The sequence below is a fragment of the Salvelinus fontinalis genome, chromosome 24 (genome assembly GCF_029448725.1).
Source record: "Salvelinus fontinalis isolate EN_2023a chromosome 24, ASM2944872v1, whole genome shotgun sequence".
Taxonomy (NCBI): Eukaryota; Metazoa; Chordata; class Actinopteri; order Salmoniformes; family Salmonidae; genus Salvelinus; species Salvelinus fontinalis.
The window spans coordinates 16217425-16359717 of NC_074688.1; the positions used below are offsets into that span (position 1 = coordinate 16217425).

At 43.5% G+C, this 142293-nt stretch overlaps 8 protein-coding genes, 1 long non-coding RNA gene and 1 pseudogene across 22 annotated transcripts in view; 4 read left to right on the forward strand and 6 right to left on the reverse strand.

The window, feature by feature from the left end:
- The first annotated feature begins 7802 nt into the window (after nucleotides 1–7802).
- LOC129821689 (distal membrane-arm assembly complex protein 2-like) lies at nucleotides 7803–11716 on the forward strand (annotated as a pseudogene).
- Nucleotides 11717–19414: 7698 nt separating this feature from the next.
- On the forward strand, nucleotides 19415–24231 carry sirt2 (sirtuin 2 (silent mating type information regulation 2, homolog) 2 (S. cerevisiae)). Its single transcript, XM_055879877.1, has 16 exons — nucleotides 19415–19615; nucleotides 19806–19852; nucleotides 20201–20252; nucleotides 20338–20445; nucleotides 20759–20800; nucleotides 20976–21082; nucleotides 21209–21265; nucleotides 21381–21449; nucleotides 21547–21676; nucleotides 21852–21911; nucleotides 22065–22120; nucleotides 22286–22362; nucleotides 22530–22581; nucleotides 22685–22752; nucleotides 22861–22927; nucleotides 23108–24231. Exons 1-16 carry the CDS (start codon nucleotides 19600–19602, stop codon nucleotides 23426–23428), a joined length of 1329 nt encoding a protein of 442 aa, XP_055735852.1. The 5' UTR covers nucleotides 19415–19599; the 3' UTR covers nucleotides 23429–24231.
- A 428-nt stretch (nucleotides 24232–24659) lies between these two features.
- rinl (Ras and Rab interactor-like) lies at nucleotides 24660–40302 on the forward strand. The gene is made up of 12 exons (XM_055879876.1): nucleotides 24660–25042; nucleotides 25282–25334; nucleotides 25567–25732; nucleotides 28834–28942; nucleotides 29049–29121; nucleotides 29219–29310; nucleotides 29574–29656; nucleotides 32791–33022; nucleotides 33341–33994; nucleotides 34193–34510; nucleotides 34644–34775; nucleotides 36019–40302. The coding sequence occupies exons 2-12, from the start codon at nucleotides 25288–25290 to the stop codon at nucleotides 36621–36623; spliced, it is 2511 nt and encodes an 836-aa protein (XP_055735851.1). The 5' UTR covers nucleotides 24660–25042; nucleotides 25282–25287; the 3' UTR covers nucleotides 36624–40302.
- Nucleotides 40259–50569, reverse strand: meis3 (myeloid ecotropic viral integration site 3). Of its 2 annotated transcripts, none has more exons than XM_055879879.1 (13): nucleotides 49938–50569; nucleotides 49433–49529; nucleotides 45959–46098; nucleotides 45578–45752; nucleotides 45354–45404; nucleotides 45101–45151; nucleotides 44752–44901; nucleotides 44397–44505; nucleotides 43988–44133; nucleotides 42519–42595; nucleotides 42112–42170; nucleotides 41856–41942; nucleotides 40259–41598 (listed from the first exon to the last, which is right to left on the reverse strand). In XM_055879879.1, the coding sequence occupies exons 2-13, from the start codon at nucleotides 49442–49444 to the stop codon at nucleotides 41408–41410; spliced, it is 1248 nt and encodes a 415-aa protein (XP_055735854.1). In that variant the 5' UTR covers nucleotides 49445–49529; nucleotides 49938–50569; the 3' UTR covers nucleotides 40259–41407. The 2 variants fall into 2 exon arrangements, with proteins under 2 accessions (XP_055735854.1, XP_055735853.1); XM_055879878.1 differs by having other exon boundaries at nucleotides 49932–50569.
- A 17842-nt stretch (nucleotides 50570–68411) lies between these two features.
- LOC129822034 (thymus-specific serine protease) lies at nucleotides 68412–79563 on the reverse strand. Its single transcript, XM_055879882.1, has 12 exons — nucleotides 79367–79563; nucleotides 78290–78465; nucleotides 77309–77408; nucleotides 76959–77088; nucleotides 76510–76633; nucleotides 76304–76381; nucleotides 76096–76143; nucleotides 75688–75972; nucleotides 72415–72556; nucleotides 70540–70719; nucleotides 69806–69960; nucleotides 68412–69501 (listed from the first exon to the last, which is right to left on the reverse strand). The coding sequence occupies exons 1-12, from the start codon at nucleotides 79425–79427 to the stop codon at nucleotides 69442–69444; spliced, it is 1539 nt and encodes a 512-aa protein (XP_055735857.1). The 5' UTR covers nucleotides 79428–79563; the 3' UTR covers nucleotides 68412–69441.
- A 209-nt stretch (nucleotides 79564–79772) lies between these two features.
- ech1 (enoyl CoA hydratase 1, peroxisomal) lies at nucleotides 79773–85749 on the reverse strand. Its single transcript, XM_055879883.1, has 10 exons — nucleotides 85460–85749; nucleotides 84781–84949; nucleotides 84007–84095; nucleotides 83726–83850; nucleotides 83567–83615; nucleotides 83353–83417; nucleotides 81717–81787; nucleotides 81492–81563; nucleotides 80836–80986; nucleotides 79773–80586 (listed from the first exon to the last, which is right to left on the reverse strand). The coding sequence occupies exons 1-10, from the start codon at nucleotides 85491–85493 to the stop codon at nucleotides 80482–80484; spliced, it is 930 nt and encodes a 309-aa protein (XP_055735858.1). The 5' UTR covers nucleotides 85494–85749; the 3' UTR covers nucleotides 79773–80481.
- Nucleotides 85750–85922: 173 nt separating this feature from the next.
- On the reverse strand, nucleotides 85923–94365 carry LOC129822032 (heterogeneous nuclear ribonucleoprotein L-like). Of its 2 annotated transcripts, XM_055879880.1 has the most exons (14): nucleotides 94245–94364; nucleotides 92837–92955; nucleotides 92234–92471; nucleotides 92054–92139; nucleotides 91619–91715; nucleotides 91441–91513; nucleotides 88615–88650; nucleotides 88146–88217; nucleotides 87593–87864; nucleotides 87376–87497; nucleotides 87028–87229; nucleotides 86630–86687; nucleotides 86433–86540; nucleotides 85923–86324 (listed from the first exon to the last, which is right to left on the reverse strand). In XM_055879880.1, the coding sequence occupies exons 1-14, from the start codon at nucleotides 94317–94319 to the stop codon at nucleotides 86266–86268; spliced, it is 1617 nt and encodes a 538-aa protein (XP_055735855.1). In that variant the 5' UTR covers nucleotides 94320–94364; the 3' UTR covers nucleotides 85923–86265. The 2 variants fall into 2 exon arrangements, with proteins under 2 accessions (XP_055735855.1, XP_055735856.1); XM_055879881.1 differs by lacking the exon at nucleotides 88615–88650 and having other exon boundaries at nucleotides 94245–94365.
- Nucleotides 94366–95591: 1226 nt separating this feature from the next.
- LOC129822036 (serine/arginine-rich splicing factor 7-like) lies at nucleotides 95592–100298 on the reverse strand. 4 transcript variants are annotated; one of them, XR_008754433.1, is made up of 9 exons: nucleotides 100081–100298; nucleotides 99305–99536; nucleotides 98915–99097; nucleotides 98369–98449; nucleotides 98235–98276; nucleotides 97980–98024; nucleotides 97770–97862; nucleotides 96582–97256; nucleotides 95657–95744 (listed from the first exon to the last, which is right to left on the reverse strand). XR_008754433.1 is itself a non-coding variant. In XM_055879886.1 (8 exons), exons 2-8 carry the CDS (start codon nucleotides 99526–99528, stop codon nucleotides 95693–95695), a joined length of 717 nt encoding a protein of 238 aa, XP_055735861.1. In that variant the 5' UTR covers nucleotides 99529–99536; nucleotides 100081–100298; the 3' UTR covers nucleotides 95592–95692. The 4 variants fall into 4 exon arrangements, 3 of the variants coding, with proteins under 3 accessions (XP_055735861.1, XP_055735859.1, XP_055735862.1); XM_055879886.1 differs by lacking the exon at nucleotides 96582–97256 and having other exon boundaries at nucleotides 95592–95744; nucleotides 98235–98273; XM_055879884.1 differs by lacking the exon at nucleotides 96582–97256 and having other exon boundaries at nucleotides 95592–95744.
- A 2030-nt stretch (nucleotides 100299–102328) lies between these two features.
- LOC129822037 (sodium/calcium exchanger 2-like) overlaps nucleotides 102329–142293 on the reverse strand; it is a 100151-nt gene continuing 60186 nt past the window's right edge. For 3 of the 4 annotated variants that reach the window (XM_055879891.1, XM_055879888.1, XM_055879889.1), the window contains 12 exons: nucleotides 139961–140435; nucleotides 133830–133967; nucleotides 133318–133545; nucleotides 132821–133162; nucleotides 131963–132418; nucleotides 128284–128660; nucleotides 126155–126258; nucleotides 124050–124067; nucleotides 120988–121112; nucleotides 119080–119179; nucleotides 116202–116480; nucleotides 102329–110931 (listed from right to left, as the gene is read on the reverse strand). In XM_055879891.1, the coding sequence (XP_055735866.1) occupies nucleotides 110555–110931; nucleotides 116202–116480; nucleotides 119080–119179; nucleotides 120988–121112; nucleotides 124050–124067; nucleotides 126155–126258; nucleotides 128284–128660; nucleotides 131963–132418; nucleotides 132821–133162; nucleotides 133318–133545; nucleotides 133830–133967; nucleotides 139961–140350 (2934 nt within the window). In that variant the 5' untranslated portion in view covers nucleotides 140351–140435 and the 3' untranslated portion in view covers nucleotides 102329–110554. Of the gene's footprint in view, nucleotides 110932–116201; nucleotides 116481–119079; nucleotides 119180–120987; nucleotides 121113–124049; nucleotides 124068–126154; nucleotides 126259–128283; nucleotides 128661–131962; nucleotides 132419–132820; nucleotides 133163–133317; nucleotides 133546–133829; nucleotides 133968–139960; nucleotides 140436–142229 lie in introns of all 4 variants that reach the window. The other variant, XM_055879890.1, reaches the window with a different exon arrangement.
- Nucleotides 112162–118423, forward strand: LOC129822038 (uncharacterized). Of its 6 annotated transcripts, none has more exons than XR_008754437.1 (8): nucleotides 112162–112740; nucleotides 112860–113051; nucleotides 113481–113626; nucleotides 114303–114536; nucleotides 114609–115025; nucleotides 115114–115252; nucleotides 115358–118013; nucleotides 118117–118423. It is a non-coding gene; the product is annotated as an uncharacterized LOC129822038 (long non-coding RNA). The 6 variants fall into 6 exon arrangements; XR_008754435.1 differs by having other exon boundaries at nucleotides 114615–115025; XR_008754439.1 differs by lacking the exon at nucleotides 114609–115025 and having other exon boundaries at nucleotides 115358–115937; nucleotides 116190–118013; nucleotides 118117–118421.

Consider the following 142293-nt stretch of genomic DNA (forward strand, 5'->3'; position numbering starts at 1 on the left):
AAACTCCCTAGAAAGGCCAAAACCTAGGAAGAAACCTAGAGAGGAACCAGGCTATGAGGGGTGGCCAGTCCTCTTCTGGCTGTGCCGGGTGGAGATTATAACAGAACATGGCCAAGATGTTCAAATGTTCATAAATGACCAGCATGGTCAAATAATAATTATCACAGTAGTTGTCGAGGGTGCAACAAGTCAGCACCTTAGGAGTAAATGTCAGTTGGCTTTTCATAGCCGATCATTAAGAGTATCTCTACCGCTCCTGATGTCTCTAGAGAGTTGAGAACAGCAGGTCTGGGACAGGTAGCACGTCCGGTGAACAGGTCAGGGTTTCATAGCCGCAGGCAGAACAGTTCAAACTGGAGCAGAAGCACGGCCAGGTGGACTGGGGACAGCAAGGAGTCATCAGACCATGTAGTCCTGAGCCATGGTCATAGGGCTCAGGTCCTGAGAGAGAGAGAGAAAGAGAGAAAGAGAGAAAGAGAGAAAGAGAGAGAAAGAGAGAGAGAGAGAGAGAGAGAGAGAGAGAGAGAGAGAGAGAGAGAGAGAGAGAGAGAGAGAGAGAGAGAGAGAGAGAGAGAGAGAGAGAGAGAGAGAGAGGGAGTAAATACTTAAATTCACACTGGATACCGAATAAGACAGGAAAAATACTCCAGATATAACAGACTGACCCAAGCCTCCCGACACACAAACTATTGCAGCATAAATACTGGAGGCTGAGACAGGAGGGGTCGGGAGACACTGTGGCCCCGTCCGACGATCCCCCGGACAGGGCCTAACAGGCAGGATATAACCCACTTTGCCAAAGCACAGCCCCCATACCACTAGAGGGATATCTTCAACCACAAACTTACTATCCTGAGACAAGGCCGAGTATAGCCCACGAAGATCTCCCCCACGGCACAAACTCGAGGGGGGGGGCGCCAACCCAGACAGGAAGATCACGTCAGTGACTCAAGCCACTCAAGTAACGCACCCCTCCTAGGGACGGGCATGGAAGAGCACCAGTAAGCCAGTGACTCAGCCCCTGTAATAGAGTTAGAGGCAGAGAATCCCAGTGTAGAGAGGGGAACCGGCCAGGCAGAGACAGCAAGGGCGGTTCGTTGCTCCAGTGCCTTTCCGTTCACCTTCACACTCCTAGGCCAGACTAGACTCAATCATAGGACCTACTGAAGAGATGAGTCTTCAATAGAGACTTAAAGGTCGAGACCGAGTCTGCGTCTCTCACATGGATAGGCAGACCATTCCATGAAAATGGAGCTCCATAGGAGAAAGCCCTGCCTCCAGCTGTTTGCTTAGAAATTCTAGGGACAGTAAGGAGGCCTGCGTCTTGTGACCGTAGCGTACGTGTAGGTATGTACGGCAGGATCAAATCTGAAAGATGGTTAGGAGCAAGCCCATGTAATGCTAGGTTAGCAGTAAAACTTTGAAATCAGCCCTAGCCTTAACAGGAAGCCAGTGTAGAAAGGCTAGCACTGGAATAACATGATCAAATTCTTTGGTTCTAGTCAAGATTCTAGCAGCCGTGTTTATCACTAATTGAAGTTTATTTAGTGCTTTATCTGGGTAGCCGGAAAGTAGAGCATTGCAGTAGTCTAACCTAGAAGTAACAAAAGCATGGATACATTTTTCTGCATCATTTTTGGACAGAAAGTTTCAGATTTTTGCAATGTTACGTAGATGGAAAAAATCTGTCCTTGAAACAATCTTGATATGTTCGTCAAAAGAGGGATCAGGGTCCAGAGTAACGCCGAGGTACTTCACAGTTTTATTTGAGACGACTGTACAACCATCAAGATTAATTGTTCGATTCAACAGAAGATATCTTTGTTTCTTGGGACCTAGAACAAGCATCTCTGTTTTGTCTTAGTTTAAAAGTAGAAAGTTTGCAGCCATCCACTTTCTTATCTCTGAAACACAGGCTTCTAGCGAGGGCAATTTTGGGGTTTCACCATGTCTCATTGAAATGTACAGCTGTGTGTCATCCGCATAGCAGTGAAAGTTAACATTATGTTTTCGAATGACATCCTCAAGAGGTAAAATATATAGTGAAAACAATAGTGGTCCTAAAACGGAACCTTGAGGAACACCGAAATGTACAGTTGATTTGTCAGAGGACAAACCATTCACAGAGACAAACGGATATCTTTCCGACAGATAAGATCTAAACCAGGCCATAACTTGTCCGTGTAGACCAATTTGGGTTTCCAATCTCTCCAAAAGAATGTGGTGATCTATGGTATCAAAAGCAGCACTAAGGTCTAGGAGCACAAGGACAGATGCAGAGCCTTGGTCTGACGTCATTAAAAGGTAATTTACCACCTTCACAAATGCAGTCTCAGTGCTATGATGGGGTCTAAAACCAGACTGAAGCATTTCGTATACATTGTTTGTCTTCAGAAAGGCAGTGAGTTGCTGCGCAACAGCTTTTTATTTATTTTTGAGAGGAATGGAAGATTCGATATAGGCCGATAGTTTTTTATATTTTCTAGGTCAAGGTTTGGCTTTTTCAAGAGAGGCTTTATTACTGCCACTTTTAGTGAGTTTGGTACACATCCGGTGGATAGAGAGCCATTTATTATGTTCAACATAGGAGGGCCAAGCACAGGAAGCAGCTCTTTCATTAGTTTAGTTGGAATAGGGTCCAGTATGCAGCTTGAAGGTTTAGAGGCCATGATTAGTTTCAATATTGTGTCAAGAGATATAGTACTAAAACACTTGAGTGTCTCTCTTGATCCTAGGTCCTGGCAGAGTTGTGCAGACTCAGGACAACTGAGCTTTGGAGGAATACGCAGATTTAAAGAGGAGTCCGTAATTTGCTTTCTAATGATCATGATCTTTTCCTCAAAGAAGTTCATGAATTTATTACTGCTGAAGTGAAAGCCATCCTCCCTTGGGGAATGCTGCTTTTTAGTTAGCTTTGCGTCAGTATCAAAAATATATTTCGGATTGTTCTTATTTTCCTCAATTAAGTTGGAAAAATAGGATGATCGAGCAGCAGTGAGGGCTCTTCGATACGGCACGGTACTTTCTTTCCAAGCTAGTCGGAAGACTTCCAGTTTGGTGTGGCGCCATTTCCGTTCCAATTTTCTGGAAGCTTGCTTCAGAGCTCGGGGATTTTCTGTATACCAGGGAGCTAGTTTCTTATGACAAATGTTTTTTAGTTTTTAGGGGTGCAACTGCATCTAAGGTATTGCGCAAGGTTAAATTTAGTTCCTCAGTTAGGCGGTTAACTGATTTTTGTCCTCTGATGTCCTTGGGTAGGCAGAGGGAGTCTGGAAGGGCATCAAGGAATCTTTGGGTTGTCTGAGAATTTATAGCACGACTTTTGATGCTCCTTGGTTGTGGTCTGAGCAGATTATTTGTTGCAATTACAAACGTAATAAAATGGTGGTCCAATAGGATTATGAGGAAAAACTTTAAAATCCACAACATTTATTTCATGGGACAAAACCAGGTCCAGAGTATGACTGTGACAGTGAGTAGGTCCAGAGACATGTTGGACAAAACCCACTGAGTCGATGATGGCTCCGAAAGCCTTTTGGAGTGGGTCTGTGGACTTTTCCATGTGAATATTAAAATCACCCAAAATTAGAATATTATCTGCTATGACTACAAGGTCCGATAGGAATTCAGGGAACTCAGTGAGGGATGCTGTATATGGCCCAGGAGGCCTGTAAACAGTAGCTATAAAAAAGTGATTGAGTAGGCTGCATAGATTTCATGACTAGAAGCTCAAAAGACGAAAACATAGGTTTTTTTTTTGTAAATTGAAATTTGCTATCCTAAATGTTAGCAACACCTCCGCCTTTCTGGGATACACGGGGGATATGGTCACTAGTGTAACCAGGAGGTGAGGCCTCATTTAACACAGTAAATTCATCAGGCTTAAGCCATGTTTCAGTCAGGCCAATCACATCAAGATTATGATCAGTGATTAGTTCATTGACTATAACTGACTTTGAAGTGAGGGATCTAACATTAAGTAACCCTATTTTGAGATGTGAGGTATCACGATCTCTTTCAATAATGGCAGGAATGGAGGAGGTCTTTATTCTAGTGAGATTGCTAAGGCGAACACTGCCATGTTTAGTTTTGCCCAACCTAGGTCGAGGCGCAGACACGGTCTCAATGGGGATAGCTGAGCTGACTACACTGACTGTGCTAGTGGCAGACTCCACTAAGCTGGCTAACAGCCTGCTGCCTGGCCTGCACCCTATTTCATTGTGGAGCTAGAGGAGTTAGAGCCCTGTCTATGTTGGTAGATTAGATGAGAGCACCCCTCCAGCTAGGATGGAGTTAGTCACTCCTCAACAGGCCAGGCTTGGTCCTGTTTGTGGGTGAGTCCCAGAAAGAGGGCCAAATATCTACAAATTCTATATTTTGGGAGGGGCAGAAAAACGTTTTCAACCAGCGATTGAGTTGTGAGACTCTGCTGTAAAGCTCATCACTCCCCCTAACTGGGAGGGGGCCAGAGAAAATTACTCGATGCCAACACATCTTTCTAGCTAATTTACACGCTGAAGCTATGTTGCACTTGGTGACCTCTGACTGTTTCATCCTAACATCGTTGGTGCCGACGTGGATAACAATATCTCTATACTCTCTACACTCGCCAGTTTTAGCTTTAGCCAGCACCATCTTCAGATTAGCCTTAACGTCGGTAGCCCTGCCCCCTGGTAAACAGTGTATGATCTCTGGATGATTCGTTTTAAGTCTAATACTGTGGGTAATGGAGTCGCCAATGACTAGGGTTTTCAATTTGTCAGGGCTAATGATGGGAAGCTTCAATGTCACGACTCCCACCGAAGGTGGCTCCTCTTCCTGTTCGGGCGGTGCTCGGCGGTCGTCGTCACCGTTCTACTAGCTGCCACCGATCCCTTTTTCCATTTTCTGTTGTTTTTGTCTTATTGGTTACACCTGTTTCTTGTTTAGGTTTTAGTTGGGCTATTTAAGCCGGTAATGCCCGCCGCCTGCTCTTTGTGCGGGCTTATTTTTCCTCTGTTCATGTTTGTGGTTGTGCGATTTCCTTTGTTTTCCCTCCGGACTGGTTGGGTCCTGGTTTTGGGCCGGTCTTGTTATTTGCGCCTGGTGTTTTGGCGTGACCATATCCCCTGCGCCGGAATAAAACATTGTTCTTTACCCTCTGCTTCCTGCGCCTGACTCCGCACCCACTACGCATAGATTGCATGACATTCAATAACAGCATCAATAACATCCAACACACTGAGAAACAACCAGACATATTGTTTGTGTGTGTGTGAGTGTGAGTGTGAGTGTGTGTGTACTGTATCACGTACAGTGTGCATCCTATCCCCCTACGTGGCCAGTCGGTACTCTCTGTCCTCCAATGGAAGGAGGTAACTGGATGCACATGACTGAACTACTATTGCGGCACGCATGCTGTCAATCTTTCAAGCTGTGATTTAGATTTACAGCCTCCCTGTGACCTTATGGGAGGTTTAAAACAACACACCTCACAGGCCGCCATTATGAAGCCATAGACTTCCTTCCCAGGCAGGCAGTGGCACAATCCACCACTCATACCCATTCTGCTCCCCCTTTCCTGGGGCTGGAAAGAGAGGCACAACGATCACAGCTTTTTCCAGCCCGCTTTACACTAATTGGATCAGTGGATCTTTTTGAAACCTTTGAGTAGGCATTCAGAGAATGGCACTCTCATGTTTCCAATAATGATTTCTGTGACATTTGATCTACAAACTCTATTAAGCACTGTATGACACAATTTCTCGTTGGACATTTGGTGCAGAATTTTCTTGGGCAATGAAGAAATAACAAGTATGCACTCGAGGTGTGAGTGAATAACACATTCATTAACAACTGTCATCTCTGCAATCCCACAGTCCACATTTTAAAAAGGATACTATAAAAAACATACAAATGCATACATAAACAAAAACACAGAATAAACAGTAAATAAAATACATTGAAGACATGCTCCAGTGCTTTGGAGACTAGTAAGTAACCTGGACGTGTCAATGTGTAGTTCACACATGCATAATCTATGAGGAGAACTACTGTCTAACCTCAATTAGCCATGAAATCCATGTTCTGTGTATCAAGATGCAATGCTGACTGAGTATAGGATACATACACCGGGGGGGGGGGGGGTTGTACCCTATGAGGTCAGGACTACTTATGGTTTTCTGTTCTACCTGATTATGAATTGCACACACCTTGGTGTCCCAGCTCTATATCAATCGCATATTAGGGGAAGAATGGGGGAAAAAAGCAGTGAAACTGGTTTCAAGGTCCAGATTTGAATTTGCACCGTCTCCCAATAGTCTGTAGACATGTCCAGACATTCACAGAGACTAGGCTACTCCCCGAAGTCTATACTCTCTATACCACCTCCTCCTGGTCCATCTGCCACAGTAGTTCAATTCCAACAACCCACCCATCTATTCATCAATTCACTGATTAGAAATCCATTCACACTTTATCCTCCATGATGGGCTTTAGATCACGTGCAACTGACACTGCCTTGTCTCTCAATGAATTTGATGCTTTTCTAACAGTCTTCTGGGTAACACTTTACTTTATAGGGGGGTACACATTACACACTCATGAAACCAGTCATAACACCTTTATGGGTGTTGCTGTATCATTCATGACAACCTTCACGACTCTTTATTCAACAACATTCATAAGGGGTTTTGAGTATGAAGGTTGTTGTGAATGATACTACAACATTCATGAAGGGATCGTGGTTTCATAAAGGTGTTATGAATGCCTTAAGTACACCCACCATAGTAAACTGTTACCGCTATCCCTCCACCTCCCATCTCTCTCCCTCTATAATCAACACCTGAGTAAATCACCAGCGAGGCTGATCTTATTTGCTAGTTGCCAGTGACAACAGGGGAGAGCCGTCTGTTGGTCCGGAGCTGCCCCAGTGGACCCTGGGAGAAGAGAGGAGGAGAGACGAAGGGGATGTTAGTGTTTCTTCCATGTATCGAGCCGTCCCCTCATCTGTCAGACGTGTTTTTCTCCTATGCTGGCAACGTATGTGGAAATGGGGAGGATGGGAGATGGAGAGAAGCCATTGGGAGAATGGGATTGTGGAATAAATGGATTGGAATGAGACAGGGGAGATGTTGCCTCCCTTTTACATTCTTACTTAGGCTATTATATCAGTCTCTTTCAGTTACTGCAACTCTCAATTCTTCATGTTGCCTGTATTCCCCAGTCATACTTTCTAAAATCATTCACTCAACACACCTACAGTCCTGCACTACAGAATGATTAACCGATCCACCAATTTCCATATCCTAAAATGAATCTAGAGGGACTGACCTTCTCTCAGACGGTTAAAAATAGCTTACCTTACTGTCATTCTTCAAGTTATTTGGGCTGTGGTCTAGGTAGGAGACATTGAGAGGAGAGGGCAGAGACTAAACAGATTCACAGAATGTCTAGTGCTATTGCCAAAGAGAATGATTCAACAACAACAATATCTGTGATGATGGCGCATCAGGCCTCATTTATTATGGAAAGGCCTAAATCACGACATACCTTGGTGTCAAATTACAATAGCTTCTTGAAGGCAAGGGATGTACAACGTATAATTTGGTGAAATCACCAGTTGCACTTTTTGTGAGACTTTTTGTTAGACTTTCCTCGCACATAGCACGTAGCTATGACCCCAGTGAAATGGTCTTCTCACCTCTGCCTGCTCAAATGTTGTTTTATAGTGTCACAGACAAATTAGTGGTGGACGTCTAGAAAGGTCCTACCTGTCACATTTTTCAAGATGATCAATAAAATAGATGTGATGTCTAATCATATACTTTTGGGGATCGAGTGATATGATTGGTCCTCCACACTAGAGCAGGGTGGGCCGTTGAGAGCTGAAAAGTAACTAGCTAATCAAATCAACAACAAAACATTTTTGGAGTGCAAAACTCTACACACACGTGCGGCCCTCCAGGAACGGGAACAGGAACTGATCTATGAAGTCCAAATCCAAATAATGCGACATCACACACGGATGAGAGTGGAGGTGCAAACTAAAGCACTCCTCTCACCACTCTTGGGTTTATGGTTACAGCATATCAACATGCCTAGTAGATTCCCTCTCCTTTGCATTGTGCATTTGTCTCTCTTCTTTCTCACTGTCCATGTCCTTTGTATCTGTCTGTCAGTTGATGCGGCGAAGCTGTAGTCAGGTGACCCTCTTGGTCGCCACATCGCGTTACGCGAGCTCTATCCCTGTGGCTCCGCCCTCACTACAAGCCAGGCTCCTCCTCTTCCTGAGCCAGCATTTCCATGACATCGAGACTCTCCTCAGCTGGAACTTCTGGTTCAAGAACCGAGGTCTACGTCAGAAGAATTTGTATGTGTAACAGGAAAACACACAGATTATTCTAGCTACATGCATTTCTATCAGCACGCCATGGTCTAAGATTAATGTGTGTTATCTTCCGGTCCCAAATCGTTCCCTATCCCTCCCCCTTGCGCATTACCCTTCAATGCACAATCTGTAAGGCGTTGGTGAGCAAAATGGTGGACGCTCCAACGCTGCTTTTTCTATCCAGACCCTTTAGATCTGCATGCAATGAAGGGTTAGGGCTAAGGCGAATGTGTAGGGAGCGAAGTGGAACTGACTGTCCCAACTCCATAAACATTGCCCTCAGCCCAACCCCTGTTTCTTTACCCTCACTGTTTCTATGGTTACACCCAGCAGAACTATGTGGACAACGTTGCAGCTGCTTATTACATCCTTAGCCTCAAGGGAGGATTCAGGTAACTGTTATGCCATTTTGGGCTGCCCATAACTGCCTGTTCATGCCCCCTTTTTGACCTGTTGGTGAGTATTAGTGTGCTTTTTTTGTCGTGCATTTGGATGTTTTTTGTTGTTGTTCTATTTGCTGATCACTGTGTCGCTCACTTGTTGTTAGTGATGACTAGTCTGTTGTCCCTCCAAGTTTGCATGACAGTCAGAGTGGTTCCGATCAGACAGAGGAGGGAAGTTCAACTGGGATATCATGAACCGCCGGGACAGCGCCATAGAGGAAGTGGATGTCAGCAACACACTCATTAACTACACAGGCCTGGAAAACCTGGGTATATACCACTTTACTCATGTCTGGGGGGGTGGGGATTTGTATTTATTTTACAATGCAGGATCAATAAGCAAGTTACCCTTCATAAATATTCATGGGTAACTTTGCATTTTGGTTTATATGCATTTTTATTTATGTACAGTCGTGGCCAAAAGTTGAGAATGACACAAATATTAATTTTCATAAAGTCTGCTGCCTCAGTTTGTATGATGGCAATTTGCATATACTCCAGAATGTTATGAAGAGTGATCAGATGAATTGTAATTAATTGCAAAGGCCCTCTTCGCCATGCAAATTAACTGAATCCCTAAAAAACATGGCCACTGCATTTCAGCCCTGCCACAAAAGGACCAGCTGACATCATGTCAGTGATTCTCTAGTTAACACAGGTGTGAGTGTTGACGAGGACAAGGCTGGAGATGACTCTGTCATGCTGATTGAGTTCGATAAACAGACTGGAAGCTTCAAAAGGAGGGTGGTGCTTGGAATCATTGTTCTTCCTCTGTCAACCATGGTTGCCTGCAAGGAAACACGTGCCGTCATCATTGCTTTGCACATAAAGGGCTTCACGGGCAAGGATATTGCTGCCAGTAAGATTGCACCTAAATCAACCATTTATCGGATCATCAAGAACTTCAAGGAGAGCGGTTCAATTGTTGTGAAGAAGGCTTCAGGTCGGCCAAGAAAGTCCAGCAAGCGCCAGGACCGTCTCCTAAAGTTGATTTAGCTGCGGGATCGGGGCACAACCAGTACAGAGCTAGCTCAGGAATGGCAGCAGGCAGGTGTGAGTGCATCTGCAGGCACAGTGAGGCGAAGATTTTGGAGGATGGCCTGTTGTCAAGAAGGGCAGCAAAGAAGCCACTTCTCTCCAGGAAAAACATCAGGGACAGACTGATATTCTGCAAAAGGTACAGGGATTGGACTGCTGAGGACTGGGGTAAAGTCATTTTCTCTGATGAATCCCCTTTACGATTGTTTGGGGCACCCAGAAAAAAAGCTTGTCCGGAGAAGACAAGGTGAGCGCTACCATCAGTCCTGTGTCATGCCAACAGTAAAGCATCCTGAGACCATTCATGTGTGGGGTTGCTTCTCAGCCAAGGGAGTGGGCTCACTCACAATTTTGCCTAAGAACACAGCCATGAATAAAGAATGGTACCAACACATCCTCCGAGAGCAACTTCGCCCAACCATCCAGGAACAGTTTGGTGACAAACAATGCCATTTCCAGCATGATGGAGCACCTTGCCATAAGGCAAAAGTGATAACTAAGTGGCTCGGGGGAACAAAACATCAATATTTTGGGTCCATGGCCAATAAACTTCCCAGACCTTAATCCCATTGAGAACTTGTGGTCAATCCTCAAGAGGTGGATGGACAAACAAAAATCCATAAATTCTGAAAAACTCCAAGCATTGATTATGCAAGAATGGGCTGCCATCAGTCAGGATGTGGCCCAGAAGTTTATTGACAGCATGCCAGGGCGGATTGCAGAGGTCTTGAAAAAGAAGGGTCAACACTGCAAATGACTCTTTGCATCAACTTCATATAATTGTCAATAAAAGCCTTTGACACTTATGAAATGCTTGTAATTATACTTCAGTATTCCATAGTAACATCTGACAAAAATATCTAAAGACACTGAAGCAGAAAACTTTGTGGAAGTTAATATTTGTGTTATTCTCAAAACTTTTGGCCACTACTGTACTCTATGCCAGTGGTATTCAACCTGTTTTCCCACAGGTTTTAAAAAAACAAGAAATAACAGTTGGGAGTATTAATGGTATTATACGAAATGTTACATTACTTTTCACAATGAAAATTGATTCTAAAAAGTATAATAGGCCTTTATTCTGTTACATTCACTGATAAAATGTACTCTAAATTTGACCGCATGATGACTCCCGCGGATGGTGGTCCTCAAGCTTTCGGCAGTGAGTTGGTGATCCCCGGAATGGAAAAGTTTGTGAACCACTGCTCTGTGCTGTAAAACGTAACCTCTCTCTCTCTCACACATATATACAGCTGGGGCTGCTTACTCTCTCTGTGAGTGGCTGCGCTGTGGTGGATGACTGGTTCCTGTCCCGCCTCCATATCTCCCAGGACACACTGGAGGAGCTGGACGTTTCCAACTGTCCCTGAATCTCTGTGGGGGGCCTGGCCACACTGCAGAAGCTGAGGTACACTCACCCACTTGCTTTGTCCTTAAAATGTATTGTAGGAAAAAAATACAAGGTCCCTCTCTTTGGACCTTCTCCTCCCATGTGTTTTGAGAAGAAGGTGAGGAGAGAGGACACAAGGAATCAAGGGAAGATTCATTGAGAAAGAGACAAAATCACTCAAATGTCCATGCACCTCCTCATGGCAGTTGCCTAAGATATATTAGCATATGTATATATAGGGGTCAATGGACTCCTTAACTTCATTAATTGATACACAAGAGGAAGAGAAGGAAGGTTTGTATCAGGGGTCTGCGGTGGCTGGATGTGTCCTCCCTCCCCAGGCTCCAGAACCCTGGGCTGGTCGCCATCCTGCTGGAGGAGATGCTTCCTCACTGCCATGTTACTGCTGTTGTGTACGACCACAGCCTGACCTACAGCCCCACACAGACAGACTCCCGGACACGGATAGAGGCCTAGACACAGATAAAGTCAGGACCTCAAAGACAGACTAGAGAAGTGGAGAGGCACAATTAAATTTGGGCATGGTGACAAATGCACATACTATAGAATAACTATCTTCAAAGTAATGACTCGGGACGTCGGGTTTGATATGAAAGCTTCTTTTAGTAATAATTCTTGATCACGTTACATTTAACAACTTTAGATTCTACAGAGCAATGCCAGCAAGCTACTAGCGCTAAGGAGCCAAAAATCACCTGTTAATTGCACTTAACTAGCGCGTTCACTCACTACTTCCTGTCGCAAGGCATTCTGGAACTTGCAGTCAAAAGCGTAATTCAATACTAACCAATACAATTACATATGTAAATAACTGTAAAGAAATATCTTTAGATACAGCTCAATGAATTAACTTAAACATTAACTCTAACACATTAAAGTTACAACATCCTCCCCCCCCCGATGAACAACTGTGTTCATCTAGATCTCTAGGCAGTATATCAACTGAATAGGTCTCCTCAACAAAGTCCCTGAAGCAATACGAACTGAACATGATCTAACTAGGCCATCTCGGCCTGGAAACAGTTCCTCAATCTTTCCTAGTTTCCAGGTTTGTCTGGGTGTGTTATCTTCTCCTATGAGTACAACGTCACCCGCTTTCAGTGGGGTGGGCTGTGGTGTATCACAGCGGTGTGCTGACTTTAGATCCAGCAAGTAGTCTCTTCGCCAACTGCAGCTGGTCACAAGTCTATGCCTGTACTTCCATCTGCGTGTCATGTCCTCCTTGTTTAGCGTTGGGTGCTGAGTGTCAGCTGGAAATGGCTTTGGAGGCAAAGAGGTTAGTCGTTTACCCACCAGGAAGTGTGCTGGGGTCAGGGGTTGTGGTTCATCCACTTCATTGTGCACGAAGGTCAGAGGCCTAGAATTTAGAATTGCTTCAACCTCTGTCAGGACTGTGCACATCTCTTCAAAGTTGAGTGAAGCTCTCCCAAGAACCTTTCGCAGGCATGTTTTCACTGACCTGACAAGTCCTTCCCAGAATCCACCCCACCAGGCTGCTCGCTCGGCGATGAACCTCCAGGTGATGCCCCTTTCTGAGAAGAAAGCCAAAAGTTGGGGTTCTTCGATTGCCTTCCACAGCTCTTTCAAGTCCTGATCAGCTCTCTTGAACGTTTTTGCATTGTCTGAGTAGATTACCTTGCATAATCCTCTCCTTGAGATGAATCTTTTTAGAGCTAACAGGAATTTCTCTGTTGACCGATCTGAGACCAGTTCCAAATGCACTGCTCTGGTTACAGCGCAAGTGAACAGTGCAATGTATGACTTCTTCACAGACCCATTTTCTTTCACATAGAGCGGTCCTGCAAAATCCACACCTGTGACTTCAAATGGTGGCGATTCAGTTATTCTGTCTTTTGGTAAAGGCGCAGTGACCTGCTGTCCGGCTCTTGCCTTGAATCTTTTGCACACTATACATCTTGCCACTGTGCTCTTGACTAGCTGCCTAGCACGCAAGATCCAGTATCGCTCTCTGATTTGTACTAGAGTGTCTCTTGCTCCAGAACTCTGTTGTTGTGTTTCCTTAATCCAGTACTTTTCTGCATCGAACAGTTCGTCAGCAGTCAGTTCACCTTGCATCTTTATGGTTGTACGAGCATTGGCTATGAATCTCTTTATCCAGGCGGTGACTATGAACACTCTTTTCTGTTTGCTGTACCTTTCAAGCTCCAACACAGGTTCAGTGATGTCTGTGTTTGCTGCGAGTTGTACAGCAACTGGACTTGAGTTCTGTATTTACCTCTTCCGGAACTTTGTTATCATCAGTCTCTTCGGACTGATTGGGTGATGTCAGAATTCTGGGTCCATTCCACCATAGCTCGCTCTGTGTCAAGTATCGAACTGTTTGTCCTCTTGTAGGGAGGTCAGCTGGATTAGTTTTCCCTTCAATATGTGACCATGACTCTGGATTGGTCAAGGACTGAATCTCCGTCACTCTGTTTGCAACAAACTGTTTCCGCAACAAACTGTTTCCATTTCTGAGCTGAGCTGCAAATCCAATGCAGCACGATCATCGAGTCTGTCCACATTTGGATCTGTTTTTCTTCCAATTTCAGTGTGGTTATCAAGTTGTTTGCGAGTCTCGATCCAATCACAGCTCCCATGAGCTCCAGGCGTGGTAGCGTCATTTTCTTGAGTGGGGCTACCCTGGACTTGGATGCGACTAGACTTGTTGTTTCCCTGCCTTGTGATTCACCTTGCAAGTAAGCTACTGCACTGTAAGCCCTTTCACTTGCATCACAGAACACGTGTAGTTTCAGAGTGTGGCTATTCTGTGGCCGCATGTTTGTTCTGTACCACCTTGGTATGGTGAGCTGGTGTAACTGGGGTAGTTCTGAATACCACTGTTGCCATTCTCGTGTCAGATCAGGTGGTAATTCTTCGTCCCAGCTGAGTCCCCTCTCTCACATTTCCTGGAACATGCACTTGACCCTGATGGTGAAGGGAGTTAAGAAACCAAGAGGGTCGAAGATACGTGCAGACGACTGTAGAACACTTCTCTTTGTGTTTTCCTTTAGAATGCTCAGTAGCGGCCTGAGGTCAAACAAAGTCATCTGTTTCCGGTCTCCATACTAAACCTAAAACCTTCAGCACTAATCCTTGTGTTTCTAGCGTCAATGGGTGCTCAGTTGTCGTACTCTCCTCCCATTTTGTTTTCAATTCAGGAGAATTGGTCATCCACTTGCAGAGGTCCATGCCTGCAATCGACAGCATTCGCTTTGCAGTTGTTGTCACAAGGTAAGCCTCTTCAACATTGCGTGAACTTGCAATGAAATCATCTACATAGAGTGACTCTCTCAGTATCTCTACAACTTCTGGTTGTTCTGTTTCATATTGTTTCAGGTGCTTCCTGATTGTAGTTGCCAGCAAAAATGGACTTGGGGAAGCTCCAAATACCACTCTACATCCTCAGCACACGCAGCTCCTCTTCATTTTCTCCCCTTGGTGGGCCTGTGAGCCATAGAAATCTCACGGCGTCTCAGTCTCTCTCTGCTAGGAATATCTGCAGGAAAGCTTTCTTGATGTCTGCCATGAATGCGATCTCATGTAGTCTGAACTTTATCAGAACGCTGAGCAGATTCGGATTCAGGTTCGGTCCTGTGAGTAGACAGTCATTGAGGGATGAACAGCCATCTTCATGGGACGAGGCATCAAACACCACTCTCAGTTTTGTTGTCACCTTATCTTCTCGCAGTACTGCATGGTGAGGTAAGTAGTATTTTACGTTGTCTGCACTTGATGCGTTGTCCTTGGGCACGTCCTCTGCCATATCCTGTTGTAAGTAGTCCTCTACCACTTCATTGTATCTGCTGTACAACGTCACATCCTTCTTCAGTCTTTTCTTCAGACCTTCAAACCGTTTCTTGGCGATTCTATAGTTGTCTTTGAGTTCTGGCATTTCTCGTTTCCATGGCAACTCCACGTGGTATCGACCATCTTTGAAGGTGGTTGTTTCCTCAAACCTCTGTAGAGCCTCGGTTTCCTCTGGGTTCTGTGTTTTCTCGCTTATAATACCCAGAGACTCAAGCTCCCAGAATGCATGCAGTTGTTTGGAGACTAGTGTGTCTTCATCAAGTGGGATGAACATGCAAGTTGCCTCGGCGACACTTGACATTAACACGGGTCCCTGCACCAACCATCCAAAGGTGCTCTCTAAAGCAACCAGGGTCTCCGTCAGTCGCTCCACTCTGCCTGATACTATCTGCCAGTAGTAGTCTGCTCCTATCAGGACAGAGAGTTCAGGATCATTGTCATCTCCTGGAAAGTCTGCGAGCTGCAGTCCCTTTCTATTGAGCTCATGTTGAATCTGTTCACCAGGAACCTTCATCACAGCTGTGCACACTTGTGGGGTTTCAATTGCCTCTACCTCTATTCTCTGCTGTTTGTCCCAGACATTCTCCAAGATGACTTTCGCTGTGTTGCGTTGGGACGTTGCTGGGGCAGAGGAGCCAAACGTGTGAAGAGTGAGTGCCTCTTGTCTGATTACTGGTAGCTTCAAGCCCTTCACAAGGTTTTCATGTATGAAGCTTCTCTGACTGCCTCCATCTAGTAAGCAACGAGCTATCTTCCTGCCCGATGGGCCTTCTACCCATGCCTTTGCCATTTGTAGCAACACAGTGTTCTGACCATCTGGTTTCATCTTCACTGAATGGGGAATAACTGAGGAAACAACAGCATCTGCAGAAACAGTAGGGGGTTGCACCTCACTTCTCTTACCGGTACACACAGCAATGTGATGTCTGCTTCCACATGTTGCACATGACACATCTTTGACCTTACAGAATTTTGCTATGTGTCTCTGTCCTAAATATACAAAGCATCTTCCCATTTTCTTTAGTTTCTCTTTGCGTGCAGCAATATTGTGGTCAGGGCAGTTTTCTGATTTGTGGTCTGCACTGTCACAGAATAGACAGTTTTGTTCCTTCTGGCTGGCTGTATGCAGTGCTGCAGCAGAGGGCATGTTGGGTCTTTTTGTTTTCATTTCATTGGAGAAGCATGACTTGTTCCATGGTTTGCTCTCTTTCTGTTGGTTGCATGATCTTGTCATTTGTAGCGCTCTCTCCCTGCTCTGAACCTCCTTCTGTAGGAAACTGATAATCTCAGGCACTTTCCATTCATCATCTACTCCCCTCTGACGACTATAGTCAAGAGCTATGTCCTCTGGAATCATCTGCAGTAAGATTGGGCATAGTAGGCTTCCATAGGTTTCTGACACTACACCCAGTGATTCCAGGCTCCTAATCTGAATTTCACATTCATCATATAGCTGCCTCAATGCATTTAGATCAGAGGATTTCTTCACAGGGGTGAGATTCAACAGCTTTGACATATGAGCACTAATCACAAGATCTTTCATTCCAAATCTGCTCTTAAACAAAGCGATTGCATCATCATAGTTGCTGTCTGTTAACATCAGTCCTGCTACTGCCTTTGCAGCTGGTCCAGTGAGATATGTTTTCAGATAGGTAAACTTCTCTTTATTACACAGTAAATCATTGTTGTGAATAGCAGTCTCATACTGACTCCAAAACTCCTGCCACATACTGACATCTCCATAGAATTTCTCAATAATCAACTTTGGTAGCCTTACTGATTGTCTCTGTGATCTGTTGGAGTTAGCGTCACTCACCCGTGCTGCTAGTGGATTGAGATCCTGTTTTTTCTTTATCACTCGTTGTGCACGGCTCTTCAGCATGATAACGCGCTCTTTGTAATCCTCCGTGCATGCAATCTCTGCCTCCAATCCGTCCAATGGCGTTAACTGTTCAATTCAACCATCAAGTTCAAACAAACTGTCCCCCTTAGCTGACAGCAATTCCAACAATGTACTCAAGTGATCAGTATCCGGATTCGACTGGGATATTTCCACGTCAATCTGATTCAAAATCCGTGTTGTGGCACCTCAAATGGTACCCCGCTTTCGTCTCATTCTTTCGGTTTCATGCCGACGTTCCTCCTCAGCCATTTCAGCCGCTTCTTCGTCGCAGGTCATATCCCGGGTTTCGGCACCAAAATATAGAATAACTATCTTCAAAGTAATGACTCGGGACGTCGGGTTTGATATGAAAGCTTTTTTTAGTAATAATTCTTGATCACGTTACATTTAACAACTTTAGATTCTACAGAGCAATGCCAGCAAGCTGCTAGCGCAAAGGAGCCAAAAATCACCTGTTAATTGCACTTAACTAGCGCGTTCACTCACTACTTCCTGTCGCAAGGCATTCTGGAACTTGCAGTCAAAAGCGTAATTCAATACTAACCAATACAATTACATATGTAAATAACTGTAAAGAAATATCTTTAGATACAGCTCAATGAATTAACTTAAACATTAACTCCGTAACACATTAAAGTTACAACATATACAAGCAGTCTGATCGTATTCACTCTCTTTCTGTCTCTTTAACTAACACTCACACAGACAAACAGGCTGGGAGGGATGCCAATTTAGTTTGTGATGTAGAACCTCACTGATGAAAAAAATCAAAATGTACAGATAAGTGTTTTACTTATTTGTTGAGCATCATTGTCCTCCTTAAGCTATCAAAATTACCTGGAATGCAAGTGATAGTCCCAAAAAGCACAAACCAGATGGGATGGCGTATCGTTGCAGAATGCTGTTGTAGCCATGCTGATTAAGTGTGCCTTGAATTCTAAATAAATCACAGACATGTCATCAGCAAAGCACCATCACACCTCCAAGCTTCACGGTGGGAACCACACATGCATTGATCATCCGTTCACCTACTCTGTGTCTCACAAAGACACAGCTGTTGGAACCAAAAATCTCAAATTTGGACTCATCAGACCAAAGGACAGATTTCCACCGGTCTAATGTCCATTGCTCATGTTTCTTGGCCCAAGCAAGTCTCTTCTTATTGGTGTCTTTTAGTAGTGGTTTCTTTGCAGCAATTTGACCATGAAGGCCTGATTCACGCATTCTCCTCTGGGAAGCATTTGGGATGTAATTTCTGAGGCTGGTAACTCCAATGAACTTATCCTCTGCAGCAGAGATAACTCTGGGTCTTCCTTTCCTGTGGCGGTCCTGGTGAGAGCCAGTTTCATCACAGCACTTGATGGTTTTTGCGACTGCACTTGAAGAAACGTTCAATGTTTTAGAAATGTTCTGTATTGACTGAACTTCATATCTTAAAGTATTAATGGACTGTCATTTCTCTTTGCTTATTTGAGCTGTTCTTGGCATAATATGGACTTGGTCTTTTACCAAATAGGGCTATCTTGTGTATACCAACCCTACCTTGTCACAACACAACTGACTGGCTCAAACTCGTTAAGAAGGAAAGAAATTACACTAATGAACTTTTAAGGCACACCTTAATTGAAATGCATTCCAGGTGACTACCTCGTGAATCTGGTTGAGAGAATTCCAAGAGTGTGCAAAGCTGTCATCAAGGTAAAGTGTGGCTACTTTGAAGAATCTCAAATATAATTTGATTTGTTAAACACTTTTTTGATTACTACATGATTCTATATGTGTTATTTAATAGTTTTGATATCTTCACTGTTCTACAATGTAGAACATAGTAAAAATAAAGAAAAACCCTGGAATGAGTAGGTGTGGTACTGTATATATGATGATGGTACGGATTATTATTATACATTGTATTGGTGACGCAATTCAATATTTATTTGTAAAGTATGCTTCGTGTTGTACATCTGGATCAATACAGACATTTATAGAGCAGACACAGAAAACCAAATGGACAGATGTTATGGTTAGCATTTTAAAACGTGTGTGAATCTTATTAACTATAAGTGAGGGATGTAAATCCTATAATCCTTTGAGACTGGAGAGTGGAGAGGAGACCTTAAAGGTGCGGTTGAATAATAGGAATAACCATTCAAGAGGTAAACAGAGGGATGAACATATTTTGTAGATTGAGGTAATTGTGTATTAACTACATGATATACCTTTGCAATCATACTGTAACAAAAAAATGCTGTCATGAGCTCATGCTTAAACTACTTCTGCATGTACATATAACCATATTGAGTCATCTCAGTGATATTATTTGCTTATCTTTGCTAAATGATGACAATGTAACCGATTGTGTTTTACTTGCACGATACAAAACAGCTCGGCTAATATATAAATCCAACCGCGATCTGCAAAAGTAGGGCAACGCGTGCGCATGTGCTTGTTTCTTGTTGGAATAGTTCTTATGCGGAAGTTAGCAACACGGAATTAATTCGCGACGGACAACAACAATCATATCGCAACTGTACGAATCAACTTGCATATTTAGCAAGTTAAGTTAAACATACGGGAGCAACACACACAATAGCATACACATCTGTGTAGGATTAGTCTAGACGAATAAATGTCTGATGTACCAGGTACTGTATACCTTTTTTCATCTTGGACTAGCCGTTGCTTGAAAATTAAGTGGAGCCAGCCAGCTAGTTAATGTAGCTAGCTACATTGCTAGCTAGCTGCCTAGGTAAAGCTAGTCAACTAAAGCGTTCAGCATTGTGGTTAGCTACTTGTAAATAGTAACATGACATGGATTTGTTTCGTATTTTCCAGAATCTTCTAACAGAGAAGAGGTCGAGGACAACACCCCTGAACCAGAGGTAAGAAATACTACATCTGTGGTTAGGAATTGTCAGTGTGTGTGCATGCCTTGCCCTATGGATGGATACCTGGCTGGCTAACGTTAGCCAATAACTAGCTAGTAGCTAGTTGTCACGACTAGTTTGTCAGGCACACGGTTAGTAGAGAACCTGTCATGACTTGTCACCAATCGTAGACTGTGTATTCTGCATCCATTGACATGTTGACACACCGACACTGTATTGGCATGCAATACAATGTATAGCTTCTTATGATGTGCATAAAACCAAGCAAGGATTATATTGTAATGTTCTTGATCAAACTAATGTTTCCATGTTTACACTGAATTTCCTCTTGATTTCTGCTAGGAGCAGTCAGACGATAGCAGTGACGACGGCGAGGCATCAGGGGACACAGAAAGTAGGTGTCAAAAACCTCAAGGTTTTGCTGTCAACACCAAAGTCTCATATTTTCATCAGAATAATTATTTGTTTATTTCGTACAGTGGATTTCCTGCGCAATCTCTTCTCTAAAACCTTGGGCATATCTGGAGAGAAGGTTTTGGATGAGCTGACTCTTGAGGGGGTGGCCAGTTACATACAAAGTGGCAAATGTGAGTATATTATTAATTTCTAACCCAGTGTGTACACATTTCATTTAGGGGTTGATGATTATGTAGCCCAGCAAACAGTGCATCTGTCAGCATCTAGGTCTAGTGTACATGTGCCATTAGTCAACACAAGAAAATAGACTGTATTAGGAATAACATCATCTGTCTAGCCTGAGGCCATATAATTTGCTGAACAACATACCAATATTTAAGTATGTTACTACAACTGCCTGACTATGTGATACTGCTTCATTGGTTAACAAGCGGTACAATCCAGGAAGTTAAAGGATTCTCTCTGCTCCTCTATCCTCCACAGGCAAAAACATAATCTGTATGGTGGGGGCAGGGATCTCTACATGTGAGTAACTCCCCCTCTTCCATAACTGTGGGCTGAACATAACATAATTAGTCTAGGCCTGTTTTGTGGACAAATAAGACACTTAGCCCAAATACAAATAGATTTCCCTCTAAATTGTGTGTATAATGTACCCACCGCTTTTGTGATGATGACACTGCCCCTCTGTCCCCCTCAGCGGCTGGGATCCCTGACTTCCGCTCCCCAGACACGGGGCTCTATGCTAACCTGCAGAAGTACAGCTTGCCATACCCTGAGGCTATCTTCCAGATAGACTACTTTAAGGTCTGAAACATTCTGTTGGATTCTTTTGGCTTAAGAAAGTAATTAGCTTGCTACACTAACGATCTGCACAGATTATTTTGTTCTTTGCTGCTATCACCACTCAAGATTTACCTCTTTCTATATCAGAAACACCCTGAGCCCTTCTTTGCCCTGGCCAGGGAGCTGTACCCAGGACAATTTAAGGTAGGATCTAGCTTATTTTCTGGCCTTTCATTTTCTTAACTTAATTTCCTGAATTGTGCAGTAGGTGCCTGTGTATTTTTAGGTATCACTAACAGCATTGTTGTTGTATGTTAAGCCCACAGTATGTCACTACTTCATCAAATTGCTGAAGGACAAGGGGCTACTCAAACGCTGCTACTCACAGGTTCGGTATTCTTTCATATCCTTTGTTCTGTGTCTGACTTAGTCACCTACAGCCTGTATTGAAGTGTTATTGGGGTCGTCCATTTCTGCCTGTGCAGAATATTGACACCCTGGAACGTGTAGCAGGACTGGAGGGAGAGGACCTGATTGAAGCCCACGGCACCTTCTACACCTCACACTGTGTCAGCTTTATGTGCCGCAAAGAGTACGACTTGGACTGGATGAAAGGTTAGTGTATTTGGTACGGTAATATCTAACTGGGGTGGTTTAACAAAACGCTGTTATACCACCTAGGCAGACACTCATTTACATGGATATACTAATTAAGTTGTCACTTAAAAGGAGGTGTTCGTGCTATTAAAATAAGTGTTGCATTCTAATCTTGTTTACCTCTGACCCGCAGAGAAAATCTTCTCGGATGACATCCCCAAATGTGACAAGTGCAGCAATCTGGTGAAACCAGGTGAGTGACTGCCTTGTCATTTACTTTTACTTCTTATCCCTCCTTACTTGAATATGCTCTCTCCCTTTTCAGTTCCTTATAGTTCAAAGTTCATACCTGTTTATTACACTTTCTTTGTAAAATACTTGATTTCTCCTTGTTCTCCATTTTCAGATATTGTTTTCTTTGGTGAGAATCTACCGAAGAGGTTCTTCACCTCAATGACCGTGGTGAGTGTGGTCTGGGTGTTGACTTGATAGACTACTTAGGTGCCTCTGTCTTTTCCATGAATGTGCAGATTTGAGTGTGTACACCCTTAATGAAGTGATGAACCATAATTAAAGGCACAGTACTGGTTCCTGTTACCGTCGTCTCCTGTTTCTTTTCTCCTCCAGGACTTTCCTCGCTGTGATCTGCTGATTATAATGGGGACCTCCCTGCAGGTTCAGCCCTTTGCTGCTCTGGTTGGCAGGTGAGTCTTTCTGTCTGACTCTTCACAGAACCATGATTATAATGTTATCTGATAGACTACTATATTGGTATAGTGTTGCGTTTCAACATTTGTCCTCTTCAACCATGTACTCAAGCATCAACAAGCTCATAAATGGTGTGTGATGGAATATATGTTTGTGTTTGCAGGGTTTCAAACAGCTGCCCCAGACTACTCATTAACCTGGAGAAAGCAGGCGGTGTAAGTCCTCTGTCCTGTCCCTCTGGATTTGCATTAGACTTTCCTTCCTCTATCCACCTCTGTATTTTAATGTGTATATCTGTCTGTCTGCGTCTCCCTGTAGGCAGATCCTCTATTAGGGATGATTGGCATTGGCGGAGGGATGGACTTTGACTCAGCGAAAGCATACAGGCGAGAAGCTATCACTTTCACTTGAACTACAGTGATAATGATGATGGTGGAGATGGTGTTGGAAGTTTTGCTGATGAATATTAATTGGTTATGATTTGTCTCTCTCAGGGATGTGGCTCATATTAGTACATGTGATGATGGATGCTTGGCACTTGCTGAGCTACTGGGATGGAAGGTAAATATACTGTACATGCTTAGTAAATACCCATATTCTATGGACCCATTCATGATAAGAGTGAGACAGAGATGGTTGAATTCGATGAAAGTTCTTGAAATCTTAAAGTAGTTTTTTTTTTTCCTCTTTTTCGCTCACCATTCTCACACTCCCTCTCTCCATTATCTCTCTTTCTCCAAGGTGGAGCTGGAAGAGATGGTGAAACGGGAGCATGAGAAGATTAACAGCAAAGCCGAAGAGAAACAGACAAATCAGAGCTCTGGAGCTGCAGGGAAGGCGGAGTCAGGGAAGGCGGAGTCAGGGAAGGCGGAGTCAGGGAAGGCGGAGTCAGGGAAGGCGGAGTCAGGGAAGGCGGAGTCAGGGAAGGCGGAGTCAGGGAAGGCGGAGTCAGGGAAGGCGGAGTCAGGGAAGGCGGAGTCAGGGAAGGCGGAGTCAGGGAAGGCGGAGTCTGAGAAGGCGGAGTCTGAGAAGGCGGAGTCAGGGAAGGCGGAGGTAGAATAACTAATGAGAGACCGGCCGGCTCCAACCCATCAATTGGCTTCAGTCTGGAAGCAGAGTTCCATACATTAACCTGGACTGTGCTCTACTGTCTGTTTTGGATTTTCTCCCTTTAGTTTGCACTTTACTAACTTCTCTCTCCTCTCCAACCTCTGTTTGACATAAACCCACCTCCTGACTCCTACTGTGTGTATTGGTCTGTCTTTTGACAGTTCCCACAGATGGAGTTTATAGCAATACACACTAGAATGATCATACTTCTCCTTCTGAGGGAGAGACCTACAGACACTGAGCTGTCAGCATGCCAACTAGCTCTGTTGAGTCATATAGTGGATGATTTTAGACTGAAATGACAAAGTATAGAGGGCATGGCAGGGTAACAAAGATCATGAATATCTGATTCATCTGCTGATGCAGTGACATAACTACTGTAAATAAAATGGGGGAAAAAGTATAATATAGCATTTTATGACTTACTATTTATAATCAATTATAATTATGGATTTGTTTTTCATGACATTGCTTTCTGTGCTGCTTGTTTCTATCAATTGTTTGAATATAATTATTTTTAACAATGTTTTAATCTATTAAGCGTACCTGTGACATTTAGTTTCTCTACTTCCTGTAGCTGTTGGTGTAGGACGGTTTCTATTTCAGCACAAATGATGCAGCAGGAAGTTACCACAGTGGTGTGAGATGATGTCGCAGTACATCTCTGGTGTTGACCAAATGCAACTCGATGCTTTCTAAAAGGTTGCGTTTGATACAAGTAAAAACACAAAATAAAGTGTCAGTCTCCCGCTGAATTTGGTATTTTTCATACACATACAGTACATTTAACCATTGAGCTCAAACACAGCTGGTGCAACTGATGTTGATTGGTACAATTGATGTTGTCTGTGACAGGGTGCATGGTTTGTTTATATGTAGAGTGTATTGTACCCATTATTTGAACAATACTGTTGTACACTTACACTTAGAATCCCATTTTTTATTCACCATCTCACACCATCTCACCCACCACACTCACACCACTTCCCTGACTCAGCTTTTAAATGGCAGTGTCTGTGAATCCATTTTGTCTGTGTTTTCACCTCTAAAGTGCAACACACAGATTTGTCTGTGAGTAAAAGAGAGGGAGATCAGTATTATTCAGGTCTTGAGAAAAAAAGGCTAAGCAGACTAATTTCTTTCTATGTTAAATGTGTTAGCAAGGTTAACCACATGGGGGTGGGGTGGGGGGGGGGGGGTGGAGGAGGAGAGAATGAGAAAACAAAAATAAGTTGAGAACTTGTGAGCAAGTGAAAGTGCAACATCAAATGTCAAGGTGTGTAGTCGAGTGTGGTAGAGGCAGGTAAAGCGTCGACACAATATATACTTCTGACGGAACAGCGAAATGCTATGTTGCTAAGGTACGAAGTCTGCATTAGGATTTTTTTTACCCTGTAATTTTTCCCCAATAAGATAAATTGTTGAGCAACGTAGTTAGAATGTGAAAGGACAATCTGTTGGCACAAGGTTACAACATGAAGAGATCTGTGGAGTTTCTGTCAGGCTGAAGGGAAGCCACATAAAGTCACAGCTACTTTGAAAACAGCCATATAGGGCCTATTAACAGTAAGTAACCCTTTTTAATGACAAAATAATGTATTTTGGGTGAACTATCCCTTTAAATGTGTGTTGAAGAAGGATTAAATCACTCTTCTATTCCAGAATAACTTTCAAATGGCAATTTTTTTCTAATGTTCTTTAAAAAAAATCTTTAATGTTGATATATTGGATTTAATCGTAATCTATTTGCGGTTGGCATACACTAAACATTCTGTACAACTATGTTTCTGTGGTATCCTCTTTAGTCTGGGATGATGAGGGGATTGGAAGATCAGGATAAGAAGGATGACTCTCACAGGTGAGGATCTTTTCTCCACCCCATGGATGGGACCTACACGGGGTATAGATCTCAGTTTTATACAAGCTCTGTGGCGGTTTCCAGGACACTGATTAAACGTCGTCCTGGATTAAAAGGCATTTTAAATCTTACTTGCTTTTTAGTACAGGACTAGGCTGGTAAACCGCCCCTGTATGCTGTAACAGCATATTATGGAGCCTCTAATTACCCCTTGTTGTGCCATTATCTCTAGAGGTGTGAGTGGCACGGTGAGGACAGAGAATGAGGTTACTGATGGAGTTTCAAGGAGGACCCTGACCCTGCTAGACAGGTTGCGACTGTGTCAGGATGCCTGGGCCCCAGGGGGCCCCTGGGATAGAGACGGTGCCCATGCTGCCCTCTGGGGCCGGCCTGCTGGGGTGAGTTTCCCCCACTACCCTCAACCATGAGGTCAGATAGTAGATAGTGGCATGGACCTACACAGTGTGTGTCCGTCCCAAATGGCACCCTATACCATATATAGTGCACTACTTTTGACCAGGGCCCATATGGCTCTGGACAAAAGTAGGGCACTATGTAGGGAATAGGCTGCCATTTGGGACGGCCACACACTGTGTAGGTCCATGCCACTATCTACTATCTGACCTCATGGTTGACCTCTGTATTCAGGCCCTTAGGCCTATCCTCCAGGTGACCGTGGTACATTAGGTTAGCATGTGGACAGGCTGCGATATTACAGATGAAATGGAAGCAGGCACTTACAGCATGTCGAGTTGCACTTGTAGTTCTCCTTACTTTGCATAAAAGCAAATTAATGCAGAAGTGTTGCATGTGTGAGAGAGTAAGAGAGGAGAGATACAGATGGACTGAAAGAAAGAGGAGCAAACTGAGTAGTGGCGTAGAATTTGATCGATGCAGAAAATATTTTCGGTTTGCTAAAGAACCCCAGCTATCTTAAGGAACCTTTCTTAACAAGATCAGCCTCTGTGACAAGTGAGTACGGTGAGACAATGAGGATCCAGTATCTGGATACAGCATCCTATTACACTGTAAAAACGACTGTATGTCAGGGTTTAGGTTGAATTGGTGGGATAAGAAAAGCACTTTAACAAGGTTTTTTCCCCCCAACACATTATCCATGTGGATAGGCAGTAGCACTGTAAGAACGAGCAACACTTAACATGTTATTCTTGACTTTTTCTAAATGTTGTGTTACAGCCTGAATTTAAAATTGATTCAATTGAGATTTTTTGTCACTGGCCTTCACACAATACCCCATAGTGTCATAGTGGAATTGTGTTTTTTGACATTTTTACATAAGCGCTGAAATGTCTTTGAGTCAATATGTATTCAACCCCTTTGTTATGACAAGCCTAAATAAGTTCAGGAGTAAAAATTTTCTTTACAAGTCACTTAATAAGTTGCATGAACTCACTGTGTGTGCAATAATAGTGTTTAACATGATTTTTGAATGACTTCCTCATCTCTGTACCCCCCACACACAATTACATGTAATTTCAAACATAGTTTCAACCATAAGGCCAGGGAGGTGCCCTCGCAAAGAAGAGCACTTATTGGTAGATGTGTAAAAATAAAAAAGCAGACATTGAATATCCCTTTGATAATGGTGAAGTTATTAATTAAACTTTGGATGGTGTATCAATACACCTAGTCACTACAAAGATACAGGTGTACTTCCTAACTCACTTGCCATAGAGGAAGGAAACGGCTCAGGGATTTCACCATGAGGCCAATGGTGACATTAAAACAGTTACAGAGTTTAATGGCTGTGATAGGAGAAAACTGAGGATGGATCAACAACATTGCAGCTACTCCACAATACTAACCTAAATGACAGTGAAAAGTATTAAAAAACATGCATCTTTTTTGCTACAAAGCACTAAATTAATACTGCAAAACATGTGACAAAGCAATTCACTTTGTCCTGAATAAAAAGTGTTATGTTTGGGGCAAATCCAACACAACATATTACTGAGTAGCACTCTCCATATTTCGAAGCATAGTGATGGCTGCATCATGTTATGGGTATGCTTGTAATCGTTAAGGTCTGAGGAGTTTTTCAGGATACAAAAAGAAAAGGAATGGAGCTAAGCACAGGCAAAATACTAGAGGGAAACCTGGTTCAGTCTACTTTCCATCAGACACTGAGAGATGAATTCACCTTTCAGCAGGACAATAACCTAAAACACAAAGCCAAATCTATACTGGAGTTGCTTACCCTGAGAAGACATCAATTGTTCCTGAGTGACCGTGTTACAGTTTTGATTGAAGTCTATTAGATAATCTACGGCAAGGCTTGAAAATGGTTGTCTAGCAATAATCAACAACCAATTTGACAGAGCTTGAAGAATTTTGAAAATAATAAGTGGCAAATGTTGCACAATCCCAGTGTGGAAAGCTCTTAGAGGCTTACCCAGAAAGACTCACAGTTGTTATCGCTGCCAAAGGTGCTTCTACAAAGTATTGACTCAGGGGTGTGAATACTTATGTAAATTTAATACTTCAATATTTCATTTTCAATGTGCAAAAATATTTTTAAACATGTTTTCACTTTGTCATTATGGGGTATTGTGTGTATATGGGTGAGAATATATTTAAGCAATAAGGCACGAGGGGTGTGGTATATGGCCAATATACCACGGCTAAGGGCTGTTCCTCCGCATGACACAACGCGGAGTGCCTGGACACAGCCATTAGCCATGGTATATTGGCCATATACCACAACCCCCCGAGGTGCCTTATTGCTATTATAAACTGGTTATCAACTTAATTAGTGCAGTAAAAATATGTTTTTTGTCATCCCCGTGGCATACAGTCTGATATACCACGACTGTCAGCCAATCAGCATTCAGGGCTCGAACCACCCAGTTTATAAATATCTATAGTCCATATTGAATTCAGGATGTAACACAACAGTGTCGAATAAGTCAAGGGGTATGAATACTTTGTGAAGGCACTATCTAGTCATTGCAAATGATGATGTGAACAAAGTTAATTTCTCTTCCGCAGGTTTAGTTGACGATATGCATCGATATTTAGAGAACTTGATATTAAATATAGCTTGCCTTGCATCAAACTGCTGATACCTATAGTTTGTTTTTGACTTGACGCAAAGTGAACATACCAATGTGTCTCTCGCTATCACAGTCAGTCATCTATTCCTGAACACACTGTTCATCAAACCCACTTCCTGCACTGTGTCTGTAGGTCTATTGCGTGTGTGTGCGCATGCTCACTTATTTTGCTGTGAGTTTTTGGTGCGTACATGTATTTGAATATGTGTGTGTTATTTGTGCTTGCACATTCTCTGCCACTTAGTTAGCGTTGGTGTGAGGTTAGCCTGGCTTGCTCACTTCTCTAGGCCTCGAATGACTGTTCCACAGAAAAATGTAAATCCATCTTGTCCTTTTCTGTGAAGCTGCTCTGCACAGTCAATGTTTCCTAACGCCCAGACACAGAGTAATGAGGCTTCTCGTCACCTCTCTCTCTCCTTTCACAGAGCTTCCTGGTGTTGAGGGACTCTGCCTCCCAGCCCGTCCTGCTGTGTGTGGTCACTGGAGGAGAGAGTGGACACGTCAGAGACAACCCCATACAACGCACTGGTGCAGGTAGGCAAGACAAGACCTCAACATTGATATACTTCCCTGTTTAAAAATAAGTTCATCTCAAATTTGTTGTACGCCTTATAATAACCTCGTTGTTCTTCTCTCTCAGCTTATCAGCTATCTCAGTCATTTTTAGGCTTCTCTGATCTGGCCCAGTTAGTGCTCTTCTACTCTCTGAGCAGGTGAGTTACAACAACCTACGGTATATACTGTATACTAACTACAGTATTTATCAGTTATGCATCTGATGTATTTCATGAATCTCTCTCTCTCTCCCAGGGACGTGTTGCCAGTGTGTCTGTTCATCCCTCCGTGGCTCTACAGTCTAACAGATCAGCCACAGTCCAACAGTCTGTCCCAGCTGGGTCCCAGTACGTCTGAATTCACCCTCTCCATCTCTCCTCTTCCTCACCCACGCTCTCTTCCACTTATCATCTTCCTTTCAGTCCTTCTGCACAACTATCTCCTTGTCATCCATCCTAGTCACTTCATATCAAACGTCTTGTCCTCTATGTGCTCCTCTTTTTCCTCTCCCTCCCTCTACCTCCTCTTGACAACGACCACCTCCTCTTCTCTCGTTCTAATGTTTCATATATTTTCCTCCCTCTCTTTTTGTGTGTCTGTTTGTATATAGAATCCTGGCTGTGTCCCACCTCTGACCTCCAGCCTGATCACATGACTCAGAGGGCTACTGGTACTGCCATGTGCACCATACAGGTAATCAGTTGCATTCATAGCTTCATAACTTGTCTATAAAGGTTGGGACCTATTCACTGTCTTATATTCCGCTTTAACATGACATGTAGTTAGAGACCCACTCTAGTGGATGTGTTGCCATGGTTTGACATGTGGTTCACACAGAAAAGCAGATGTCTGCTTTGGGTTCTCCTAGTGCTTTGTAATGTTATCCAGTCAATTGTCACTCTCAGCATCATAGGTGAGATGCAGTGTACCTCAGTTCAGACTGATGTCACAGGTCCTTTTGCTCTTCATTCAAAGAGTTGTATCTTACATTTGAATACTGTATGTCCATTTTCAAATCTATATAGGTTTTAAAGGCCCAGGGCAGTCAGTAAAAAATATGTTTTTATTGTGTTTTGATGTCATATTGTACAGCTGAAGAAGCTGTGGCGAAATCCTGCACGGAGCCTTCACCGTGCGCTGCCACTTTAAGAGCGCATGAGCAGTAAGGAAGGAGGAAATAAAGACAGCTCGTTCAGCTCTTTGGGGAGGAGCTCTTGGGTGGCGCGACAGTTTGATTGGGTGTGCTATGCTGCAGAAGTTTTGTTTGTTTTCAGCGTATATAGTTATAAAGTATTTAACTCAATCATCGGTGTGATCGCGCTACGTCGTGGTTGTTTTCGTTTGGGACCGCGACGGTTATGGATCGCATGGATTAGTAGCAACATTGTTGCGAAGCTTTAAACTACAAACCAACAAACCATCGGACAGTCAGACAGTACACCTGCACGCCTGAAGACCACAGTTAAGATCTCTTTCTCTTCCCTCCATCATTCCAGTGCTTTACCCTGAAACAGACTCTCTATTTTCCTAATGCACTTCCCATTGAAGTTCCTTGGAGCTGGACTATTATTGCCCTGCCAGAAGTATTTGGGTGGACATTTTAGTTAAAAGGGAGGTTGCTTTAAAGTTGTGTATTGTTATTTGAACTGTATTGAGGCGGGGTGTACTAAGGACATGTGGCCGAGAAGATTGTGGACATTTTTAAGGCCTTTGTTGTGTCGATGAACACCCCCCACATTCATACCCTCTGCCCTCCTCCACTGGAAGATAATACAGATTGCAAATCCTCTGTTGATGACTGGGTTCTTTCTGGTATGAAGTTGCTGTTCAATTGCTCTGCCATTTATTATTATTATTATTATTATTATTATTATTGTATGAGGTATTATTGGTGGGGTTACCCCTGTGCTGTGGGTTTTATAGGGTGTGTTCTCTTTTCTCTCCGCTGGCTATCTGGTAAACAGGCTGCACTCTAGGCAGTCTCTTCTGCTGATGTGTGTGGGTCTGGTAGTGGTACTCTCTCTATTCTACTCTTTTCCTTTCGGCATGGTTAATACCTGCCTGGCGCCCGAACAATCTTTCTTTGCCCCTCTCTAATAAATACCGCTACAAAGCTAACACTGTAATTATATCAGTAGCTAGGTTTCCTTCCAATTAGTGAATATTCTAGAATCTGCATAAAGAAAATTTGCACATTTTCCCACCAGTGCTGTGTTTCCACCAAACGGACTTGTTGTGGATAGAAATCAGTGCGCGATGACAGTGCACACACAATGTACATTTTCGCTTAAGTTTTCAAGTACAGAACAAAAATTGAAAGTTCAATGTGCTTCCATCGCATTTTCAAGTCTACTGATAGTTTTGTCACAAAGTGCTGCGTTAAATAGCAAATGTGACTACTCTGGTCTTGGCACGTGTGCTCTAGCCAACAGCTCACAGATACAGTGAGGATAGGCTACTTTACATGATGAGATTATTATGGATAAGAGCAAGAATAATTGTATTTATCAAATGGCAGGCAAGTATCGATCATCATGTCACCAGAATAAGACTCTCTATTTATTGGAAAGGAGCATTAACATCACCGTGCACTTATATCACTCTGTGAAGTTCATCATAACTTATTAATATTTATTTTTTTACCCCCATTTTCTCCCCAATTTCGTGATATCAAATTGCGATCAAATTACTATCTTGTCTCATCGCTGCAACTTCCCAACGGGCTCGGAAGAGGCGAAGGTCGAGTCATGCGTCCTCCGAAACATGACACGCCTAACCGCTCTTCTTAACTCCCGCCTGCTTAATCTGGAAGCCAGCTGCAGCAATGTGTCGAGGAAACACAGCTCAACTGATGACTGGAGTCAGCCTGCAGGCACCAGGCCCGCCACAAGGAGTCGCTAGAAGGCTATGAGCCAAGTAAAGCCCCCCCCCCCTGCCAAACCGATCCTGGGTCTGTAGTGATGCCTCAATCCCTGCGATAGTGCCTTAGACCATTGCTCGGGAGGCTCATCATAATGTATTTAATCTGTAGCCTATCAAACGGCATGGTTTCCCCAGTCATAGTAGGAGGACCACATACCATATCATTGTGTGATTTTACTTCAATATTATGGTTATTATACCAATATTTGCGCATAAAGGCATTTTCACCGCAATTTCTCAAATAATACATTTTACAGACACTAAAAGATCCCACCATGTCGAACAAACAAATTATCTGTCTGCATTTTAAGAATTATACCGAAACTTCCTGTTTCCATCAAAGCTGTCATTACTTTTTTTTTTATACGGTATGACTTTACTCACATAAACTGTGGAAGGAAACGTGGTTAGTGTTATTTCCTGATAGTTGCTGGCTCCCATATACAGGATGCATGTGTGGACTTTTGCATGGGTTAAGTTTTGGCTTGCCTGGTTACCACACCAGGCGGAATAAGGTGTAATACACCAATGACAAAGAGAGTACCAAACCTCTCTGTCAATAACCTCTCTCTCATTAGGCCCCTCTGCTTTGGGGCCCTTCCCCTCTCCACTCAGACCTCTCCCAGACAGACCTGTCAAAATTCTTGATTGAGAAAGATTGTTTTGCTAAAAAAAACTTTTTTTGTTTCTTTTTGACCATTTTAATGCTAAACTAATATAGTAAGGTATTTTATTTGTTCTCCAGAAATGATTTGATATTGAGATAAAAATGGCCTTTAATACTGAAACCATAAACCATTGTATCAAATTCAAATCATTTTTAATTTTCGGAAAGATCCTGATGTGATTCATGCCTTTTAAATACATAGTCAAGCTCCCTCTCAACTGTGTCTTCTGTTCAATAGCTGACAGCAGCCAATGGTGCTCTGTGCATCATCAACCCACTCTATCTCCATGAGCATGGCGATGACTGGCTGACCCATCAACCAACCAGCCCACAGCGAGTTAATCGGCCAGCGAATTATAGGCGTGAGAGACGACTGAGTACAACAAGACCTTGGTCAGGGGCGGGCCTTCTTACTAAGAGAGCTATCTCAATGGAGCAGGAGTCCTACAGCTCCAGGTCTGATAATCCAGGTAAAGTGATTTTGCTGTTAAAGACCCAGTGTGGTCAAAAACATGATTTACCTATGATTTATATTTATTTCCACACTATGAGGTTGGAATAATTAAATTGTGAAAATGATGTAAGAGCTGAAATTATTTGATCTTGAGATAAAAAAAAATGGCTGCATTGGACCTTGTTTTATTATCCTTGTCCATCCTGTCTGTGGAAAAATGTCACCGCATTAATCACCCTTCTCACTGTAGGAGCTAATGAGACATCATAGAGCCATTATGCCAAGATCAACCAACGACTAACTGATATGTTTGGTCTTGTCTCCTTATCTCCAGGGTCTCCTGTAGTCCAGGCTACCCCGTCTCCCCCCACCCCAACAGGAGGGGTGGTTCTGAGGAGGCCCAGTAGGGATGCTTCCATTGAGTCACTCGATAGAACATGGACCCAGGACCGCACTACCAACCCCAGGCCCCCCTCAGACCCCAAGCCCCTGTTCAGCCCTGCCCCTCAGTCCCCTCACAGGGTGTCCTGGGTTGAGGACAGGGTATGGCTCTCCAAACCGCCACCCCCCTCCCTCCTCCGCCCCCCCTCCCTGGAGATGGACTCGCTGTCAATCAGCAGCATGGAGGAGGAGCCGGAGTCGGTCACCAGCCCCTCCCACTCCCCCCACCCCTCGCATCGTTTGGCCGACAAGGTGAAACACCGCCTCTCGGCTGTGGGCCTGGCCATTGGTGGGCTGGGGTGTCCACAGAAGAGGATGACCAAGCGGGTGCAGGAGCTCAGCAAGCGGAGGGGTGGTTTGTTTGCCGAGGCAGTGATGGGATTCGTTGAGATGACCCTGGGGGCTGGGTTTACCCCTGGAATGACAGGTGCGGACCTGCTTCAGGAGGTGCGTACGGCTCTCACTGCCCTGAGAGAGACACTGCTGGACTGTCCTGAGATACACATCCTCATAGACAGTATGGCGGACACACCCGACGGGGAGCTGGGTGAGTCCATCCATTAACAAATTAGTGTTCGAAGACAGAATATCACTACTATTATACAAAAAAACGGTTCAGCTTTAGTTCAGGATGCACTACGAAGCCAAAACGGACAAATACTCAACTACATCATTTTCCAGAATTGGTTTCTAACACCTCAGTCTCTCCTAATCCTCCATTATCTCTGTCCTCTATCTACATTAGATGCCATACTGGAGCTCTCCCTACACAAGGTGGCCCTAAAGCCTGTGAGCGCCCACCTGTACACCTGCCTCCAGAGCTGTTGGGACCATGACGGTAGCCTGCGGAAGCTGAGGGAGAACCAGCGGCTCCTGGAGGGCCGGGGGGTGGAGGAGCTGGAAGGGACGCCTGGGGCGGGGGTCCCTGACCCTGTCACCCTGGAGAAGATCCAGCAGAGGTGGTCAGCCATGCACCAGTCCTACTCCCCCAGCAGGAAGGTCCATATCCTGCTCAAGGTCTGCAAGACCATCTACCACAGCATGACGGCCAATGCCAACCCAGGTGGGTGGTGGTGCAGGGTAGACCTGCTCAGCCTCAGTATGTGTATGAATAGCGTTGGTTAGGGTATTTCTCTCTATTAAGGATAATGTTTGGAGTTCTTTGACCTTTGACTCCCTCCTCTCCTCTGTCTCAGGTGTGGTGTATGGGGCTGATGACTTCCTGCCGTGTCTGACCTGGGTGCTTCTGCGTAGTGATGTGGTCACTCTGCAGCTGGACACTAACTACATGATGGAGCTACTGGACCCCACACAGCTGCAGGGAGAGGGTACGAATTATACAGACATATCATGCAGACCCACAGAAAAGTGTACAGTACCAGTCAAAAGTTTGGACAAACCTACTCATTCAAGGGTTTTTTATTTTTACTATTTTCTACATTCTACATTTTACTATTTTTCTAATAATAATAGTGAAGACATCAAAACTTTGAAATAACACATATGGAATCATGTAGTAACTGAAAAAGTGTTAAACAAATTAAAATTTATTTTAGAGTTTAAATTCTTCAAAGTAGCCATCAGCAAAGCCCCATCACACCACCTCCTCCAAGCTTCACGGTGGAAACCACACATGCGGAAATCATCCGTTCACCTACTCTGCGTCTCACAAAGACATGGCGGTTGGAACCAAAAATCTCAAATTTGGACTAATCAGACCAAAGGACAGATTTCCACCGGTCTAATGTCCATTGCTCGTATTTCTTGGCCCAAGCAAGTCTCTTCTTATTATTGGTGTCCTTTAGAATTGGTTTCTTTGCAGCAATTTGACCATGAAGGCCTGATTCAAGCAGTCTCCTCTGAACAGTTGATGTTGAGATGTGTCTGTTACTTGAACTCTGTGAAGCATTTGTTTGGGCTGCAATATCTGAGGCTGGTAACTCTAATTCTAATACAGCAGAGGTAACTCTGGGTCTTCCTTTCCTGTGGCGGTCCTCATGAGAGCCAGTTTCATCAAAGCTCTTGATACTTTTTGCAACTGCAATTGAAGAAACTTTCAAAGTTCTTGAAATTTTCCGCATTGACTGACCTTTTATGTCTTAAAGTAAGGATGGACTGTCGTTTCTCTTTGCTACCTTGTAACAACACCACAACTGATTGGCTCAAATGCATTAAGGAAAGAAATTCCACAAATTAACTTTTAACAAGCCACACCTGTTAATAATTGAAATGCTTTCCAGGTGACTACCTCATTAAGCTAGTTGAGAGAGTGTGCAAAGCTGTCATCAAGCAAAGGGTGGCTACTTTTTAAGAATCTCAAATGTAAAATATATTTTGATTTGTTTAACACTTTTTTGGTTACTACATGATTCCACATGTGTTATTTCATAGTTTTGATGTCTTCCCTATTATTCTACAATGTAAAAATAAAGAAAAACCCTTGAATGAGTAGGTGTGTCCAAACTTTTGACTGGTACTGTACGTGTACATGGACACATACACCTTATAGTAACCCCCTTTCTGTCTGTTTCTCTCTCTTTCTACATTTGTCTCTGTCTCTCTATTCTGCAGGAGGTTACTACTTGACGTCCCTGTATGCCTCTCTCTTCTACATCAGCAGCTTCCGCCCTCGTCTCGCCACGCGCCAGCTCAGCACCGAGGCCCAGCAATCGCTGAGCCAATGGCATCGCAGGCGCACCCTGCACTGCAACCAGTCACGACGCAGCACAAATCGGAGGACCCTCCGGAGACCTGGGCACAGTGAGAAGTTATGTTATGCAGAGACTGAAACTGGCACAGGAACTGTAACTGGCGCCCTACCGGCGCCCTCTAGTGTTGTGGCCAAGGCACTGCACATAATCTCAGAGGTGGTGGTAGCTGAGGAAGAGGGTAGCAGAGCAGAGAGCCAAGGATCCCCAGCTGCACAACTCCAGGCCTCGCCTCGGAAGGAGAAAGAGATTACAGTAGAAGAGTTGGACGGACATCCAGCCGGGAGTGAAGTGGACTTGGAGGGAGGGGTCAGACCATGGAGGTGTGTTTTGGAGAGTGAGGAAGGGCAGGTTAGTCACAGGGTCCATGAGGAACTCTGTGCCAGGTCAGTGGAGCTAGATGACCAGACAGACACACAGATAGGTCAGCAGAGGTCAGAGTGGACTGGGCTGCCATTGGGAGACTGATGACCCAGAGGAGCCAGTCTGTCTAGAACCCTGGGCTTTGCCGCAAGCACTTAGCTGGCAAACGTAATGTAAACGTGTTAAGCAAAACATTTATTTTACAACTCCTGGTTTCAGTTGCATTGAAATACACCCAATAAGACAAAGATAATGGTCTGACTAGGTTGAATTTGGGTCATTTGAAATATTATGTGCTTTAAATTGTTTGTAGAAGATATTTCCCATGAGTGTTGCAAATTGTGACGTTTGTAATATTTTAATTGACATTCCTTAGAGAAATTACTCTGTGGGGCCAATTAAATGGTCAATTTGGGGCAAATGATGGAGGCTAGGCCATCAGCAGGCTGGCTCCATGGTTAGAACACTGTTGATGTATTTTACATGTTGACCACTAGGTTGCAGTACCACACCTTTTTTGTCTGTTTCGTCTTGGTTTTAGTAGTCAAGCATGATAACAGTGGAGCGCATAAGGATGTTGAGAAAGGGAGAGAAATGTGTTGAGATGCCTGAAATAACATCTATAACGAAATTACTGTTGATCTGTATTATGTTGTGTGTAATATGCACTCTGATTTTAACTTGTCATTCTATTATTTTAATCTACATTATTTGACCATGCATTAGAATGCTGTAATCCGGCAGACTGCAGACAGCATTATAGACATCTGCACAGTAGAATACTTTGATGCTAAAGAGTGAACAGTGGCGCAGACAGGTCCTTATTTATACAAGCACATGTATTACAGACACATGGTACCACTACCATAGACAAAGTCACACAAACAAGCGCGCACACACGGACCTACTGTAATATATACACACTTATATGCAAATGAACGCACGCACACGTGCCCTCCCATACATTCATACATATGGAAGCGCCTCATTCAGAATTTTAAATTAGAAACCCAATCAAATTTGCCTAATGAGACATCTGGCATTCTGCCTGCATTTCGATCTTTTAACCAGGTCTAAGAAACATCTGGGCTCTTCATCAGCCCAGTCAAACCTGATGGGAGCGAGACTTAACATCTACTACACACACCTCTTACATATATGATCACGTGATGTATTATGCATACATGGGACTACATTACACATTCATTCCAGCCATAAATTAGATATATGGCGGTGGCGAGCGCACAGATGGCAGACGCCTGGGGCATTTAAAGCTAGGATTCGCTAGCTAGCTGCAGCTAAACGTAGGAGCCGTCCTGCTGCAGAGAGAGAGAAAGAGAGAAAAGGATGGTCACACAAAGATACCCACTCACATACGCAACGTGCATGCACATCCAAGCACAAGGCAACACCAGGACAATATACAGACACACACATACTGAAAAACATGAATATTCACACTAACAGTATATCACAATCACCTGTTCGTCACGCTAAATGTATACCAGTATCAGTGTGCCTGGTGTGTGTTCCCCCTCCCCCTTGATTGACAGACATCTAACGAGCAGCTGCTGTAATGGGCCTGGCAGCCTCTCCTAATAGTGATAAATAGATGAGAGGCATTTGTGAATCAAGACCAAACACTTTTCAATCAATTATTCACAACATTACTCCAATTTATGCATCATCAGGCTGCTACACATCCCGGTTGTTCCCAGGCTGGAAACAGTGTTTAAACTCGGTGGTAAATGACAGTAGGCGCTACAAACTCTGGTTTTCCTCTTCGGCTGACAGATAATATGGTTCCTTTTTTTCATCGCGTCCTGCATGAGTTTTAATGAAAACTTATGAAAGTGAGTGGAGCGTCATCGTACGTTCCTGACCTGTCTGCTCTGACTATGGTCGTTCCATATGGGACATCACGTCACCGAGCTGCTCAGTCTGTCACTGTCTCTCTGGCCTTCACTCTTATTTTGTTTGTCCCATTGTCCTATTCTGCTCTTTCATTCGTTGTCACAAACCGCTTCCCTTTGTTGAGGCATTGTAGTTGGACACTTTTCCTCTAGCGTTCTCTTTCTCCTCCTCCCTTTGCGCTGCTCTCTCCCACTTGTCTGAACTCTGACAGGTGTGTAATTGAATGATTAATGATAAAACAGAGGCCCTCCTCCACACACAAACACAAACACACGTGCGCGCACACACATTCAGCATTTTGCATTCCGCTTAAAAACCAACCACATACACACAGACATCTAAACTTCTATTTTCTTACCAATAGTTTATTTGTTCGTCTTTTCGTGCACATTTTCATTCATTCAGAACTGATGGCTATATCATTCAGAGTATGCATAGGTTTCTTTCTCAAAACACAATCCTCAAAGCATTTATGTAACACAAATCATCTGTAACACACGTCTGCCAAAATCATGCTGTGATTCACTATATTTGTACAATTTTGTCACAAATATTGAAGACATCTGGGTTAGGTTTCAGTTATATTGACAAAGCTGTATGCCCCCAAAATGTGTGTTTATAATATTTCCTCCTGCTCTAGCCTTCGAGTTCCTCCAGTTTAAGGTTATTTCATTATTAAGATAGACTTCGTTGTCATAATGACTTCACACTATACGTTTCCCTCACTGAGCTCTGTGGCTGTACACACTGTTCTCTCTCCCTTCTCTTTCCCAGTATTGGCACATTTATGCAATGCAATTTCCACTAGCTAATGGATTTTGTGTTTGTGTGAGGCTACGGACTCTAGCTATCAAAAGCAATCATAAAGTGAAAACAGTATGAATAGCATCTCACTGCTGCTGTCTGTCTGTTGGCTCCGAGATCTCCTTCAGACTATCATACAGTCAATTATTTTCTTTATGGGACCATAGTGTTTAAATAATAATAATAATACATTTTATTTTAAGTGCTTTTCAAGCTCCATAGTCAAGATAATAAGAAAAAGGAACACATTCATAAATGAACTCATGCATATGGTCAGGAAGCTCGATGTGAACAATAGACCTGCAGTGCAACAGATTATGAACCAACTGTGTGTCCACGGATTGGGGACAACATTTACAGCTGGACATGACTAGCATTTCTGGAGGGTAGCGTGACAAGATGGACAAGGCGAATGAGTGTGTGGACAGGAAAATAAGTGATGGGACTTAGGGTCAGCCCTAAGGGTCAGAAAGCCAGGCCATTTCCTGCTGACCCTTGTATGAACTCTGACCCCTGCTGCAGGCTGCATCTATCACATGACAGGAGTGAGGTGGGGATTGAATGGATGGCCGGGTGGAGGAGCGGGGTTTAGGCCAGGCCAAATGCATTTGAATTGTGTTTGACATTTAATGAGTAATCACTTTGGCTTGGATTTGAACCTTGTTGCACATGGCCCTGCAGATGGGAGGAGGTATGAAGTGAATGAGGAAGGAATGTGGAAAGACAGAGAAAATGAGGAGTAAAAAACAAACAAAGAACTAAACTAAAGGAGAGGGGGAGAGAGGCCAGGGAGGATGCTAGGCTAGTAGAGAAACAAGAAGAGAAGGTGATACAATGCTGCTGCAAACATCAGTTGAAAATGAGCCAAATAGCATACAGTGACAACATGTGATTGTACCAGGAAAATAGGACTATTTTCAAGATGACCTAATACCGATTTGTGTATTTCACTACTGTGTATACCTTTCACATCTAACTGCAAATAATTAGAGGGCAAACTCAAATAATAAGTAATTCACACATTTTTACAAAAGAAAGCTTTTAATACTATAAGTATAATCATAACTGTAACATCATTATCATCAATTTTCATCATTAACATTTGGAAATAAATTATTTGATCAGACCCATAAGGGACTGAGGAAGATGCAGCATGTGTAAAGTCCTTTGGCTGTCCTCCTTAAACCCAATGGCAGACAACATGGACCATGAAATGGTTCGACAGGATCGTGTATGTGTGCATGTGTGTGTGTGTTCACTGTTTGGCCTATGATGTGGATCCCACAGTAAACCCTACTATTCATGTCTGACAGGATCTTAAGGAGGTAAGTGATCAACTCATTCCAACGTATTTAAACAAACCAAGGTAGTGAGAGAGACAAATTGAGCTCATTCATATTGTATTAGAGTCATGCAGAGTGACGCCCTGGAAGATCGCTGTTCACAGGACTTTTGTGAGGTCGCGTCTGTCTGACACACATATAAATACAAAAATAGATCTAAAAAAACTCAAATTAAATAAGGTGGAGAGGGGTCAGAGTGCATCACTGGCGTCCTGTCCAATCACAACACTTCAAGCCTGGGCTGTGTGAGGTCATATAAGGCTGGGAGGAGGGGCGTTGAGGGTTATAGAGGTTAAGGTGACACAGGCAGATCGGGAGCTGTGTGTCCGACATGGGTCCTGTCTTTCCGCTTGGTTTGTCAGTAGGCCAGGAGGGAGAGAGAGGCAAGTTGGCTGATCAGTGGTCCGTGTGGGGTGTTCCTCTATGCTCCTAGAAGGGGCGCTATCCTGGGATTCAGACAGCTCACTGTCACCATAGAGTATGTAGAGAGGGAAGGGGCTGAGGACGCTCGCCTCTTCCACCCTGAAGTGGGCTTGGCTCACACTCAAGGGCTCAGTGTGGTGTGTGTCTTTGTCTACATCTGAGATGGAATGTAAGTATGTTATTGATGGTATAAGAGGGGCCAGCGGTGGTATGTTAAGGGCAGTGTATGAATGTTGCAGACAGTGGGTTGAGTGGGTTGAGTGACTATGTGGAGGTCAGGGAATGTAAACATTTGGACTGCGCCATGCTGTCGTAGTTAGCGTGTGTCGGGTGTGTGAGCCCCCATCTCTCCCAGGATGGCCCCTCTCTCCCCTCTCCCCTCTCCTTCACACCCTTCCTTCTCAGTTAGTGGGCGTGTATGTCCAGGCCCTGGCCTATGAGGGGATCGGCGGGGTGGGGGTGGGGCGGCGGGTGCAGCAGCATGGCGGGGTGGGGGCCGGGGTAGGGGTGCAGGGCCGGGCCGGCGTGGGGGTAGCCAGACTGGGACAGCAGGGCCCCGGGGTACTCTGCTGGAAGAGACGGCATCCCCTGAAGACCTGCGGGGGGGGGGGGGGAGAGAAATTGATTTTAGTAGGTACTACAGTTTACCACTGAATGTGTGCACCAAATGATTGGTAAAAACACTAGGGTCATGCCCTCCTGGCATGACCATAAATCACTAGTTCACCATAGCGAAACCTTTTAAAACGGAAAAACTGAAAGGAGTCCGTTTTATTCTCTTTGTTGCTTAAGTGAACATGGCCCAGTATCTTATCTCTGTATCTTATCTCTATCTCTTATCTCTGTCTCTTACCTGCTGCCCTAAGAGCCAGGTGGGCTTGGCCGTCCAGTCCGTAGCCCCCCAGTGCTGCTCCCTCTGGGCTGTAAGGACCGCTTTGACCTGGTCAACCAAACACACACCCACATCATTCACCTAGACTGAATGTCCATATAGATCAGCTATACATATATTCACTCAAAATACACACCTATAGTATTAATACAACCTAGCTACATCAGTAACAATACATTAGAGTGGGAATACGGTGGTAATAACATGGTATTATTACCTGAGCGATTTGACTGGTCAATCATGGGCTGTACTATTCTCCGTCTTGCATTGATAAACCTGGAGAGGACAGAGGGGATATGAAAAAGCGGGAGAATAGGAGCAGAGAACACAAAGAGAGGGAGGATGGAATAGAAGGAGAGTCGGGAGAGGGAGAGAACACCAGTTAATGGAGAAAAATACTAACGCGTGGAATATTAACCTTTCACTTTTCAACCACTTAAACCCTTTCATGGTTCACCGTCAAGCCACATTAGAACAGAGGGCGTATGGGTCTCTGGGTGATAATGGATTGATCAGTATTGATGGGGTCAGTGAAGGTCACGCTAAGGACCGGGCGACGAGGGACACAGTACAGTAGTAAAACACACGAGCTGATCATTGGTTATTGATCAGGGGGGTACTGACCAGTTGTTGACCTGCAGGATGGTCAGTCCTGTGTCCTGTGCCAGCTGCTTCTTCTGCTCCTCCGAAGGGTATGGATGCTGCGAAGGGACATTCAGAACAACGGCATTATGAATTTGCAAAACTGGTTGAGATTCAGCAGGAGCATGGTTAGCCTTTGCTTTTGGCATACATTATCATTCCATAAAATCATCAAATGTATCATTTTGGCTCACACATACACCCCACACAAATGGCTCCACAACATTAAAGCAATGGTAGTAGACCAGTGTCAACATGACTGAGAAGACACATGACCTGGTATGAAAGACAAAACAAAACAAGATGGGAAATATTATCAACATTACTTTGCACTTTTCACTGGCTGTCCCTCAGGTTGTGGCAGGAGGACACATATTTGGCTGCCAAAACTGCACATTTTGGCTTTTCACATAATACATATTTGACTTTTTTCTTCATTTATAGTTTCAAATTCTTTGTATTGAATTATAATTTTGGGAAAGAAATATTCTCTTAGGTCTGAGTATTTGTCACAGTGTAATAGGAAATGCAGCTCTGTCTCTACCTCTCCCCTGGAGCAGAGTGAGCACAGCCTGTCCTCTCTGGGCAGCCAGGTTTGTCTGTGACGACCGGTCTCTATAGCCAGAATGTGCTCACTGAGTCTGTGCCTAGTCAATGTTTTCCTCAGTTTTCTATCAGTCACAATGTTCAGATAGTCTGCCACCATGTACTGTCTGTTTAGAGCCAAATAGCATTGAAGTTTACTTAGATTTTTTGTGGTGTCTTTCCAATATGTGATATATTTTTATTTTTGTTTTGTGATGATTTGGTTGGGCCAGATTTTCTGAGGGCTGTCCTGAGGCTCTATGGGGTTGGTTTGGGTTGGTGAACTGAGCCTCAGAACCAGCTGGCTGAGGGGACTCTTCTCTTGTTTCATCTCTTGACATTGTAGAGCTGTGTGATGGAATGTTTTGGGGTCACTTGTTTTTAGATGGTTGTAAAATTTGATGGCTCTTTCCCTCTCTCTCTCCGTCTCTCTCCATCTCTCTCTCTCTCTCCCTCTCTCTCTCTCTCTCTCTCTCTCTCTCTCTCTCTCTCTCTCTCTCTCTCTCTCTCTCTCTCTCTCTCTCTCTCTCTCTCTCTCTCTCTCTCCTCTAAAACAGTCATAATTAGTGAGAATGACTTTGGAGTTTTTAAGTATAACTGCTAATTATCAGAACTACTACATTTCACCATCAATTGTTCTCTCTCTGTTCAGAACTATTCAACGTTTAACGTCTTATTCACACATTATCTCTCTGTCATTTAATTATTTTTTCAACTTAATTGTTTTGCATTACCCTGTACGATGTCCCCTTCCTCCTTTCATCCGCTCCCTCTTTCCTCTCCTCTCAGCTCCCCTCCTCTGCTTTTCTCTGCTTCTATCTATCATTCTTCTCTCACTATTATTTCTACTGTCTCTCTTTTCTCACCGATAAATGCTGGAAGAGCCATGCCCTCATGATGTTGGTTGCCAGTTTGGGGAAAATTCCTCTCTTCTTGTTGTTCCTTCTGTCTCGGTCCGTCTCGTCCTCCTCTCCCGTACTGGGGGAGGCCACGCCCCCATCCAAACCATCCCCTGCCAGAGGACAATAGAGATATGGCATTAGCACAGTACGCATGTGTGTATGTGTGTATGTGTGTGTGTGTGTGTGTGTGTGTGTGTGTGTGTGTGTGTGTGTGTGTGTGTGTGTGTGTGTGTGTGTGTGTGTGTGTTAACATGTCCTATTGATGTCAGGTTTATGGGTTTATGTGTTTATGTCGATTATGTCAGCATAAGTGATTAGAAAGATGAGTGTATGTTTGTGCAGGTGTGTGTATGAGTTAGTGTGTTAGAGGTACCCGTATCGCTGCAGTTGTCTGTGCTGTGTGAAGGCAGGCCACACGACATGCCAGGGGTCCCTAGTGGAGTGGACGCACAGTCATCTGGGTCCCGCAACCACGACTGATTCTACAGAGAGGGAGGGAAGAAAAGAGATAGAGACATATTGAGATTAACAGGAAAAGATGTGAGAATGTAGCGAAAGAAATGAACATTTCTTCACTCTTTAGTGACAAGTATTTTGCCCAATAGGGCTTCATCAATGTCTTTTTCAGAGACATATTGAGAGAGAGATATGCTGAGACATCTGAGACTTTTGAGCTCATTTTTCATGTTCTCCTTGGTCTAGCCAATCGTCATTCAGGTGTCACCTACCTGCTCCGACAGACTGGTGCAGGAGCCAGTGAAATCCTCCACGTCGGACTTGGACCCGCCCTCCCTATCATCCAAAATCAGGTCTGTGGGCATCTTGCCCTTCAGGCAGGTAATGTAGCGATTGCAGAAGTTATCACACAGGTCATGAACCTGGAGAATAGAAGACAAAGAAGAGGGAGAAGAGATGCTGTCAGGAAATAGCATAGTACTGTAATGGTTTAGGTGTATGATGGCTGATCATATTTGGTTTGCCTGCTTTCAGCAGTCACTAGTCTGAATCATAAAGGGTAAGAGGAGACAGAGACAGAGACAGAGAGAGAATAGATTTTAGATGAGTGAAGAAGGACACCTTTTCCAGCTCCAACAGGTGGAACCGTAGTACCTGGATGGCCTGGATCATCTGAGGAGAAGAACAGATTGGTAGCTATGAACACAATGCGTTGAGTTATTCTTAATCGATCTCTACTGTGTGTGTCGATACATGTACATTTACATTTACATTTAAGTCATTTAGCAGACGCTTTTATCCAGAGCGACTTACAGGCTATAAGCATTTGGTTATTTTGCTGTTACAGTATATACATTTGTATTTATTTTCATACCAGGTTGTCCAGTTCAGGATTTGTTGAAAAAATGGGCTTCTCTGAGCGAATCTGAAACACACAAGGAATGGCGTCCACGGTCATTTGGATAATGGTTGGAGCTCGGAGTTTAAGATTTTCCTTGTACCCTGTAATTACACCTGCAACCCTGTACATGTGACTATTAAACTTCTAATCTAAAATCCAATCATGAATCACTGCCGGCTCGGAGAGCTGTAACTCACCTGTTTGGCGAAGGCTGCGATGTCATCGTTGAAGGAGTCTGAGGAGCATACATCACTGTGATTGGTCAAGCCTTGGAGGTGGGGTGGCACTGAGAGGGATGTGACATCCCGCGGGGAACAGGTGGCCAGCTCGCACTTCTCAAACACCAGGGCCAGAAGTGGAAACAGGGGATGACTGTGCACACAGAACACACACAGTGTTAACACATTAAGCTCACACACACACACGCCTCACACACATGCATGTACACAATACATACACACACATCCAGGAAAATGCATATAGGCACAGAGCACACTGATAGTAAATATACATGCATACTGTTAGAATGAAATGAAACAAACACACACTCTGCACTGAAATAGTTATTTTCTGCTCACCCATAGATCTGGTCCCTGTGGTGTTTGAGGGAATCTGGGACAGTGTGGCCATAGTGAGGGGGGGGCAGTGACCTCATGGCCTCTCCATACCCCCCCACAGGCATGCCCTCTGACCCTGAGTAGTGCACCAGGTCTTCATACTGAGGAATAGGGGGGAGATAACATGTTCAACATGTGTGTTGGGGTGTATTTCAATTATCTCTATTGTGTTGTTTTGGTTTTACACCTAGGACTTGTGGAGAGAAGTAGAGAAAGTTTGTGTGTGTGTTTGTGCGTGCGTGTGCACATGTGTGTCTGTGTGTGAGTAAGAGAGAGAGAGAGAGAGAGAGAGAGAGAGAGAGAGAGAGAGAGAGAGAGAGAGAGAGAGAGAGAGAGAGAGAGAGAGAGAGAGAGAGAGAGAGAGAGAGAGAGAGAGAGAGAGAGAGAGAGAGAGAGAGAGAGAGAGAGAGAGAGAGAGAGAGAGAGAGAGAGAGAGAGAGAGAGAGAGAGAGAGAGAGAGAGAGAGAGAGAGAGAGAGAGAGAGAGAGAGAGAGAGAAATTATAAGATGAGGCCCCCTGTGAATATGGAAGCAGATCACTTCGAAGCTGTATCTAATTTTCTCTCCTCCTTCATAAACACTGACTAGAGGCTCCTTGCTGAGCAGTTTTTCAGAGGGAAAAGCTACATCCACCCTGGGACAATTGACATGAGATAAACAAACACACAGAGATTCATACATAAACATGAGCCTATGCTCTCTATTTCGCTGTCAGTCTCATATCTCTCTCTCAACATTACAGAGCTGATGTGTGTTCAACTGTAGCTGACTTCAGTCTCCAAGGCTCTTCAGCAAAAGCCAGTGGTTTTCTCCTGGATTAAAGCATGGCCAATCATAGTCCCATATGGCTGCGTGATCACAGCGTGCACCTGCTCTGCGGTTTTGTCGTGCCACCTTTTGTTTTATGAATACTCGCTATTAACACAATCACCACTATCAGATTCCGCGCCTTTGTGTACTCAGGAGCTCTCTGATTACAGTGCGACTGTAGCGGCTGTGCGTCATCTGATCAAAGCACCAAAATCAAGAAGATGAATTCTTCAAATGTTCCTAAAAGGCATGAGGCTGAGAGAAGGGCTTCATATGTGAGAAATACTTACGGTGTTAATACGATTATAATTTACTGCAATCCTCATCGTAATCAGGATAGTTCAAAGAGAGAGCTTAGTTTGCTATACAATATATAGGGATAGGCTATATCGTTCATTTTTTTTCAGCAATTAAATTGAACATGTGTTTTACTACATAGGCTATGACATATATTAGAAATATTAATGCTAACAATTAACCACAGACCAGTGGATGGATAACATAGCAGCATGCGCTTCCTTCATATTTTGTTATTGCAGTTTTTTTAAGTAATAAAACCGTTAGAATAAACTATACAAATACTTGTTTGAACTTGCAATGTCCAATATATTCAATACATACAAATCACTTTCCACCAGATTGCCTATTGGCAAAAACAAAGTTAGCAAACATTCGACTATAGGCCTATATTTCCAAATCCATTCCACAGTTTCATTATTCAGACAAATGCAATGTATTTCGTTCGAGTAGCCTATGTTCAAAATAAGAAGCAACAATGGGAACGTAAATTAAAATTCGTATGCTATGTTGTCCCAACACCCTGCTTATTCCAATCAAAAGTGATAGAGTTGTTGTCAATAGTTTTCCATTTAGCATACATGTAGGCCTAATATTCGTAAGTAGTTATGTGAAAACAGAATGGTCTGCAGGTTTCCAAACGGATGCCTTTTCTTTCCGTTATTGAAGGTCGCCTAATAGCCATATGCTCAAATGACAGACTAGTGTCACCAATTGTAAACAGTGGGATACACTGTATATTTTACAGTGCATGGGACAACATATATAATTTATCAAATTCACTTCCCATTGCTGCATATAACCGGAATTAGGCTAATTATGGATAATTGACTGACACACTTTATTGACCTTGTTTCAGTGAACTAAAGTAGCCTATAGCCTATGTCTGAATTGTAATCAAATTGAACAAAGAAAGTACCTGTTTTGTTGACTTTAATTTGCGTAAAGTACTCAATTCGTAACCGGATTACACTAATATAACGAAAAGCAAATGTAAAACGTAAATAAAAAGCGACTGTGTAATTGTCATCTGTAGGCCTAATTACAGTAAACCGAAAAATCCTATCCGGAAAAGTTTCTTTGATTTGCACGACACGAAGCCGTTGACACTCGGGCTATATGACAACATTTCTTAAATTCCTCACTCAACTGCAAGCCGAACGTGTTATTAAAACACAGATAACAAATATCCTAAATTTCATCTGACCTATTATCTTTTTAAAATTGTAATTACATACAGAAAAGAGCAACCGTTCACTGTATGGGAGTTTGACAAGTTATTCAAAAAAGATGGTACCCTATGTCTGCAGTCTTTGATATTCAGCAGGTTATTGCTACGTGTGTGTTACGTGTGTGTTACGTGTGTGTTGTGTGTGTGATACAATGTCAGGAGTAGCCTACTATGGCAATTATCTTTAAGAATTGAAAAGAGTGGCCACTGACTGCATAGTGCACATAGCAACGAGATCCGCGAGCCGTGGACTCACTGTAGCAAAAGAGTTGACCTACTTAACGACTTGGTCTGCCTCTCCTTGTCTCTCTTTTTCCTCGACCTACTCACTTCACCTCATACTGTATATGGACATGTCTTTCCACTTTCACAACCACTTTTATTGGTCCTATAATCGACTATTAATTGCTGCAGGAAACACACATTTTCACTTTTAAATAACCTATATTTCAAATATTTCACTATACATATTGAAATCCAGAAAACGTTTATGGCTATCAAGGGAGACGTTGTACACCCTATATAAAAACTATATGTTTATAGTCCTAAAGCCCTTGCAAAATAATGAGAATAGTATCATTCTGACACTTGTTCATTTATACGTGACCCTATATTGAAATATAAAGAAAAATGAACAGCAAATTTATAAGCAAGATAATATATGTGAAATGTAACCTATATGAAATGTATAGGATATTTCCACATGTCAAACTAGGCTGCTTGACATTATATCGACACGACCCTAATGATTTAGTTCAGGTCAGTCTATTAAGGAATATTCAGAGCATGCACAATTATGTCAATAAGGTTATTCCTTCTGATAGCTTGATGTGAACTCCTTGACATATTGGCTGCTGCCTTCGTTGGCGCTGTATAGCTGGGAGCTTTGGCCTACGCGAGGGAGGACAGGGAGGGAGGCGAGACAGACAGCGAGGGGCGCTACATCAAAACGTAAGGACCGAGCAAAGAGGCAAAATGCTACATAATAACCAAACTAGCAAGATTATTATCTGGAGAGAAGGATACGCACTACCGTGATACTACAAACGACGAGTGAGTGTAAAGGATGCAGTAGAATAGAGTAAACAGCCATCCTACCCTCTTATCCATGCGACACGGAAGCCAATCCTACTCTGGGAAGGATGAGACCAGAGCGGCTGTCCAGCGCAGGCGTTCTGCCTCCTGTATAGATTATCTGATGAAATAATGCGCTCTTTAATATACGAATAGAGGTGAAATTATAACAGTTGTAGAATCAAACATTTAATCTCATCATTATTAAGAAGGGGTTTGGTTATAAAAAAAAACAAGAGCTGACCCAGAGTGTACCATGATTATGCTATAGCAATAGCCGAGGCTACTATGGGCTACAATACACTACATATAATTCCGAAGTGAATCGAATCGTTACTTTTATTGCAATCAAGCAGCTTTATGATCCAAACTTAGAGGTGCACGACCATAAAAGCGATGTGTATTGAACAGCTATCACTAATAAGAACATATAAACCATTAGGCTATGTTACATGCAGGCATCAAAGATTACAGAAATACAGTACACTATTTCAGAAAAATATGATTTCATAAAATATCCCACCGAAACCTAGATTTGACGTGTAGGTTATAGTCACTCTCAGGCGGTGCTCGTGGTATCCTGCATTGGCTTCGGTTTCGAGAGCGCGCTGTTGGGTCCGCACGTTATGTCTTTGGGTCCGGCTCGCAGGCGAGATGCTTGGTGAGGGGAAATTGCGTCCTTTTTGGTCGTTCTCGCTGTCCATGGGCTGTCGCGACAGGCTGGAAAATTTCACAGCGACATGGGCGATGTTGCTTTAGACATTGAGAGAGGCAGAGACTGTGAGGGGAGAGATGGCGGTTGGGAGTTGTTTGGGGGGTCAAAACACGACGGGGTCTCTAACCCCCACCTTCTTATCACACACACTCGCGCATTACAAACGCAGGATCCCCTCGTTTTATTCCAATGGAACGCTCTACACTCACATAGCATGCATTAGCACAGTTTATTCGCTCCCTTTCACCGTTGCTGAGCCATGACAAGTTAATATCTGATAACTCCAAGATTTGAGCTCGAACACAGCGTTTTCTTAATATTATCTCGTCGTCTTTATATTCCATACTCTGCAGGATAGTGCGCGCATTTATTAATTGGCGCCATACAATCGTTATTGCTACTGAAAATAATGTCTGTATTGTTTCCAACACTCGCCTCAAGCATCTGCGGTATCCCAACTCTCAGTAACTGCATTTGTTGTTTTGAGTAGCATGTCAAATTAAGTACAATTCACAGAAAATGCTGATGATTCTTTCTGATAGGCTATATTACCATGTTGGTTATTGGCCGCACAATTCAGAATTCTGATACATTTCTGTATAGCCAGGTTAATTTAACAACTCTGGAACAACCCCCCACAGTGCATTTTGGTATCATAAAAGTAATTATAGAATAGGCTATTAAATGTCCTATAGTTTTTACGCATGATAACATTATTTTATGATGACAAATCAGGTCATAAATAGTTTTCAATAGGATAGGCCCATGGCAATACATTTATTGGCTGATAATGACTATAGTAGTGGGTTTTTGCTTTTGTTGACTTAATGTAATTGATATGTCTTCTCCATTACAGTGCCCTAATGTCCCCACTTTGCTTGGAACAGCAGGCCATTTTATTGTTCAGAAGATGTGTGAAAACCAGGCTAGCCTTCTAAAAATCGTGTTTTCTCGTTTTAACTGGAGGGGAAACTTTCACAGCTCCGTGGACCTCGTCTTGTGTTGTAAATTACTATAAAGTAATATAATAATTATTGAAAACGGTTCTCTTTCCCCTCTCCCGCGGCGAGGGACCAACAGGCGGCCAAACTTCAATCGGCAGCGCGGTTGCAGGGACATGGGCCGGGGCAAGGCTTCACAGCGGGCGGCTTAGGGCTTGACTTGGGGTGCAGCCAGCGAGCGCCGTAACATCAACCAATCTGCGGCCTTTTAACACCGCGGGAGGTTAATTCACAATAGCGATGTTCATAGCCTTTAGACCCCACTAACATCGAATCCATAGCATCAATGAAAAATGTGAACGGACAGGAAAAGTCACTAACTACACGGCTTAATAGGATATTTCTAATTGATTGACAGGGATACATCCATTTCAAATTCTATTCAGATATTTTTATGTTTGTCATCATGAGTTAAAATAATGTATACATTTAATAGGCAACATTTAAAAAACATAAATAAAATCGATGCATGTATGGTGCATGTTTCAATATTGTGTGTAGGGCTTCATGAAGAGATTACTTGTGCATAGTAGCCAACTGCAGCAAATTCGGGGGTAGACTGGAACTTGTGCCCTATGCCCTTATCTTTGTCAGTCCAACATCCAAGCCATTATTGTACAAGATCTAAACTTATTGATGAGGTTGCTGGTGTTGTAGGGCTGAACCACTAGACTATTCCCTTGTGGAAGCACACCCTTGTGCTTCAATGAAGTCCATGTTATCCCGTTTCTGACACCAATATAATGACTTTAGAGGTAAAGCCTCAGGACTTAAAGGGGGAATCTGCAGTTGAAACAACAACAAAGCGGCCACCCTATGTATTTTGGGTTCTGTTGGAGTACGACAGTTGAACATGAGGCATTGAGGCATTTCTAACATATATTCTTCAAGAATCAATGGGTAGCCTATATATCATTAATTTAAAAGTCAAACAATGGATGCAGATTGCCCCCTTATAGCCTTATAGCCTAGCATCTCTTTAGCACTGGCAGTTTGAAGTGACTCCCGTCACTAGCCAGCTACCACTAGGTTACTCAACCCTGCTGCCCTGTGTACCTAGACATGGAATCACTGGTCACTTTAACAATGGAACACTAGTTACTTTAATAATGTTTCCATACTGCTTGACTCATTTCATGTGTATATACTGTATTATATTCTACAGTATTTTAGTCAATGCCACTCCAACATTGCTCATCCTAATATTTATATATTTTTGAATTCAATTTTTTTACTTTTAGATTTGTGTGTATCGTTAGATATTACTGCACTTTTGGAGCTAGGAACACAAGCATTTTGCTACACCCGCAATAACATCTGCTAAGTATGTGTATGTAACCAATATCATTTGATTTTAAATCCATTTTTGTTGTTGTTGCAAATTCCCGATTCAAATCTGTTCTTTTTCCTGCAGTCTGAATAGCCAAAAAGCACATGGAATTGGATATTTAAATACACATTTAAAACCACCTTAGTAAGTAGTTTGAAATCAGATACAAATCTGATTCCTGGTCATGTTACTTCCTGACCATGAACAGTCAAATCTGATTTATTTGCCCTCAAGTGGTTTTTAGACTTTACAATGGCATATTTTGTTGCTTGCTAGCTAGTCTGTTGACAGTTGACAAAAACATGTGGTAACTAACTAGCTTGTTAATGGTTTACAAGCAAATTCGTTAATGTGCTAGAAAGTTAAATAGCTACCTAGCTAACTCGTTGACTGCTGTGGCTAGCTAGCTAGTTGACTGCTGTGGCTAGCCAAAAATAACTCACTTTGAAAGTTGAATCATCTTATCCTTTGAGGCTTTAAAAAAGTGCTCTTACACTATGATTTTGAACATGCCGAGCAACTGGGAAACATCCATGGCAGGCATTGTTGTCACCTTAGCTTGCTACATAACTTCTAAGTGAGCACCACCACCAATCAGCCCACACCACTGCGCACACACCCGTCGTTACTATGACAACTAGTGTAGCCATGTCAGCAAATGACTGCTGTCTGAACCACACACAAATCTGATTTGGTCACTTGTAACTTGCTGTTTGGACAGTCAGTATTCCAAAATATATTTGAAAACAAAACTGATTTGAGCATTAAGGCCTGCAGTGTGAACAAGGCTTAAGTCCAACCCACCTATGCAATTAGGGGTCGGAATCTTTTGACAAGGATGCTGGTGTACTAAGGACGTCATACTATATACGATATTTTCAGTGTAGGGAGAGGATGTTAAAAGGAGTAGTTCTGAGTAGCCTATATGGCAAGGCTGCTGCAGTTGTTTGTCAGGCCCTGGGGGGGGTCAATGTCAAGGTGCTCGTGCTCGTGATTCAAAGCTAGGCCTTACTGCAGACATTGCCCAAGGCTAAAGAGCAGAGAGAGGCTGAGCAGGAAACAACAGCAGGAGATGATGAAAAAGGTGTGTGTGAGTATGTGCTTGGGTGTGTATGTGTACCTGTTTGCATATCCATGTTCATCTGTGTGTCTATTTTTGTGTTTTCTGGATAGAACTAAGTCATTTGAGAATTGTTTCTTAACCAAATATCACAATTTTCTGCTAGACTGATTAAAATTTGCCAATACATTACATTGATAAAATGTTTTTTATTGACATTGTGCAAACCCTCCGCCCCTACTGGACCTGTACATCACATCAGCCAGCCCATTGGGTTTTTGAACACCTACTCATTCAAGGGTTTTTATTTATTTTGTATTATTTTCTACATTGTAGAATAATAGTGAAGACATCACAACTGTGAAATAACACATATGGAATCATGTAGTAACCAAAAAAGTGTTAAACAAATCAAAATATATTTTATATTTGAGATTCTTCAAATAGCCACCCTTTGCCTTGATGACAGCTTTGCACACTGTTGGCATTCTCTCAACCAGCTTCACCTGAAATGCTTTTCCAACAGTCTTGAAGGAGTTCCCACATATGCTGAGCACTTGTTGGCTGCTTTTCCTTCACTCTGCGGTTCGACTCATCCCAAACCATCTCAATTGGGTTGAGGTCAGGTGATTGTGGAGGCCAGGTCATCTGATGCAACACTCCATCACTCCTTCTTGGTAAAATAGCCCTTACACAGCCTGGAGGTGTGTTGGGCCATTGTCTTGTTGAAAAATAAATGATAGTCCCACTAAATCTCACAAAGACACAGCGGTTGGAACCAAAAATCTCAAATTTGGACTCCAGACCAAAGGACAAATTTCCACCGGTCTAATGTACATTGCTGGAGTTTCTTGGCCCAAGCAAGTCTCTTCTTATTATTGGTGTGCTTTAGTAGTAGTTTCTTTGCAGCAATTTGACCATTAAGGCCTGTTTCACACAGTCTCCTCTGAACAGTTGATGTTGAGATGTGTCTGTTACTTGAACTCTGTGAAGCATTTATTTGGGCTGCAATTTCTGAGGATGGTAACTCTAATGAACTTATCCTCTGCAGCAGAGGTAACTCTGGGTCTTCCATTCCTGTAGCGGTCCTCATGAGAGCCAGTTTCATCATAGCGCTTGATGGTTTTTGCGACTGCACTTGAAGAAATTTTAAAAGTTCTTGAAATTTTCCGCATTGACTGACTTTCATGTCTTAAAGTAACGATGGACTGTCGTTTCTCTTTGCTTATTTGAAATGTTCTTGCCATATTATGGACTTGGTCTTTTACCAAATAGGGTTGTCTTCTGTATACCCCCCCCCCCCCCCCCCCCCCCCACCACCTTGTCACAACAAAACTGATTGGCTCAAATGCATTAAGAAGGAAAGAAATTCCACAAGTTAACTTTTAAGAAGGCACACTTGTTAATTGAAATGCATTCCAGATGACTATCTCACGAAGCTGGTTGAGAGAATGCCAAGAGTGTGCTAAGCTGTCGTCAAGGCAAAGGGTGGTTATTTGGAGAATCTCAAAACTAAAATATATTTTAAAAAGATAAATATGAAACACTTTTTGGGTTACTACATTTTTTTTATTTTTTCAGGTAAGTTGACTGAGAACACATTCTCATTTGTAGCAACGACGACCTGGGGAATAGTTACAGGGGAGAGGAGGGGGATGAATGAGCCAATTGGAAGCTGGGGATTATTAGGTGACCATGATGATTTGAGGGCCAGATTGGGAATTTAGCCAGGACACCAGGGTTAACACCCCTACTCTTACGATAAGTGCCATGGGATCTTTAATGACCTCAGAGAGTCAGGACACCCGCTTAACGTCCCATCCGAAAGACGGCACCCTACACAGGGCAGTGTCCCCAATCACTGCTCTGGGGCATTGGGATATTTTTTAGACCAGAGGAAAGAGTGCCTCCTACTGGCCCTCCAACACCACTTCCAGCAGCATCTGGTCTCCCATCCAGGGACTGACCAGGACCAACCCTGCTTAGCTTCAGAAGCAAGCCAGCAGTGGTATGCAGGGTGGTATGCTGCTGGCTTGATGATTCCATATGTGTTATTTCCAGTGGTGATTTTAGCATTTAAATCTTGGTGGGGTAAAAAAAAAGTGGAATGCATGCCAGCAAAGCCACTACTTTTAAAGTTTTTTATTTAACCTTTATTTAAATAGGCAAGTTAGATAAGAACAAATTCTTATTTACAATGATGGCCTACACAACACAACACTAAACAATACATTCATTGCAGAGTCCCAACACCTTACAGCTGCTACACCTGGCTTTCAGCGGAGCTTTGTCTGGCAGCGAAACAGTTCATTCAGGCTTATTTACTGCCTTTAAAAAAAACATAGCTGATATGGCTGACTTGCTTAAACAAATGTGGTTTCCACTGACAATTGAGATGTACAAACTATGGCATAAGGGGACGACAATCAGATAAGAGGCAATCCGTAATTTTGATTAAGACATTATTGAGCGAGCGACGACAGGCGTAGTCAATATAACTATTTGTTCAGCACTTTTTTTAAATGTACAGAGACAGAATTCAGAACATGGGCCAGTCTTACAGTGTACTCCCTGTACAACAAGTCAGAACCGTAGGATAAATAAATGGCAGACAATGAAAGCTCTTACAATATTTGATGATTACATTTCTCTAAAACAGGTTATAGGCTACATGTGCACCACCAAGTTAGAACAGTAGGCGAAATTAAGAGGTGAAAATAGACCAAATTATTAGGGTGAGGCACATTGAAAGCTGTTTGGGACTTTGTGTGTCAAAAAAAGATGCATATCATATAACACTCTTTGAGCGTTAAATAAGCTTTTAATTTGATATGTCAAATAACACAATTCTATTATAGAATGTTGTGTGTGCTGAATTTGTACGTGCAAGCCAAGTGCCACCACTACTATCAGTAGCACTGTCAAAGCTGTACAAAAAAGTTAGCAAACAAGCACACACCGGCCACGAACGATGTGTTTACAATACCGCGTTGGTGAAAATAGACCAAATTGTTAGGGTGATGCACATAGGCTACTAACAGCTTACTACACAACATACACTTAATATTACTTTCTTAGCTACTGTATACATATCTCTCTTGCATCCTACATAATTTATGAAGCAGCATAAGACATTTTTGGACTCAAGTTGTTGTGATGTGCTTGAACAGGAAAGTGGCGCGGTGGTCCTTCGTGGGCAAATTTAGTCATCACATGGAAAGATGCCGGATTTAAAATTCCAAGTTGAATGACTGTTCAAAATATATTTTCCCAGTTTGAGCTGTTTATTCCCGACTTCCCAGTTGCAATGCTTGCAGTTAGCCACTGTCACCGATTCCTTACAAACCATTCATTGTTGAATTTGCGATCTCCAAATTGTTGTGTAATATTTATGTCCAATGGCCGATGAGCACCGATACGTTTTATCTATATTTATCTATATTTATCTATATATATATATATTTATCTATATTTATCTATATATATCTATATCTATATATATATATATATTTTCTCATCAGTTGGTTTCCCGTGTGGCTCAGTTAGTAGAGCATGGCGCTTGCAACACCAGGGTTGTGGGTTCATTTCCCACGGGGGGACCAGGGTTCAATTCCCATGGGGGGACCAGGATGAATATGTATGAACTTTCCAATTTGTAAGTCGCTCTGGATAAGAGCGTCTGCTAAATAATGTAAATGTAAATGTTCTCTTCATATGACAAGGATTAAAAATGATTTGCCAGTAGACTTGATTCATGATGATGAATGCTAGCTAAGATTGTGAAAGTACGATGTTGACATGATCAGTCCAATCAAAGCTATTGTACATACAGTTGAAGTCGGAAGTTTGCATACACTTAGGTTGGAGTCATTAAAACTCATTTTTCAACCACTCCACAAATGTCTTGTTAACAAACTATAGTTTTGGAAAGTCGGTTAGGACATCTACTTTGTGCATGACACAAGTCATTTTTCCAACAATTGTTTACAGACAGATTATTTCCCTTATAATTTGTTGTATCACACTTCCAGTGGGTCAGAAGTTGACACACTAAATTGACTGTGCCTTTAAACAGCTTGAAAAATTCCAGAAAATTATGTCATGGCTTTAGAAGCTTCTGATAGGCTAATTGACATCATTTGAATCAATTGGTGTGCCTGTGGATGTATTTCAAGGCCTACCTTCAAACTCAGTGCCTCTTTGCTTGACATCATGGGAAAATCAAAAGAAATCAGCCAAGACCTCAGAAAAATAATTGTAGACCTCCACAAGTCTGGTTCATCCTTGGGAGCAATTTCCAAATGTCTGAAGGTACCACGTTCATCTGTACAAACAATAGTACGCAGGTATAAACACCATGGGACCACGCAGCCGTCATACAGCTCAGGAAAGAGACACGTTCTGTCTCCTAGAGATGAATGTACTTCGGTGAGAGAAGTGAACATCAATCCCAGAATAACAGCAAATGACCCTGTGAAGATGCTGAAGGAAACAGGTACAAAAGTATCTTTATCCACAGTAAAACGAGTCCTATATCAACATAACCTGAAAGGCCGCTCAGCAAGGAAGAAGCCACTGCTCCAAAACCGCCATAAAAAAGCCAGACTACGGTTTGCAACTGCACATGGGGACAAAGATTGTACTTTTTGGAGCAATGTCCTCTGTTATGATGAAACAAAAATTGATCAATTTGGCCATAATGACCATCGTTATGTTTGGAGGAAAAAGGGGGAGTCTTGCAAGCTGAAGAACACCATCCCAACCGTGAATTACGGGGGTGGCAGCATCATGTTGTGGAGGTGCTTTGCTGCAGGAGGGACTAAATAGATGGCACCATGAGGAACATCAGTCACGAAGTTAAAGCTTGGTGGCAAATGGGTCTTCCAGATGGACAATGACCCCAAGCATACCGTTGAAGTCGGAAGTACTTCCAAAGTTGTGGCAAAATGGAATAAGGACAACTAAGTCAAGGTAAACCTGACTCAGTTACACCAGCTCTGTCAGGAGGAATGGGCCAAAGTTTACCCAACTTATTGTGGAAAGCTTGTGGAATGCTACCCGAAACGTTTGACCCAAGTTAAACAATTTAAAGGCAATGCTACCAAATACTAATTGAGTGTATGTAAACTTCTGACCCACTGGGAATGTGATGAAAGAAAAAAAAAAGCTTAAATAAATCATTCTCTCTACTATTATTCTGACATTTCACATTCTTAAAATAAAGTGGTGATCCTAACTGACCTAAAACAGGGAATCTTTACTAGGATTAAATGTCAGGGATTGTGAAAAACTGAGTTTAAATGTATTTGGCTAAGGTGTATGTAAACTTCCCACTTCAGCTGTATATATTTGTTTTTACATTGTTTGCAAACTGATATGTGACACGTATTAATGCCAAAATAACATGCCAAACAGGCAAGCCCCCCATTTATATTTATATATATATAAATATATATTTTTTTTATATATATATTTTTTATTATTATTTGTTTGCAAAAAATGTGGGTCTCAAAACAGGTGGGATCTAGAAGAAGTTATTGTTGAGAGTTGCAATATTGAAATGTGGTTGTGCATCAGCAGTTTTAAGTAAGTTAGTCTAGCCAGCTATCTAAACTTGTAATAATCATGGTTGAATTATCGACCGGAGGGGCCCCTATTGATTTTGTTAGTCACTCTCACTCAGATATCATATTAAAAACTGAAAAGATTTCTCTCCACCCTATGGCAAAATGTGTAAAATTGTAGGACCTTAACTCGAAAACTTCAACACTTTCTGTCTAATGTCAAGATGGGTGCCACTAAAATGTTTGCGTAGAGCCCCCTAAACACTAGGGCCAACTGACTGCATGTGTGGGTATGGTTGAGGATACGCAGACCTGCGAACCACTGTGGCCCCTCAGGATGAGAATCCGATTTTTTGGGGTCCCCCAGCCCCATCAAAGTTGCCCATCTCTGACATTGACTGTGTCTCGTGTCCAGCATGTTAACGGTAAAACGGTGGGCCATTGACATAGTTGCTTGTGGAAGAGGAGGGAGCCCCTGGGATAAACACTACCGATTGCCCTTGGTTTGGTAACCTTGGCCCACCAGGCTAGTTGACACGGTTGACTCCGCCATGAAGGGAATATGGTTGCCGTGACCCTGGGTTACCCACGGTCCAGCGGGAACATCAGAGTGAGGTGACCTGCCAGTCAAGGAGCGGCACTTTCCAAAGAGGAGAAGAGGTGGGAGAGAGAGGGATAAAAGCACGAAGGGGAGGGGCAGAGTGCTTTTTTACGAGCTTGTGCCTCTCCAGTTTCTGGGTTGTCTGGCCGCATGGACATAAATTCTCTATCTCGCTCTCTCTCTTTCTCTCTCTCTCTCTCTCTCTCTCTCTCTGTCCCTCTTTCTCACTCTCTCTCTCTTTCTCTCAATTCAATTTCAATTTAAGGGCATATGTTTACATTGCCAAAAAAGTGAAATAGATAATAAACAAAAGCAAAATAAACAATAAAAAATGTACAGTAAACATTACACTCAAAAAAAGTTTCAAAAGAATAGACATTTCAAATGTCATATTATGTCTATCTACAGTGTTGTAATGATGTGCAAATAGTTCAAGTACAAAAGGGAAAATAAACATAAATATGGGTTGTATTTACAATGGCGTTTGTTCTTCAACGGTTGACCTTTTCTTGTGGCAACAGGTCACAAATCTTGCTGCTGTGATGGCACACTGTGTTTTTTCACCCAATAGATATGGGAGTTTATCAAAATTGGATTTGTTTTCAAATGCTTTGTGGGTCTGTGTAATCTGAGGGATAGATGTGTCTCTAATATGGTCACACATTTGGCAGGAGGTTAGGAAGTGCAGCTCAGTTTCCACCTCATTTTGTGGGCAGTGTGCACATAGCCTGTCTTCTCTTGAGAGCCAGGTCTGCCTCTGGCTGCCTTTCTCAATAGCAAGGCTGTACATAGTCAAAGATTTCCTTAATTTTGGGTGAGTCACAGTGGTCAGGTATTCTGCCACAGTATACTTTTTGGTTAGGGCCAAATAGCATTCCAGTTTGATCAGATTTTTCGAAATTCTTTCCAATGTGTCAAGTCATTTATTTTTATTTTTATCATGTCCTGGGGCTCTGTGGGGTCTGTTTGTGTTTGTGAACAGAGCCCAAGGACCAGCTTACTTAGAAGGCTCTTCTCCGTGTTAATTTCTCTGTAGGTGATGGATTTGTTATGGAAAGTTTGGGAATCGCTTCCTTTAAGGTTGTAGTAGAATTGAACTGCTCTTTTCTGGATTTTGATAATTAGCAGGTATCGGACTAATTCTGCTCTGCATGCATTATTTGGTGTTTTACGTTGTACGCTGAGGATATTTTAGCAGAATTCTGCTTGCAGAGTCTCAATTTGGTGTTTGTCCCATTTTGTGAATTCTTGGTTGGTGAGCGGACCCCAGAACTCACAACCATAAAGGGCAATGGGTTTTTATAAATGATTCAAGCATTTTTAACCAGATCCTAATTGGTATATCAAATTTTATGTTATTTTTAATGGCATAGAATTCCCTTCTTGCCTTGTCTCGCAGATCGTTCACAGCTTTGTGGAAGTTACCTGTGGTGCTGATGTTTAGGCCGAGGTATGTATAGTTTTTTGTGTGCTCTAGGGAAACGGTGACTAGATGGAATTTGTATTCGTGGTCCTGACAACTGGACCTTTTTTGGAACACCATTATTTTTGTCTTACTGAGATTTACTGTCAGGACCCAGGTCTGACAGAATCTGTGCAGAAGATCTAGGTGCAGCTGTAGGACCTCCTTGGTTGGGGACAGAAGCTCCAGAGCGTCAGCAAACAGTAGACATTTGACTTCAGATTCTCATAGGGTGAGGCCGGGTGCTGCAGACTGTTCTAGTGCCCTTGTCAATTTGTTGATATATATGTTGAAGAGGGTGGGGCTTAAGCTGCATCCCTGGCTCACCCCCCGGCCCTGTGGAAAGAAATGTGTTTTTGCCATTTTTAACTGCACAGTTGTTTGTGTACATGGATTTCATAACGTCTTATGTGTTTCCCCCAACGCCACTTTCTATCAATTTGTATAGCAGACCCTCATGCCAAATTGAGTCAAAAGCTTTTTTGAAATCAACAAAGCATGAGAAGACTTTGCCTTTGTTTTGGGTGTGCAGGGTGAATAGTGGGCTCCAGTGGGCTCTGTCGTACGGTAATTTGGTAAAAAGTCAATTTGACATTTGCTCAGTACATTGTTTTCGCTCAAGAAATGTTTGAGTCTGCTGTTAATGATAATGCAGAGGATTTTCCCAAAGTTGCTGTTGACATATCCCCCGGTACTTATTGGGGTCAAATTTGTCTCCACTTTTGTGGATTGGGGTGATCAGTCCTTGGTTCTAAATTTTGGGGAAGATCCCAGAGCTGAGGATAATGTTTGTGGTCTGTATATTTTATCATTTCATTTAGGATACCATCAACCCCACAGGCCTTTTTGGGTTGGAGGGTTTGTATTTCTTCCTGTAGTTGGAGAATCCAGTGGGTTCTGGTAGCCTTTAATATTTGATTCTAAGATTTGTATTTGATCATGTTTATGTTTTTGCTGTTGGATCTTTGTTATAGAGCCAAAAAGATTGGAGAAGTGGTTTATCCATACATCTATCAAGGCACAAGGCGAGACCCAGATGCAGACACAGGAGGCAGATGGTTGGAGTCTTACAATGTTTATTAATCCAAAAGGAGTAGGCAAGAGAATGGTCGTGGACAGGCAAAAAGGTCAAAACCAGATCAGAGCCCAGGAGGTACAGAGTGGGAGAGAGGCTCGTGGTCAAGGCAGGCAGAATGGTCAGGCAGGCAGGTACAGAGTCCAGAAACAGGCAAGGGTCAAAACCAAGAGGACTAGAAAAAGGAGAATAGCAAAAAGGAGTATGGGAAAAACACGCTGGTTGACTTGACTAAACATACAAGACGAACTGGCACAGAGAGACAGGAAACACAGGGATAAATACACTGGGGAAAACAAGTGATACCTGGAGGGGGTGGAGACATTCACAGGAACAAGTGAAACAGATCAGGGCGTGACATCTACGTTTGTTTCGAATTTTCCCAGAAGTGGTTAGATTTTATGGATTCTTCAGTTACATTGAGCTGATTTCTGATGTGCTGTTCTAATTTTCCATAGTGTATTTCTGTATTGTTTTAGTGAGTCACCATAGTGAAGGCACAGGCTCAGGTTTTCTGGGTCTCTATGTTTTTGGTTGGATAGGTTTCTCAATTTCTTTTGGTTTGGTAGGGAAGCTGAGAAGTCAAATATACTGTTTAGGTTTTTTACTGCCAAGTTTACCACCACTATTACAGTGAAAACTTATGTCCAGGAAATAGTCTAGAAGGGATTGAATTTGTTGTTGCCTAAGTTTTTTGGTAGATTTCCACACTATTTTGCTTCCATCTATAGCATTTCCTAATATTCTTCAGTTCCTTTGTCTTTGATGCCTCATGACTGAGCACAGTTCTGTTTAAGTAGAGTGTGATTTTGCTGTGATCTGATAGGGGTGTCAGTGGACTGACTGACTGAGATACTCTGGGTTGAGGTCAGTGATAAAGTAGTCTACAGTACTACTGTCACGAGATGAGCTGTAGGTGTACCTACCATAGGAGTCCCCTCAAAGCCTACCATTGACTATGTACATACCCAACTACAGTCAGTGCTGCAGGAGTTGTGTTGCAGGAGTTACGTTTTTGTTGGTTATATTGTCTAGGGGGGCATATGGGGTAGGGAATGCTGTCACCTCCAGGTATGTGTTTTTCCCCCTGTGTGCTGAGGGTGTCGGGTTCTTGTCCAGTTCTTGCATTTAGGTCGTCACAGACTAGTACATGTTTCCTGATCCTGGAAATTGTTTATCTCCACCGCTAGGATGGAGAAGTTGTCATTATTAAAGTATGGGGATAATATTGGGGGGATATAGGTAGCACACATGAGGACATCTCCCTGTCTCTATCTCTCTCTCTCTCTTTCTCTCTCTCTCTCTCTCTCCCCTTTCTCTCTCTCTCTCTCTCTCTCTCTCCCTTTCTCTCTCTCGCTCCCTTTCTCTCTCTCCCTTTCTCTCTCTCTCTCTCTTTTTCTGTCTCTCTCTTTTTCTCTCTCTCTCTATCATCCTACCAGCCCATTTTCATCACCATGAAAACATTGTCTGCGAACTTATTCTCTCTCTGCCTGTCTGCATTTCTGTCTCCACCTGCTTTGACACTGTACTTCATTCACTACACTTAAACACTCTCTCTCCCACTCAAGCCCTATACTCCTCCTCTCCATCCCTCCACCATTTCATGTTTCCCTTCTTTTGGTGAAGTCATCACTGCCTTTCGCCAGCCATTCTCTCATTTTCTCCCCTTGTTTTTCTCCCTAGTTCCCTCTCTCTCTCCCTCCCTCCTTCACTCTCCTTATAGATGGAGATTAAGTCTGGGCTGGAGCCCCATCCGTTTCCCTGACTGTTTGTTATTAAGGAGATGGATGGAGGCTTGCAGTGCCAGCTCGACGCAGCCGCAATTACAGCAGGTCCGGTGATAGATGGAGAAAGAGCGAGGAGGGAGAAAGAGAGAGGGGCATCTATCACGCCCTTTAATCTACCTGTCACTGCTGGGGAAGGAGGCTGGGCCTTGGGTGAGGTGGGAGGAGGGGGAGTGAGGATGGAAGAGAGGAGAACTGGCCAATGCAGCGCCTTGACTATTGGTTAAAGGTTTCATATCGTTCTTTTGCTCTGTCCTTCCCCCAAACAATTACATGAAAAGACGCCCTCCAGTACTACAGTAATTAAATGTCCTCATTAACTAATTGATTGTCTTGAGGTTATTGAATTTCGTATTGAATTCTGGATGTTTGTGTGCCAGTGTGTGTCTGGCTGCTTAACAGTGTTGCATCAGATACGGTATGCTGTTACGCTATGTGGATGTGTGCTGTTGATGGGTCATAACTTCTTTTATTTACAGGTCAGGAGACGAAGCCTCGAGAATGTAATTTGTTTGGTTTGAAGGGAAACATTTTTGCATTGAGATAATTTAATGCACCTTGGTAGTACTGTGCATCTACATGTTTCAAATACCCAGTACACACATGTGCAAACACACACAATTAAGCACATGCACCAAGACACACATGCACACACGTACACACTCACATCACGCCATCACACATTGTGCTATGGCCCATGGCCGGCACACACCAACACACACCTGTTGGTGGTGTCAAAGAAGCGACCACCTTAAAAGAAGCGCATGGTTCTGACTCGTTTTTCTCCTCAATGTTAGAGAAATATTATGAAAGCTAATCCGAGCCTCTCCTCTCACTCCCCTCCTTATTCTCATCTGTCCAGGAGAGTGAGGTATGGGATGGAGGGATTAATTCTCTTCCGTTGGCCATGGGAATGATAGATGGACAGATGTGGGGGAAAATGAAGGGAGGGAAGAAGAAAGAGGGGGGCAAAGGAGAGAAGCGATGTGGTCTGCATCGCACATTAATAAGATCTCCCAGAGCCACGATAACCTAGGCTGGAAATGTAAGTAATGGCAAGAGATGCAATCTAATCTTAGCAATAATATCTGAATGAATCTCTGGCAATGGGTCATAATGCAAAGGGAAAATGTATTTGTTTTGATCAAGGTTCAGGTGTGAGGACGGAGGCCAGATAGATCATACTGTTCACAGTTGGGCTTAGCCGAGAGTTACAGGAGTGACTGTGGGTTCCATTGATAGTGGGACACCTCTCTCCTTCCTCTCAGTGTGCACAATGATTTAAAAGAAAATGGCTGGTATAGGAAATATGGTGAAAACTCCCTCTAACCCATGCATCGACCAATCCAATGCCTTTAGATTTGTGGGAAGTAGTGAACGAGTGTACACTTCAGGAGATATTATCGGGACACACCCATTGTGTAGTCATTGTGTAGTTCTACGGCCCAGCGGAGAGGAGACTGGAGGTTCAGTAACAACACTGAGAGTCAAGAGAACAGGGAAAAAAAACAAGAGTACTGAAAGTAGAGTCATTTAGAGAGTGCTCTCCCCATTGGCCCTCTTGTGCATTATAGAGCCCATAGGCCAAGAAGGGTGTGTTTTTGTGTGTATGTGCATGTGTATGTGTGTGTGTGTGTGTGTGTGGGGGGGGGGGGGGGGGGGGGGGGTACGTGCGTGCACGTCTATCTGTTTATCTGTCTGTCTGTGTTTGTTTGCGAATGTTTTCAGAACTGTCAGCATGGAAACAGACCATGGTTTGTTTACCCCTAACAACAGACAAGCTGAACATGGAATCATTTATCAGTTCTTCCTCAAGTGGCAGATTCATTTTTCAAGTAGAACGTGTCAACACCAACACTAGAGAATGCGTTGGAATGCAAACTAGCAAACTAGTAAAACGTCCCTTTACAGCTACATACATGGACGTTCCTTTATGCAAGCACCTAATGTACGTGAGTTAATGTGTGTGCTGTGTCCCTTTGTGTCCAACTGCGTGAATGCATGCGTGTGCATGTGTGCTCTTATAGGTGGTTGAGCATGCACTTGTCTGTGCACTAGTGTGTGCGTTTTCAATCATCATCTTGAATCAACTGTAAGTGCAGATGTGCTGTGACCTGACTAAGATCAGATAAAGTGCATCTCGCCCCGCCCCCCCAGCTCCATTTGTCATGGGCCAGCTGTCGGGCTGCTGTGATTGGTTGTTGTGGGAGACAGATAGCCGATAGGCTCTGATTAATAAAACTGACTCTGGAACTTAACCATTGATCAAGGGAACAGGCGAGGTGGAGGGAGAAGACGGGAGGGAATGAGAGAAAAAGCATTCCCTGTCGCACTGTCAGTGCTTGCTGATACCGTGATTGCGTCTGTGTGTGTGTGTAATAAATACATAACGTAACATTGGTGATAAAAGAGCTTGGAAAAAACCTGCCGGCACTGTAGATATGAGGAATATTGGTCAGAAGGCCTAAAAGCACAGTGACTCTGTACCGGTACCCCCTGTATTTAGCCTCATTATTGTTATTTCACTGCTGCTCTTTAATTATTTGTTACTTTTATTTTATTTTTTTGTAGGTATTTTTCTTAAAACTGCATTGTTGGTTAAGGGCTTGTATGTAAGTATTTCACTGTAAGGTGTAAGGTGTTGTATTTGGCACGTGACAAATAACATTTGATTCGATCATATTTGGTGTAGGCCTATACTAGTATAGATGTATAGAATGTGATATAGTGATGTTATTAAGTGCGAGAATCTCAGAAGGTTGGTCTCTCAATTCAATTCAATAGGCTTTATTGACATGGGAAACGTATGTTTACATTGCCAAAGCAAATGGATGAGACAATAAACAAAAGGTAAGTAAACAAGAGGAACATTAGTAAACATTACACTCACAAAAGTTTTAAAGAATAGACATTTAAAATATATTATTCGCTATGTACAGTGTTGTAACATTGTGCAAGTAGATGAAGTATGAAAGGAAAAATAAAGATATAAATATGGGTAGTATTTACATTTTTTGTGCTCCTCTGGTTGCCCTTTTGTCATGGCAACGGGCCACATCCTGCTGCTGTGATTGCACACTGCGGTATTTCACCCAACAGATATGGGAGTTCATCAATGTTTGATTTGTTTTCAAATTCTTTGTGTGATCTGTGGGAAATATGTGTCTCTAATGTGGTCACTCTCTCTCTCTCCATGTTGGAGAATATGTTTGCTTTTCATTCAAACAGGAATATATGCACGACATGGAGAAAAGCATACTGAGCCACCTGGCTAGTCCTCGTGTGTACTCAGTCCCAGAACGGGAAGTAGTAAAGGTCTTATCATACCCCACAACCTGGGTATAATTCAAACATCCACCAGTGAGAGACAAGCAAGAAGGAACATGTTGGGGTGCGAGTGAACCTAAGCCACACTGTATGTGTATGTAAACATTGAGGGGCTCCATGCGGTTGGGTACTGTGGGAAATGGACTGCTGTGTAACTGCTCAAGACGGTCTGTGTGTGTTTGAATGTGAATATGTGTGCATGGAAGTACAGTACCGAGAGTGTATCTGAGAGTGTATGTGTTATTATGTGTGTGTGTCCTAGTAAAATAAACTGTAGTGTATTATCACTAACAGGAGTTGTGTGCATGAGTGCGTGTGTGTGATTGAGCTCTCTCTGTGGGGTGGTCAGTAGTGGGAGGTCGTGACCTGGTCGAATCCGGGGGAGTGGAGATCATCAATCAGCGAGGGGCAGGCCTGAGCAGCAGGACCATCACCACCCCACAGGGTAACAGATGGCCTTGGGACAACTGGCTCTTGCTCACCTCTCTCGTAACACACACACACACACAGTATCTGCACCAACTCAACAATGCACACAAAAATAACACATACATACACACACACTATTTTGCGTGCATGGATGACAGGATCCACACACAAACAGATCAGACACCCACCCACTCAAAGTGCAAAGATAATTAAACATACACAAAGGCACACATTGTGCTAAATACCTCAATATGCTGGCACATATATTGTTTATGTTAATATATTCATGAAGACCACACAAACATGCATGTAAACAAACACACAATAGTCTTCAGAGTTTTATAAACTGGAACTGTGCCATTGACTGGGCATAGCATTAGCGCCCCCTGCTGAGATTAAAGATTTAAACAGTTAAAAAAATGTGATATTTTAGTCAAGAACTATCTTTGAGTATTTAATCATTTGAATATAATTTGCAACATCACAGTTTTTGCTCTGTACTGAAACTCGACTGCTGACATGCACATTCTTCTGGGATTGTAGTAACAGTGGGCTAATGAACAAAATACAAAAAATAGTTTGGGGGTAAAATATTTCTTAAAATGAATTTCAGTCAACAACAATATCCCACAATCCACAGAAAACAGACACCAGATTATCAGCAAACTTTTATTGATGATACTTTTCCAACTCGCAGGATTAAATCAAAATGAACTCCTCCTATAAAAGATCCACACAAGCTACAAAGATTTATCAAACACATTCAGATAATGTATTATCTGAGATAACTTCACTGAATCCAGACAAAGGAAAATGCATGTGTGAACATTCTGTAAACCTTAGAACACTCCATAATGTTAAAGTCGTCTTATACTGAGACTCTCTGGTTAGCTATACGCTACTAGTACGTAGTTAGGAAACTTAAATACTGTGTACAGCATTATAAGTGTTTCCCAAAATGACTAAAACTGTCTATTAAAATATAAATCTCTAACTTATATACTGGAGTAAATTCAAGCACGCTAGAAAAACAGGAGAAAAACAGGAGAAAAACACTAGAAAAACAGGAGAAAAGCACTAGAAAAACAGGAGAAAAACACTAGAAAAATCACTAGAAAAACGTTAGATAAACGTTAGGAAAAACACTAGAAAAACGTTAGATAAACGTTAGGAAAACCACTAGAAAAACGTTAGAAAAACACTAAAACGTTAGAAAAACGTTAGGAAAAACACTAAAACGTTAGAAAAACGTTAGGAAAAACACAAACGTTAGAAAAACGTTAGGAAAAACACTAAAACGTTAGAAAAACGTTAGGAAAAACACTAAAACGTTAGAAAACGTTAGGAAAAACACTAAAACGTTAGAAAAAACAAACGTTAGAAAAAACAAATGTTAGAAAACCACAAACGTAAAAACTAGAAGAACGCTAGAAAAACGTGAGGAAAACACCAGGAAAAACGTGAGGAAAACACCAGGAAAAACGTGAGGAAAAACCATAGGAAAAACACTAGAAGAATGTTAGAAAAAAAAACAGAAGAACACCACCTTAGAGGACCTGACCCATGGGGAGAAACATGAAGAGAGGGGCTCAGTCCACAGCAGCATGCGAATCACTGCCCAAAGCTTGATTGGCTGAGTGATGGTCAGGACGGTCAGATGATCAGGTGACCTGTCGTTGGGTCCATCAGCCCCCAAGCTTCCAGGCAGCTTCCTTCAGCCACTTGGCAACTTTCCTCTCAATGGCCTGACAACCAGAGAGAAAAGACAGATCAGGATGAGGGGAAGAGAAGTTTAAAAATAATATTCACTAATGACATAAGAGATAGACAATGGGGCAGTTTCCTGGACACAGATTTAGTTTAGTCTTGGACTAACAAGCTATTGACCATTGACCATGCTTTTTTGTTTCTGGGAAACCGGCCCAAAGTGTTCAATCGAGACATACAGTTCTGAAGCACACATTACTCTTCATGTGCCACCAAAGCTCACAGTCAGAGTCTCTCTCAGTTACATCAACTTAGTGTTGTCTAGCCTGCCGTGTGCCGTACTTTGCGGGCCTGCTTCAGGGCGGGGCGGTCTGCAGCGCCGCCGGGGTTCATGTCGGCACAGTGGGAGGTGCCCTTGATGAGGATGGCCATGTCTTTGTCCTCCTTGTCCAAGTCCTCTTCCAGAACGCTGAGCTCACGCCAGGGGTCAATGTCACCTGACAGAGGTCACAGGTCACAGACCAGAGGGACAGGTCATATACTCACTGTCACACAGAGGAGGTTGGTGGGAGGAGTTATAGGAGGATGGGCTCATTGTAATGGCTGGTCAATCATGTGGTTTCCATATGTTTGATACCATTCCATTGATTCCATTCCAGCCATTACTTTGAGCCCGCCCTCCTCCCACCAACCACCTCTGCTGTCACACAATCACTCACATAGACACAGCACATTGATTCACTGCCAGTGGGTATAAATTACACTATGATGTACTGAGAGGTAATGGTTTAAACCTCCATCTATCCATCTATCCGGTGGTTGGGCCAGTAACCGAAAGGTCGCTTGGTTCGGATCCCCAAGCCATTCTGCCTTCAAACAACAACTGATCCCCGGGCGCCGATAACGTCAATGAAGGCGGCAACCCCCCACCCACCCCCCACCCCCCCCCCCAGCACCTCTCTGATTCAGAGGGGTTGGGTTAAACGCAGAAGACACATTTCGGCTGAATGCATTCAGTTGTGCAGCTGGTTAGGCATCGCCTATCTACTGTATCTATCTGTGAAGTCTCTGCTCACCATTGACATAGAGCACCCTGTCAGTGTCGGGGTGGTCTCCTCCATAGTACTTATTGGTGAAGGCGATGTGTCCGGGCAGACTGTGCTGGGGGATGTTGAACACCTCAGGACACAGGTCAGTCTGAGCCTGCAGGGTCAACATGCGGGAGAAGGGACAGCTGGCGTCCTCACACGTCTGGACTGTTACAACAAAACAATGATGAGGTAAGCCATAGAAATACAATGAATTTCTATTGAATTATGATGTGTAGTTCTATTTCTGTAATGTAAGATACAGCTGAGTGGCTATGGGCATACAATAATACAGATCCTATAATGAGTGATACTGTACCAAAGAGTGGGAGCTTTGCACAGCTAGTGTTAATGCATTTGGCTTATAAATGTGCTGCTTAGGGGGAAATTAACTCTGGAATCTGGACTGTTTTTTGTTTTTTTACCCTCCAGTGCTGTGAGCACTCAACTCACTGATTGAAACAAATACCTTGCTTCTACGTGGGGACGTAAGTTTGGTAAATGTACAGTGGAGCCCGAAATTATTGACACCCTTGATAAGGATGAGCAATAATGACTGTATAAAATCAATTATTCAAATACTGAGCTACATTGTATGCTCAAAAAATGGGAAATTATATATGATTATACTAATGCTATTGATCAGGGAAAGATGTTTAAAAAGTCATTTTTTTCTCAAAGGTAGTGGTCAAAAATATTCACACCCCTAAAGATTCTTATAAATTAAATAGTCAAAAGGTTAGTATTTGGTCCCATATTCCTAAACTTCTACAGTAATCTGGATGCTAACATGATTACAGATTAATTCTGGATTCAGGATTCATTCAGGATTATCCGTAACCATGGTAGCATCCAGATTACTGTAGAAGTGTTTCAAAACATTCTTATTTACAATAAAGTGGCTCCAAAATGACACAATACATTATTTTATTTTTATTATTTAAAAAAAAAAAATTATCCCCTTTTCTCCCCAATTTTCGTGGTATCCAATCGCTAGTAATTACTATCTTGTCTCATCGCTACAACTCCCGTACGGGCTCGGGAGAGACGAAGGTCGAAAGTCATGCGTCCTCCGAAGCACAACCCAACCAAGCCGCACTGCTTCTTTAACACAGCGCGCCTCCAACCCGGAAGCCAGCCGCACCAATGTGTCGGAGGAAACACCGTGCACCTGGCCCCCTTGGTTGGCGCGCACTGCGCCCAGCCCGCCACAGGAGTCGCTGGAGCGCGATGAGACAAGGAAATCCCTACCGGCCAAACCCTCCTTAACCCGGACGACGCTAGCCCAATTGTGCGTCGCCCCACGGACCTCCCGGTCGCGGCCGGCTGCGACAGAGCCTGGGGGCGAACCCAGAGACTCTGGTGGCGCAGAGTCTAGACCACTGCGCCACCCGGGAGGCCCGACACAATACATTATTAACCATTCATTTCTATTGGGCACAAAATAATCTGAAATACAACCAAAACTAACTGCAAATGCATCCAACATGTTTTTAGAGTCACAAGCTTGATGTAGTCATTGCGTGCTAGGAATATGCAACCAAATACTACACTTATGACTACTTTTTTTACAGGAATCTTTAGGGGTGTAAATAATGTTTATAATAATGTCCTACCTGTTATAGAAAAAAAAATGTATTACTTCTTAAACAAAATCTCTTTGTTGTTCTAGTATAAAATTGTTTTAGTATAAAATAATATAATTTCCCAATTTTTTTGCATACAATATAATGTAGCTCAGTATTTGAATGATATATTTTTTTACAGTCATTATTGCTCATCTTTATCAAGGGTGTGAATCATTTCGTACCCCAATGTATCTCCTCTAGGAGTGACAGTGTTGTGTGGTGGAGCGGTACTCACAGAAGCCAAACTCGGTGCAGGTCTGGTAGTACCACTGTCTCTCTCCATTGTAGGCTGAGTCCAGATTGGTGTCACTCAGGTCCTTGATGGTCTGCTTGTGGGACGCATCCAGACAGGGCTCCTCGCCTGTGGCCCGGTAGATCTAAAACAAACACACACAGTAACAGTGTTCCCTGACTGTTCTACAATCACGCTCCACACTGCCATTTCCCACCTGGACAAAAGGAACACCTATGTGAGAATGCTGTTCATTGACTACAGCGTTCAACACCATAGTCCCACGAAGCTCATCACTAAGCTAAGGACCCTGGGACTAAACACCTCCCTCTGCAACTGGATCCTGGACTTTCTGATGGGCCGTCCCCAGGTGGTAAGGGTAGGTAACAACACATCAGCCACGCTGATCCACAACACCGGGGGCCCTCAGGGGTGCGTGCTTAGTCCCCTCCTGTACTCCTTGTTCACCCACGACTGCATGGCCAAACATGACTCCAACACCATCATTAAGGTTGCTGACGACACAACAGTGGTAGGCCTGATCACGACAATGATGAGACAGCCTATAGGGAGGAGGTCAGGGACCTGGCAGTGTGGTCCCAGGACAACAACCATTTGCAAAAAACAAATCAGGTTTCGACAGAAATATCAATCAATCAATCAATTTTATTTTGTATAGCCCTTCGTACATCAGATAATATCTCGAAGTGCTGTACAGAAACCCAGCCTAAAACCCCAAACAGCTAGAATGCAGGTGTAGAAGCACGGTGGCTAGGAAAAACTCCCTAGAAAGGCCAAAACCTAGGAAGAAACCTAGAGAGGAACCAGGCTATGAGGGGTGGCCAGTCCTCTTCTGGCTGTGCCGGGTGGAGATTATAACAGAACTATGCCAAGATGTTCAAAAATGTTCATAAGTGACAAGCATGGTCAAATAATAATCATGAATAATTTTCAGTTGGCTTTTCATAGCTGATCATTAAGAGTTGAAAAACAACAGGTCTGGGACAGGTGGCGGTTCCATAACCGCAGGCAGAACAGCTGAAACTGGAATAGCAGCAAGGCCAGGCGGACTGGGGACAGCAAGGAGTCACCACGGGCGGCAGTCCCGACGCATGGTCCTAGGGCCCAGGTCCTCCGAGAGAAAGAAAGAGAGAAGGAGAAAATATGGCTGAGACGCAAAGAAAATTCAAAGAGAGGGGGTACAAAAATGGTTAGATTAATATTACCATTGAGAAAATTCAAAACAAACCGAGACATGATCGTTTTCAAGGACAGTCTCGCAAAAAGAAGCATTCTTGCGTTCTAACTACCTGCTATTCAAAGTGCTCTGAACAAATGATGGGAATCGTTCACAAACATTGGCACATTCTAAGATCCGATGATAGTCTCGGTAATGTGTTTTCAGACCCTCCCTTGATCGTGTTCTAGTGGGTCAGAAATCTCAGATGAACTGGTAAACTCTGATTTACCACCCGATGATATCCCTGCACAACGTCTATTTGCGCCCCTACTGGACGGAAAGTACAAGTGTAATGGCTGTGCTCAATGCAATGGCACTTATAAATGTAGATCCTTCAAACACCCCCAAACAGGGAAACAGATCCCAATTAAAGGTGTTATCACGTGTTCCACTAAGGCAGTTATTTATCTTATAACTTGTCCTTGTGTTAAAAAATGATGTGGGTAAAATAAAGCGCAAATTAAAAGTATGAATCTCGGAGCATCGTAGCACCATTAGGTGCAAAAACTTGACTTACCCAGTTACAGCCCACTTTTTGGAAGCGAACCACTCGATTTCGTCCCTACGTTATATCGGCATCGAACTTGTCACCCTCCCTTGGAGAGGGGGTGACCTCGACAATTTATTGTTAAAACGAGAGGCTGTCTGGATCTTTAATTTAAAGACGCTTGCTCCCTTCGTTCTCAACGTAGACTTTGATCTGAAGCCATTCTTGTGATTATGCTATTGTAAATGTTTGTAGGCCTATGCAGCCAAATTGTATCTATGATCATATGCTATCCATGTTTTTGGTTTGTTATTTTGATATCTGAAGATTAACCAATGATATCAGGAAACACCCGGCCATGCTTACAGACACCTGTGTGTGTCCTTTGACACTATATAAACTAGTGACCCGCAGTGTTTGTCATCATACCCTGATGAAGACAGCTTGTCTGTCGAAACGTAGGTTATTAAATTACTGCATCTGAGCTCCTAGAGTGTGCGGCTCTCCTTTAAATTTTTCAAGTGTTCAACTCCGCTAGCCAACACCTCGCCTAAATAGGTGTGCGTTTCTTTCGCCTCTAGGACAACAACCACTACCTTAATGTGAGCAAGACAAAGGAGATGATCGTGGACTACAGGAAAAGGAAGGCCGAACAGGCCCCCATCAACATCGACGGGGCTGTAGTGGAGCAGGTCGAGAGTTTCAAGTTCCTTGGTGTCCATATCAACAACAAACTATCATGGTGCAAACACACCAAGAATGTCGTGAAGAGGGCACAACAATGCCTTTTCCCCCTCAGGAGACTGAAAAGACTTGGCATGGGTCCCAGATCCTCAAAAGGTTCTACAGCTGCACCATCGAGAGCACCCCTGCCTCGTATGGCAACTGCTCGGCATCCGACCGTAGGGCGCTACAGAGGGTAGTGCGTATGGCCAATACATCACTAGGGCAAAGCTTCCTGCCATCGAGGACCTGTACACTAGGCGGTGTCAGAGGAAGGCCCAAAAAATTGTAAAAGACTCCAGTCACCCAAGTCATAGACTGTTCTCTCTGCTACCGCACGGCAAGCGGTACCGGATCGCCAAGTCTAGGTCCAAAAGGCTCCTTAACAGCTTCTACCCCCAAGCTATGAGACAGATACCCACACGCAAACTGACTCAGTACCGGTACCCCTTGTATATAGCTTAGTTTATGTTATGTAATTATATTGTGTTTACTTTTTTACTTTATTTAGTAAATATTTTCTTAACTCTATTTCTTTAACTGCATTGTTGGTGAGGGGCCTGTAAGTAAGCATTTCACGGGAAGGTGTACTACACCTGTTGTATTCAGCGCATGTGACAAATATAATTTGAATAGACCAGCCAAGGCGATGCACAACTGTAGATCAATACAGCCCTCTGCTGGTTAATCCATGATTTTTTTGTGTGTGTGTGTGTGTGTGTGTGTGTGTGTGTGTGTGTGTGTGTGTGTGTGTGTGTGTGTGTGTGTGTGTGTGTGTGTGTGGTGTGTGGTGTGTGTACACACACACACACAATACACCTCATACCTGCACCAGCTTGATCAGCCGGTCGTATGCCTCAGTCTCCGAATCGTAGCTCTCTGTCTCATTGGTCATTATTTTACATATCTCCTCAATAGTCAGGATTCCCCCCTCCTCGTTGTACTCCACGGTTCCCATGACGATGTCGGCCAGGCTCTGCATGAGCTCGATCTGGTCCTCCAGATCCTCAGGGATCTCACAGCACCCAAAGTCCTTCCCCACCTCAGTGGCATTCCCTGCAAACAGGGCGGCCTCCACGGCAGCAAAGGCCTCCCAGATGTCCCCCACACACTGGAGGAGAGAGAGAGAGAGACAGTGACAGAGAGAGTCAAATCCCACAGTAGGAGACTCATACAGTCAGACACTCCAACACATGATGTCAAGCACCCACATCTACTGTAAATGTTGTCATACCTTATCTGAACCTCCAACGTCCTCGACCGCAAGGCTCAGACCCACCACCTGGAAGAGAGCAACACCAGGGTATGTTTTCACCGTGGTCTGTACAGCTGAACATCACATCTACCATGCTATTAAATAGTGCCACAGTTACTAGTTTGTCTACTACTACTGCAACTACCACCACTACTACTACAATTACTACTAATGATGAGATCTTTACTTTGTTGAAGGTGGAGAAGTCCAGTTTGGCTTTGACAGGAGCAGAGGAGGCCACAACACCGTAGACCAGGTGAGGGAACTGGAAGAGCAGGAACAGAGAACATTATTTAGTATTATTACCATGGAATAGAGTAGACCAGCATACAGTAACACTGCTGTCCAGTCATAAGTATAAATATAGACAGTGTTGTTTTATCTCTACTGTACCTTTCCCCTGAGCCAGGCAGACAAGGCCCCAGCATAGGAACCTCCAAAGCTGATCCAGGTATTCTTGTCAGAGAGGTCAAAGCGATCGCTGATGTATTGATGGAATTCTGCGACGTCGGCAAGACTTGAATCCAAGAGATGGCAGAGAAAATGCAATTCAATGTCTGCCCAATTCAAGCCCACTCAAAAGCTCTCTGCCGACATCAAGTAGCAACACACTGGGCACAGACATCAGTTCAACGTCTAGTTTTGATTTACATTTGGTTGAGTTGTCAACTAATGTGAATTCAACTTGAAATCAACCAAAAATGGCACCTTGCCGTTGGATTTAGGTTCAAAGTTGGGTTAATTAAAAATACCCACACGTTGATGACGTTTCGCAAATCTAATCAGTTTTCCACATTGATTCAACGTCAACACATTGACTCCCTCTTCCCACCAGTACTCACGCCTGCTGGCTGGACAGGTCTCCCAGGTTCTCAGTCTCCAGGCCATCTTCGTTGATGCTCTCGCCATAGAAACGATGCTCCAGGGCCACAAGCAGGGCCCCGTGCTCCTCAGCCATGTCCACATGGTGGCCTACAGATACACACAAAGCAGGAGCGGAGAGGAAAAATAGGGGGAGGTTAAGAGTTGGTTGAGGTATCAACGACACAAAAAACAAAGAACAGGCATTGACATGTAACTAAATACAAGTATCAAATTCATAACACCTATGTAAGCCTAACTTATCGTGTCAATGCATTTCCATTTTCTTTTCGCATTACTTAAGAGCGTGACGGGGGAGCTTTGTGTGTACCTGCCAGCACATTGAACTCAGAGATGGGGCCCTCCCCTCCGATGAACAGGAACACTGGGCCATGAGGACGCTCCCAATAGGCTTCATTCACGAAAAACCTCTGAGAGAGAGAGGGGGTGAGAGGATGCAAGAGAACAAGGGGGGGGGGGGGCTGCAAATAACCTGTACACAGTGAGGTCCAAAAGTGTTTGGACGGCGACCCATGTTGTTATTTTGGTTCTGTACTCCAGCACTTTGGAATGATACAATGACTGAGGTTAAAGTGCACCGTCAGTGGTATATGCATTTGAGTGTAATTACAACACATTTTGTACATAGTTCCCCCATTTTAGGGAACCAAAAGTATTTGGACAAATTCACTTACATGTGTATTAAAGTAGTCAAAAGTTTAGTATTTGGTCCCATATTCCTAGCATACAATGACTACATCAAGCTTGTGACTCTACAAACTTGTTGGATGCATTTTCAGTTTGTTTTGTTGTTACTCACGATTCATTCAGGATTATCCATAATCATGGTACATTCATAATCATAATCATGGAAACATTCATTTCTAAACATTTACAATAAAAGTGACTCCAAAATGACACAATACATTATTTATCCATTAATTTCTATTTGGCACAACATTCTCTGAAACCAAACCAAATCAAACTGCAAACGCATCCAACAAGTTTGTAGTCACAAGCTGACGTCATTGCGCGCTAGGAATATGGCACCAAATACTAAACGTTTGAATACTCCAATACACATATAAGTGAATTTGTCCTAATACTTTTGGTTCCCTAAAATGGGGAACGACGTACAAAAAGTGCTGTCACGCTATATGGATGAAAATACCCTCACATTAAAGCTGACAGTCTGCACGTTGAACTCATGGTCATTGTATCATTTAAAATACAAAGTGCTGGATTACAGAGCCAAAACAACCAAAAATACATTTGGACCTCACTGTAGGTGCACGTATCGGTGGTGGGTCACCTGAGGAAATGTTTCATCGTTTTGACTGTCGAAGTGGTTCAGGGGTTGGTGAATTTTCCCGTCTCTCACTTGGCTCATGGGTTTATGCCCGTTGACTGCGCTCATCAGCACATTCTTCTTCGCTTTCTCATACTGGATTTTACGCACGTGCTCCTTGATCTTCCTCAGAACTCGTCCTATGAAATGTCAAATGTGATATGAAATCCAATGCACTGTGCACAGCAAGAACGACAGGAATACAGGATGGGCAATTATAGAGATAATACGAGAAGCTCAATTGTTTGTAGTTGCGCGTAAAGTCACATATGGACGTAAATTACGCACGTATTTGATGGTCAAACCACGAGAGCCTCCTTAGACTTGAACATCTGAATGTGCGCATATGCAACTCCTTAACAATTTCGACAATTATCTCTCACATTTCGTTCTACAAAAAGGGCTATCTAAACGTGTCACATATTTTTTTTTGGATTGGATACAATTTTGTATTTATTCCTGATGGTCTCAGCATATGGCTTTTGCTGATAAGTTATTGATAACCCTCTGCCACAACCTTATCGGTCTAATTCATACCCGACAGCCAAGCCCATGTTTATTTTATTTTTCATGGGTTGTATTATAATTCAATACAAACTTAGTGTTAATAAACCATGTATTAGTTAGGAACAGAATAAACTTTTATTGCTATAGAAGGTGCTCAATTTTTAAGCAGCCAATTTCACATAACTATCTAAATATAGCTTCTAGATTAGCCAATTTCTCTGAACACCACTATTTTATGGATTCACCTCAATAATTAAACTTATATACAATCAAAGTGTATATTATATCAGCCCACACAGATACATGGATGTACTTTCATGCTAGGTATAAAACCTCATATCGGAGCTTAGAGACCCCAACTGATGTATAGGACAATATTAAAATGATCTACTTTTGTTTCATTACAAGCATCATGAAACCTCTAACACATTAAATTAACTTTGCGAAAAACTGTTTTTGAACGCAACTTGTTTACCACTTTTTTACCATGCGTATTTTTTTAAATGATCAGTTCATTATGGATCGTTAACGTACCAGAATAGACGAAGTTCACAAGGAGAAGAAGGATGATACAACGGATGGGAGACAGAAGCATCTTCAGGCCTCCAACTACGACCTCTTTACTGATATAGGTCTACACTATGGTCAGACAACCTTGCCGTTTCAATGCGAGGAGAACGCCTACTTTTAAGGCGTGACCAACGTTTTTAGTCCACCCGGGCTCCCCTGATGCCCACTGCAGGTATTTATAGTAAACAAGCCGCCAGTTGAGCGTAATCAAGACGCAGCAAGTGAGTCTGGGCAATAGGCATATCTCCTCCAACGGTGGCAGTGGTCCAAACTAGAACGACACTATGGGCATTGGCTTGGTGAAAGATGCATACACTTCACATTTAGGTATTGAATTGTATGCACAAAGCCTAAAACTCAGCACAAACACTTAACATGTTGAAACAGAGCCCTTAGGCTCAGTTCATCTTTTATAAACAATTAAAATACACGTTTTTATGATGCAATCATTTTTATAGATTTACAAAAGTGTGATGCTGGTTGGTAGAGTACCCAACCTGAATCCTGCATGTGGAGCTAGCAAGAGAGAGGCCACTAACTCTTTACAGTTTACAGACAGCTCTGCTTTGGGTGATTCTGACTGACAGCAAGGCACCAACACACAAACATATGCATCTGCAGGAGGTGAAATAAGTACTTTTCATATTAGCTTAAATGGATAGTTGGTCATTTTGGCATTTTATCAACCTACCCAGAGACGGATGAACTCGTGGATACTATTTGCATGTCTCTGCGTCCAGTATGAAAGTTACGAGGTAGTTTTGCGAGCCAACATTAACTAGCTTAGTGCAAAGACTGGAAGTCTTCGGGTACAGCTAGCATGCTAGAGTGCAAACACTGGAAGTGTTCAGGTACAGCAAAGACTTCCAGCACAAATGTTAATGTAAGCTATCGCTAGCGCCCAAAACTACCTCGAACTTCCTTAATACTGGACGTAGAGACATACAAATTGTATCCACTAGTTCATCTGACTCAGGGTAAGTAGATAATCCCTTTAATTTAACTTTCTACACCGCCCCTCTATCCATTCCTCCTCGGCTAAGAAAAGCTGCACTTCAGCCTCTTTCTGCTCCTCAGCTTCAGAGCTTGGAGAAAGTTATTGTTTTAGGACTCTTCTTCTCCATGGAGGCTGCAGCTGACTTCATGACATCCTCCGTCTGCAGCATGCTCATGTTCCACGTTGCCTTAAGACAGGAGAGAGACAGACTGAACTCAGCCTCATTGTGTAATTCATAAAAAAAATTAAAAAAATACATTTCAGATTTTTGACTTCCAATGACATCTACTTTTTAAAAATCCCACCCACCTTATCAGAACAGTAAATTTGTTTACGAGACATCGTTATCTATACTGGGTTGTGTTCTTGATAGCCTATGTTGTTGCCACCGTGACGTGTGTGATGTTGTGAGCATCCTTGTAGTACTAAGCCTCACCATGTAGTTCAGGCCCTCTGCCACACTGTGGTCTCTGGAGTAGATCAGGTTGACCTTGGTTCCCTGGACAGCCACAGGGCTGCGGCCTGCTATCTCCCCTGCCATCTCAAGAGCTCCAGCCAACATCGCCTCCTTGTCCGGAAATACACGGCTACACAGGAAAAGAGTGTATGAGTACCCAAAACCAACACACATACACAACAAATACACGGCTACACAGGAAAAGAGTGTATGAGTACCCAAAACCAACACACATACACAACAAATACACAGCTCCACAGGGAAAGAGTGTATGAGTACCCAAAACCAACACACATACACAACAAATACACGGCTACACAGGAAAAGAGTGTATGAGTACCCAAAACCAACACACATACACAACAAATACACAGCTCCACAGGAAAAGAGTGTATGAGTACCCAAAACCAACACACATACACAACAAATACACAGCTCCACAGGGAAAGAGTGTATGAGTACCCAAAACCAACACACATACACAACAAATACACGGCTACACAGGAAAAGAGTGTATGAGTACCCAAAACCAACACACATACACAACAAATACACAGCTCCACAGGGAAAGAGTGTATGAGTACCCAAAACCAACACACATACACAACAAATACACGCACACGTTGTTTTCATACCTGACTAATCCACTTTCTTTGGCCTCATCGGCGTACATCTTCCTCGCTGTCAGAGCCAACTCATTCACCAGGCTGGAGAGGAAAGAAGATGATACATATGATAAGGGATCTCTCTTCAGAACAATACAGGGAAGCACTCAGTGTTCCTTGGTTTATGAATGCAAGCTGAGGGACTACCACGCAGCATTATGGTGTAATGAACGCATTTCAAATGCTTGCTCTTACCTCCGGCTCCCAATGACTTTAGGTAGGCGCTGTAGAGTTCCAACGTCAGCTGCTAGGCCAATATCTACTTCCTGTAAGAAAGGCAGACCTTTCACATCACTCAGAGATACAAAGCAGGATTAACTAGTACATTTTCTTATCATTCTTCCTTTTCTTCACTATGAGAGTCCCCCTGGTGGTTGCTACAGAAAACACATGAATGAAAACAGATACCAGTTACGGCCTTTGTAGACTGCACGATTTTAGCTGTCTTATGCCACGATTTTGCCGCCCCAGACAAAATGTCCACGTTGTGAGCAAATTCTTAGGTCATAAATGATCGTTGGACGTCTTGGCTCGTTCAGTGTAACAGGGTCTAGGTCTGCTGATTCAGTACCACTACGTCTTGGCTCGTTCAGTGTAACAGGGTCTAGGTCTGCTGATTCAGTACCACTACGTCTTGGCTGGTTCAGTGTAACAGGGTCTAGGTCTGCTGATTCAGTACCACTATGCCTTGGCTCGTTCAGTGTAACAGGGTCTAGGTCTGCTGATTCAGTACCACTACGTCTTGGCTCGTTCAGTGTAACAGGGTCTAGGTCTGCTGATTCAGTACCACTACGCCTTGGCTCGTTCAGTGTAACAGGGTCTAGGTCTGCTGATTCAGTACCACTACGTCTTGGCTCGTTCAGTGTGACAGGGTCTAGGTTTGCAGATTCAGTACCACTACGTCTTGGCTCGTTGAGCGTAACAGGGTCTAGGTCTGCCGATTCAGTACCACTAAGTCTTGGCTCGTTCAGTGTGACAGGGTCTACGTCTGCTGATTCAGTACCACTACATCTTGGCTCGTTCAGTGTGACAGGGTCTAGGTCTGCTGATTCAGTACCACTAAGTCTTGGCTCGTTCAGTGTAACAGGGTCTAGGTCTGCTGATTCAGTACCACTACGTGCGGTCGTAGTCTTCGACAAAGTTCTGGCAGTGTCCAAATTTTTGGGCCTTTATCGTGTAGTGTGGCTGATGTTACGAGCCGATCCTGGTGACTGACCCATAGGAATACGGCCGGCACTGAGTATGCACACAATACTACAATAGTGAATAGTCAGATTAATGTAATAGTTTGATTTAAAAATGTTCATGCAGTGCAAGAAGAGTGATTTCCATAATAACCTTGTTTACATGACATCTGATATCTTGCTACCTGATTGGATTTTGATAAATGCTCAAAATGGCCAATCAAAATAAGTGCTTTACCACAGCGGCCATGTTATTTTTGGGAAGCTTATTTGATTGTGAGTTTGACATATGAAGTTTGTATGTGAAAGCTATTTCTAAGATGAATGCTTTTAGTTTTTCAAAACTCACTTAACTCGGGGCAAAAGCATAGTGAGGCTTGCGCTGCTGGCACATGTGCAGATGAAATACACCGCTGCAGTTGATGTATCCTACGTCGGCTGACGGAGCCTCGCAAACCAATCGCAGAATGTGATGACAGAACTGAAGCAAATTGTACAATCTGGCCAGGTTGATCGCAGTGTGAAGTGATAATCGTAAAAAGGCTGAATCTGACGTAAAGCCTGCAAAGACCTTTAGATGTCCCCTGGACCTTGGTCCTCATGGAGACGGTCATTGGGGCTGAGGAGATGTATATAAGCCCACTTACCTTCACCTGAAACCAGGCATCTTGAGTGCAGAGACGGATATCACAGGCTGTGATCAGATCCACTCCTAACAGGACACGTACATGTTATTACATGTCAAGCCATTACAGAACACCTTCACGGGAGAAGAAACAGTCACATTTTGTAAATAATATATGAAAGCTTTGCAAGGCTTCACGGTGACAAGCAAATCAGTAATATACCATGAAAACTCACCTCCTCCAACACAAGCTCCCTGCACTGCCACAACCACTGGCTTTGGACACTACAAGTAGAAAGGTGGTGGTGGGAAAGAGAATGCATTTTCCTACTTGTTCACTATCAACTCCTAACATATTGTGCAGGAGTAAGTATTTCACAAGTTCATATACACACCCTTTCAATGACGCTGAAGGTTTCCTGGTACTTGGCGATGATGCGTCGCATGTTCCAGGAAGTCCTGGCCATGTCATCCCCTTCAGGCTGCAAGACTTCACTGGCCATGTCCATCAAGTCAATGCCTACACACAGTCAAAATGCGACAGAGGTTACAGTATACCGGTCTTATTACTGGTATATTGCTATGTTTGGTATATTGTTGGCACAGCCTATTGATAAGCAGCACTCAGTTCAACCTGAGACAATTGTAAGCTTTTGTGGAAACATAATTCTCTTACCAGCTGTGAAGACTTCTCCTGCACCGGAGACGACAACCACCCGGCAATCCGGGTCCTCAGCTATCTGTGTAAAGCACTCCACCATTTCTCTGAAAGAGGATGTATGTATGGTGGAAGACAGGGTTAATATATTTTTTCAAAGAAATATAGGATGCACATGAATTCATAAGGGAACACAGTGCTGTAGTGCTGAGTTACACAAAAGTACAATTAGAAAGGCGGGAAAGTTTCAGCTGTGTTCAAGTAGTGGTGTTTGGGCCAGTGGTGTAAAGTACTTAAGTAAAAATACTTTAATGTACAACTTAAGTCGTTTTTTGGGGTATCTGTACTTTACTATTTATATGTTTGACTACTTTTATTTCACTACATTCCTTAAGGAAATGTTTTTACTCCATACATTTTCCTTGACACCCAAAAGTACTCGTTACATTTTGAATGCTTAGCAGTACAGGAAAATGGTCCAATTAATACACTTCTCAACAGAACACCATGGTCATCCCTACTGCCTCTGATCTGGTGGACTCACTAAACACACATTCTTAGTTTGTAAATTATGTCTGAGTGTTGGAGTGAACCCCTGGCTATCCATAAACAAATAAAAAACAAGAAAATGGTTCCGTCTGGTTGGCAATGATTTATACTTTTAATATTTAAATATTTGAAACCAACATTTTACTAGGTGACTTTTACTTGAGTAATTTTCTATTAAGGTACTTTAACTCAAGTATGATAATTGGGTTATTTTTTCCACCACTGGTTTGGGCCAGGTGTTACCTCCAGAAGGCTTTGTTCATGGCATTGCGTTTCTCTGGCCGGTGCAGCTCTATGTGAGTGACAGCAGTGGCAGGTTGACTGACAGACAGGGTGGTAAAAGGAGGAGTGGGGCCCCCCGGAGAGGATATGGCCCTTACAGCACCGAGACCTGGAAGCCATAAACTCCTGTCTGATGATCAGCACCGAAATGAGAGGGAGAGGGGTGATTGAATAACAACAAAGCCAAATTCATTTTGAATGAGCGCAACACATTTCCGCTAATAGTCAGATGCACGGTTTAGACCTACGACCTACTAAACCACCTTGCTATCCCCTCCTATACAGAATAGTTACATAGTCACCTTTCACCTAGTTAGCCAAGATGCTAACCAAACACGGTTTACGTTAGCTGATGGTAACTACTAGCTAGCTAACGTTACTTAGCCAGCTAGCTAAGTGTTGACATATGTAAAAAATAAGTTACCCCGCTAGCTATAAGCTCTGGTCCGAGTCTCGAATTATTCTATGGCGTTAACCAATTACGTTTGCTACTTCCTAACCTAAGTTTGCTAGTACTGTAGCTTGCTAAGTAGCTAAAGTTAGTTGAACGGATGCGACCTACAAAATACACATTTAGCTAACGTTAGCTACAGTTAAGAGCTGACAAAGCACTGCATTCTAAAACCCACAATGTACTTACTTTTCATGAGAGCTGATCTGATAATGAATGTCATAGCCCTTCGACTAAAACAAACTCGAGCAAGAAACAAATGAAAGGCGCAGTCGGTCTACTTGCCGCAAACAGCTGGCAGTCAAGTAAAATTGTGGTGTTTTTCAACGCTACAAGCACAAAAGGTATAGAAAGCAGATAAGGGTATTTACTATTACTGTGAGCAAAGAGCGCATGCTGTAAACACAATCTCAAGAGTAGTTCCACTAAACTAGCTGGCTTTGTACAATTTCTGAGCTACAGCATCTAGTCAAAATGCGGCATTCAAAGAGGAAAGATAAGGTCGCTTTTCTAGCTCTTATGAACGGAACAAATACATTATTCAATTATAATTATTACTATAGTTGTGTTTGTAGTATCATTTCACTGAATAACCAAGTTATCTGGCATAAAGAGGTTTATTTATTGAGGGCTGTAACAAAAGACGCACTACTTGAAATTGAGTTTTATTTCTTACAACTAAAGAAACTCTCCTTCCTCTAAATAGACAAATGGTAAGCAGCAATAAAAAAAAAGGGGAGAGTAATAAAAGGTGAAACAATACAAAAGCCTTTCCTTGTTCATCCATCAGGCATAAAAACAATTCAAATTATCTGTGATTTACCAGTTCTCACACACCTTGCTTTTATGAGCTCAATATCAAAGAATTAGGACAAATCGATATGACATGACTGCGGACAAACTCACTAATGGCCTAAAACACACAAGGTCAAAATAGGGGTGAAGACTGTAGGGATGACAGTTTCTGGAACATTATCCATGATCCTGGAGGCCATTTAGGTTGCATGCTGAGCGGTAGAAAAGCACAGCTTGAGGGTGTATGGGTACGGGCCAGCTGAAGAGAAAGATAGAAAGGATTAGAAACCTAAAAACAGCCATTACCACACCATTTGAATAAAACAGTGATCTTTTTAATACATAGGCTTCGATCTCAAACACTTACTTGCGTTCTTCATCTGGTAGTGGTTTATCATGGACAAGGCCTCCATGGCGTCGTTGATGGACTCCCACTCCAACAGCCCTGAAGAGCTGCGCTCACCTGGACCTGCACCTAATAAGACAGCCCAACTCAGTTTAGCACCACTGTCATACATACAAAAGGGTACGTAGTTTCAAAATGAAGCTCAAGTGTACACTTACTCTTTCCTGTGAAAAGTTTGATATTTGCAGGGGCTTTGACACCAACATCTTCACAGATCTGAAAAGAAAACAATCAATTGATTACTTTTGTAGGCATATTGGTCTTTATTTCACTGCTCCATATGTAACAGTCTAACTTTACGTCGTCCCCTCGCCCCGACACAGGCGCGAACCAGGGACCCTCTGCACACATCAACAACTGTCACCCACGAAGCGTCGTTACCCATCGCTCCACAAAAGCCGCGGCCCCTGCAGAGCAAGGGGCAACCCTACTTAAAGTCTCAGAGCAAGTGACGTAACTGATTGAAATGCTACTAGCGCGTACCCGCTAACTAGCTAACCATTTCACATCCGTTACACATACATTAAGTGGTTCCCCGATGTGCTTTGGGACTCACCTGAGTGAAAATCTCGACGGATGAGTCTGGCTGGGCGTTGAAGAAGTGCAGGACATTGCTGGGGTGCTGAATGCGGTTCTTGGCAGCCTGCTCTGGGGAGGTGAAGCGGTTGTTGCGGGAGCCGTGGAAGTCCTTGAAGCTGGTGCTGCCATCCTCCAGCTCATAAGACTGACCGGGCATGATGGCCTGCTGCTTAGACACACTGTAAAGGGAGAAGAGCATTAGACTGAACTTGTACAAGCCTCACAGAACAGTCACTTATTATGGCAAGAGGCAGCAAATAAGATTAAGCACCAACTTTAAATGACAAGGCACTGAATGAACAGGCGTTTCAGATAAACATCTCACCAGACGCTGAGCTTCTGTCCAAAAAGGAAGTTGTTGTTGAGGTGAGTGATGGCTCGGTCCACAGCGTAACAGTCTCCCATCTCCACCATGGCTGCTCCTGGCTTACTCTTCATAAACTTCACCTGAGGTAGGGGATCAGATGCATGGGGCAACTCAATACCAGCAGCATCTTATTGAAATTACTGCAATGGCTTGCCCTCTTTCCCTCCACACTTACCCGCTCCACATTGCCATAGAGACAGAAAACATTAAACACTTTGTCGGCGTTCATCTTGGCAGGCTCCAAACCGTAGACCATGACTACAGGGGAGTCTGCGTGGGCACTGTACTCGCCAGGGGGTGGAGGGGGAGGGCCGTAGCCAGGTCCCCCACCGTAGCTGTGTGCCCCTCCTCGTCCCCTCATGGGAGGACCCATGCGACGGCCCTCGCTGTAATGTGGGGGTGGTGGGGGGCCATAGCCGCTCTCGTCGTATCCATGGTAACCACCAGCTAGAAACACAAGGGACCACAATATCATACAGGGAACATAGCTTGATGGGAACAAAGGATAAGTGGTTAACCTCACCATGTGTAAAAACATCTGGTTTTGATAAAAGGGTGGCACATTCCATTACCAGGTGAGCTAAGAAAATTGACTATACCGCACCACTTCGCTGCCACTGTGGGGTACCCATTTTTAACCCACCATCTGCACCTCGAAGGGGAATTTAGTGTGAGGCGAGCACTACAAGGACCAGCACGTGTGTCCCCCCTGGGCCTAAGAGCCTTACCGTACTCTGGAGGGTGGTCTCCCAGCAGAGCCGGCGCCCTCACACGCTTGTTGGGGTTGGCACTCCCATCTTCTGAGAGGTGATAAAGGCAGGAGGCAGAAAAAAAGGGGAAGAGAGAAGAGCGATAAATTGGCAAGAAACGACAGGGGACATGACAATGCAGCGCAGTAGCGGATGTTCAATTAGAATTAAGGATAGCTCACATCTAGAGAAAGCACACTAAGCGTAATAACTACTGAATATTAATAACACCAACAAGACCAATTTTTTATCTATAGTACTGTATATCTACTGGTTCAGTCATGGTATTCAGATGCCAAAGGTGACATTTTTTTATCTTGAATTCAGTGTAAACAAACGCTAAGAATCCTGAAAGCTAGCTACATCCTCCATTTTAAATCTGTTAGCATATGGTAGAAGGGAGAATGAGGTGGGTGAGAATGAAGCCAACGTAAGTTTGCAAACACACCTCCAGCATTGCTCCCATTGCCATCAGCTTCTGCATCTGTACAGGTACACATCTCATACACATTAAATTCAGGCCAGATTAAACACACTCACCTACACATGGATAGTTGAGAAATTAAGAAAAACACTGGCGCATTAGACAAATTTGACTGTTCCAACATTCTACAATGTAAACTATCTTCATATTGTAACTAGGTTATACAAATAAGAAAGCGGCACATTTCAAATCTGTCTACAAGTCTCGAAAAATGAAAAGAATACATATAGCCTCCTAGTGGAGAGCCACCCAAACACCAGCTTTATTCAGACAAGTCTTCAACGGAGGACAAAATGCCCACAGGGAATGCACTACAAGGCCACCTTTGAAATATGGTGGCACTGAGAACAGAGGGAGTGGAATGCCATATAAATACAGAAAAAAACAGAAAAAAAGGACAATATCACAATATATTTTTCAAGACATCCCAAGTGTAAGAAATGGGAATGTGTGTTGTGTAACAAACTGGGGATCAGTTTACTTACAGCATGGATATATTGAAGGATAAAGATTGAGGCTGGAGACATTTGCTGTTATTTGGCAGTGGGTCCATTACTTCTCTCCGTTTTCATTTAAATCCTTTTCATCTTTTACTCCCCTTTGGAAGAACATTTCCACCTTTTTTTGTGGCAATTTCCATTGTGGTTGGTGGTCCACTCTCCAAGTGCCTTATCGAACACACTCCTTGCCAATGGCAGGCCGCAAAGCAGCCATTTGGAACATATCAGACCTGGGTCCTCATTAGGCGCAAATTGCCAGACCTGCGTCACATGGAAGGTGTTACACAGGAACTAAAAAAGTCAAATTTCCACAAGAGAGCTGCATTCAGAAAAAGATGGAGAAACTAAACAGGGATGCATGTTGCAAAAACAGTATAGGGAGGAAAGGAAGGGGGGGGAAGAGGCAAAACAGAACACCCGACTCCATGAGGTATGCATGTATGAGGAGAAAAATATGGCCTGTCTGAATGTGCATATGCTTGTTCATGTTTGTAGTGTCTTCATCAGTTGTCTGTTGTATTCCTTCCCATGTGACTGGCTACAGCCTGACAGTGACGGTTTGAATCATCTATGGAGTCAGTGCAGCAACAGGAGCGGAGGGTTTTGAGTAGTGTTTGATGTGTTAAACATCAGGAGCAGGGCACAAGAGAGCAAAACCACCTGCACCACCAAAGGCAGGCAGGTACAGAGAACAGGACAGGGCTGTGTAGTCTTGAGCAACTGGTTTGTATCAGTATGGTTCATCTGTTTTGTGTTTGTGTGAGCATGCTCGTCACTACGGGTCTCTGGATGTTGTCTTTATAAGGTGGGTCTTCTGTGGATGTGTATCAGTCAAAAAGCTTCCGTGTCAACAGTAAGGTGATGACTTGCAGGTGAGGTCTGGGTGATGGCATGTTTCAATGTGTCAGGCATGTCTTGCTGTGGTCTCAAAATTGGGAGGGTGTGGAAAGCACAGCTTAGTGCCAATGTACCAGCAACCAAAACTCCCCATGGAAAATGTGTCATGCCATAGAAAAGGTATAGGGGATGTCTTCGTGACTTTGGAGCTATGTTGCGGCACGAAGGAGATGGATTGGGGAAGGGGGGAAATGTCAGTTTATCAAAGCATGTCTGCTGCCAAGGTCTTGCAGTCTATCCATCCCCAATGTCCTAAGTGTTCCTTCTGTTTGGTACAGAAAGTGGATGTGTCCTTATTGAAGTAGGAGCGGTGGAGGTTGAGGTGGTGTTGAGAGTAGTGTTGACGGCAGGAGTAGTGTTGGGAGTAGTGTTGATGACGGCAACAATGTGTCTCCGATGCATATATGGAAATGTGTTGCTCCAACGTGTTCCGACGAGAAGCTAGTGGCTGTTTATGTTCAATGCTTAAAGTAGCCTGTATAGATGTACAGATCTATACATTGACGAGTGCACTGGGAATGAAAGGAGCAATTGGCTGTTGGTAGAGCAAGCTTCACAAGAGACTCAAGTGGGTAAACAGAAAGGTATTTTTGCTCAGACTGTCTAGTCTTACAACTTGATGTATCCATGGGCAGTGCATCAGATAGGTTGCCATTGCAAAAACAATAGAGCACTCAATATATGTTTTTACACAGGCATAACATCACCGTCTAGCAGACTTTGCTGAGACGCCATCAAGCAGGTATTCAGACAAGAAAGTAAGAGTTTAATGGATCAGTGGCGAGATTTATGAGCAACATCCTAGAACACTTCCTTATCTCACATTTAATGAGTAACAAATGACTGTCAGGTAGTTTTACTACGAGTCAGTCGTCGCCAAACTAGAAAAGCTGCAGGACCTTGATTTGGTACCCTTAGTGACCACATATCTTTAGATCTGATAGCACTGGGTTGAGGTTAAGGAGTTTACTCTGGGGTGTTCCAAGCAAGGGCGGCATCCTGTTTTATATTAGGTGTGCAACTAAAAGCCTTGAGCAATAACTGTAGTCTCTAGTGAAGAATAGCTGGCCATTCAGCTGCTCCTTGCATACCTAGCGTGTCTGGCTGTGTGACGGACGGTGCGTCACCAGAAGACCACATCAGCACTTCAGTCATAATGCCACTGAAATGGAGCCCCATGCAAAAGTTAACTGTAATTTGCTAAACCAATATAACAGCTGGCGAGAAAGATACCAACCCAGCCCTGTAAACATTGATCTGGTTAAAGGAGCATTTCCTGTGCTCAGTGGCATTACCCCTGAAGGTCTACCATCCAACACCCCTTCCCTCCCCCAAAGTGGCAGTAAGGGTGCTGGTAGTGTCAGCAAGGACCACAGATGGCTATGTGCGTTACCTTGACCACTCAGGTTGGGGTTGGTGTAGTCCCAAGTGTCCTGGTCATTCTTGAACACATTGAGACGAGTTGGCTGTGGGAGAATATACAAATTAATTCCAAAGCAAAGCATTTTTTCAAGTCCATATCATGGAACACTAGAAGCTGTTCGGGGCTATGAATGTGCATGTTCCTCTACCTTGGCATATTCGATCTTGAGTGTGCAGCAACCAGAGTAGATGTCTGCCCCATTGAGGGAGGCCTTCGCCCTCTGTGCACTCTGCACTGAATCAAACGTGTTGAGAGTCAAGGAAAGGTCATGCAGACTAGTTCTGAGAACAGTACATCGCACAGACACCATAACACGTTCCAGTAATTCCGGAGCTTATTGCACAAGCCCTTGTTTACAAGTCTCTTTGTGCTAGTAAAAATAAATCTGGTTAATCACTCATCACATACAGCATGTGCTACAAACATGACATGTTTCAGACTGCTGGTTTCCTGATTTGATAAGTAGACAGTATGTCAACTTAAAAATTCCAGAAGTCTTAGTTTCACTAAGGCTTACCTGCGGGCATGCAACTGATTCACAAAATACGTCATTTTGAAAAATGTATTTTGCAGCAAAGGATATTCCACCATGGCCTGAACACCATTCTTCCGAAAGATAACAATCCTCTGGACAGGGCCGCAGTTATTGCAGACAGTGTAGAGCACATCCTGTAGACATAAGTAATTCAAATGATCAGAAATAATACTGAAGTACACAGCACAACAGACTCAACAGGTTGGGTAAAGGTGGCCAGCACTTTACCGTGGTAACGGGGTAGATTGGGTTCATGATGGTGAGAAGTAGAACATTGTTGACACTTCTAGAATCGTCCGGGTCGCCTGGCCGGGAGATCTTCTGGCTGGTGGAGTAGTTGACAAAGGCTGGGTGCCCGGAAATGTATATCTGGTTGTCATTCGCATACGTCACAGCAGTGCAAGACCCATTCAAATCCTCATACTCAACCAAGGCCTGACGCTTCTTGGGCATAACAACCACATAGCTGTAAACAAAAAAGTTATATTAATAAAGGATGCATAACAAAGTTTATTTACTTGCTTTGCTACTGGGTGAGCAGGCTTTTGTTTCAGCTTGGATTATAGTTACTCATCTGGAACACGAGTTGAATCAATTGTTTTATAGAAGTGTTAGAACAGAAGCTCTGCAGAGGTAAAGATAGCCATTACTGGTTTAACAGTACCCAACTATAAAATGGTTGGATTGTGTTTGCGTGGAGCAAAATTGGACCATGAAATGTGTGCATTGTAAGCAAAGTAGTCAGGGTACCAGTCTGCTTCTGCTTGAGCCATTTCTCAGTTGTCATGAGATTTTCAAAGCAGATGGTCAATTAATGTGCATATTCATCACCTAATAGCTCCAAACTCCTGCAAGGCCTCCACAAGGTCAGCTTCTGTAATGCCATCCACCAAGCCCCTCACATGCACAACTGGAGAGGGAAGGGTCTTATGTGGGTCATCATAGCCTTCCTGCAAAAAATAATGGGTAAACTAAATTCAAGCAATAAACTCATATTTCCTGGTCAGCTCATAGCAGGAGGCAAGCTGAATAAACTCAACTACATGTTCATAAACTTATTTTACCTCCACCAATGGAGTTGAGGAGACACCAAGCTTTGTGTAATTCAGCAGACATCAATTCGTCCATGGTCAATACTTCGAAAAATGTCAATTATGAAACGATTGCCTTGTGTCCACTCCCAATAAACGTTAATCAAATACAACCACCGAATGTTTGAGCATGTGCCAATTGAATCGCAACGAAAACCGGTGGTTGTATTTGATGTTTTATTTAAAAAAAAATATGGATTTCGGCAAACAAAGGCATGCAACCGCAGAGGCCAAACATAGGTACGCGTTTCAATTTAAATGGTTTGAAGTATTGACCTTGGCGAATCGACGTAGCCTGCTCTCTACTAAACTCCATTGCTGGAGTTAATCAAAGTTCCTACACCATGGAGTTGAGTCTGGCTGGAAATATTAACTACCTACCAACATGTCATGAAATAGGGGTAACTAGTCAACAAAACATTCTGGGAATATTCATGAGTAAATTTATTTTGTTATCCGTAATATTACGAGAACGTGGTCTCAGAAGGTTATGCATATTCGAGAAGTAGAAAATTAATTCGCCCGCTAGATAACGTTAGTTATCGGCTAAGTCAATGAATCTAGTTAGGTTTATTTAAGTGATTTTGCCCGAGAAGCCGGTGTTTGTTGGATATATTGGCACGGGTGTTAGGCCCGAGACGAAGTTAACGCCAACTCGTGTTCGTTGGCTTGAGCCTGGCAAAACGAAACCACTAGGCTAGAACAAAGCAATAACGTTACGCTACCACTAGCTAGCTACCATAAAATATGGCGTGGCCTGGATTGCACACTCCCATTCATTTAAAAAGAAGAAAAAAAAGGCTAACGTTAGCTAGTTAACGTTAGCTAGACAATGGTTGGAAAAAACTGAACTAGCTAGCCAGTTAGTTAATAATCTATATAGCGATATGTTTACTGTAAATTTAAGTTAAACATAAAATAAACCTAAAGTTATTCTACAATAAAAAATACTTGTGGTTTTGTTTAACATCGTGGAACACGGGAGACCAAGCTAGCACAAGCTAGCTAACGTTACTGGGTGCACTCAATTTTTGTAACGCCGCGTCATGAGTCTGAAATTGTTATTTACAACTAAAGATTACATTTAAATGCATGCGTTTAAAGTAATTTTATTGTTAACGCTGATGAAATCAGCATTAATTATTTACCGTTGCCATTCCGTCGTTGGTTTTTAGTCTTTTCGTTGCCCTGCCGCCTTCGTAATAACGGCCTGCCATAGCCATGTTGTCCCAGTTAAAAAGGTTGGTAGCGGTGACGGTGTGAAATGGACGGGAAAGTCCTGAAAAGTCACACATATGGGCCCGCCTTGAAGAGTCCGCTACGGTTTCCAATTGGCCTAAAAGGCACGTCAATAATGTGATCATCAACTGACGACCAGTTAAAATGCACAAAACAAGCCTTTCTGAATATCTCCTAGTCAGAGATCAACCCACTACTACTGTATTGAGCACATATCTGTAAAAATAAAAATGTAAACAAGATTAACCATTTTATTTCTAGTCAATACAATTTCAATTCAGGTAAGTGATCTAAGTAGTTACAGCTTTTTGAGAATGGATTGTAATTAATAAGGTTGAAAAGAGAGCCAAGATGACATGCACCAGGCAATGCATCTCAATTATTTTTTTTTACCTTTAACTAGGCAAGTCAGTTAAGAACAAATTCTTATTTTCAATGACGGCCTAGGAACAGTGGGTTAACTGCCTTGTTCAGGGGCAGAACAACAGATTTGTACCTTGTCAGCTCTGGGATTCGAACTTGCAACCTTTCGGTTATTAGTCCAACACTCTCTACCCTAGAGTTCCAGTTCAAATCCAGGCTGCATCACATCAGGCCATGATTGGGAGTCCCATGGGGTGGCGCACAATTGGCCCAGCATCGTCTGGGGTAGGCAGTCATTGTAAATAAGAATTTGTTCTTAATTGACTTGCCTGGTTAAAGGGTTATTAAAAAAATAATAATTAAATACAATGGACATCTTGACAATGGGTTATAAGTAAATAACCATGAATGAAGGTGATATCACTTCCAAAAGTGATAAGGTGGGGCATAAGTTTGAAAATTAAAGCTAATTGACTGCAAACCATTGTAGATGGGAAATATATCATATAATTTCCATTTTCACTATAAAACATATCCATGTAAGACACATTCTGTAGGTGTTCTCAATGTTTAAAACAAAAACACTGAATTAACGTGTCAAGATTTATTCCAAAATCCGCTACTGTCATAAGCCAGGGAAAGCAAAACTTCCAAGTACATCTGTTACAGCTCTTGAACACAATGCCACACTGAATATAGTATAGGAAATAAGAACAAATACAAAGTTCTGGTTCACAAATCCCACTTCTGAAATTAGATATTTGAACTGTTTTGCTAAATAAAACAAAATTGGACATACGGGAGAGATTTTAGGAATGTGACTTCATGTAAGGCATGCAGGGTTAGATATAAAGCTAATCCTGTAGAGTAATTACACAGCATCAGAAAAGGAAGGGGTAGATTCTAATCAATGCAGGGAACAAAGACAAAACAAATAGCTGCAAGGCTAAAGCCAGTTGGTTGGAGGGGGATGGGGACGAGTTTAGTCTTCAAATCAATCTTCGCCTGGGGTGGGGCTCTTTTTCTGGCTTGGAGATCTGGAACGACTGAAACAGACAGAGAGAGGTGTAAGTACAGGGCAGACACAGCATGTCCTCTCAATAACTAGCCCGGCACCCATCTCAGAACCAATCACAGCTCCAACACTGCTGGCCCATAATGAACTCTGTCCCACTACAACCAGTTTGCCTTGGTCAAGTCACTTTCATACTTTATAAATAGAACACATTACAGCTTCATTGGATATCGCCAACTTCCACGAATGATATAACATGTAGGGAGAACCCTAATTAATTTAGCATAATTAAGCCAACAAGTGAAAGTTCCAGAGGTCAAGTAAATGGAGGAGCTGGGTGTTGAGAGACTGGGATGTTTTAAAGGGGGTTTGAGGTGCTAAAAATCATCCCTTGCATTTTCACACAATTAGACAAAAGACCAGAACTTTACAAATGGCACCCAAAACAAACACTGACCAAATAAATGACAAAAGACTTGCCTTTTGGAAGCCCAAGTCGTTAGAATCCTACCTTGATATGGTAAACTATGTGCAGACAGTTACTTAAAACCAAAGGGAACAGCGCAAACATTCAAATAGGTTGACCTAATATACAGTATCAGGACAAGCCACCATCAAGGTAAGTAAATCAGCTACATGCTCCCTAAAAAAATAAAACACTATCACTACACCCAGGATAATATGTAATGTATTCCAAATACTTAACACTCATACACCCACCCAGACAGAAACACACACACATACACCTGTGGATTCTGACAGTGCATGCTCTGTATAGTTGAATGTTAGTGTACAGTATGTTAGGGAGTATCAGACTATACGTCTGCGATCTGATCATGAATGACATTGACTCTTGGGTTTTCGTTACCTTTGGAGACAGTGGCAGAAACAACATGTACAGAGAAGCGACGGATGCTAGAACTCGAAGACACACTTGGAGGGTCTTGAAGTCTGATCTCTCGTCAGCTCTCCTTTCTCACCCTCTCAGAAGCTAAGCAAGAGGCCGGGCTCTGTAGGGAGGGGGCCTTAACTGGTCGACTGAACTCGGCTCAGGGTTCAGGTCTGTGGTGCGTGGGTTCTGGGAGGGAGTGGGGTGGGTGGAACAACTGTGTGTGCGCGCGTAGGATGGATGTGTCTCGTCAAAACGTGCGTCGGACGACCTCTTTAACCAGCGCGGTGTAGGCTGATTTCTGGTCAGCCCTTGTCACCCTCCGGGAGGACGTTAACACCGCAAGGGATGACTCTGGTAAGTGCTTGTGCAGTCAGTCGACTCCCCACACTCTCTCTTTAAAAAAAGGCCTGATGCGATTGGTCACTGGAGTCTGATCACGACAGATTTCTCTTTTGGATTTTTGAGGTTCTCTCACCCTCTGAAGCTAATCAAATTGAGGCTGGATCTGAGGGAGAAGAGAAAAGAGAAGAGCCCCGCTCCCCCCAGCCGTCACCCAAACAGCCCCTCTGTCTCGGAGTATAGGCTCATCAGCTCTGTGTGCGACTCTCTGAAGCTAATCAAGGTCTGGCCTGGTCATTCTAGGAGAGGGACCTCCAAGAGAAAAGAACATTAAAATCAGGTATTTGGAAAAGATAAAGAGGGGGGGGGTTGGGGGTGGGGCAGTGTTCCTCACTCTAGCTTGGGGTGCGTTAGAGTCCCTGACCATTTATTTTCACTCCCCCTCCCTGGCCCCATCTCCTGCAGCAGCCATCTCTCTGATGAGTTGTCGCTCTGTGCCTTCTGGAAGGTCGACTCAGCAGACTTCGGGTGGAGGCTGGTCTGAGGTTGAGGGGGCAGCTACCCATGACTTACCTGATCACACCTAGCCCTGTCTAACAGATGGCAGTATACTTAAGCTGAGTGAATGTGTGGACTGTCATCTTTGAAAAATGTGATTTTATGATTAAAAGAGGTGGGGGGAGAAGGGAGGCTTCCAGCACATTTGCAAAACAATATCCCAAATTAAGTATAATTAGCAGTATTGTACAATATGGGCTAAGTCATGGCATTTACACAGTGCAATAATAGCTTTGAAGGTATGGGTTGACGAGGAAGAAAGCTTACCTATTCCTCTTATGGCTGGGAGAGCGGGATCTGGAGCGAGAGCGAGACGCCGAGCGCCCTCTGGCCCGGGACCCCGACCGAGAACGGGAACGACTGCGACACAAAAAAACATGGGGGTGTCAAACGCAGGCACCAACTCCAGATGGGATCAAGAAACAGGTCAGCTTTCAAAGGAAAGTATTGTGCAACTGTTATTCCAAAATGGCTTACCTCCTAACAGAGGTCCTAGACTTTGACCGCACAGGGGAACCAGACCTATTATGGAAGGGTGAAGTGTTTCAAGAAAATTACATGTTTTGAAGCCAATAGATATATTAAAACAATCATTTGAATACATTTGCAGGAAAAACAGGGATGATCAAACAGGTTTGCCCAGAATGCAAATGGAAACTATATTTCCTATGAAACCAATAAAAAGAAAAAACGCAACGTCATCAGCATGCAAAATTACCCATAGACTCTTACCTCTTCCTACGTTTGGGATAAGATGGGGAGCGGTGCCTGCTGCTGTGTTGTAGGAGAGAGACCAGTATCAGCACAGGGAGAGGTTTGAATGACGGTAGAAGCAGGGGGTAGGAGGAGAAACCCTGTTGACTTACCGGTCATTGCTGCGGGAGCGGGATCGATAGCGGCTGCCACGTGACCTGGAGACGGAACGAGACCGGGAGCGAGAGCGTGATCTGGAATACAAGAAACAGGCTGTGAGGACGGCATAATACAGGGTTTTTCTGTGATAGGTTGGTCACGAGTTATGAGAATACATCTATAACCACACACTATTTCTACTTAATTTGGAGGACGATTTGGGTCACGGGAGGACAGTCAATTTCTCATTTGGGTCTCGAGCTGAAAAGGTTTTTAAGATGTAATATGTAACCACCGCTCTAATATGTAACCACAGTAGTGAAACAAAGAGGACGGCATTGCCTCTCAGCAGTAGAGATGAATCCAACCAGGTCAGCAAATTTTGTCTGTGTGTCATAGTTTTTCCCGACATAATACAGTGAATTTTTTCTCACACCAAGTGATACTTTGAAGTAATAAGAACAATGTTCCATAAGGGGAAAACTACATCACCTGCCTTATGCAGAATTATGACTGCTACTGGCAGTATATCAGAGGCAGACATTGGGCAAGTAGAATACCTGCTCCGACGACCTCCTCCCCTCTTGCTGAAACGGTAGCAGTCGTAGGCATAGTGGCCCCTGTCCCCACACTGGTAGCAGCGGTCTTGAGGGTCAAAGTGGCGGCGGCTGGGGCGGCCATGCTTGGTCTTCCGTGACATGCCAGTGGACAGCTCCACACGGATCCGAGAGCCGCACAGCACCCTGAGGTAGGGAGAGAGGGCAGAGTTTAGTGATAACAGGGCAAAAAAGAAAATAATGTGTAATACTGGGCAAAGTCTGCAAGAGTAATGCCTGAATCACAATTAATATCCCAAAACTGAAAACACCACTTCAACCAAAATATATATAAACGTATGTGACAACATGAAATGTGGTGTGAAATGTGCAGATAAATATAAAGTTACTCACTTTCCATCCATGCCTTTAACTGCGTCCTCTGCGTCACGGGCATCCTCATACTCCACAAAGGCGAAACCTGGGGGGTTCCTGGCCACCCAAACCGTGCGTAAAGGGCCATAGTAACTGAACGCCCGCTCTAGCTCACCCTTGGCAGCCCCGTTGCCTAAGTCGCCAACATAGACCTTGCAATCGGTGTTACGAGAAGAGCTGCGAGAAGACGAGTGGTATGACATCTCCCCACCTGGAGGAAAGAGGGAGACACCGTGAACCAGCTAACTAGCTAAAGTTGTTTGAAAAGTAAACATAGGAAAATTGAGCTGTACTTGAGAGTATGAAGCTAGCTACTAATATAAATAACCTAGCTAACTAACGTTAGCTATAAATACAAGCAAGAAAACGAGCTAGCCAGGGGTGTATTCATTACGGAATCCGTATAAGAACCAAACAGAAGCTAATAGCAAAACGAGAGTTCATATTGGACAGATTCAGGTAGGTCCCGCCCCGTTTCATTCAATTGGCTTCCGTTTACGAAACGTTTCGCAACAGAATCGGCGTAATGAATACGCACCAGTTCTGCACTCGCTGTTTTAGTTAAATATTGGTAGACGACAATAGCCCGTTGCTCACTATCTCACTGACAATGTTTCTTCCTTATTATACTGTGTTGCTAACAATTGTATCGCTAGTGCCATACTCAAATTAACCAGAGACAATATAGCTAGCTAGATAGAAACAACGTTATCAAACTAGCTAGATCAAGTAAACAATGGCGTCCGTGCGATTACCTTTATCCCCAAACAGTTCCGCGATTAATTTATCAGTCTCCGCTCAATTTACAGAAATTAAACATGGGCGAAACGTATTCAATCTTAAAGTATTTCTTATTTTGATTACTTATTTTACTAGATTTCAAATTCTTCACTAGGCAACAAACCTATTCGCTGTTCTGTCAGACTACCCGTGCAAGAATGCACTTGCGCAGTAACGTGCCCCCCTACAGTGAGGTCATGTGTTTTTCTTCACATTGGTTACGATGGTTATTATCGGCCTTGGCAACTGACCATCCACTTGCTCCCGATCTTCCATACAGGTTTGAGAGCAGTCTTGATTTTATACCTACAATTTTCCATATATTGAATTATTTTTGAGATTGAGATATACTGAACAAGAAAATGTAAAAGCATCACGTAAAGTGTTTCATGAGCTGTAATAAAATATCCCAGAAATGTTCCATATGCATACAAAGCTTATTTGTCTCAAATTTTGAGCACAAATTTGTTTACATCCTGTTAGTGAGCATTTCTATTAAACAAGAGAATCCATCTACCTGACAGGTGTGGCGTATCAAGAAGCTTATTAAACAGCATGATCATTACACAGGTGAACCTTGTGCTGGTGACAGTAAAAGACCACTGTAAAATGTGGAGTTTTGTCACACAACACAATTCCTCAGACATCTCTTACTTGACCTCTGGAACTTTCACTTGTTGGTTTAATTATGCAAAAGTAATTAGGGTTCTCCTTACATGTTATATCATTCGTGGAAATTGGCGATATCCAATGGAGCGTGCAATTGGAATGCTGACGGCAGGAATGTCCACCAGAGCTGTTCCTAGAGAATTTAATGTTAATTTCTCTACCGTAAGCCATCTCCAAAGGCATTTTAGAGAATTTGGCAGGGTGTCCATCTTGACCTACACATCCGGCTTCTTCACCTGTCTGAGACTAGCCACCTGGACAGCTGATGGAACTGGGATTTCACAATGAAAGAATTTCTGCACAAACAGTCAGAAACCATCTCAGGGAAGCTAATTTTTTTATTTAACCTTTATTTAACTAGGCAAGACAAGTTAAGAATAAATTCTTATTTACAATGATGGCCTACCCTGGCCAAACCCAGACAACGCTGGGCCAATTGTGCGCCGCCCTATGGGACTCCCAATCACGGCCAGTTGTGATACAGCCTGGAATCAAACCAGGGTCTGTAGTGACGCCTCTAGCACTGAGATGCAGTGCCTTTGACCGCTCCGCCACTCGGGAGTCCTCATCTGTGCTTGTCGTTCTCACTAGGGGCTTGACCTGACAGCAGTTCGGCATCGTAACCGACTTCAGTGGGTAAATTCTCACCTTCGATGGCCACTGGCACGCTGTAGAAGTGTGCTCTAAATGGGATGAATCCCGGTTTCAACTGTACCAGCAGTTGGCAGACTGCTGGTACATGTATGTGTGTATGGCGTCTTGTGGGCGAGTGGTTTGCTGATGTCAATGTTGTGAACAGAGTGCCCCATGATGGCAGTGGGGTTATGGTATGGCCAGGCATAAGCTATAGACAACGAACACAATTGCATTTTATTGATGTCAATTGAAATGCACAGAGATGCTATGATTAGATCCTGAGGCCCATTATCACCTCAGGTTTCAGCATGATAATGCACTATGTTGCAAGAATCTGTACAGATTCCTGGAAGCTGAAAATGTCCCAGTTCTTCCATGGTCTGCATACTCATCAGATATATCACCCTTTGAGAATGTTTGGGATGCTCTGGATCGAGGTGTACGACCACATGTTCCAGTTCCCGCCAATACCCAGCAACTGAGCACAGCCATTGAAGAGGGGTGGGACAACGTTCCAAGAGCCACAATCAACAGCCTAATCAATCTTTGCGAAAGAGATGGGTCGCGCTACATGAGGCAAATAGGTCAAACCAGATACTGACTGGTTTTCTGATCCACGCCCCTACCTTTTAAAAAAAGGTATCTGTGACCAACAGATGCTTATCTGTAGTCCCAGTCATGTCATATCCATAGATTAGGGTTTAATGAAATGTTTTTGATTGACTCATTTCCTTATTTGAACTGTAACTCAGTAAAATCTTAGAAATTGTTGCATGTTGCGTTTATATTTTTGTTCATTGTATAAGGAGAGAAAGTCTTGAATGGTAGCCTACTCAATGACTTGTAATGTAAATTGTTGTCAATGTCTGTCACTTGCGTTCAAGTTCTCATATAAAAAAGGATTACAGACACAGTAAGTGTTGAAAATAAATAAACTGTATTCAATAAGGTCAACTTGAGTTGATTACATTTGTTTTTTCTGAACACATTACACCTCATGCCATAGTTTTCCTTTGTTTTTACCTACATAAAAAAATTAAATAAAACTTTCAAATAATTTATTACAGTATTGAATGAATGTAAATATCACATATCTTCTTCAAGTCAGTCACTATTCCATACAAATGTCAGTCAGAGAGAAAGGTTCACAGATCAAACTGCACAAAGGACACATTGAAGAGCACGACCTGGGGTGGATCACCCCAATACAGAAAGTTGAGGGGCACGAACAGACACAGAAATATCATACTCCAACAAACTGACAACCAAATGATCAGAGACGTTCAGACATAGACAGGAAAAGTCAGGCTTTCTTTTCACAGGTTTTGTAGCTGGTGAATAAATAAGTAGACTGTAGACACGTAATCAAAAAATGACAATTCACCTGCTGCTAGACCAAGTCGACATTGCTCAGTTTGTTGCAAGCGTGAGCAGACCACGCAAGCAGCCACACAGGACAAGAAGAGAAACTATTTTGGGATAACTCGATCCAAATGTAAACCTAGACGTCCATAAGAGACCATGCTAACACACAAGGGGTTCATGCATTTGCAGATAGGATGACATTTACTGCACACACATAAAACATCTGGGAGTGATGTCTCATCTACAGCAATGGCAAAAGCCAGACAGTTAACTAGAACTCATAAAAAAACTGAACATTGTAGACAGTTCTATTCAGGAAAAGGCATATCATAACCAACCCAATGAATGTAAATGGCATTCTATATATCACAACGCTGAACAAACTGACAAGATACTTGCAATGTCCATTACTATTTTTATGTAAACATGCTAATCTCACTTGATAGTCTTCAAGGATATTAAATAAATATACAGTACCAGTCAAAAGTTTGGACACACCTACTCATTCAAGGGTTTTGCTTTATTTTTCCTATTTTATACATTATAGAATAATCGTGATGACATCAAAACTACGAAATAACACATATAGAATCATGTAACTAAAAGTGTTAAACAAATCAAAATATATTTTTAGATTTGAGATTCTTCAAAGTAGCCACCCTTTGCCTTGATGACAGCTTTGCACACTCTTGGCATTCTCTCAACCAGCTTCACCTGGAATGCTTTTCCAACAGTCTTGAAGGAGTTCCTACATATGCTGGGCACTTGTTGGCTGCTTTTCCTTCACTCTGCTGTCCAACTCATCCCAAACCATCTCAATTGGGTTGAGGTTGGATGACTGTGCAAATCTGATGCAACACTCCCTCACTCTCCTTCTTGGTCAAATAGCCCTTACACAGCCTGGAGGTGTGTTGGGTCATTGTCCTGTTGAAAACAAATGATAGTCCCACTAAGCGCAAACCAGATGGGATGGCGTATCGCTGCAGAATGCTTTGGTAGCCATGCTGGTTAAGTGTGCCTTGAATTCTAAATAAATCACTGACAGTGTCACCAGCAAATCACCATCACAACTCCTCCTCCATGCTTCACAGTGGGTAACACAAATACGGAGATCATCCGTTCACCTACTCTGTATCTCAAAAAGACACGGTGGTTGGAACCAAAAATCTCAAATTTGGACTCAGACCAAAAGACAGATTTCCACCGGTCTAATGTCCATAGCTTGGCCCAAGCAAGTCTCTTCTTCTTATTGGTGTCCTGTAGTAATGGTTTCTTTGCAACAATTCGACCATGAAGGCCTGATTCACGCAGTCCCCTCTGAACAGTTGATGTTGAGATGTGTCTGTTACTTGTTACTCTGTGAAGCATTTATTTGGGCTGCAATTTCTGAGGCTGGTAACTCGAATGAACTTATCCTCTGCAGCAGAGATAACTCTGGGTCTTCCATTCCTGTGGCGGTCCTCATGAGAGCCAGTTTCATCATAGCGCTTGATGGTTTTTGCGACTGCACTTGAAGAAACTTTAAAAGTTCTTGAAATGTTCCTTATTGACTGACCTGCATGTCTTAAAGTAATGATGGACTGTAATTTCTCTTTACTTATTTGAGCTGTTCTTGCCATAATATGGACTTGGTCTTTTAACAAATAGGGTTTCTTCTGTATACCACCCTTATCCTGTCACAACACAACTGATTGTCTCAAACTCCACAAATTAACAAGGCACACCTGTTAATTGAAATGCATTCCAAGTGAGTACCTCATGAAGCTGGTTGAGAGAATGCCAAGAGTGTGCAAAGCTGTCATCAAGACAAAGGTTGGCTACTTTGAAGAATCTCAAATATAAAATATATTTAGATTTTTTTTTAACACTTTCTTTTGTTACTACATGATTCCATATGTGTTATTTCATAGTTTTGATTTCTTCACTACTATTCTACATATGTAGAAAATAGTAAAAATAAAGCAAACCCCTTGAATGAGCAGGTGTGTCCAAACTTTTGACTGGTACTGTATGTCGGTTGGTAGAGGGTGCTACAAACACTGGAGAAAATAAGTGTTTTACTCCCACTGAGTGAGCTGAGTTGACTGCTCATCAAGATGAACGCAAAGAAGATTCAGGTTTATATTTTTTGCACATTGCAACTACTCTTTGAAACATTGTAACGATTCAAATGGTTTGCTTCAAGGAGCTGTTGAACAATAAGATCTAATTCATAAATGTAAATAATCTGGGCAACATAAATGTGCATGTAGAGTACAAAAACATAAGACACAGTGATTTAGGAAGAGAGAAAGGATACATCAGCTAGTGGTACATCAAGTTAACAGTTGGTCCCGTGTGGCTCAGTTGGTAGAGCATGGCGCTTGCAACGCGAGGGTTGTGGGTTCAATTTCCGCGGGGGGACCAGGGTTCAATTCCCACGGGGGGACCAGGATGAATATGTATGAACTTTCCAATTTGTAAGTCTGCTAAATGACTTAAATGTAAATGTAACAGTTCAAGGGGAAATTTGGCTTCAAATTGGACAATTAGAGAAATATCTAAATGTCTCTTTATTACCTGCCTAAACCATCGGGGCTGCATCTATGGTGCTTCCACCATTACCAATATCATTTGAAAATAGAAAAATGTAACTTCTGGATTTTTTGTTGTTGAAGAAGAGATAAAAAGTTGCTTTTCAAAAGTTGACTAACACTGTCAGTGGGGAAACACTGAGGAGGTCCAAGGTAACTGAAATCTTTGTTGATATTATGTATGTTATACAAGCAACAATTACCATATTTATACATAACTATTCTTAAGTGTGCAATCCAATTTCATTAAGTTGCTATTTGAATCAGTACATCTGTAGTTGAAGGGGTCAGTTTGTTTACTCACTTTATTTCCAAAATGTCATTACTCATTAATCCACTTTTTGCATTTGTAATATTTAAATGTTAATCATTCTCACTGGTTGTACTCACTGACAATGCTACAGTTCAACTAGAGTTCAACTATCCTGAACTCTAAAATAAGTGGGGAAAACTCTCATACGATATAACATCTGTCTCTAGTATTGTGCAGCATATTGACAGAGCCTCACTGCTGTGTTCTATTCTCTCTCCATATCCACCTCAGAACACCTGGCAATACTGAGATAAACACACCTCCATTTTGTGTCAGCCTTGTTGTCTTCTGTTATTATACATGTTTTCTTAGCGACTCAGTAAGTCGGGCGATTGAGCCACGTGTAAGGACCACGGACAATCTTCTAACAGTTCACTGCCCCTCCCCATCTCCCACTATCTTACTTATTGCACTTTCATCTCATTGAGAATGGGGCAGGATTAACAAAATATTATAAAGTAGAGTCAAATCCAGAGAAAACACAGTATACCTAAGTGGATCTTTCAAGAAGGTGTTATTTCAGTTTATATGTAATCATAGACTACATGACCAAAATTATGTGGACACCTGCTCATCCAAGGTCTCATTCCAAAATCATGGGTATTAATATGGAGTTGGTCCCCCCTTTGCTGCTATAACAGCCTCAACTCTTCTGGGAAGGCTTTCCACTAGATGTTGGAACATTGCGGCGGAGACCTGATTCCATTTAGCCACAAGAGCATTAGTGTGGTCGGGCACGGATGTTGGGCGATTAGGCCTGGCTCGCAGTTGGCGTTCCAATTCATCCCAAAGGTGGCCGATGGGTTTGAGGTCAGGGCTCTGCGCAGGCTAGTCAAGTTCTTCCACACTGATCTCGACAAAGAATTTCTGTATGGATCTTGCTTTGTGCACGGGGGCATTGTCATGCTGAAACAGGAAAGGGCCTTCCCCAAACTGTTGCCACAAAATTTGAACCACAGAATCGTCTAGAATGTCATTCTATGCTGTAGTACTAAGATTTCCCTTCACTGGAAATAAGAGGCCTAGCCCGAAACCATGAAAAACATCCCTAAACCATTATTCCTTTTACACCAAACTTTACAGTTGGCACTATGCATTCGAGCAGGTAGCTTTCTCATGGCATCCGCCAAACCAGATGGTGAAGCGTGATTCATCACTCCGGAGAACGTGTTTCCACTGCTCCAATGGCGGCGAGCTTTACACCACTCCAGCCGACGCTTGGCATTGCCCATGGTGAAAATTAGGCTTGTGTGCGGCTGCTCCCGACCCATTTCATGAAGCTCCCGACAAACAGTTCTTGCGCTGACATTTCTTCCAGAGGCAGTTTGGAACTCAGTAGTGAGCTTTGCAACCGAGGACAGAAGATTTTTTATGAGCTTCAGAACTCGGTGCTCCTGTTCTGTGAGCTTGTGTGGCCATTGTTGCTCCTTGATGTTTCCACTTCACAATAACACCACTTACAGTTGACCGGGGCAGCTCTAGCAGGCCAAACATTTTTAGAACTGACTTGTTGGAATGGTGGCATCTTATGACGGTGCCACGTTGAAAGTCACTGAGCTCTTCAGTAAGACCATTTGACTGACAATGTTTGTCTATGGAGATTGCATGGCGGTGTGCTCGATTTTATACACCTGTCAGCAACGGGTGTGGCTGAAATAGCAGAATCCACTAATTTGAAGGGTTGTCCACATACTTTTGTATATATAGTGTATATTACCTCTGCCACTTTTCTTAGCTAAGTAGTAGAGATTGCTCTGAGCTGCCACTGGTTCCACATATTGCACACAAATCAATTTGGTTTCGGGTTTCCGCTCCAAGCATACACATACATACTCAACAAAGTGCAAGACAAGTCAAATTAAACAAAATATTAAATACTAGACTTTAAGGCATTAAATGGGTATGACACAGAATTACTGTAGCGGCGATCTGTAGTTACCGCATAACAGTCTGTACCTGATGAGAACATGATGAGAACCCATGGGTTGAAATGTAATCTCTCCCAGTTTCACTGTTACGCAAACGGAGAGGTTTCGATTTAAAAAGGTAAGAAACCAGAATAACCAGAAGAATAGGAGCATTTGGAACTAACACTGTTGGACAAGTTGGAGTACAGTAAGCCTCACTCCAAAATAAGATAACTTATATGCCATGGTCTTAGGTACTGATGGTGGCCCAGTGTTGCTGTATTTTGGGCCAATTAGCTGGGGTTGTGTTGGGATGTTTCCAGAGCAGCCTTTACTGTTAACAGGTGAGGAGCAGAAGCAGTCTGCATGCTCTTCACAGGTCTGGCTGCAGTCTGGACGTCCTGCTCTATGTGAACCATTCTCCCATGAAATACACAAACACTGTATTCTCATGTCACCACCCCACCACCATGCATCTTTATCATTATTTTTGTCCATGCCGGTGCCGTGCTGTCACTATTATTCTGTCATGCATCTCTACCCACTATTCCACAGCAAAGACTTACAGCCCTCCACACCTAAAAGTTGCTCCGTTATAGCATCACAAGTATCACAAACGAGCAACATTTTCCCCCCTTCACAAATATTGATAGATTTCGATTGAATGAACAACAATATAGACATCTCCGTACAGAACTCTTTTGGTCCTGAAGTCTTACACAGGTGGCCAATATCCTCACACATGATATATTTTGGACCAAACAAACGCTACCCTCAACCTCGCCACCCCTCTCTGGTTTTACCTTTACATCCACCAAAGTACAATGAATAGTTACTGTCCACTGAGCAAGCGTGGAGCCAAAGGGATACAGTATATTTGAATATGTAAAGTTGACTTTATACCTGTATTCAGGTAAAGGATTGTTTTTGAAAAGTATACGTTAGATAGCGATACACTCTCTTGTCGTATCATATTTCTAGGAGATGAATGTGTTTTGTGCTGTGCTTCAGTGGATAGTAACTCACCCTTGGACAGTAACATCAAATAATATTTACACCATCAATGTGCCTGCATTGCTAAATCATCGTTTCACTCATGGCGGTTGCGAAAGGTCATAAAAATGTACAATGTCTCAAACATGATGGTGATGGAGGACTCTACTGTCTGCTGGAGTGGAATGTAGATCTATGATCTCCACTGTAATATCTGAAGTCCAGTGAGATGTGAACAGTAAGAGCCTCAAGAGGTGGATGTGAGACTTTCTTTATTCAGAGTGATGCCTCCAGAAACTCTGTCTTCCCTTCATTCAGAAGTCCACAGATGAGGCAAATTTATATTTAATCCCTCTGGATCGCTCTGTTTAACTTCAATGGATGGGATTGTAGTTATGAGAAAGAATGATGTCTCGTATAGGAGCCATAACTTACACAAGCTTTCTCCAAAAGTCATTTTCCTGTCAAGTCGGAGAGTGGTGACTAGTTTCTGAACCCCATGCATTATATATGTTCCCATTGGCCACCCCATTCTACCATATCTGTAGAGAAGTCCCTCTAATAAATACATCTACTCTCCTATAGTATATAAGCATGTATTTACACCAACACAGCATTGAGACCTTGTTTCAATGTCATGCGGAATTCCCACCTCTCTATAGAAAATTATAACTGCAACTTGTGGCTTTCAGTTTTGTTGTTGCTGTTTTACTCAGTATCTCCCTAAATGTAAACATTTTACTCATTGATCAACCATTTTCATGGTGCTCCGTCATAGCGACTGAAGATGGACCCATTCCACTACTATGCAGTGGTGTAAAGTAACTGTAAGTAAAAATACTTTGACTTAAAACTTACCCCAAACACGAGTTATCTGTTCTCTACCTTACTATTTATTGTAATGACAACTTTGACTTGTACTCAACAACATTACTAAAGAAAATGTTATTTTTTACTTCCATAGCTTTTCCCTGACACCCAAAAGTACTCGTTACATTTAGAATGCTCAGACAGGACAGCAATATAGTCCTATTCACGCACCTATCAATATAACGCATTGTCATCCCTACTGCCTCTGATCTGGCGGATTCACTAAACACAAATACTGCGTTTGTAAATTCTGTGTATGTTTTGGAGTGTGCCCCTGGCTGTCCATAAAAAACACATTTGTGCGGTCTGGTTTGTTTAATATACGGAATTTGATGTATAGCATTTACTTTTACTTTTTACTTTTACTCAAGTCTGACAATTTAGTCTTTTTTTGCACCACTGTACTTTGAGTCGAGTGGACTGAGTCTGGTTTACCTCTGCTGCACCGGTGATAGAGCTATGGCTATCCCTGCAAAACCCATGTCACTCTACCCTGCTTCAGTTAAAGCAGTCTAGCTGGACCCAAAACCATGTTATGCAGCCAGCTGTAATGAATAGCATGCCACTGCAACACTTAGTTTCTACACACCTGTCTGTCAATTTCTCTCTTTCTCTCTCCCTCATGCTGGTTTACATTCTGAACATGCTTCCTTCTTTGAAATCTCTCCTGTCTTACTTCCTTCATCACTTGCTTGACCAATACTTACTTTTCTCTCCTTCTCTTCCTCATTTGTCCAGTGAGTGTGTATAACATTTGAGCCTGCAATAGGAGGTTGATGTTAACTGGGTGTCATCCAGGCCACACACAACCTGTGTGGTGCCCTTGTTACAGTACTGTATGTGTGTGTGTTTGTCTTGGTGAGAGACCACATTTGCATTTGTTTGCGCATGCTTGGAGTTATATGTACAGTTGTTTCAGTATGTGTGTGTATGTGTTTTGTATGTAATTGTGTGTGTATATCTGGTATGTCTATAGATCCCTTAGGTATTAGTGATCAAGTGACAATGACCAGGTCCCAACATTTGGCCTGGGCCTTGTCCTGTTGTAGATGTGTGTATTATAATAACTATAATGTATATCAGTGTTTTGACTAGTAGCCCTGTCTCTGCTCTCATGTGTCCTCTAAAAGCCCTCTATGTGGCAGTAGGCCTCCAGGCTGGAGAAGAGGACGTAGAGGAACCAGAGGCCCAGGAAGAAGAGGCTGGTGAGGATGCGTGCTGTCCGCGGCCCGCCCAGCTCCCCCCCGATAGAGGGCCGCCGACGGAACAGTAGCACGCCCATGCAGATGAAGGCGAAGCTGGTGAACAGGGTGACGGAGAAGGCAAGGGAGCCCGGGTCCACGCGGAATTCCTTGCCCTGCACCTTCCAGTAGACGGCCGCCACCGACCACGCCACACCGATGCCAAGGAATACGTTGACCGCGTTGCTGCCCGTAACATTGCCCACCGACGCGTCAGCGTGCTGGTCCTGCGTAGCCGCCACCTTGCTGGCAAACGTGTCTGAGGAGGGAGGGAGGGGAGGGGGAAGGTAGGGAGAGAAGAAATACAAATGAAGAAGTGAGAGAGAAGTACCTGTCATCACGGCTTTCAGCATCTTAGTCATACTGTTGTCATAAGTCAACCACAGACAACACCTGTTACCATAAACATATTTTGTTGTAGTCACACCATACACACAAGGATTTCACTAACTGGCCAAGCTGCAAGCAGGAAGTTCTGCAAATTCAAACCGTAACGCTATTACTAGCAACCTTATACCTAACCCCTCATAAAATGAGAGCTGGGTATGGTATTCAAATGACATTAAGATCTACACTGAACAAAAACAGAAACACAACATGTAAAGTGTTGGTCACATGTTTCATGAGCTGAAATAAAAGATCCCTGAATTTTTCCACACACACAAAAAGCTTATTTCTCTCAACATTTGTGCACACATTAGTTTACATCCTGTTAATGAGCATTTCTCCTTTGTCAAGATAATCCACCCACCTGACAGTTATGGCATATCAATAAACTGATTAAACAGCATGATCATTATACAGGTGCACCTTGTGCTGGGGACAATAAAAGGCCACTAAAAGGTGCAGTTTTGTCACACAACCCAATGTCACAGATGTTTCATGTTTTGAGGGAGCGTGCAATTGGCATGCTGACTGCAGGAATGTCCACCACAGCTGTTGCTGAGAATTTAATGTTAATTTCTCTACTATAAGCCGTCTCCAACATCGTTTTAGAGAATTTGGCAGTGTGTCCAACAGGCCTCACAACCACAGACCCAGGGCTCTACAGTGCAAGTATTTCACTCGCATTTGCCCCTAAAAATAGATATGTGCGAACCTGAAAAATATTTACGAGCACAGTGTGAGATTAAAGATTACAACCTACCGTAATCCATTTCCCCCCCCGCTACTAATCGTTTAAAAACAACAAGTCCCACATTCAACAAGTGGCATGCGCCAACCAGAGTAGAGTTTTCTGTGATGACGCAGTCCAGTCAGAGAGAGAAAGGTGAACAACACTGGAAAATAGTATCGGTATAGGCTATAACGTGCAGACATCGCTAAAAATGAAGCCCATTCGATTTTATTTTAAGGAAAAAAGAGACGAGGAGAATGAGGAATCCGGCGAGGGGGATTCGCAAGGTTCAACTAATGAAGCCTCTTCACAAGGTTTACCTGAGGCGGCTAACGTTATGGATGCTGAAAACAACATTAGCGACGCTACCGTGACCCCCACTGCCACTTCAACGTCCACTGTAGCCGGTGGAGGGAGAACATATAGATTCAATGCGAATTGGCTCAAAATGTTCCCATGGCTAGAGTTCGAAAACAACGTCATGTTCTGCAAATAATATAGAGGGCAGAAACAGGCGGGCTCGTCCTTCGTGTCAGGAAACCCGCATCTGAAAAGAGATAGCGTAGCGAAACATTACATCTCGCGGCGGCATATCCAGTGCAGAAATCTGTACCTGTTGAGAGAAACCATCAGGCACGGTGTCAGCAGCCTTGAGGAGGCAAGTGCTGCTGTCTGAGGAGGAGAAGAGGAGGCAGCTGAAAATAAAGATAAACATTGCATACTTCATTGCGAAAGAAGAAGAACCTTTCGTCAAATTTGGGCCGTTTATCAGACTCCACCACAAAAACGGAGTTGACATTAATACCACATACGACAATGATGTAAAATGTGCGGAGATGATCGGTCAAATTGCTGACATAATGAAAGAGAGCCTGTCAGCGAAGCTGAAAGCCGCAGGAAGCCAGTCAATCTCCTGGTCGGACAACAGACACTTGAGCACTCATGCCATTGGTAAATTGTTCCTCTTTATGGGCTTTATTCTTGTGTAAAGTTGAATCATTATTCATAATGGAGATAATTTAGTTTGTCAAATACTTTTGTATAATTGTTTTTTTGTGTTGTCATTCGAGGTGTTTTGGATGCCACCAAGGCCACATTTCGTGCTGTTTGCCCAGAGGAGGATGGAGGGTAATGGATGAAGAGGGGCATCTCCTTCGGGCAGATGGTGCATGTGTGAACATGGGCCACCGAGGGGGAGTGATTGCCCACTTGCAGGGAAAGGCAGGGGGGCATATAATCCCAATCCACTGTATGCCACATAGGTTTGTAACTAATAAATTCTCTATGATTTAGTTTTATTTGCTAGCAGAGAATGTTAAACAATACTCTGTGTGTGTGTGTGTGTGTGTGTGTGTGTGTGTCTGTGTGTGTGCGCTAAGTGCTGGAATGGTAAATACCACAGAGTTATTGTTTTCTGTTGGCACAAGAGACAGGGGGGGAAGGAGACTGTGAATTGTTTGGAAGATTCTGTTCTGACTTTCACAGACTAGAGCTGGCAATACTGACCATTCACAAGAAAGAGCCAAAAGGTGTCTGTCGTGTACGATCTTCTGAATCTGATATGGAAGACGTATCACTTCAGCGGAAAATCCAAACGAGACCTCTGTGTTCTTGGGCAAGAGCTCATCGGTGTGGATATTTGCACATCGTCTAGCGTCAAGGGAACTCACTGGATTCCCCCATGTCCACAGAGCCCTCAAAGTGTTCCTGAAGGCATGGACTAGACAAGGACCGTGCCACTGACGAAGGCCAGTACTCCGTTGTTCTGCAGCACATGGCTGTAGCATCAACAACAGCGGAAGTTCAAGGGCGGGCAAAGAAGGTCAGTTTTACACAGGTAATGTAATTCCACACTAGTTTTAAAAAATAGGTTCAAGACTCAAATGAACTTTCAGAATCAAGTAATTGGCAGGTGACAGTTTATTTACTCACTACTTAACAGATAAAGCGGGAAATGGAGAATGCACTCTTGTGTATTCTGCCATTTTCTTTCAGACATGTTTGAGGAGCTATCCACACTTAGCCACACACTGCAAAGGAATGTCCTGAACGTCCCCGAAGCCACATCAGAGTTGAGGAAGACAGTGACCAGACTGGTAGCACTAAAGCTTAGGGCAAAGGCAGGAGGCATGCTGGAGAAGATCCAGACCATGCTTGCTCATGATGAGAGGAGATTCCAGGTGTGTTAGGATGAGAGCTTGTTATAATGTAAGAGAAATCAATGATTAAAATCGATGATTAAGACAGATTCTCAGTGTGAGAATCAATGTATTCGTTGCCCAATAGAACGATTTGAGATAAGGAGGGAAATGCAGTGGAGAAGTCTTAACATTTTTTTTTTAATGGGAGACAGACAAATGGCCAGACATTTCATTGTGTGTGTGTGTGTGTGTGTGTGTGTGTGTGTGTGTGTGTGTGTGTGTGTGTGTGTGTGTGTGTGTGTGTGTGTGTGTGTGTGTGTGTGTGTGTGTGTGTGTGTGTGTGTGTGTGTGTGTGTGTGTTATTTCTGTTAGGGGAATCTGAAAGGCTTCACGGACCTCACCAATCCCCAGCTGAAGCAGCACATGGAGGCGGCCATCAACATCAGCGTGGATGATCTCAAAGCCAGGTTTGATGAAGTCCAGACCCCAGTGGAGTCTTTCAGAGTGCTAAACCCTGACACATGACCAGAAGACCAGGCCAGCCTTCTCACCTTTGGCGATGATGGTGTGGCAGACCTGATGAGGCATTTCAAGAAGCCTCTAGAGGTAAGAATTTATTTTATTTATTTATTTATTTGTATTTTTCACCCCAATTTTGTGATTTCTAATTGTTAGTAGTTACAGTCTTGTCTCATCGCTGCAACTCCCGTACGGACTCGGGAGAGGCGAAGGTCGAGAGCCATGTGTCCCCCGAAACACAACCCAACCAAGCCGCACTGCTTCGTGACACAATGCCCATCCAACCCGGAAGCCAGCCGCACCAATGTGTCGGAGGAAGCACCGTACACCTGGCGACCGTGTCAGCGTGCACTGCGCCCGGCCCACCGCAGGAGTCGCTAGTGCGCGATGAGACAAGGATATCCCTGCCGGCCAAACCCTCCCTAACCCGGAAGACGCTTGGCCAATTTTGCGCCGCCCCGTTGGCCTCCCGGTCGCAGCCGGCTGCGACAGAGCCTGGACTCGAACCCAGAATCTCTAGTGGCACAGCTAGCACTGCGATGCAGTGCCTTAGACCACTGCGCCACCCGGGAGGCGGTAAGAATTTATTTGACACTGCATTGCCATATGAGACAATGTTATGTTTGCATATTTTCAAACTCACTTGCTCTGTTCAATCCTGCAGATCGGGGTGCAACACGACTGTAATCCAGGATTAGTGGCAGGGCCTGAACATCCTGGTCAGACACAATTTCAAGGACAAGTCCTGCAGTGGCCTGTGGGAGACCATGTTGACAAAGGACCCCTACAGGCACAATTGCAAGGTAGACTAACAGTCCTGAGTGGTTATGTATGGTATCCTATGGTTGGTTTTGATAAGTTAATGGTAAGAGTTTAAATGAAATTGAAAGATATAATATTTTCCCTAGAACATACTGGAGTTGGTGCAGCTTATGCTGGTGCTGCCCATTTCAGCCGCCCAGTGTGAGCGAGGCTTCTCTGCGCAGAACCGGATTAAGAATTCGACAAGACGCTGCCTTGGGGTCTCCACCACCGAAGACCTGATGAGGATCAGCCTGGAGGGGCCTCCTGTCGAGGAGTTGGATCCCACTCCTGCCGTGGACCGCTGGCTGACCTCTAAGCGTGCCAGACGGCCAACATACAAAAGCAGCTGGACAACCGATATCCTTTGCGTCTAGTAGCCATGGGTCAATGTGTGGTTTTGGTGGTATGTGCTGTTCCACATGTGTCCCTTAGTACACGCTCACACACACACACGCAGTATAAATATGTATGTAATAGATTGTTTGTTAATAAACTGTGTTACATTTTTCACTGTGCTCCTAAATTTCTTTGTGTGCTCCTACATTTTTTCATTTAGGAGCGCATGTACTCCTTGGGAAAAAAGATAGCGTAGAGCCCTGGGCAGACCACGTGTATGGTGTCTTGTGGGCGAGTGGTTTGCTGATGTCAACATTGTGAACAGTGCCCCATGGTGGTGGGGTTATGGTATGGGCAGGCATAAGATACGGACAATGAACACAATTGCATTTTATCGATGGCAATTTGAATGCACAAAAATATAGTGAGGCCCATGTTTTTTAAAGGTATCTGTGACCAACAGATGCATATCTGTATTCCCAGTCATGTGAAATCTATAGATTAGGGCCTAATAAATGTATTTCAACTGACTGATTTCCTCATATGAACTGTAACTCAGTAAAATCAATGAAATTGTTGCATGTTTCTAATTTTGTTCAGTTTAGCTCTCACCGGGAATGGAAGTACCCAGAGCCACAAACACCACGGCAGTGACAGTGTCCCTGAGACCGACGGTGCAGCCGAAGTGGGAGGCTAGGTCCCCGATGACAGCAGTCAGGATGCCGATAACCGAGATGGACACGAAGAAGCAGGCCCAGCCATTCCAGTACTCGGTGGGCGGAACGAAGGCGAACAGAACCTTCCAGAACACCGTCAGGAAGTGCATGACGTAGTCGTAGCAGGATGGCAGACGCTCCTCACGCCCCTCTTCATCATCGTCATCACCATCACCTGGGAGGGGGACACAGTAAAACATAAGAGCCACATATACAAACACACTCATGCACGGACGCACACCAGTGGTGGTCGGTGCCATTTAAGATGAGGGAGGACAATACATTTTTTATGAGCATGGCCTTATTATCTATTACAGCATACTGGATGACTCTCATTCCATTCACCCAGCTCAATGTAAAGTCGATAGGTTTAGGCTACTACATGATACTCAAGTTTTCCCTATACCCATCATTAGATTGCTACAACCTAGCCTATGAATTAAAGTTTACAGCGTAGGTGTATAGGTCATGAGAAAAATCTAAGTGACAGACAGTGACACATTCGGTACCACCTTGCACAACTTGCTTGCATCTAGCTGATCTAGGGTGTGTACTCATTAGTCCAACAGTTGCAAACAACAGTTTATATTGGACAAATTCAGGTGTGTTTATCCCCATTTCATTCTGTTTTCTTATGTTTAAGATGTTTCTTTTACAGAATCGGCGGAATGATTACACCCATGATCACACTCAAACACAGTTCACTTTCGTAGCAGCCACAAACACACAGTATAATCACTTTGCTCGTTGTATATCCCTTCTCACATCTACGCACACCTTTTCACTTCACTTGTGGACTTCAGTGCACAACACATCAGCTGTCTGTGACCAGGAGAAAAAAACCTGCTATAATCATGCAGTACAGTGTACAGTCAGCAAGCAGTTTAGCAGTTACACCAGCAAGCCCCGGTGGTAACAAATTAATAAAACCAAAAGCTTACCTTGACTTGGAAGAGTTCCAGTGTTGGATAGCCATAGCCAGCTAGCATCCCTCTTTGTTTGAGCCAGGTGTTTGAGTAGGCAAAACTAGCTTTCTGCATTTGCAAGTGAAGTAATTAAAAGTGAGAAAAATAAATAAAATGAAATATAGCTAGCTTTCTCTCTTCTCTCTTGCTTCTCCTTTATTTTTGAAGAAATTAATTTGTTTAAAACGGTTGAACTATGATCCTTCTCTGTCTTTGAGTCAACTACTCACCACATTTTATGCAGTGCTAGCTAGCTGTAGCTTCTGCTTTCAGTACTAGATTCATTCTCTGATCCTTTGATTGGGTGGACAACGTGTCAGTTCATGCTGCAAGAGCTCCGATAGGTTGGAGGACATCCTCCGGAAGTTGTCATTATTACTGTGTAACTTGGTGTCCTCTGGCTACACCATGGTGCTACCATACAGAGTGCTGTTGAGGTTACTATAGACCTTCACTGCAAAACAGTGGATTTTAATCAATTATTTGTTGACATGTGAGTATATTTATGTCACGAATCCCGCTTCCTGAGTCTGTTTTTGCCTGTGTTCTGTCCTGGAGTGTTTTTTCCGGTGTCCTGGAACGCACCCGGTCTGGTTGCCGGGCGACGTAGCTAGTTGGAAGATCTCTGAGTACCTGCACCTGTATCCCATCAGCTATCTGCACACCTGGTCCTGATCATCACCCCTCCACTTCATAAGCACTGACCTGACATCCATTCCCTGCCGGATCGTTAACCATGAACAGTATGTTGTGCCAGCGTATCAGCCTCCAGTTTGATAGAGTTTGTTTTGTTGTTTTGTACGTCTTGCTTGCCTTGAACTCACCTCCGTTTTTTTCTGTCTACAGTCATTCACCCGGAACACTCATCTTATCCCTACCTGGTCGTCGGTGACTTCAGTTACTTCCTTGGATCTGTCTATTCAATCCCATCAACTCACCTCCGCTGCCCGCTCCGTCACTTGGATTTTTCTATCACTACATTCAAACTTGTAAATAAATACTCTCCTTGTCCTGGTCTGCTTCTGGGTTCAACTTTAGAAGAAGCGTGACAATTTATAGTAAAGTTTAATCTATAAAAGGATCACTTTTTTTTTAATCTTTCACAATTTGTATTTTTATGAAATTCACTGAGGATGGCCCTCCCATTCCTCCTCTGAGGAGCCTTCACACACACACACACACACACACACACACACACACACACACACAGTGTATTACTTTGTCTATTGTTGGATTGCGGTGAGACATGTGTGTCTGTAATGAATATAACTGTCCACCGGGGAGCTTTTACACCAGACACAGTCAGACATCTCTCCCATTACCTCAACACCGTTGAAGACAGCTTTGCTTTCTAGTCATTACATTTTATAACAGTTATTACAAACATAAATATCACAGGAACCTTGTCATTTGAAGTCTGAGGGTTTGCAATTATCACCTTTCAAACAAGTTATTTCCTGCTATAATGAGGTTCCAAAATGAAGGGGATGTGTCCTCACTTGTTACCCCTTGACATGTCACACTTAAAGAGCAAGCTAACACTCACATCCTAAATGGAAAGCGTGGAACACTTTTTGTATGAAAAATAAAGGACAAATATTTCACGTAATTACGGCTTTGTACAAAAAGCCCTCAGACCGCTACTCAAAGCATGAGCGAGTAATTACATTCATAAAGCAGCTGTAAAGTCCTTCATTATGGCTCTAGTCAGTGTGTGTGTATGATACAATGTCAACAGTGAGACTCACCTTATTCATTTTTCTCTCACTCAATAGAAATCACACACACACACAAACACCAAACGCTGACCTGCGCTGACAGTCACAGCTTCCACGAACTGCTCCCTCCAGGAGTGCGTGCCAATCACAAGGGCCAAGTTGGTCTTCTTAATGAGCTTGTCAACGGTGCTCTGCCAATCACAAACAAAGAGCGCATAGTCAACATCCTATTATAGAGAAGAAGGCAAACTTATGTGCGTGACCGGAACTCTAATGAAGAAGTTAGAGACAGTGGCATCGTTACCATGAGAAGTATTATCTGGTATTTTATTAGGATCCCCATTAGCTGTTGCGACAGCAGCTACTCTTTCTGGGGTCCATTTCTGAAGTAATATGAATTCACAATAGCACTATTTTGGTTTCACCGCAACCACACACACGTGCTGTGGCACATTGGTTTATAACGACACTCCCCCCAAGCACAGCAAACCACATGCTGAGTCCTGGGATCCACTCAGACACTAAAGGAAAGCATCATATTCAGCACTCAAGTACGACTGCACCAAACCGTAACTGCCTCCTACTCAAACAAACCAATAAAACCGTCCTATGAAACACCCTAGCCAAACCCAACTGGATAGGAGGTTTCATTGGCTAGAAAGGTCTCACCACTGTGGGTAAACTTCTGCAAGACTGGGGACTATAGGCGATGGACTTCATCCTTTAGGTAACTGGGACATACTGTTCTTTTCAATAATGAGTATGGCTACATGCACACAATAATATGATTATTGTGGATAGTCAGATTAATATAATCGTTTGTTTAAAACATTTACATGCTTTGCAAGAAGAACGATTGTCTGAATAATCCTGTTTTAGGCTACTTGATATCAGGCTACCTGATGTGGTAAATAAATGCAGAAAATTGGCAGTAAAAATAAGCGCTGTACCACAAAAGCCAGGTTATTTTTGATTCTGAGTTCGGAGATATAAAGTTTGTAGGTGAAAACTAATTCTAAGATGCATACTTTCAGTTTTTATGAACTCACTTCACTCGCGCATAAGAGGGAGGCTCACGCTACTGGTGCTGGCACCTCCTATAGCTCCTCCCACCAGCCTCCACTGATGTGAGCGTTGTCTCTGACTGCCACCGTATAGGAGCTGCCTGGGCATACAGTATGTGATGCTCAGCATTAGTAGTGTTTCCTTCTTGTTTTCTAAATGTGGAAACTTCATCACCTGTGTAAACATTTCTCACTGGTCTTTATTGTGGGGTTTTTGCGTGCACCGTCCACCCATCCATAGAGTAAACAATGCTATTAAACTATGTGACATTGATCGAGGATTTCGTAAAGTCAAGTGCCAGTCATTGAAATTACTTGAGAGTTCAATTACCTGTTGTGCTTGTTTTGTGCTGCTACAAATCATGAGTGACAAGGGCAATCTTATTATAAATAATAAATGAATCTTAATCAAGTCAAGAAGAGGCACATGGACTGATTGGATTAAATCCCTGGCCATGGTGATATAGGACTTCAATGAGTTAGCTGTCATCCGTCACAACCATTGGTTCACTTAAAAAGCAACCCTTCTGAGCACAGTGGAGAGTCGTTCCACCTCAGAAAAGTCAATGTTACCTATATTAGCATGTTCATGCTTCATGCCCAAATCATCTTAAGGTAACAAAAAATTGATTGTGTAACTCAATGATGTTATTTGGATACGAATTGTGAAAATGCTAATATAGGTACCATTGACTTGCAAATAATTTTTTGAAGTGGAACAACCCTCACTCTGCTCAGTGTCTGTCCTCAGAAGGGTTGGAGTTAAACCACTGTGTGGCTCTGGGGCTGTATGTGATCTTGGATCAGTTTTGCCTAGTAGATAACAATGAATAAGATGATATGGACATGATGGAACTGATCCTAGATCCTTGATACATATACTGAGCTCTGATGTGGCCAATACAGTGAAGCAGGGGAGAAGAGAGGTAACATACCTTGAACTCGTAAGACTCCTCAATGACCACTTCCAGCCGGCTGTGCTCCCCCAAGATGGGCTTTCCCATCTCTGCAATGCGCCTCGCCTCCTCCTCCTCTGCACTCATCTGGCCATCAGGATCCTCTAAGAGATAGAAGGAAAGAGGAGGGATGAGATACATAGATCAGTGAAGGAGAGAGGAGAGTGGAGAGCGGAGAAAGGGGGGTGGAGAGTGGAGAGAGGGTGGTGGAGAGTGGAGAAAGGGGGGTGGAGAGTGGAGAGAGGGGGGTGAGGGAAGAGATAGAGAGAAAGTGTAACTCAAACATGCCAACATGCCTCACAAATAGATAAGGCCAGAGTCCTATCAATAATTGAGTTTGAGTCAGCATTATTTCTTCATACAGTATATCACTCATGTGTATTAGCGCATGTTTGTGGAGATGTGTGTGAGTGGGGGAGGGAGACAGTCAGAGAGAAGGAGAGATGAGAGGTTGGTGGTGAATGTGTGGGTGTGATGGGGAAGCAAGAGGGGAAAAGAGAAGAGCTAAGGACAGACTAGTGGGGTAGATTCATGAGAAGAGGAAAGTAGGACTGGGAGACAGCAGCAAAAAGATAGCCAGACATTTTGTTAGAGAAAGAAACAGACAGAAGTTGAGTGTAAATTAGGGTAGATTTATGCTGACTTGAGGTGGGCAGAGACCAATGTCCCAAATGATTGATTTTGTGGTTATCAATCATATATGCTTGAGGTGGGCAGAGACCAATGTTCCAATAGTGTGATTTAGTGGCTGTTATTCAAATATTGAGCTGGGCCATCATTAAGTCCCATCTAAAATAACACCTCAAACACACTATAAGCAGCTGGTGCTAACCCATTTTCCCTGCTTCCATTCAGCATCATATTCCATGTGTACATATAGCGTATAATTACTCATCCTCTCATTGGAGGGACGACAAAGACTGTGAGCCGCGAAGACGCACGGAAAGATTTTCTTGTGTGTCGTCGTCGCCGCGTGGCGAGTGGGCAGATATTATTCCTCTTTTAGTTCCTCTCCTCTGCCTTCAAAGCACAGGCTGTAATTATGAAAGGAGTAGAGAGCTGCCAGGCACCACATGGCAACTGTCCTACTGTATTCCCCCAATGCTCCAGCTCCTTCACCATGTTGCTCTTACAGGGTTACACCAGGGATCCTAATAAATACTAAATACTAATACACTCTAATGATGATGAAGTATACTGCTGGTCTGCGGTTACTGTGGGTACATTACTGCATCATCAGCTCAGGGTCCATATTCACAAAGCATCTCAGAGTAGGAATGCTGATCTGGGATCAGACCCCCCCCCCCCCCCCCATCTCTGTCCATCTCTTATGATCTAGAAAACAAAACCGATTCTAGATCAACACTCCTACTCTGAGACGCTTTATGAATATGTACCCTGATTGGGTAGGGCTCGTCAACACCTCTAAGATCTGCATTCGAATAAAGTATGGAATGGGACACTGTTAGCTTACTGTAGAAGGACAGTACTCTAATATTTATCCAAGAGAGGCCAGTTGTGCGAGATATACCTATATCATATTTTTCCAGGGATGGATACAAATCGATGTAAGAGTGATGCATTTTATGGAGCGAGCAGGTCCTTATCTTGGATTTATGCTGTAAATAGACTTCCATCAATAAATGATGTCACAATAGCCAAGGCCACACTGAGGGCTAATCCCTAAGTGGCTAACTGCGTCAGAGGTGTGATCAAAATAAGGGTCCTCAACTCTTAAGGTTCCTTGGATAACTTTTGCCCGATAAAGTACCTTTGAGTTAGGTGTGGGGTTCTTGACGTGGCATCTACGGTTCTTCAGAATTCTAAAAGGTGGCCTTTCATAGCACACAGCAAATTGGCCAGTGTTAACTAGTGTTGATTAAAGAGTTAAATTAACAGAACCCCAGTGTTGATGTTAATACCAGAGTTGAACCAAAACCACATCATTTACTATCACATTTCCCAGCATGCTCTATTGCAGGTTGATTTTTAGAATAGTTTGTTTCAATATCTATGTTTTTGCATGCACATTGATTGATTCATTTAAAGGTAGACTCAGCGATATAACGTAGATGCAGAAAGTAAACAGCATAGTGGGTCAATTTCCTCAACAACTAAAAATTGAAGCGCAAGGCTCAACTTCTCCTCTGTTTTGGTCTTGTGGCTCCCATGCTGTAAGAGCGTGAAGTGAACCTGTGCACACGCGCAGATACTGTGTGTGACTGTGAGAGAGTGAAGTCGTGAATCTCGCTCATCTAAATATCTGCTGTGCTGCTTGTGGCAACGTCATTTAGCTCAGTCTACCTTTAATCTTATGCTACTCAAATATAAACTATTCCAATCTGTTACTTGGACTTATTGCCCCCGATACTGAAATGGTTGTTTCAGTTTAGATGTTTAAGGTAGTCTCATATCTTTGTCTTCGCAACCCTGACAGTCATTCTGAATGCAGGTTGTGGGTGAATAAATTCTAAACGTTGGATATCCCCACTCTGGCTGGATTCCAATTGGAATTACACATCACTTTGCAAGCCAGCATAAAGTGATTTGCAGGGAGGATTAGGGTAAAACTAGGCCCCCTGAAGAAGGCTTTATGAAATATTATACGACAATGTATTCACTTAGGATCTTACTTGGTCAAGGCAACAGGACTGAAAATGAATGAATTTGACAACCATGTCTCTGTCACTAGCAAACACAGTCATGTGTGATACTGGTAACACTAACATTCACTCAAAAGGCACTCTGGGAAATATGCAAATAATATGCAGGGCTATTCAATTCTGGTCCTGGAGGGCCGAAATATTTCTGGATTTTGATTTTTGTATGGTTCTTCAAAGAGCCATCCCATTTATGGTTCTTCAGAAACCCTTAAATTGATGTTGTTATATAGTGTTCCAACTCATGTGAAATGTTTGCTGTTTTTATGGATGATTCTGAACCAAAACCAATTCCCCCACATGGGCCTTTAGGGATAATAAAATGTTCTTTGTGGGCTGTTTCTAGGCTGGTTGTGTGAGGCAAGTTGCTGATGGCCTTACCTTGGTTAAGCAGAAGGGCTGGAAGAAAGAAGGAAAAACAGAACAGTCAGTACAGCAGTCCAAACAGAAGATCAGAACAGTCAGTACAGCAGTCCAAACAGAAGATCAGAACAGTCAGTACAGCAGTCCAAACAGAAGAACAGAACAGTCAGTACAGCAGTCCAAACAGAAGAACAGAACAGTCAGTACCGCAGTCCAAACAGAAGAACAGAACAGTCAGTACAGCAGTCCAAACAGAAGAACAGAACAGTCAGTACATCAGTCCAAACAGAAGATCAGAACAGTCAGTACAGCAGTACAAACAGAAGAACAGAACAGTCAGTACATCAGTCCAAACAGAAGAACAGAACAGTCAGTACAGCAGTCCAAACAGAAGAACAGAACAGTCAGTACAGCAGTACAAACAGAAGAACAGAACAGTCAGTACAGCAGTCCAAACAGAAGATCAGAACAGTCAGTACAGCAGTCCAAACAGAAGAACAGAACAGTCAGTACAGCAGTCCAAACAGAAGAACAGAACAGTCAGTACAGCAGTCCAAACAGAAGAACAGAACAGTCAGTACAGCAGTCCAAACAGAAGAACAGAACAGTCAGTACAGCAGTCCAAACAGAAGAACAGAACAGTCAGTACATCAGTCCAAACAGAAGAACAGAACAGTCAGTACATCAGTCCAAACAGAAGATCAGAACAGCAGTCCAAACAGAAGAACAGAACAGTCAGTACAGCAGTCCAAACAGAAGATCAGAACAGTCAGTACAGCAGTCCAAACAGAAGAGCAGAACAGTCAGTACAGCAGTCCAAACAGAAGAACAGAACAGTCAGTACAGCAGTCCAAACTCCAGACAAGTCAAAGGGCAGTATGACATGCTTTCACACCATTACACTTCCCTGACCTTGTGAGATTTCACCAACTAAGAGCTCTGATGTCATGACAGCCATTGTGGACTCTCCTCTAAGTGCCTCGGTTCAGTAAAAACATGTTTTTTTGTTTAAAACATTCTCTCTCTCTCTCTCTCTCTCTCTCTCTCTCTCTCTCTCTCTCTCTCTCTCTCTCTCTCTCTCTCTCTCTCTCTCTCTCTCTCTCTCTCTCTCTCTCTCTCTCTCTCTCTCTCTCTCTCTCTCTCTCTCTCTCTCTCTCTCTCTCTCTCTCTCTCTCTCCTCTCTCTCTCTCTCTCTCTCTCTCTCTCTCTCTCTCTCTCTCTCTCTCTCTCTCTCTCTCTCTCTCTCTCTCTCTCTCTCTCTCTCTCACAAACAAACAAACAAACGCACACAAACGAAACGCACACAAACAAAACGCACACAAACGAAACGCACACAAACGAAACGCACACAAACAAAACAGACACAAACAAAACAGACACAAACAAAACACACACTCAGACACTAGGGCTATTTCCTCTTTATTTTCTTCGCCTCACATTCAATTGGACATCACGCTTTGGTTGGCTCTGCGACTCTGAAAGTTCTCTACTTGTATCTTCATTTCACCAGCAGAATTGAAAATCCATTCTTTACTAAACAAAGCTACCTATAGTGCCTGACTGGTACTAGCTATAAGGCCCAACTCAGTCAGTGCCTGAAATGGAATGAAAAAGGTACAGGTACTTACTTTAATTGTACCATACCTGGGTTTGTGTTTTAGAGCCAGTATTCTATAAGAGGTGCCACAACTTATTAAAGGTGTAGTACTCTGTACCCGTCAGCACCAACTCATTCCCAACCACTGACATCAGGAAAAACAAACCCCTACACACTCACTCTCTCTTTCTCTCCCTGTTTGTTTTCTCCTGCAAGGACTGAAATGTGAGCTTCGGCTGAATTTATTGTTTGTCTGTGGGTAGACTGACTGTAGATTACAAACAGTGGCAGAGAGAGAAAGAGAGAGAGCCAGAGAGAGAGAGAGAGAGAGAGAGAGAGCGAGAGCGAGAGAAAGGCCGTATCAGCTGTTATCACACCTGTTGTATTACTGGAGACTCAGAGAGCCTGAGAGAGAGTGCTAGGTCAACATGGCTGGAATGGTTCACTGAGGTTCAGCTGATTTTGGGAAACTAGAAAGGAGACACTCACAGACATGCAAACGGACACACACTACAAGTACACACACCTGAGATTCCCCTCTTCAGCCAGCGCGGTTCCTCTAGTATGATGAAGAAGTTCTCCTTTTTCTCATACTCCTCATCGTCAATGATCCTCACCTGCAGGGTCTGACTGCGCACGCACGCACAGACACACACAGGTCAGTATCAGAGGTCAGTAACCAACAAATGGATTAGACTGTCTTCTTTAACTTTATTCAACAGTTAAAGAGATCAGTGGAAGGATGTAGTTCCAGGGGTTAGTCAGGATTTTACTTTACAGAGAGAGCTCACCTCACACACACAGATGACGACCCCCCTTAATGTAGAGCCACAAGGCTCTCTTTCCACCATGGGTCACTTCCAGATATCAATGAGCTAACCGTACTCCATGTACAGCTATTGAGCAAAAGGCAGGGAGGGGAGCGGCACAATGCCAGACAAAGATGTCTTCCTCCCCGGTGCCGCCCCAGACATATTAACAGACACAGCTTGCACTTAAATCACTACAGAGGACCCACGGCAATATCCCTCCACGGCTGAATAATTCAGATGCAGACATGCACACCAGCCAGTGAGGGGACACCCAGAGGTCTGCAACACAGAGGGGCGTCACCTCGGCTGTATATCATCCCCTATTACTGTGACCTAACCCTCAGCCACTGCTCCAAGCCTCAGCCACTGCTCCAACCCTCAGCCACTGCTCCAAGCCTCAGCCACTGCTCCAAGCCTCAGCCACTGCTCCAACCCTCAGCCACTGCTCCAACCCTCATCTAGCTCCTTCCATCCTGTGATTCTACCTACTGTACTACCTAATGTACTACCTTCTGTAAGTCCTTAACTCTACCTACTACTGAGCAACCTTAGCCTCAGCGTCTCTTGGGGATCCCACTGGCACTCAACCATAGGGTCCTCCACCCCCCCCCCCCCCCTACAGAGGAGTGCAGGGCTGGCGGTCAGCTTTTACTTCAGGCTGATGCGGAGTGGCTGGTGAAAAGAGGAAATGGGGGGGGGTGGAGGGGAGGAGGAGTTGGAAGACGTGTTTCACTTTGTTATTATGCACATTAGTCCTGATAATGTCTCCCAGGACATTGTGCCTGAAAATGTCACCACAGCAACAGTCTCCCTGTTGGCGGCGCAAACATAAACAAGCGATGAGAGAGAAACAAAGAGAGAAGAGAGAAAGAGGGAGAAGAAAGAGATGCAGATGTAGGATCTTAATTTGAGCCACATTTGCTACAGCAGGAAAACAATCTTGCAGCAACAGGAAATGTAAATTATTATGTGAATTATAATTAACGGACATTTTTGTAGGGGTTGATAAATATTTTGGGGGGTAAAAATCAAGCCTGAAATTTCAAAGTGGAAATTACAAACTTCAGAAGCCTTGTTCTCCTGCAACAGGGTGATCATATTGAGATCCTACATCTGTAGATACAGGAAGATAAGAGGCTGAGGGAGAGAGAGACGACAGAGAGAGAGAGAGAGAGAGCGAGGCGAGAGAGAGAGAAAGAGAAGAACAAGAGAAAGAAAAGAGAATGAGAGACAATAGAGAAAGAGGAAGGGAAGAATAGATACAGCGAGATGAGAGTGAAATTAGAGATGAATGAGAAATAAACAAGATGTTAAAATTACCATTACTGTGCAGATTTGTGGCGAGAGAGAAAGATAACCAGATAACAGACATGAATACAGATAGCATGGTAATATAACATGGTGTAGCCTACTTTAAGGCAGCAACACATAGCAGTGTGAATACAGTATTGGTTATGAGTTGAACACAAACATTCAAGCCATTGATGGAGTTAAAGCTCCCATCAGGTTGGCCTTGATGAATAATGGAGAACAGTGTCAGGCATGGAGGAGGGAGAGGGGAGGGGGAGGGAGCGAGAATGAAGGAGTAGGGGAGAGAAGGAAAAGATGGAGGGGAGGAGAGGGGAGTGGGAAAAGATGGAGGGGAGGAGAGGGGAGTGGGAAAAGATGGAGGGGAGGAGAGGGGAGTGGGAAAAGATGGAGGGGAGGAGAGGGGAGTGGGAAAAGAGGAAGATGGATGAAATGGAAGCAACCAATAAACAAATAGAGTAGATGTGTAGAGGTAGGGAGTCTGTATGTCTATCTATCTATCTGCCTTTCTGTGCGTCCGTCCATCACTACTCACGTTGTCTGGTCGTTGGAGAACTCCAGCTCTCCCCGGGTGTCCTCGTAGTCCACGCCGCCCCCCTTCGCAGTGCCCGCCTCCGTGTGATAGGGCAGGATCACCGTGCCGCGGGCGCCCGAGTTCCTCACCACTGAGATCTCCATGGTGCCAACGCTCTCGCTGACGCGCACCAGCCGATCACGGAATGTGAAGATGCCAGCATGGTCGTCGTCCAGGATGGTCACCGTGGCGACCAGTGGCTCCACCAGGTGGCCCTTGGGTCCCGCTCCTGGCTCATCACTTTCGAACATCCCCTCGGCGTCACCAATGCGCAGGTTGAGCAGCCGCACGAAAAAGTGCTCGTCCTCCTCGAAGATGTCATCATCGATGATGCCGACCTGGGAAAGATGTAGGATGGAGGGAGGAGGGGTGGAGGAGAGATGAAGATAGAAAGTGGCAGCTGTTTTAGACCATAAACGCTTGAGAGACACGCATCAAACCAACCACACTGATGGTCATAGACATGGGACAGTAGGGGATTGATTGTTGTAGTCACTCATTCATAACTAATGGTTGAGTAGCAATTGAGTTGTTTCCTAACTCTCTCTCTCTACACATTCCTTGTTTTCTCCCTTTCCTCAACACTCCTCCTGCTATCCAGAAATACATTCTCTTTGTCCTCTGTCTAAGCATGAACATGAAATGACACGAAAACTACGACGCGTTCAAAGAGAGAAACATCATCTCCAAGGACAAAATACTTCAAAGCTCACTTTCTCCTCTTTTCACCGTCTCTCCCCTCTCCCATTCAGATGAAGTTCTAGTCACTGTCAGTCAGGACGATAAGGCAGAATTTAATGTGCTCTAGTTTCCGGAAGACCCTCCAGCTCTACCGGTTCCTCTAAGACAGTGGTTCCCAATCTTTTTATAGTCCCGTACCCCTTCAAACATTCAACCCCTCTAGCACCAGGGCCAGCACACTCTCAAATGTTGTTTTTTGCCATCATTGTAAGCCTGCCACACACACACACACTATACGATATATTTATTAAACATAAGAATGAGTGTGAGTTTGTCACAACCCGGTTCGTGGGAAGTGACAAAGAGCTCTTATAGGTCCAGGGCACAAATAATAATAATCAATCATTTTGCTCTTTATTTAACCATCTTACATGTAAAACCTTAATTGTTCATCAAAAACTGAATAACTCACCACAGGTTAATGAGAAGGGTGTGCTTGAAAGGATGCACATAACTCTGCAATGTTGGGTTGTATTGGAGAGAGTCTCAGTCTTAAATCATTTCCACACAGTCTGTGCCTATACTTAGTTTTCATGCTAGTGAGGGCCGAGAATCCACTCTCACAAAGATTTGTGGTTGCAAAGGGCATCAGTGTCTTAACAGCGCGATTTGCCAAGGCAGGATACTCTGAGCGCAGCCCAATCCAGAAATCTGGCAGTGGCTTCTGATTAAATTACCTTTTCACAGAACCGCTTTTTGCAATTTCGATGAGGCTCTCTTGTTCAGATATCGGTAAGTGGACTGGAGGCAGGGCATAAAAGGGATAATCGAATCCATTTGTTTGTGTCATCAGTTTCTGGAAAGTACCTGCGTAATTGCGCACCCAACTCAATTATTTATTTATTTATTTTTATTTCACCTTTATTTCACCAGGTAGGCTAGTTGAGAACAAGTTCTCACTAGCAACTGCGACCTGGCCAAGATAATCAGATCAATCAGGTGCTTCGCTATATCACATTTGACATTGTCCGTAAGCTTGAGTTGATTTGCACACCAAAGAAATCATACAATGATGGAAAGACCTGTGCTAATGCAGACAGAGAAGTGCTTCTTAATCATAGCCTGAATTTAGTTGTGGAGAGTCCCTGTAATCCTAGATTCAGATCATTTAGGCGAGAAAAAACATCACCCAGATAGGCCAGTCGTGTGAGAAACTCGTCATCGTGTGAGAAACTCATCATGCAAGCGGTCAGACAAGTGAAAATTATGGTCAGTAAAGAAAACTTTAAGCTCGTCTCTCAATTCAAAAAAACGTGTCAATACTTTGCCCCTTAATAACCAGCACAGTATGTTGTAAAAGTATTACATGGGGTCTGCCCATATCATTGCATTGTGCAAAAAATACAAGAGAGTTCAGCGGCCTTGCTTTAACAAAGTTAACCATTTTCACTGTAGTGTCCAAAACATCTTTCAAGCTGTCAGTCATTCCCTTGGCAGCAAGAGCCTCTCGGTTGATGCTGCAGTCTCCCCAAGTGGTGTCGGGAGAAACTGCTTGCACACACGTTACCACTCCACTATGTCTTCCTGTCATGGCTTTTGTGCCAACATCTTGACCACCAAAGTCCATTTGATGTCACAAAGCTGTCCAGTACTTTAAAAATATCCTCTCCTGTTGTCCTGGTTTCCAGTGGTTTGCAGAAGAGGATGCCTTGTTTCAAAAGCAGGTATTGTTTCAAAACATCTCCTGCCATGTCACTGATGTGTCGCGAAACACTGTTGTTTGATGAAGTTATTGTATAGGTTTTTGGGCCTTTTCCCCCAGCATTGTCCCAGCCATATCCGTGGCAGCAGGAAGAATTCAGTCCTCCACAATAGTATGGGGCTTGCCTGTCCTAGCCACTCGGTAGCTCACCATATAAGACACTTCTAGACCCTTCTTATTAATGGTATCTGTTGCTTTTATACATGTGTTACTAATCGAAAGTCGTCTTTATTCTCGCTCCAAAAACTGCCGTGGCGTATTTTTTCAAATTGCCATGTTTTGTTTCTAAATGTCTGCGCAAGAGTGAAGGTTTCATCGAGTTGTGAGATAGTACTTTTGCACATATAACACACTGTGCCTGAGGAAAGGCACTACTACCAATATAAGTGAACCCCAAATCAATGTCATTCTCATCATATTTGCAGCTCTTCGATGGTCCAACGTCCCTGTCTGTTGTTCGGTGCTTTCCCGGGTAAAGGGGCAGTAGCTCTTTGGCTGCATCAGATTCACAACTGTCAGTGTCCATGCTAGCTGGACTAACAACAAATGTAGAATTACTGATGCAGCATTGGAAGTGCTCGTGGACACAGAACAACTGTGTCGTCGACGGGTGCAGGTGTATTACTGCTGGTAGTAGCAGTACTACCAGTAGAGCTGGTATGTGTATGGAGGCGGGCCTTACTTTTTTTAACCATTTATCATTTTTCGAGCAAACGGAATGAGCAGCAGCTACATTTGGCTACATACGGACCGTTAGTGGAATTCCCGTGAGAGAGTAACGGTTAATGTGATTGGATGTTAATTATGTTGTGTTGTTATTTCGCTGAACACTAGATGGTTGAATTTTATTTTTGGCAGTGAAACGAGGCTACTTAGGCGAGTTAAAAACCTCACCCAAATGTATAGCCCCATTGGAAAATATAAATGGACTGTTTGAAAATGTGAAGAAAAGAAAAAGAAAAAAGAAACATTTAAAAAATATATGATACAGTTGATCCGGGACAGAGAGGACTCTAGCAGGCGCTATTTCAGAGGGTAATTCGCTTCTGCTGCTGTTTTCTACTCCTTCCATTATTTGACATCTTGATCTGCCCCCGACAAGCAGGTCTAACGACCTAGTTGTGCAACGATTATTGCTATAATTAATTATAACTGTACTTTACTGTTTCCTTTCCTCCCCTTCCACTGACCCCTCACCTTGATCTCCTTGCGGGTCTCTCCGGGTTTGAACACCAGCGTTCCCTCGCTGTACTCATAGTCGGACCCGGCATTGGCCGAGCCGTCCTCGGTCCGGTAGTCCACGTAGAAGGTGCTCTCCCCCAGGCCCCCTTGACACACCACAGCCAGCCTCAGTACGCCGCAGTTCTCCATACACTGGCTGTGGGTGCTCTCAAACGCCAGTCGGCTGCACTCAGCCAGGTCGTCGTCCTCGCAGACCACTTCCTCGTCCACCGCGGCGGCGCGGCGGGTGTGGTCGGCGGCGTGCCTCTTGAGCACGTTGCCGGCGCCGGTCATCATGCGCGTAGCCTGGATGCGGTAGAAGGCGCGGCTCTTCTGCTGATGGAGGAGGGCGTAGTAGTTAGCTAGATCTACCAGCTGATCCAGCTCCTTGTCCGGAAACTTCTGTTTCAGCTGCTTCAGAATGCGGATCACCTGGGGGCAGAGGAACAGGGGGTGAAAAAAAAGGGACACAGACACACAACCTCGACACAGAGAGAAAGTTTGTAACTCTTGTAGGTTCAGCACGTTAGTAGCTCTTAATAGTCTCCTTGGCTTGAGTGTGTTTGTATGTGTGGTTGAGGTGAGTACCTACAGTATGTGGGTGTTCAGGAACTGCCTGAGTGTATCCTCTTCATCTCTTTTTACTCTCTCTAACCCCACTGTGCCTTTATATATTCCTGAGAGGGCCTATGTGGGTGTACATGAATGGGATGAGTGTATCCTCTATAACTCTTCATCTCTCTCTCTCTCTCTCTATCCATACAGTGTACCTGTATCCCTCATTCTCTCCCCCTGACGTTCTTGAATCCCTCTAACAGCAGGTCTCTCTCTCACCTCCTTGCGGCTCTCGTCTAGCTCCTTGGTATTCTCTACGGTCACCATGGTGCTGTTGGAGTTGGGCAGATAGGCCACGGTGCCCGCCGCATTGTTGGCACCATCCTGGTAGTTCTCACTGGGCATCATTCCCACCCCCCCTCCGCTCGGAGGGAACTTTCCGTCCATAATCATCTCGAAGCCTTTCGGGGTTGTGTCCCCCTCCGTCTCCACGACGATGCCGTGCTTGTCGGCACGGTAACGCTTGGCCATGTACTTGTAGAAGAGCAGGCGTCGGTCGGCGATCCAGGCCAGGATCACACACACTGGGAAGTAGAGCAGGGTGACCAGAGCCTCCCACACCTGAACACACACATACACACACACACAAAGACAGGGGACCATTACAAGACATACATCCAAACTGGAAGGGGGTTGATTGTTTGGTTACACACACATACAGTATCTATACACATTTGCTAACACACACACACACACACACACACACAAAAGTGTACCTCCACTACTCCGGGTGAGATGACAGAGAGGATGAGGAAGAGCCAGATATAGGCGAAGATACTCCAGAAGGCTGTGATGAAGAACACACGCAGGTGTTTGATCTTCCTGGTCTCTCCTTCAGGGATGACCCACACACAGATGGCGATGATCACAAACATGTTGAAGGCGGCGCTGCCCACGATGGTGCCAGGGCCCAGCTCACCCGCCTCAAACCCATGCCCACACACCTAACACCGGGAGACAGAGGAGAGGAAGACTAAGAACTTTTCCTTTTGGAGAACTTTTGAGCAGTATAAATCAAAAAGGCCATGTCATAAAAAGGCCAAATGTTATGTTGGTAAGATTTGACAATAACTTTAAAGTTGATATCCGTTTCTTTTTGTCATTTTCAGCTTCATTCCAGTACTAGTATACACTGCAAACGCTGATATGTTGTCGCTGGGGGGAGTGTTTTTGATGTGACACCCACTTATGAGTTGTGCTCGGGGAGTCTTTATGACACGACACCCACCTCGATGACAGACAGCAGGATCTCTGGGGCGGAGGAGCCTAGAGCCATCAGAGTCAAGTTGGACACAGTCTCGTTCCAGATACGTACAGTGGCCACAGATGTCTCACCGCTTGGCATGGTGATGGTCACCTCCTTCTCCTGCAGGACAGAGAGGGGTCACACACACACATGAATGCATACATACACACACACAGGTCATCACTCTATTCCCCCCATACCATTCCAGTATCTCACCACCAGACTCATACATATCTTAATCTCATCTAGCCAGTTACTATAAAAACAACTGCTCATAGGCCAGAGATGGTAGTGGGAAGTTACAGATTTCTTTCTTCTCCACATATAAGCATGACGGATGGTATTTACAGTATCCTACCATCAGGGAGGACGCGACCCTGACAGAAGGGAAGGGGACAATCTGTTATTCTAATCTAGTGAATGGAGGAGTGATGGATGGCGGGCTATGGAGACTCAAATTTTATTAGTCGTATGTACGGGATACACATGGTATACAACGTCTTACGAAATGCTTACTTGCAAGTTCCTTTACATTTACAGTGACCTTGACATGTAGGGTTGTTTAATTTTACTGAAGTGGGCTAAATCAGGGTCACAGAGTGTTTCTTGGTAGTCTTAAACAAATCTACTTTCAAACAAAGGTATACACCTCACACACATGGTTATGGGCTTAAAAAAGAAGAAGACATCTGTACCATGTCAGATAAAGAGTTGAAATCTATTCAATTTTGAGATTGCATCCCAGTATTACCCCTTATATCATCACAGAAGACTGAAATATAACAAAACCGTTTGATATAGAAACCTGATGTTTATTAATGATGAAATTATGAAAAATATGAATAACATTCCACCTATGAGGCCACTGACTAATTTGACTGCCGGAAATGGCTACGCCATCCCACCATCCCTGAATCCCCATCCCTTCATCTCCATATCCCCATCCCGCAATCCCTCCATCCCCATCCCTCCATCTCCCCATCCCTCCATCTCCATATCCCCATCCCTCCATCTCCCCATCCCCATCCCTCCATCTCAATCCCGCCATCCCCATCCCTCCATCTCCATAGCTCCATATCCCCATCCCTCCATCTCCATAACTCCATATCCCCATCCCTCCATATCCCCATCCCTCCATCTCCATATCCCCATCCCTCCATCTCCATATCCCCATCCCTCCATCCGCATATCCCCATCCCTCCATCCGCATATCTCCATCCCTCCATCTCCATATCCCCATCCCTCCATCCCCACATATCCCCATCCCTCCATCTACATATCCCCATCCCTCCATCCGCATATCTCCATCCCTCCATCCGCATATCTCCATCCCTCCATCTCCATATCCCCATCCCTCCATCCGCATATCTCCATCCCTCCATCTCCATATCCCCATCCCTCCATCCGCATATCCCCATCCCTCCATCCGCATATGTCCATTCCTCCATCTCCATATCCCCATCCCTCCATCCGCATATCCCCATCCCTCCATCCGCATATGTCCATCCCTCCATCTCCATATCTCCATCCCTCCATCTCCATATCCCCATCCCTCCATCCGCATATCCCCATCCCTCCATCCACATATGTCCATCCCTCCATCTCCATATCCCCATCCCTCCATCCGCATATCCCCATCCCTCCATCCGCATATGTCCATCCCTCCATCTCCATATCTCCATCCCTCCATCTACATATCCCCATCCCTCCATCCGCATATCTCCATCCCTCCATCTCCATATCCCCATCCCTCCATCCGCATATCTCCATCCCTCCATCTCCATATCCCCATCCCTCCATCCGCATATCTCCATCCCTCCATCTACATATCCCCATCCCTCCATCCGCATATCTCCATCCCTCCATCTCCATATCCCCATCCCTCCATCCGCATATCCCCATCCCTCCATCCGCATATGTCCATCCCTCCATCTCCATATCCCCATCCCTCCATCTCCATATCCCCATCCCTCCATCCGCATATCCCCATCCCTCCATCTCCATATCTCCATCCCTCCATCTCCATATCCCCATCCCTCCATCCGCATATCTCCATCCCTCCATCTCCATATCCCCATCCCTTCATCTCCATATGTCCATCCCTCCATCTCCATATGTCCATCCCTCCATCTCCATATCCCCATCCCTCCATCCGCATATCCCCATCCCTCCATCCGCATATCCCCATCCCTCCATCCGCATATCCCCATCCCTCCATCTCCATATCCCCATCCGTCCATCTACATATACCCATCCCTCCATCTGCATCTCCAGCATAAAATCCAGACACTCTCATAGTGTGCTTCAGCTTGCATTACCTCAGGACATACAGTGGAACAGCCCACCTGTTACAATACAATACACTCCAATTAGGCGCCTGGGGTGGTCTAAATCCTTCATAATGGATGAACTTCTGGAAATTACTCTCATGATAGATGCTCGCATTGTGAACTTACGAAAAACGTGGTGTGTAATTTGCTCGGTCAGAGAGAAAATTGAAAAAGGGATTATGAACAGATGTTGAACGCATGGTTGGCTATAAAGAGGACAATATTATAAACAGATAACTAGTAAATTCACAATGGTGTCCGATGGCCCAACAAACTGAAATGAATTAATAACTCGTGAAAAAATTATTAACTGCCCCAGTTAATTGATTATTTAATCGATTCCAAGGCTAGAATCTATTTCAGTTTCTTGTCAGCAGAGTAATCCAATTCAAGGCAATGTCAAATAGTCTGGACCAATTATCTAAAGCTTTATTTTTTAATTTCAACTTTATTTAACCTGGTAGGCAAGTTGAGAACAAGTTCTCTTTTACAACTGCGACCTGGCCAAGATAAAGCAAAGCAGTTCGACACATACAACAACACAGAGTTACACATGGAGTGAAACAAACATACAGTCAATAATACAGTAGAAAAATAAGTCTATATACAATGTGAGCAAATGAGGTGAGATAAGGGAGGTAAAGGCAATAAATAGGCCATGGTGGCGAAGTAAATGCAATATAGCAATTAAAACACTGGAATGGTAGATTTGACAGTAGATGAGTGTGCAAAGTAGAAATACTGGGGTGCAAAGGAGCAAAATAAATAAATAACTACAGTAGGGGAAGAGGTAGTTGTTTGGGCTATTTATAGATGGGCTATGTACAGGTGCAGTGATCTGTGAGCTGCTCTGACAGCTGGTGCTTAAAGCTAGTGAGGGAGATAAGTGTTTCCAGTTTCAGATATTTTTGTAGTTCATTCCAGTCATTGGCAGCAGAGAACTGGAAGGAGAGGCGACCAAAGGGGGAATTGGCTTTGGGGGTGACAAGTGAGATATACCTGCTGGAACGTGTGCTACGGATGGGTGCATCTATGGTGACCAGCAAGCAGAGAAGGCGGGACTTTACCTAGCAGGGTTTTATAGATGACCTGGAGCCAGTGGGTTTGGCGACGAGTATGAAGTGAGGGCCAGCCAACAAGAGCATACAGGTCACAGTGGTGGGTAGTATATGGGGCTTTGGTGACAAAACGGATGGCACTGTGATAGACTGCATCCAATTTGTTGAGTAGGGTGTTGGAGGCTATTTTGTAAATGACATCGCCAAAGTCGAGGATCGGTAAGATGGTCAGTTTTACAAGGGTATGTGTGGCAGCATGAGTGAAGGATGCTTTGTTGTGAAATAGGAAGCCAATTCTAGATTTAACTTTGGATTGGAGATGTTTTATGTGAGTCTGGAAGGAGAGTTTACAGTCTAACCAGACACCTAAGTACTGTATATGTAGTTGTCCACACATATCAGAATCGTCCAGAGTAGTGATGCTGGACGGGCGGGTGCAAGCAGCGATCGGTTGAAGAGCATGTATTTAGTTTGACTTGTATTTAAGAGCAGTTGGAGGCCACGGAAGGAGAGTTGTATGGCATTGAAGCTCGTCTGGAGGGTTGTTAACACAGTGTCCATGGAAGGGCCAGAAGTATACAGAATGGTGTCGTCTGCGTAGAGGTGGATCAGAGAATCACCAGCAGCAAGAGCGATATCATTGATATATACAGAAAAGAGAGTCAGCCTAAGAATTGAACCCTGTGGCACCCCCATACAGACTGCCAGAGGCCAGGACAACAGGCCCTCAGATTTGACACACTGAACTCTGTCGGAGAAGTAGTTGGTGAACCAGGCGAGGCAATCATTTGAGAAACCAAGGCTGTTGAGTCTGCCGATGAGGATGTGGTGGTTGATAGAGTCGAAAGCCTTGGCCAGGTCAATGAATACGGCTGTACAGTATTGTTTCTTATCGATGGCGGTTAAGATATCATTTAGAACCTTGAGCGTGGCTGAGGTGCACCCATGACCAGCTCTGAAACCAGATTGCATAGCGGAGAAGGTACGGTGTGATTCGAAATGATCGGTGATCTGTTTGTTAACTTGGCTTTCGAAGACCTTAGAAAGGCAGGGTAGGATAGATATAGGTCTAGCAGTTTGGGTCAAGAGTGTTCCCCTTTTGAAGAGGGGGATGACCGCAGCTGCTTTCCAATCTATGGGAATCTCAGACGACACGAAAGAGAGGTTGAACAGGCTAGTAATAGGGGTTGCAACAATTTCGGCAGATAATTTTAATAAGAAAGGGTCCAGATTGTCTAGCCCGGCTGATTTGTGGGGATCAAGATTTTGCAGCTCTTTCAGAACATCAGCTGACTGGATTTGGGAGAAGGAGAAATGGGGAAGGCTTGGGCGAGTTGCTGTGGGGGGTGCAGTGCTGTTGACCGGGGTAGGTGTGGCCAAGTGGAAAGCATGGCCAGCTGTAGAAAAATGCTTATTGAAATTCTCAATTATGGTGGATTTATCGGTGGTGACAGAGTTTCCTATCCTCAGTGCAGTGGGCAGCTGGGAGGAAGTGCTCTTATTCTCCATGGACTTTACAATATCACAGAACTTTTTTTGAGTTTTGTCACAATCATTGGAAGCTTTCCGAGCTAAAGGATAGCTGATGACCGCTAGCCGTGGTTAGCTGAATACTAACGTTAGCTAGTGAGCTGGCTAGCTTCTGTTGTGGATTTCGGATACGAGGTGAATAATACTTTTGGGGGAAAAAACAGATCCACACCACATTTTGTGAGGCGGGTTGCATGAGAGTGTTTTGAAAAAATATATAAAAAGATATGCGAAGAAAAGACAAAAAGATACAAAACATATATACACGGGACAAGACGAGGACAAAGGACATCTGACTGCCATCTTGGAAATCTTGAAGAAGCTATAGAAATAGAATATGAACGCAATAGAAGCGTTGTTTCTTGTACTATTGTCTTTAGAGGACTGTTTCACTTTGATGTCCTTTTTCTTCTGTCCTTATTTTGTCTTTCTTTTCTTCTGTTAACTAGATATTCTTTGTTGTTCTTTGTTAGCTAGCTAGCTTCTTCCAGGAGAGTCCCTAGCAACTGCTTAGCAACTGGTAAACAATTCAGCTAGCTAAGATAACTGTACAATTTTATGAAAAATAGTTACTTTTTCTGGATCTGGATCCTGGATCTGTTTCTGTTCCTTGAAAAATGTTATTTTCCAGTTTTGTTCCCTGAACTGGTTCCAGCCCAAGGTTAGAATCTATTTTAGTTTCTTGAGTCAACACTATCTCTCGTCAGCAGAGAAATCCAATTCATAACAATGTCAGAATCTGAACCAATTACCCAAACTTTAAATCAGATGGAACCAATAATTAAATACACTAAGTCTGCATATCAGGATGTGTTTCAATGAACATACTGTAAATAGTGGAATTCCATATGGGCCCAAAGTCAGTCACTACAAGAAATGTGAAAACCCAAACATAGAAATAACACGTTCATTTGAGCTGTCTGTGGTAACACCGAAAAGCAAGGCGGCATTTCTGGAGAAAGAACTGTTATGTCTATCACCTCTGCACAGGCGAGTTTTACAATGACTTTATCATAGAATGTTCAACCTGTTTCGATGTTCACTGTGTTTGAGTGACAGTTAATGTAGTCTAGGGAGAGGTGAGAGAGAGCCAACCAATGGGACTAAGATTCTATGTAATTTCCATTATGTGGTGAATGACAACTCTACATAAACACAGTCTATCATATGGGTCAATCTATCACACAGCACCAACCTGTGAGGTTATGACCTCGATAGAGGCCATGAAACGGTCTGCGATGATGGACACTCCCAGGAACATGTACATGAGGCAGGTGAAGTAGACCACGGCCCTGGCCACCTGGTCGCCCAGCCCGGGGCTCAGGGGCTTCCACACGGGCAGCAGGGTGCCCGGCCTGCACACTACCGGCTGCGAACACTTTGAACTGCCGCCCAGCCCCGTGCTGCTGTTGCTCCAGAACTCCGGAGACATGGAGGGATAGGACATGGTGGAGATGGAGCGGTTCTCTTCCTCTCCTACTCCTCCTCCTCGTAGAGACTCCAGGGCGCAGGGTGAAGGAAGGGGGAGGAGGAGGAAGAGGAGGAAGGGGACGGAGGCAGAAAGAGAGGTGGGGAGGAGTGCCATGGTGGAGAATGCCGGGGGAAGAGAGGGATGAGGCGGACGAAGAGAGACGAGGAGAAGATGCCAGGGAGGGGTAGGACTAGCTCACCTAGGAGGAGAGAGAGATGGATAGAAGAGTAAAGAGAAGACAGAGAAAAGAGAGAGAGAGAACAATACTTGGTTAGATGTTGGGCGTAACCAGCAGCAAACATACACCAGCCTTTCGTGGACCTGTAAATAAATAAACCATCTACCTCAAAATCCTTTTCAGTTTTTTTAACTAAATTAAAACTGAATCATGAGATATTACTGCAGTTGACATAGAATAAATCATTTTTCAACCATCGTCCTTGTTTCCAGTTGCTGTTGAAGGTTTCCAACTGCAATATGAGAACAAAAATGTCAACATGCACATGAATAGTAAATGTTAAAGTCATGCCCCTGAATCATGAATATAAACCTTTCACGGCTATTCAAGTCGGAGGTTCCCAGATTGGGCTACGTGCTCTCTGCTTTCTATTGACAGGAGAGACAGACAGATAGAGAGACAGAGAGATAGATAGATAGTTCATGGCAGATTCTGTGACAGCAGTGCTGTCATTAAAGCCCAAAGCGGAGGGAGAATGTTGGCCCTGGAGAGAGAGAAGGCTGGGGTTTGGATGGGAGAGATAGTTCATGGTGGATTCTGTGACGCTGTTCCAACAGGCTTCGTGACATTGCACCAGGCTCTGCACAAAGACCTGTTCCCTCCGTCGAGAACACAATGACCCTGAGAGCCAGAACACTGAGCAGCAAGACACTCAGAAACTCTCTAACACACTCTCTCTTGCTGTTAAAGTGGGTCAGTGTCCATGGCTGACTGGTAGTGTGCTTTTGAAGCGGGATGTACAGAAAGTTAGTTTCTTTGCTTGCTTGTTTGTTCTACTAGCTTGAGTCCCAAATTGCATCCTATGTCTATATAGTGCACTTCTTTTGATCCAGGCCCATAGGGAATAGGGTGCCATTTCATTTGGGATGAAGGGGCTAGTGAGTAGAATTGTTGAACAGATACATACAACTTTAGGCCTGTACATACACTCACATGTCCAGTATATGAGGGTGTGTGTGTATACAGTCGCTGTTATTCAACCATTCTTTCACCGGGTGTCATTTACAGCCCAATGTATCTGTATGTATTGTATTGTGTGTAGTTTCTGTGAGCAGTGTGTGAGAACCATATGTAAGGGAGAATGTATAGAGCAGAGAGCCAGTTTAGTCGATTACAGTCACAATGTGAGACCTGCTGAGGATAGCCTGGGGTGAAGACACCTGGTCACACACACGCACGCACACACACTCAGATGCGCACACACGCACACTCTCTCTCTCTTTATCTTTCTCTGTCATGTTGCCTGTCCAGCGTTAACATTATAGAGCAGCCCTTGAAAGCTTATCCATCTCAATACACTTGTCTATATACAGTATAATTTGACATGCACCAGACAACAATAAGTAGGATTTATCTGACAGAAAATAATTGTATTTACATGCTTGTACTGCTATAGACACATCCATCAAACATACACATGCCAGTGTATGTCTGAATAGTCATGAGTATCCCTTTGTCAAGAATATTATATTGAGAGGCTGCCCACAAAAACATCCTCTAATGCATTTGCAGTAGGAATATCTCAGGTTATACACAATGCACTGTTGCTACTGCAGGTCATACTCAGTCTGGGATTCTATGTAATTGGTCTTAACGGACAACAGTAGAAGATATTTCCGTACACATACATACACTGTAACTCACACATGCACACACACTCGCTCACTCACACATTATTTTGACACACACACACACACACACACACACACACACACACACACACACACACACACACACACATACACACACACACACCTCCAGTGTGCAGGCGTGTTCGGTCTCCTCAGGCTGACAGTCCAGTCTGACTGATGGATGTCTA

Bases quoted from the DNA above. Each gene is read 5' to 3' on its own strand.
- LOC129822036 (XM_055879884.1), bottom strand. From the start codon at position 99,528: ATGTCATACCACTCGTCTTCTCGCAGCTCTTCTCGTAACACCGATTGC. The intron at 98,450-98,914 runs GTATTCTACTTG...CTTGTATTCCAG, and splicing joins GGAGGAGGTCGTCGGAGCAG to ATCACGCTCTCGCTCCCGGT. The intron at 98,277-98,368 runs GTAAGTCAACAG...CCTACAACACAG, and splicing joins CGCTCCCGCAGCAATGACCG to CAGCAGGCACCGCTCCCCAT.
- ech1 (XM_055879883.1), bottom strand. From the start codon at position 85,493: ATGACATTCATTATCAGATCAGCTCTCATGAAAA. The intron at 84,950-85,459 runs GTAAGTACATTG...GCTGATCATCAG, and splicing joins CAGATCAGCTCTCATGAAAA to ACAGGAGTTTATGGCTTCCA. The intron at 83,616-83,725 runs GTGTGTATATGA...TTCTACTTGTAG, and splicing joins CCTTCAGCGTCATTGAAAGG to TGTCCAAAGCCAGTGGTTGT.
- sirt2 (XM_055879877.1), top strand. The intron at 21,677-21,851 runs GTTAGTGTATTT...TCTGACCCGCAG, and splicing joins CGACTTGGACTGGATGAAAG to AGAAAATCTTCTCGGATGAC. The intron at 21,912-22,064 runs GTGAGTGACTGC...CTCCATTTTCAG, and splicing joins CAGCAATCTGGTGAAACCAG to ATATTGTTTTCTTTGGTGAG.
- LOC129822032 (XM_055879880.1), bottom strand. From the start codon at position 94,319: ATGGCTATGGCAGGCCGTTATTACGAAGGCGGCAGGGCAACGAAAAGA. The intron at 86,688-87,027 runs GTGAGTCCCAAA...TTTTCTTTTCAG, and splicing joins CCGTCGAGATTTTCACTCAG to ATCTGTGAAGATGTTGGTGT. The intron at 86,325-86,432 runs GTAAGTGTTTGA...CTTTCTCTTCAG, and splicing joins CTACCAGATGAAGAACGCAA to CTGGCCCGTACCCATACACC.
- meis3 (XM_055879879.1), bottom strand. The intron at 45,152-45,353 runs GTATGAAAATAA...TCTTCTCCTCAG, and splicing joins ATCCTGAACTGGACAACCTG to ATGATCCAGGCCATCCAGGT. The intron at 42,171-42,518 runs GTCAGTACCCCC...TGTCCTCTCCAG, and splicing joins ATCCTGCAGGTCAACAACTG to GTTTATCAATGCAAGACGGA.
- rinl (XM_055879876.1), top strand. From the start codon at position 25,288: ATGATGAGGGGATTGGAAGATCAGGATAAGAAGGATGACTCTCACAG. The intron at 25,733-28,833 runs GTGAGTTTCCCC...CTCCTTTCACAG, and splicing joins TCTGGGGCCGGCCTGCTGGG to AGCTTCCTGGTGTTGAGGGA. The intron at 28,943-29,048 runs GTAGGCAAGACA...CTTCTCTCTCAG, and splicing joins CATACAACGCACTGGTGCAG to CTTATCAGCTATCTCAGTCA.
- LOC129822034 (XM_055879882.1), bottom strand. From the start codon at position 79,427: ATGCTTCTGTCTCCCATCCGTTGTATCATCCTTCTTCTCCTTGTGAAC. The intron at 78,466-79,366 runs GTACGTTAACGA...GACATTTCATAG, and splicing joins TGTGAACTTCGTCTATTCTG to GACGAGTTCTGAGGAAGATC. The intron at 75,973-76,095 runs GTATGACAACAT...TCTCTCCTCCAG, and splicing joins ACGTTGGAGGTTCAGATAAG to TGTGTGGGGGACATCTGGGA.